This window comes from Siniperca chuatsi, linkage group LG3 (genome assembly GCF_020085105.1).
Source record: "Siniperca chuatsi isolate FFG_IHB_CAS linkage group LG3, ASM2008510v1, whole genome shotgun sequence".
Classification (NCBI taxonomy): Eukaryota; Metazoa; Chordata; class Actinopteri; order Centrarchiformes; family Sinipercidae; genus Siniperca; species Siniperca chuatsi.
In genome coordinates, this window is record NC_058044.1 from 6,863,306 (window position 1) to 6,966,164 (window position 102,859).

General features: G+C 38.7%; 7 protein-coding genes across 18 annotated transcripts; 2 read left to right on the top strand and 5 right to left on the bottom strand.

Moving 5' to 3' along the window:
* Window positions 1-6,316: 6,316 nt before the first annotated feature.
* On the bottom strand, window positions 6,317-23,456 carry LOC122872091 (MICAL-like protein 2). 2 transcript variants are annotated; one of them, XM_044187809.1, is made up of 16 exons: window positions 23,080-23,452; window positions 20,763-20,811; window positions 18,647-18,788; window positions 18,363-18,550; window positions 17,904-18,031; window positions 15,996-16,742; window positions 15,676-15,881; window positions 14,255-14,318; window positions 13,509-13,648; window positions 13,180-13,244; window positions 12,362-12,485; window positions 12,149-12,251; window positions 10,757-10,830; window positions 10,557-10,671; window positions 9,493-9,539; window positions 6,317-7,843 (listed from the first exon to the last, which is right to left on the bottom strand). In XM_044187809.1, exons 1-16 carry the CDS (start codon window positions 23,220-23,222, stop codon window positions 7,767-7,769), a joined length of 2,412 nt encoding a protein of 803 aa, XP_044043744.1. In that variant the 5' UTR covers window positions 23,223-23,452; the 3' UTR covers window positions 6,317-7,766. The 2 variants fall into 2 exon arrangements, with proteins under 2 accessions (XP_044043744.1, XP_044043735.1); XM_044187800.1 differs by having other exon boundaries at window positions 13,180-13,648; window positions 23,080-23,456.
* Window positions 23,457-28,337: 4,881 nt separating this feature from the next.
* On the bottom strand, window positions 28,338-41,158 carry gaa2 (alpha glucosidase 2). Its single transcript, XM_044187792.1, has 21 exons — window positions 40,981-41,158; window positions 40,100-40,223; window positions 38,798-39,352; window positions 38,012-38,157; window positions 37,662-37,827; window positions 37,217-37,313; window positions 36,495-36,614; window positions 35,664-35,782; window positions 35,430-35,561; window positions 35,235-35,345; window positions 34,981-35,094; window positions 34,785-34,869; window positions 34,559-34,676; window positions 34,269-34,402; window positions 33,014-33,165; window positions 32,655-32,803; window positions 32,409-32,550; window positions 32,178-32,276; window positions 31,166-31,330; window positions 30,545-30,691; window positions 28,338-29,965 (listed from the first exon to the last, which is right to left on the bottom strand). Exons 2-21 carry the CDS (start codon window positions 40,190-40,192, stop codon window positions 29,903-29,905), a joined length of 2,907 nt encoding a protein of 968 aa, XP_044043727.1. The 5' UTR covers window positions 40,193-40,223; window positions 40,981-41,158; the 3' UTR covers window positions 28,338-29,902.
* Window positions 41,159-42,254: 1,096 nt separating this feature from the next.
* On the bottom strand, window positions 42,255-50,971 carry LOC122872120 (oocyte zinc finger protein XlCOF28-like). Of its 4 annotated transcripts, none has more exons than XM_044187902.1 (7): window positions 50,747-50,971; window positions 50,353-50,494; window positions 48,680-48,813; window positions 46,478-47,427; window positions 46,123-46,321; window positions 45,877-46,008; window positions 42,255-43,863 (listed from the first exon to the last, which is right to left on the bottom strand). In XM_044187902.1, the coding sequence occupies exons 3-7, from the start codon at window positions 48,795-48,797 to the stop codon at window positions 43,166-43,168; spliced, it is 2,097 nt and encodes a 698-aa protein (XP_044043837.1). In that variant the 5' UTR covers window positions 48,798-48,813; window positions 50,353-50,494; window positions 50,747-50,971; the 3' UTR covers window positions 42,255-43,165. The 4 variants fall into 4 exon arrangements, with proteins under 4 accessions (XP_044043837.1, XP_044043858.1, XP_044043830.1 ...); XM_044187923.1 differs by having other exon boundaries at window positions 45,877-46,005; window positions 50,353-50,498; XM_044187895.1 differs by having other exon boundaries at window positions 50,353-50,498.
* Window positions 50,972-52,323: 1,352 nt separating this feature from the next.
* Window positions 52,324-61,640, bottom strand: LOC122872096 (zinc finger protein 135-like). Of its 3 annotated transcripts, none has more exons than XM_044187841.1 (10): window positions 61,279-61,640; window positions 59,970-60,189; window positions 59,128-59,496; window positions 58,243-58,737; window positions 56,810-57,511; window positions 55,966-56,027; window positions 55,731-55,883; window positions 55,069-55,267; window positions 53,864-54,220; window positions 52,324-53,178 (listed from the first exon to the last, which is right to left on the bottom strand). In XM_044187841.1, the coding sequence occupies exons 3-10, from the start codon at window positions 59,462-59,464 to the stop codon at window positions 52,556-52,558; spliced, it is 2,928 nt and encodes a 975-aa protein (XP_044043776.1). In that variant the 5' UTR covers window positions 59,465-59,496; window positions 59,970-60,189; window positions 61,279-61,640; the 3' UTR covers window positions 52,324-52,555. The 3 variants fall into 3 exon arrangements, with proteins under 3 accessions (XP_044043776.1, XP_044043758.1, XP_044043767.1); XM_044187823.1 differs by having other exon boundaries at window positions 59,655-60,189; XM_044187832.1 differs by having other exon boundaries at window positions 53,951-54,220; window positions 59,655-60,189; window positions 61,279-61,636.
* Window positions 61,641-63,573: 1,933 nt separating this feature from the next.
* LOC122872106 (zinc finger protein 287-like) lies at window positions 63,574-75,567 on the bottom strand. 4 transcript variants are annotated; one of them, XM_044187854.1, is made up of 12 exons: window positions 75,393-75,567; window positions 71,726-71,900; window positions 71,151-71,617; window positions 68,954-69,140; window positions 68,427-68,476; window positions 67,623-67,788; window positions 67,441-67,524; window positions 67,152-67,226; window positions 66,937-67,038; window positions 66,344-66,415; window positions 65,176-65,418; window positions 63,574-64,741 (listed from the first exon to the last, which is right to left on the bottom strand). In XM_044187854.1, exons 1-12 carry the CDS (start codon window positions 75,399-75,401, stop codon window positions 63,957-63,959), a joined length of 2,415 nt encoding a protein of 804 aa, XP_044043789.1. In that variant the 5' UTR covers window positions 75,402-75,567; the 3' UTR covers window positions 63,574-63,956. The 4 variants fall into 4 exon arrangements, with proteins under 4 accessions (XP_044043789.1, XP_044043798.1, XP_044043807.1 ...); XM_044187863.1 differs by having other exon boundaries at window positions 66,952-67,038; window positions 75,393-75,566; XM_044187872.1 differs by having other exon boundaries at window positions 68,427-68,515; window positions 71,319-71,617; window positions 75,393-75,565.
* A 1,340-nt stretch (window positions 75,568-76,907) lies between these two features.
* Window positions 76,908-88,274, top strand: LOC122872134 (bifunctional apoptosis regulator-like). Of its 3 annotated transcripts, none has more exons than XM_044187944.1 (9): window positions 76,908-77,058; window positions 78,863-79,163; window positions 80,920-81,018; window positions 81,673-81,766; window positions 83,836-84,008; window positions 84,278-84,422; window positions 84,861-85,040; window positions 85,399-85,595; window positions 86,892-88,274. In XM_044187944.1, exons 2-9 carry the CDS (start codon window positions 78,871-78,873, stop codon window positions 87,082-87,084), a joined length of 1,374 nt encoding a protein of 457 aa, XP_044043879.1. In that variant the 5' UTR covers window positions 76,908-77,058; window positions 78,863-78,870; the 3' UTR covers window positions 87,085-88,274. The 3 variants fall into 3 exon arrangements, with proteins under 3 accessions (XP_044043879.1, XP_044043868.1, XP_044043874.1); XM_044187933.1 differs by having other exon boundaries at window positions 77,055-77,308; XM_044187939.1 differs by lacking the exon at window positions 76,908-77,058 and adding an exon at window positions 77,075-77,316.
* Window positions 88,275-89,936: 1,662 nt separating this feature from the next.
* Window positions 89,937-101,362, top strand: txndc11 (thioredoxin domain containing 11). Its single transcript, XM_044187970.1, has 13 exons — window positions 89,937-90,262; window positions 91,181-91,277; window positions 91,489-91,608; window positions 92,138-92,235; window positions 93,093-93,222; window positions 93,447-93,540; window positions 93,852-93,964; window positions 94,102-94,305; window positions 95,223-95,904; window positions 97,560-97,747; window positions 98,267-98,379; window positions 98,565-98,645; window positions 99,260-101,362. The coding sequence occupies exons 1-13, from the start codon at window positions 90,138-90,140 to the stop codon at window positions 99,786-99,788; spliced, it is 2,574 nt and encodes an 857-aa protein (XP_044043905.1). The 5' UTR covers window positions 89,937-90,137; the 3' UTR covers window positions 99,789-101,362.
* The last annotated feature ends 1,497 nt before the right edge of the window (window positions 101,363-102,859 follow it).

A 102,859-nucleotide genomic window follows, 5' to 3' on the forward strand; every position in this document is an offset into this window, starting at 1 on the left:
GTTTGTTCATTAGTTAGTTTGTGTTTTAAAAATAAATGTTGTAGCGAGCAAACCAGCCAGCTGCTACCTTTCTAAGACAAACTGTGTCTCATATTGTCCTGAGGAACTCGTAAGGGCGAGTAACAACAACATGGAAAGTGGATGTTTGAAATGAAATGAAAAATATATAAAATAAAGCCAGAAAGAGAGATGTTATCAATGTAATTCAATTTGGATTAACGCTGCAAATCATCTCCTTTCATCCCTCCTCCCTCCCTCCCCGCCTTCACTTTTGTTCCTTTATGATACTGATAGCCACTTGAGTGCTTCTCTCATTTTCTGCTTTAAGCTTTTGCTGCTGCTGCTGCTGCTTTCAATTCAGCTCAATTAACAATAAAGCTAAGCTCACATGTGCACACATACACACAGTGTCAGTGTACTTCACTGACCTTCAAATATACAAGAGGTAAGAGATCATATTAAGGTGACACAATGAACAAATGCAGATAAAGGGAAAGTTATTTTTTATGATTCATTATTTTCGGTTATATAATTATTATGGCAAATTCTTTTGATGATTAAAACGAAAATTGTTTTGTTTCACTTTTGGATATTTTTGTCCTGGGCCTTCTAAAAGAAAAGCACATGCAAATTCATTACATTTCACATATTTATCATAAGTTGAACATCATTTCAAAAGAGGAAAATTCGCATGTAGATTAATCTAATGACAGGTGTGGGGTTGTTTCCTTATGCTGTCAGGCGTCTGTCACCTAAATCTGATCAAACCACACTCACACAACCCTGATGAAGTTTTTGAGTGTTAAAGGTGGGGTATGCGATTCTGGAGAAATCCAATACCATGACAAATACCATGATATAGAGCGAACACAGCAACCAATGTAACTAATGTTAGCTACATTGTGGGTTAGCTTAGCTAAGTTGTGGGTTAGCTTAGCTTAGCACTAGGTTGGTGGTTAGCAAACTGTCTCTACAGTTGCTGCTGCGAAGCTAACAGCCAGAGAAGACGAGACGGTTTCCCAGAGCGAGCACAGCAGCTCCAGACAGCGATACACACAACTCTCCTGCTACTATGGCAAACATCACAACAACAGCATATCTTGTCAAACTAGAAAGTAAGCTGAATGTCCGTGGGCAAGTCATTTAATGTTACCTGACACACAAATCATGGCTGGAATAGTGTTGTGTGGCTCGGCCCGAGCCACTTTGTTTATTTCCCATTTACAGAGCCAGGGCTGTTGTTTTTCAGCGCGCACACAGAACGGACAGCTAGTGGACCGTGAGGAGATATTCGCTGAATTTGACAAAAAGACACCTTTAAACTCTTGATCAATAATGTTATCTGCTCTTTAAGGGGAGCAGATAACACTGTTGCAAGGCCATTAGAAATTAAAGTAGTTTTTTGGACTCTGCAGACCAGACAAGAAAGATGTGCATGCGTTTTCACACTGATATAAGAAATATAAGACAGTGCATGTGATAACGCATTTCACATGTGAGAAATTCACATAGAGGCACATGTGGTTTATACATTTCATATATGAAGAAAACACAATACATGCACATGTGGTTTTCGGAGATTTGATTTCACTTGTGCTTCTTCAGTAAGGGAGTGCTTGCTTGTTCTTAAACATCTGATTTTATAAGTTAAAATTTTATCCAGCACTATGTTCAGTTTGTGTTGTCTTTGACATAAATAACATGGAACATAAATAAATGCTTCATAAAAAGCCAAAAATCTGTTACAAAACGAAAATTCTGGGCTTTTCATCACTTTTTAGGGACCATTTTCTTTTCTGTTTTAAAGCATTTAATAGAACTATATTTGAAATTTGAGTGGAAATATTCACCCTGATAGATGGTGTTTGTGATTCATTGAGCACATATCCTCTCTGTCTTTTACATTACTCATTCAGAGAAACACAAGTATCCATCCATGGAGGAGCTTAATCTGTCTGCACACAATATTCTCACACACACACACACACACTGATCATTACCCTCCTGCCTTGTCACAGACACTTAGAGAAACACAAAGAGGGAGACCTGAACCAAAATCCTGAGATGATTTTCCCGCCTGTCACTACCACTAAGGTGTGTGTACGTTTGTGTGTGTTTGTGCAAGTAGAGACCACATGCAAAGGGTTTCCACGGGCGACATCCAAAGGTTCTTGAGGGGGTCCCTGGGCTGTGATCGCTTTTCCAGTGCTGTCATCACAAAGACACACTTGTACTCAAACAGCACTCTTTGTCAAAACACAGTGATGGAGGCTCAGACACAAAAAAACATAACAAAAACAAATCAGAAAGCAGCAGTTCAATCCCAACCGTTTTGTTCCACCTTGTGTAGGTTTGCATGCAGCGATGCATCATACGAACACCAAAAATCACTTTGCTATGGATTCCACACACATCAACCCCCTCCTCCTTCATGCAAAAATCTATCATCACTTTTACACCTTATTCTCACAGTTTTGCCTAAGCATAACATATTGTGCTGTAAAGAATTGTATCCAAGCACAGACTAAATATCTACAGACGCTTTGTTTTTTTTTAATAAAGCAGCCCACAAAATAAGGTTACAGCACATTAAACTTCCTCATGTGGTCCATTTTATGACCTCTCACTGGTTTATAAGAACCTTGTGAAATCCATCAAAACACACTGAGGGTGAGTTTTGAAAATAACAGAGGGCGTGTAATTTCACACCAACTGAAATACAGAAACAGATCATTAACTCAATTAAGATCTACAATGTAACGTCAAATTCACCCATTTTAGTTTAGTACAATATTTAACCTTATCCATATCTATGCAATTTCAATGAAGTACCTTGCCATACCAATACAAGACATCACAGTATCTACTAGACTTGCACTATCAAGTATGACTGTATATATTTACTAAGTATGGCCCTATTTTTCTAGTTAATATCTTGGTATTTTGTTGTTTTGTGATTGATGTGTCTTGGCTGTTACAACTGAGATTAAAGTACTATTTATCTATCTATCTATCTTGGCACTTAGGAGGAATATCTAAAATATTAAATGTAACTTTTCAATAAGTTTTTCCTGCTGGAGAATAAACAGCCCAAATACCAGTATATGCTTCTTTAAGGAACCCTACATAGCTATGTGGACACCCAACATTACACCCATATGTGATTGTTCAATATATAATTCTAAAACCATGAGCACTAATATGCTGCTATAACAGTCAACTTTCGGTTTTCACTCTTTCTAATAGATTTTGGAACCTGGCTGCTGGGATTTTCTCCCATTCAGTCGAGTGAGGTCAGGCTGATAGGTGATGAGGCCTAGTTTATAGTCGCTGTTTCAGTTCATCCCAGAAGTGTTGAGGTCAGGGCTGTGTGCAGGCCAGTCAAGTTGTCCCACAATCCCCCAATCATGTCATTGTGGACTTCACTTTGTGCATGGGGGGGGGGGCATGGTCATGTTGAAACAGAAAAGGAACCTTCTCAAACTGTTGCCACAAAGTTGGACACACTAAAACATTGTATGTACAGTAGCATTATGATTATAACTGGAACTAAGAGGCCTGTGGGCCCAATCTACAAGAAACAGCCCCCGACCAAAACCACACAAAAGTATGAATGGTGTCACTCATAGTGACTAACCAACAGAGAATTATGACTGACTCTGCAGTTCCCTTCAGCTCTAGAGCTCGTTTAAGTTATTTCAGATTCATTGTTTGGTCTTCTGGCCTGCAAGTTTACTGTTTTAGTATGCTACCTGCCTAGCAAGAAAGTTAGCATATACAGTTGGCAACTAGCTGGTGAACATAGTGGAGCATTTAGCAGTAAAAGAGCCAGATAATTCCCTCAGGAGTTGGTCGCACCAAAAGCTAGCTAAAATGAGAGTAAATATTGGACATACATGTACCACATGGACACAAACACGACTCCAAATAATTAATATGTGTTGCTCCTTGTCTGCTGGATGTGTAAATAGGCAACTTGCTAACACATTTACTATCTACTATCAACTTTTTAAGGTGATCATTTGTCAGTGTTGTGTTTTCAGCATGTTGGTTTCGCAGCTCCCAAGTGGAAAATAAAACAAGGTTTAATGTCATACCAGAAGAAGAAAACGTTAGACAACTAAAGTAATAAATAAAACGAGGAAGTTAACTTGAGTTGAGTTGACACCATAAAATCTACGAGGAGTGTGTGAGAAAGACCAAGCTAAAAAGTGAGAAGTATGAAGTGTGTCAAATTATGAACACAGCTTCCTTTTAAACCTTAAAGGAGTGAGGAAAAGAACATAAAGGTGTGTGAAACAACAATACTAACAGGTTGAGTGTATGCTAATGTCAAGTTTATACTATTTTGACATGGATTGAACAGATACGAGCCGCGAATGGTTGAATCACATTATGTCAGAACAGATTCAAGCCTCACCGAAACTCACTAAACTGTTTAAAAGTCTGTGTGAAGAAAATGTGAGGGCCCACTGTGTTATGTAAATGAACCACCTCAAAGGTATATTTACAGTCCGTACTGAAACCCCAGTCTCCCACATTATAAATGTACCTTATTGAGTCGACTTAAAGGCACATTTTCACCCCAAAGATAAACATGTTTTAAAGTTAAGCGGAGACATGATTGATTCAGACACACAGCGGTGCGGTGATGGAACATTTTATCATGGTTTTAGGAAGGAATCAACAAACGCTTTCACACATAACAACAGGAACAGATGTTGCCTTTAGAGAGTAAAGATTACACAGTTTTGTATTTTCACACCAAAAGATATTTTAAAAAACAACAACCTGGAGCTAAAAGTCAATTTCCCTGCTCTTTTCTTCTTTTATTGTATTATTTCTCTTTTCCTCTTCGCTTCTGTAAATGGATATTTTAACTGTAGCAGAGAGAAATTGTTCTTGTGTTTGCATGTGCACGTGTGTGTTTGACCTCGACACTCAAAGAGTTGTGTTTCTGTGGTTTTGCTGCAGTAGATTAACAGCTTTCCCACACTGTCTCTCTGCATGTGTACTCATTCTTCACCTGTAGCTTTTACAGATGATACAAGACGGTGGACTGCTCACTCTTTGATACACACTTGAAATGTATAATCTGAATGTGATTCTATTTTATACATTCTGAAGTTCAGAGGACATTTAAAATCAGAAAGAAAAAAGATTCAGCTAAAATACTGTCTTGAAATGTCAAAAATAAAAAATAATATTATATATAATAATATATTTTGTTCTCCTCTATAGGACCAAAGTACAATGCCTTCATTAGTGAAGTGAAGGGTTATGGTGATTCTAGGGACTCTAGACAGTAAGATATTTTTATTTAAAAAGGGGGTCCAGGAATTCCTAACTACTACACCCCTGTTGAAACATAAAATTCAAAAACAGTATAAGGAAACAAACAAACTGGCTATTCTTGTCTATGTCCATACTTTCTCTTTTCCTACTTGAGCATCTTTACCACTATATTCTCGTAATAAATATGTCATTTTTCTCTTGTCCATTTTGCAGAAAGGTGTTATTGTGTTTTTTCTTTTTGACAAACAAAAAAAGGGCTTAAGGAACATAGAGGTGTCGTATGCTGTACAGATTGTGAAGCCCTTTGAGGCAAATTTGTGATTTGTAATTTTAAGATATATAAATAAAATTTACTGAACCTGACTTGACTCGAAACCGGCTTAGTACAACTTATAAAACCTGGTCATGAAATTGGCATATCTTTCCTCACTCTGTTTTTGAAGAGTTTAATGTATTTGTAGTGCAGAAAACAAGCAGCCTCTGCAGCACTGAAATTACAGAAGTAAAAGGAGACTTAAAGAATGTTACTGATTCTTAACAACAGTCTGATTCTGTGTTTTATTTCTGTTTTCAGTGTCATGCCGATGTCTGATGTATGAAGTATGTGTATTACATGTGCATTATGTAATAGTTTCACTGGAGAAATGATAACAGACTGGGTTGGGGGGCGGAGAGTGAGGCTTGCATAGCCTTTCTGCAAAAATACGAAGCTTTACTTTTCTTTTAGAATATAAATCAAAAAATAATAAATCCATGTCTTTCATTCTAGGTCTTGGTTGGACCTTTAGTGTATTTCTCAGGACTACATAAAGATAATGAGGAATTCATGCTCTGGGAGCTTCAGTGACATGGAAAGACTCATGCTGCCTCCTAGTGTTTCTACAGAGAAAATGCATCTTCACTGCAGCAGTTTAACTGTTTTAAATGACAAAGATAAACAATGATAAATCCTGCTTGGGCCAAATATTATGGTTTAGCATTAATCACATTCACCATTAAGGTATGAACTAGTCTATTTCCATATGAGTAAATCTTTTTATATGATGTGATCTTTATAGAATTTGAGTACATTTATTACAGTACATTTATTAAAATCCAGGCCAGTATCTCCATTTAATAATCAGAATGTTATAAGTACCAACTTTATACAATATATACAGCTGAGATAGAGGGGAATAAAGGGAACAAGAACATTAACATATATTTACAATGTTAAATGTTGTGTATTACCAATTAGTTGTGCTGAAATTAAGCAGTTTAGTCACAACACAGATTAAAAAGTTTGCTTCAGTGCCTCTCCAAAAAGGACTTAAACAAGTAATAGATTATGACACACACACAAACTAAACAGTTCATGTTCAGTTCACATATTTAAAACATGTACAAATCCAGATCCAATATGGACCAGTTCTTGTATTTCTAAGACTCACAAACATTCAATTGACTCTTTGCTTTTAGCTTGAATACTTAAACCTTTGAGACACAAACCAGATTCATCCTTTTCCTCTAGTCAACCGTAAAAACAGACTACAACTACATATTCAACTACAGTAGAACATGGCTGGATAGGAAAATAAAAATGGCCCAAAAAGTATCCTGTAATTCATGAGAAATAATTCTGAAAAAAATAGCATCATTTTGTTAATGTTCTCTTTGCTTTTTGCTTTTCTGTAAACCATCTCACAACTCCTAAACCCCATGTTGGAAACCACTGGTCTAGAAGATGCTATTAAAAGATTTTATTAAAAAAAAAAAAACACACACAAAAAAACATGTCACCTTATCAAAGGGCAGCGCTCTGAGTAAACTTGTTGGTGTCCGAGAAAAAATGAGTCCTGTATTTGACAGAAAACTACAGAGAGACCTTTAAGATTAAAAGAGAAATGAAAGTTCAACATGTAATCTACTACAACAGGGTCAGAAAGTCACCGAGTCACTAGTGACTTGTAGTGTGGCCTAAAACATGACCAGAGAGCAAGAAACAGCTGTCTGACCTTTGTTCTTTAACTCATATTAGCATATGTAGTGTTACTGTGTATATACAATATACATATGAAGAAAAGGTGTGTGTGTGTGTGTATGTGTGTATTTGACAACATTAAGTAGACAGATTAAGACTAGAAGGGTATTAAAACTAACAACTGAAGCGCTGAACCCAATCACATCATGGCTGGTGAGTCATTAACCCCTCAACATCATCTGTGCGTGTGTGTGTGTGTGTGTGTGTGTGTGGCACTAGCAGGCAAGAGTAACATCAGATCTTGAGTGATGCAGTTGACAGAGGGAAGGGCATTTTTCTATAAGCACTTAAAATGACAGATCACTCACTTACTCAAACATACTGTACACACACACACACACACACAGATTATCCATGTTATCCCATGAATCACAGGCTGAGTACCATGACATTAAGACTACAACAAGCAAAAAACATCAAAGCAAGTGGCAGAGCTGTGTTTTGCGGAGCATCATCCCTCCTTCTTGTTCCCCCAACCGAACAGTTTGGACATCGGAGACTTTTTCTTTGGTTTGTCTTTCTTTATGTCTGGGGGGGGGGGGTAGAGAGAAGCGGGAGGGGAGGTAAACATGACATGTGAGATTGGTAATAGTAATTCTGTGAAATCTCAATCAATAAATGCGATCAGTGTTTATAGTTTGGATTATTAAAAAATGGAAAAAACAGATTTTAAAAATACTGTTTGCAGCACAAACCAACATGAAAAGCTTCATATTTTTGTGTTGATCTTGAAGTAGATTAGCAGCTGTTTGTACTGACAGCTTTTCAACATCTAGTTTAACGGTCATTTTTTTATTTTATTTTTTTTTTAAACTTACTTAAAGATTCTGGCACATAATTAGCTCTTAACTACTAACAGTATAAGGTAGACATTTAAAAAGGAAGAAAGAAGGAAGAAATTCTACACCATCTTTGTTTTTACATGGTTTGTATAAATTTCAAATGGCAGATATCTCTGTCAGAGACACATCATATGCATGGCATTGATTTTTTTTCCACCATACACCTCTGAGTTTCTATTCTCAACATTTTACCAGTAAAAAATATATTATGGAAGCCTGAGTGACTGAAATGATAGGGTTCCAACTGTTAGCCATTTGTGTTTCTCCCCAAAGCTCTGATAAACCCACTGTACGCTACCAGCAAAGCACCAAATAGGCAGATAGACAAATTTAGCGTAAACATAGTTGAGCATTTAGCAGGCAAAGAGCCAGATATTTTTCTCAGGAGTTGGTGAAGACCAAATCGGGGGGGACATTTTCTCTTAAATGTATTATATTAGTACACTACTGCATGTATTATTGTGTATATACCACAGCCATTTATCACAAGAAAAAAAGAGACCAAACCTTGTGTTTAAAGTTTGTTTCTAGTCAGTTTAACTAATAAGCTAGGTCTGTTTTACCAGTGGGAGTTCACAAAGCAGAAGCACTGTTGCCATGGTTACATGTAGTTTAATGTACTTAGCAGATTTAGTCCGTTAACGTGTTGACTGGACATTTGTTTGAGGTGTCCTGTTATAAGATTTTAACAAACACCTGCCAGCCAATCAAAAAGGGGTATTTTCTGTGGCCGTGGTGTAAAGTAGCATTTATCTTATGTGATACAACGTGTGTAAACAATCACATGGCTGTACTCAGAGTGGGAATGAACTGTAAAACTTTGGCTTTAACTTTATGAATACATTAAATTGAAATGGCTAGTCTTTAGCCCACGGTCGGCATTCACTCGCTGTAACAAAAACGACCTTTCACTTAAGTTCAATAAATCTCCTCAATTTCAGCCCTGCTTTCCCGGTCATGAATTGCAAATGAAGCCGGCTTTAACTCTATTCTATCAGAGGGTCAAATTAACCAGCTACATTATCCATTTGTCTAATAGTAAAGCCGCTGACAAAAAGAGGGGGAGCATTTTGTTTGATGCTTTTTCCATTAACAGTCATTAGATCAAATGAGATGAAAACATCGCCCAGTTGCACCCTTAAAAATTCAGCACATTCACACACACTTCCATAAACCACTATGAGAATTCTATCTACTTCAATTAGAGGCGTCCATGATGGAAATCCTCAATTAGATAATTTATAAGCCAACTAAGTTGCAGTGACACCGAGGTTGTGATAACTAATGAACAGAGCGGAGGGGGGTCAGGCCTGTGGAGGTGGTGGAGACACTCACTGAGATTCATCATCATCTTGTTTAGCTCCTCGTCCTCCTCTTCCTCCCTGTGAAAATGAAGTGAAAAAGCACAAAAAGCGAACACAGATTAACAGCAGTTCATACATGTATTTATACATACAATAGAATCTGTAAGTACAAGGGCAGTGACGAATTTTGTTTTGGCTCTGTACTCGAGTAAATTGGATTTGAAATTAAACAATGACCATGCTGACACAAACCTTATTTTTTTTAATTATTTGATTAATTTGTTATGTTATTATTCATCATTTAGTCTTTAAAATGGTAAGAGAATAAAGTGAAACATGCCCATCACAATTTCCCAAAACATCAAGGTGACTGCTTGTTTTGTTTGACCAATAGTCCAAAAACCAAAGTTATTCAATTTACAGTGATGTAAAACAAAGGAAAAATCACAATTCCCCACATTTGAGTAGCTGTAAACAGTCAATATTTGGCATATTTTCTCAATACGTGACTTAAACGATTATAGAAGTTAGAAATTGATCAATTAAAAAAAATAGTTTTAGCATTACTATGAGGTTGAAATGCTGATGTTCAGATCAAAAGTGCAGGAACTATAGCCAATTTTATACATGCCCCCCATACTAATACATGTCTAATACTGTATGTATTAGACAAGTCAAAATAAACCTAAATAAAATATTGAATATTTGGAGTCAAAACCTTTGCAGTCAGTGAGTGTCTGAAGTTTCTGACCCACAGACATCAGCTGATGCCCTGCTAGGCCTGTGCTGCAGCCAGCTGTACTTTTATGTGCTGCACATTTTGCTTGTTTTGAGGGCTTTTTGCCTTAAGGCTAATTTTCAGCAAGTAAAACACATTTTCAGTTAAATTAAGGTCATGATACTGACTAAGTCAAGAATAAAAACTCCTTGGTTAGGGTTCCCATGTACATTGTTCACTCAATATGGATGTAAAACTTGAATTTAATAGACTACATACAATTTTCCAGTCAACTTCTTCTTGAATATGTAACATTATGTAGTGCAGAAGTACTGTTATCTGTCTAAAAACAACAAAATAATCAGTTGTATACACACCTAAGTCTGTCTTCATCCAGACCCTCTATAATAGCGTTTCTATCATTGACGATCTCCACCAGTTTGGCCATCAGCTGCTCTTCTCTCTTCCGGTCCCCGTCTGTTTTCAGACGTTCTGCTCAAACGTTAACACATTTTAGTCTCAGATGATAGATCTGTTTCATGTTGTGTCTTGAAGGTGTTTTCCTCCAAACCCTCACCTGGTTTTTCCATCAGTCTCCTGAGCTCCTGCTCAACACTGGGCTGCTGTTCCTCCAGGTCCTGGGTTCTTCCACTACACATAAAAACAACATACAAATATAAATTAATATTATTTATTGTATTTGTTACTATCACCTGGGATTGTATGTCTTTAGCCTGGTTTTTTGAGAAATTTAGTTTTGCCTCAATTCCTTGGCCCAACATGTATCTATTCATGTGGGCTATACCCATTACTGCCTTAACACATTTTCCGTGAGATGTAGTTGAAAGCTCTGGCAAAAGCTATTTAGTACATTAATTACATTAAGGACACTGAGTTAAGATTATTTGCCAAACTACTATACCCATGGTCAAGTTTAATTAACTGTTTTGGAAAATACAACAAAGTGAACAACTTTACCAAATTTGTTACGTAACATATTTGGATGACCACCCAAAAACATTTGCTTGTGATATTCCATAACATTTTTTCATTCTTTACAATTTGTCTCTGATTTACCAATTCACACATGCACTCACACACCGAGCGGGTGCATGTGCGATCAGAAGCAATTTGGGATTCATGCTCGTTTAGACATCCTAGCAGATACGGAGCATCATTAGAATTTATGTTAAGTCTTGTTTCTGGCCACCTGGCAGTGTAAGTCCAATATTCACCCTCTTTTTAGCTCTGTTTTGGTCTCCACCAACTCCTAAGAAAGATATCTGGCTCTTTAGCTGCTAAATGCTTCACTATGTTGAATGCTTCACTATGTGAGACCAAAGCAATGTGGTAAAACCAAAACATGAGTGAAAGACACTAAAACAGTTGCATGCAAGCGATAACTCTGTGGATTTGTCACCATGAGCGACATTACATTACACATGGTCATTTCATCCATTGTTAACATAAAAATATTGATTAAAGTTGTTTTAAATGGCCATAACTCAGCAGTCATGAGCTCAGTGTCTCACTCACTTGTACAACATCCTTCTGCTATAACCATTGTGAAGTAATTCTCCCAAAAAAAAAAACAAATATTATTTCTAACACTGTGTGTATTTTAATGCAGATCTGAATTCAAATACAGTTTTGTATTTTCTGATATAACATTTTTTGTGAGGCCTTGGTAGAGGTTTAACAATGATTTATTAAAGAAATAATTGCAGTGCATGTGCTGTTAAGCAGCATCCTGCCTCACACTTATCTGTCCACTGCAGCCAGTGGGGGTGGGCTGTCTTGTTCCAGGACGTCCTGCTGTGGGATGGAGGAGGAAGGACACTGGGAATTCAAACTGTCAACCTTCTGGCCACAAGTCTGTTTCACTAATCGCTAAATAGTGGCATGCTCCTTTTCTAAGTGTGTGTGTGTGTGTGTGTGGTGTGTGTGTGTGGTGTGTGTGTACACTCACATGTAGACCAGTTCAGACTCCCGGCGAATGGCCACCTGCTTGTTCCTGATCAAGTTGAACCACTCAACCATGAGCTCATTCATGAGAGAGTCATCTTCATCCTCTGACAAACAAACACACACACAGTTAATCCCATATACACTCCTTCCTCTAAATCTGCCTAAAGAGGAGGCTCATACAGTACGTGTGTGTGTGTGTGTGTGTTTATCTCACCTTCTTCACTGCTGCGGAGCCTCATCTCCAGCTCAACTCCCCTCTTCTCCAACTCATTTAAATTATCTTCAATCTCCTGCAGTTCCTTTATGATGTCGTCTTTGTGAATGTAGTCTGGCTTAGTCTACAGATGTAACACACATATACACAGAACACAATGTAATGGAAGATGTGAACCAAAACATAGATCAAGAACATAGATGAAGATAACTTAGTGATCCCAGTGCCATTATTAAATGACATCCTCACATCTTCGTGTGGAGCCCCAAAACTGAACAAAGGCAGTAAAAGATTATCAGATGAGTAAAAAATATAAAAATGATTACATTCATAAATTCTACTTTAGTTAAATAATTAACATGGAGTGTAAAATGTTTTCCTGTCCTTCAAATCAGTTGGTTAAAGGAGAAAAGTTGTTATCCTTTTTCCTTTACGACCAATCAGTAGATTAAATAAATTAAACTTTATTTTACTCCTCTATATATTTTTCACTAGCTTATTTTATGTATCAGCTCCTTGGTTTTCCTATTATTTTGGTTTTGGCAAACATTTAAATAATTTCTAATTAGTGTTAGCTAGCTAACTTTGTTAGCATTAGTTTGCCAGCTATAATGCTTTAGCTACAGTTACAAGAGTTTATACAGTGAAGCTACAGCAGTATATGGGTGATGAACATGTACTGGCTAAAGGTGTCATCTTCTGATGATTAAATGTTTATTTTGACTGAACAAAAATTTAAAAAAAAACCTCAAAAGGGATTCAATTTAAAATGATGATATAAGCTAAAGCAAACTTATTTTCAATCTAAGGTTCAATACCTTGGAAATCTTTGACTCTGACTTGCTACCATTAGCAGTTAGGTCTCTCTGACCATTCAGAAATCCTGAAACAGAAAGAGATAAAATGCAGAAAAAATTATAAAGACTGTGAAGAACAAAAACAAAAAGAGGAAGGAAACCCTGAGAGGTCTGAGTCATATTTAGACATTCTTTAGGAAGACCATTTGTGGTAGAAACATTGTCACATCTATGTAGAATAAAAGAAGAACTGGGAAGATAGCAATGTATGGGTATATTTTTTTGGTTTTTTTTGTCCAAATCATATTTAAACTGAACAACATTACAACACATGTTGGTGACCATGTTACCCTTTGATGCTGGTGGAGTGACAGAAATGCTTGGGCTGGGAAGATGAGGGGAGGGAGAAGGCCTGACAGAAAGCTCTGAAGTCTGTGACTTTCCAGCAACATTAGCCGATGGTTTAGGGGACTGTGAAGAACCAGCTGGTCTGTGGATGGATGGAGGATGAGCAGAAAAGAGAAAAAGAGAGACAGAATTTAATTAATGACAATTTTTCAGCTCCTACATGTAGTCCCTTTTCTGTCGCCCTACAGTCTGTAGTTTTGATTCATGAGAGTGGGAGGAAAGGTCATCTGGGGAAAGGAAATCTGAGCACTGAGCATATGTTGCACCACGGAGGACTCTACTCAGTCTTGACACCATTTGGGGCTCACATGCATGTGGCGCAAGAGGAGAGACTGAAAGCTCTGACTACAAATGATGACCGAGCCATTTGGAGGAGCAGCAGGTACAGGCTTCCTGTGGGAGGAATGTTTGGATAGATGGATGAAAGACTGGATCAAAGGATGGATGGATGGATGGATGGATGGATGGATGGATGGATGGATGGATGGATGGATGGATAGGTCACCGGGAGACAAAAGAGCTCATACAGTTAATGCTTGAAGATGTTCATCTGCTTGTGAGCCCGCCCACATACAGATACTCCATGTTGTGAAATTAGGAACTGAGCCATTAAGGGCAAGGAATTAACCAGAAACATAGAATATGGTGACAACACAGAACAAGTTAAAATCAATAAAATAAATCTTACTTGGTTTCTTTGGAGATGGGTTTGAGCTTTGACTTCCAGTACACGGGAGACTCATTTTCTGATGCTGTTGAGAACAAAGAAATCAAATGAAACTTTAGTGTTTTTCACTTTCAGGTTTACTTCCTTCATCACACCAGAGTCCCATCCACCATCCAATGTCAGTTCCTATTTCTATTGTTTTGTTATAAAGAGATTTGCCACCAACAGCAGGTGAAACCCGGGGAAGCCCGAGAGCAATATAAAAAGGTCCACATTAACTGCAACCTGCTGTGTGTTTTGATTCCAATTGTAACTCTCATGGAGCACCCTGAAAATAATCACCAGAGGAACAAGAACCTCCTGTACACAGAAGTAAGTGTTCAGGGTGAAGTAACAGGCTGACTTCAGGTTGTCACTGAAGCATCAATAAAGTCTCTCAATCATGAATGTGTTAAGAGAGCTGGATATGGCGCGACCCTGGAAATCTTTCACACATTTTGGGGGAAAATCCCATGCAATGCAAAGGCAGCCATTACAAAAGACATGTCTGTAAAACTTTGAGCATGGAGGTTCATTCTATACCTTTGTCAACAGTATGTGGAACAAAATGATCTAAACTCAAGGCACACCTAGTAGCTTTTCTGGGTGCGAGTACTTCTTTATATACAATGTAGTATTTATAGAAGAAAAACACGAGATACGGGTTGACAGCTCTGAAAAGCTAGTAAGTGGACCTTTGAGCTTAGATTACTTTGTTGCACATGCCTGAAAAACTGTTGACAGGACACTTTGAACTGCAAACAAGGTATGTTTTTACTTTCTGTATTTCTTTTTTTTTTAAACAATGAAGATTTAATATTGAAATATATCATATATCCATGCTCTCAGTGAATTTGATGAGTCACAAATCATTGTGCATTATTGGTCTGGTTATTTTTCATTCTTTTGAAGATCTCTTTTTTTCCACTGAGCATTTCATTTCCAAACTGAACTTGGATAATTTAGTTTGTTTGGTGGCCTACTCTGTTTGAGTCTTTCATAAGGGATCATACCATAGTGACAGATCATATTATATTATTGTTCTACAAATTTCTGCTGTCTAAATTTATTATATACTTTTTTTTTAAAATTTATTATACTCCGAGTATGTTGAAGTATTTGTTTAACAAATATGACGAGTTTCGTCATGTAATGCAACACAGTTAATTGCTTAGAACACCAGTCACATATTATCAACCATACCAGAGTTTATATTCTCTAAACAAGTACTACGAGCACTTTCTCACACATTATACCACACACTTATCGGGGCTTCCCACAGTGTTTTCAGTGGAGGTGGACCACCTCACTAACATCATAATAAAATCGATATACCCACACAAACATGCATGATGCCAGGCGAAACTACTCTATGTGCAGTATTCAAAGTGTGTGAGTTTAACCTGAGGTGTTGGGCGATCCACTGCCGGGCTTTGAGGCGTCTCTGTCTGGAGTTCTGGCTCTGAGTCCACTCCTGCTGGCCGGGGTCGGAGCAGAGTTCGGGGTGTCCAGAGTCTGCAGGTCAGCGAGGAGTGCCGGGTCTACTTTCAGCTTCACTCTCCCTCTGACACCCTCTGTCTCCCTCTTTGGAGTCTCGACTTGAGAAGGTCTGATTACAGGTGAAGTGTTATTAAATGCTATTATTCACCAGTAGAGGTCAGGCAAAAGCAAGATGTAATATAGCAATACTGTGTGAGTATGTGTGTGTGGTTAGATTACTCACTTGTCAGTTTTCTTCAGCGCTACAGTCGTCCACGATGGCTTACTGTTGTTATTGTTGTTCTCCTCTGCCAGTTTTTTGGAGATGAAGGCTGCTGCTGATGCTTTCGTCATACTACTCTCACCTGCCCTTCCAGAATCTCTACTTACACCAGCTGCTTTAGCTCTCTCCCCACCCGTGTTCAAGCTCACATTTGCTTGCTTTCTATCAATACCACCAACATTCACAACCACAGTAACAGCCTGACCTGCTGTGGTCTCCTGGACCTTACCAGTTACACTTGGCCTTTTATTTATGTCAATGTAGGTGGTTGTAGTCTTTTTCTCTTCATCCTTTGTGGTGTTATCTGATTGGAAGAACTTGAGCTTGGACTGCATTGTCTTCGCCGCCGTGGTTGAGGTACGAGGAGCAGCAGTGGGCCTGGTGTTGATAGAAGTGGTTGTGGTGAAGGTAGATTGACAAGTAGTCCGTGAATCTGTGGGTTTGGAGACAATAGCTATCTGACTTTCTTTAGCAGCAGAAGAGAGACTTGAAGCAGGCTGGGAAGGAGACGAAGCAGAAAAAGTGCTGGAGAATCTGGGAGAGGCGCTGGGTTTCTCCGTCAGCCATGCTGGTCCCGGTCTGGAGGGTGTATGAGTGGGAGTAGTTGTGTTGGTTTTAGTGGAGTCTTGTAGAGGAGTGAACTGAGAAACAAGGGTGTTTGTGGGTAAATCTCTGAGAGTTGTAGTTGTGTTTGTAGGTGACAGTAACCTGAATGACAGAAAGCACAAGACATGTAATGTAATCGTTAACAAAAATTTGGTTTAATAAATTCTGGATGATGCCAGAGACACTGTGTATTATTTGGATTGCCACAGCCTGTGGAGGTCAGGAAGAATGAACTACAACTTTCCATACAGCTGAGAGTTGATTTCTGATTTTCTTTATATGTCTCGGATCAGCGTGAAAGTGATGGCATGAAGTACAAGACAACATCAACAATTTTCACAGTTTTTTTCATTTTTGTCTTGTCTACAGGACAAAATTCCTCAATTTTCTCTTGAAGCAGAGAAGAAAAGAACTGCCATTGCAATGAGCAAGAACCAGAATTATTCATAACTCAGAAAAAAGTACATTAAGTTGTTCTTTTAATTCAAGTCATCATGAGATCATGGAAACTGTAAATGTTAAAGCAGGAGATAAACCATGACATGGAATATAATAAGCAGGGCAGAGGTAAATGGAATGAATGTTAAAATCCTTTTTGAAATAAATAGTAATTTTATTTTATTATTTGACTAATTTAATTATCTTTATATTTAGAAAAAAAGGGAAACTCCACCAATTTTTCAAATCAAAGTCTGTTTACAGGTCTTGGGGAGTACTACTGCATATGTGAAAAAAGTTGTATAAAGCCTTTTGTGGCTCGAGAGGGCGCTGTGTGAAGTCTGATAAATTGACTCAAGTGATGTCAATTGAAGCTGAAGACTACAAGTTAGAAAATGACAATAAACTGGGGGTTTGCAGTTAGAGAGAAGTGAGCTTCCCAGACGTCTGTAGGCCACTCCTCAGCTCTTCTTGAGGCTAGCAGCTCGAGACTACATTAGCCACTGCTAGCGTAATGTAGGCACCAGGTTATGATCAGGAAGAAGAATGCATCTGCTGCATCCATTTTGATCCTTATTTTCCCCTCAGCTGTCCATTGTCAGTCCAACAATGTTCTAGGAGTGCAATGCTAAATCTGTGGAATACTCTTTCAATGCATAATTTAATTGAAAATTGAATCAATTTATAATTGCTTTTTTATATTTATCAATTAACTCACTGATTTTAATTCCAAGTTAAAAGTGTCTATAATCGTTCTGGTGGCACACTGACTCCATAGATTATAAAGGATCAGTTATGATTGAATTAATTTACATGGGTCCTTACTTTGCACAGTTCCTGTGATAGAGCTTCCCATCCACTAGATGTCGCTGCACCAGGTGAACATGCTTGTTACAGGACACACATTTGTTACTCAGGGTGCCTGCCTGATGGGATTTCTCAACCAGAACGTCCTACAAGAGAGGAAGAGAGGGCGAGAGAGGTTTCATGAGATGGAAATGACAAATCCAATCAGGAAAAGTACCTTTTACCACACATGCTGTAACTGATCTGAGGCAATGTGGGGTTTTTTTTGTTTGTTTTGTCATAGTAGTTTGGTACAGACACAACAACAGAACTGCGTAGGTATGTGGGTCATCTTTAATGTGTTTAGCTTGATGAACTTCCACATTTCTCGTCAGTAAAGTAATTCCAAAATCACGCCTTTTTTACACTTTCTGGACACTGGAATTTGATTCATAACTTAGTGATGCTTGTGTAAAGTATTCAGGCAGTAAAGATTACCTGCGTGGCATTTCTGGTTTGTTTTGGGGAAGGAGAGGGTCGTCTGATGTTGGAGGTGGGGGGGGGGCTGTTCTCTCTGGCCGGTTTGGAAGAGGGAAACACCTTAGATGCCACTGGCTGGTTCTTCTTCCCAGATGGTTCCTCTGTGGGGCCTTCAGCTGGACGCTTTATACCTCCCATACCACCAACTACAGCAAACATATAGATAAACAGAGACATATAGACAGATGAGACAGGAAGAAGGGGACAAAGAGAGACAGACAGAGTGAGATATTGATACTCACTCGGGGAGCGTCCATGGAAGTAGTTGTAGTACTGGGAGACGTATGTCAGGATACTGAGACGGTCAGGAACCTTAAGAGCCACCATGTCTTCTGCATCCAACAGTGCTGGAATTCCCAACTCCTCCTCCGCAACCTTGAACGCCTGCAAATAACGTCGACTTTATCCAGCAAAACAGAGGAAGCTCAGGATGGATTGAATTGAATCTAGACCACGGGGCCAACGATGGAAACGGACCAATAAATCACATAAAAAGCAGATGAAACCTCAATGAAAGACTTTTTGCATCTTAGCACACTTCAAACAAGACCTTTGCTGCTTGATGTTAGTGTTCAAGTACATGTTTGGGACTGTGAGTTTCCCAGAGAATGTTTTCTTACGATTACGGTATCTTTTATTTGAGTTTTTCGACAAAATCAGTGTGTTTCGACACAGAGGAAAGCAAGCGTGCAGATACATGCAATTCAATTTGTATTGAATTAGTTTTTATTTTTATTGTCTATTTGAGTTTCCTAGCGTTGGCTTTTAGATGTCCATCCTACTCATGTGGACATACTGTATGTTTCTTTGTTAAAATAAATGTTTTCTATCGTCCATCTCTTGCTTTTGCATAAATAAAATCCCTTTTGTTCAAATGGCAAAATCCTGACCACAGATTGAATGCACCTTATGTGTAGAAAGTAGTAGGTGAGTCAGGAATTTCCAAACTAGATTCACATTCAGTGATTCCATGGAAGCAGAAAAAAACAACAAGCAGAGGCAGGCCAACGAGCACCAGAGGCATAAATCAGTAATCAGATGATTAAGGGAGTTATAAAAACACTGCTTACTTTGCTGTGCCCTATGGCACTTTCATTTCTGACAGTTTATTGTAGTTTTATTAACCAATCTGTCGTTTCAGCTAAAATCCTGAATAGTGTCATATAATCACTGCTAATTTAGGTGTTTATTCTATTTCACTTTAAAGAGCAAAAGTTTGTGATGTTAAGCTTTTGTCAGTCCCAGAGCTCAGAGTCCAATGATGAAGCTCCAGAGAGAAAATGAAAGTAAAGAATGCAACAAAGCAGCCAACGTCAAAGTGCCCAGATTGAAACACTCTGTATTTGGCAATGACTTCTCTTCTCAGCTATGTTTGAACACCGATGCTTTTTGAAAATTCCCTGTTACCCAACATCAAGTGGTGCTGATGCAATATCCAGAGCCAACAAACATGTAGAAGCAATTTATAGCTGCAAGTAACAATTACTTTCATTATTATATTATTTTTGGATTGATTTATTAATCATTCAGAAAATAGTAAAAAATGTTCATCACAATTTCTCTTACTCCATCCACTGTCGAAGATTGTGAGATGCGATTGAAAGCCCTGGAAACAGCCAGTAAGTGGACCTTGATTTAACATTAATTTATCAAAATTCTACTTCAAGGTCAAAAATGAACTTTCATGCTTCAGGATACTTAATTTACAATTATATAAATGTCATTGAGTCAAGTATCAAAAGTTGCCATCAAATGCTAGGTCAGATTCTAAGTCCTGTTTATTTGTTCTCTGATCGGATATTTCCTGATCTAAAACCTAAACTTTTCTAACTTTAGACTACATTTTATTCAAGCAAGTTCTTTAACACTAATGCATTAATGAGTCTGGTGTATTTTGATAAAGAAAAAAAAAGGGTTAAAACACGTTATATGTTCCCTACCTAATGTTGGGAATGTGATTAGTTTTGCAGGTATTTGGCCATAAACAAGTATTGGACAAACTGGCATGATGACGTCATGATTGCGCTAGATGAAAAGTCTGAGGATCACCGAAGTTATTACAAGTCATCCTGAGGGGACCGTGAATGTCTGTACCAAATGTCATGTCATCATATCATGGCAATCCGTCCAATAGTTGTTGAAATATTTCAGTCTCGACCAAAGTGGGGGACCGACCAACACTGCCATCCAGAGAGCCACGCTGCTAGCATGGCTAAAAAAGTATGTTTGTTAACTGGAGGATCAGGATTAAGAAATCTACTATACTGAAACCCTGTGTCTGTTTGGGAAACATGAGTGTGTCAGGACAAACTATTTAAAACATTCAGAAGGTCAAAATGCAGAATGTAAACGTCTTACCAGTTTGTTGTTCTCATAGACATTTTCCTTCTTCAGTGAATCAAAGTTACTGCAACAGAGGAGAAGAAAATGAGTAACAAAACATGTGATCCAACTTCCCTTCCTCATTCATTTGTTTGCAAGCAGTCTAGACCAAATGCGTGTTATTTAGTCATGCACAGGCTCTCGCAACAACATACAGTGTGACTGATCAAGTCATTGCCGCTGTGGTGTCTTATTGTGACTTATCCCATGTCTTCAGTCAGTGTGTGAGAATAATAAAGCTGAAACTTACAGAAATCTCCACCTGCATTCATCACAGGCATGAAAGTGTTTATATTAAGTAAACTGAAGCTAAGCCTTTAACCAATATTTAGTGCTTTGGCCCATGTAAACATGAAATGTGCAGTCACACTGGTCTGGCTGCAGGTAAAAGTGGAATGGGAAGGACTGGAGTAGCTGTGTCTTCTCTTAAAATGAAACTAAAGTCTGTCTACCATAAAGGCTTCTCTGGAACAAAACCAGGCGTCTCAGCGTGAAACTGGCCAAAGTTCAACTAAAGACGGTGAGTCAAGTTGGAATATTTGAAAAATTAAGCCAAAGCCTAACGTGGACAGAGCTTATTCAAACCATCTTGTGCCAAAAGACTTTACAGCAGTCAAGTAGAAAATATTAACCATTTATACCTGGTGGAAATTCCCTGAAAGTGATCAGAAGTCCTGCTTTTTTACTTTGCCGCAAAAACTGAAACTCCCAACATTTGATAAGGATAAAAGGATGTTTACACACAGACAAACTGTAGGAACTCCGAAGCAACTTTCATTTTCAGCTCTAATTACACACACACACACACACACACACACACACACTTCAATCCAAATAATAAGAAACAGGGTTCACAGAGACGGGAAGAACTGAAACGATTAGCCGATTAATTGATTTGTCAAAAGACAGAAAACACATTTTTGATAACCAATGACTTGTTTAAGACATTTATCAAGCAAAAATTCCAAACATACACTGGTTCCTGCTTCATATTACTGTAAATTTAATATATTTGGGTTTTGCACTGGGGGCCAGACAAAACAAACATGAAGACATCACCATGGGCTCTGGGGACTTGGGATGGACATTTTTCACAATTTTCTTACATTTTATGGACTAAACAAAGAATAACTTAATCTAAAAATAAATCAAGAGATTATTCAATACTGATAAACACCATTAGCTGCAGCCCTAAACTGGATGAGTACTTACGGACAGAAGAGGTTTGTGCAACTTTGATTTACACCTATAAGAATATACGCACAAAAAGAGCTGTTTTTAAGTCTTTTGGGGCAAGTACACGTCTGTGATTGTTGACCAGTAAAATGGCATTTGAACATTTCCCTTTCAAAGCTGTGAAATGTGTTTTACATTGCTTGAGACCAAGTTCTTTCAATGTACAGACCTGATAGTTAAGTATGCAAGACATGTGGCTATTATTGAAACAAATAATGATTGATCCCATTGATCGATTGCTTAGCCTTGGTATCCCGGATGTCCAACGTCTAATTTCATATCTTCTTCACTTTTAATGTGACCAAGCAGATAAATTCAGACAGATGGTCTTTAAAGTAAAATATTTCAGTGCTATAAATTCAGTGGCATCTAAATTTAACAATGAGTATTCAGAAGTGATTACATTTCACTATTAAGTATTCAGTTGTTGATTCAAATCTTTATGGCATTTATTTGCTTCCATAGGCTACAGTGTATTTCTGTTGTTCTCTTAGTTATTTTTAACTGATCCAGGATTGTACCAGGTCAAAACCTGAGACCAAGTCTTTAAGGGAGTCAAGTCTCAAGTCCTTATTGTTGTTTAAGTCTGACTCAAGTCCAAGTCTCGAGCCCTAAATCTACAGCTCAGAGATGAGTAAAATGTCCAATCATTTAAGTCAGGTAACATGTACAGAAAAATAAAATCCAGTCCAAATGTTAAAACATACAGACTTCATCACCACTATATGGTTAGTGGCCCTTTCTGCAGACCTCCTGGGGGCCAATGTGGTTGCCTATTGACCCCTTTGGTCGCTGAGCGCCACAGTCCAGCTCCTGTTCCTGTTTTCCCTGCAGACCCATGAAGCTGAAGTTTGTTCCCTTTCATCAAAGAACTGCTGAAACCTACCACAAAGCCGGAAAGTAAAGCCAATAGACTCCTTCTGCCCTTAACAGTTAATGTTGTAAACTATCCAGGATACAGACTAGCCCTAACTGACTGACTGAGGTGTGTTTTAAAACTAGTACAAAAGTCCCTCAGTTCGTGCGTGCTGTCCAGTCTTCTGGTTTCAGTACTTACATGAGATCGGGTCTGTGTTTGTGGATGAGGGCGCAGAAAGCCAGGCCGTCCCTGAAGGACGTGGTCATGTTGGTGATGGACACATCCCGGTAGCCCTCGCACCGGACCCGGCACCACTGCTGCAGCGCCTTCACGGCCGACATCCCGGAGCTCTGACCCGAACTGATACGTGTGAGTGCTGCGGCGCCGCTGTAAGCTCACCGAGATCCCCCTCCCTCCAACAACAAACTTTCAAGAAACTTTCCACAGAAGCTTGCACACGCTGGATCCGGGAAGTGACAGAAAGCAGGACTCTGTGTGTGTGTGTGTGTGTGTGTGTGTGTGTTTGTAGAAATCACCTTATCTCGACTGAGTGACTGAGCAAAAGTGGATGTAACACCTGTGATAGGTCGATAGTGACGCGTCGTGGGTGGAGTTCAGTCCGCCTTTGTTTCTTTTAACCCTCTGCTTGTGTGTGTGTGCGTGTGTGTCCAAATTACTCAGGGAATTTTTAACTAGGCTTTATAAAAAAAAAGTCTGCACATTTTTTAATTTAATTAATTCTATCTCCCTACATTATGGTCTAATTGCTCCAAAGAATACTCCAGATTGCCAGGAACAGTCAATAATCCTGTTGGAAACTCCTTTATTTTGATTTTGATGTTACAGATATACCATAAAGAATACCAGAGTCAGCTGCCTTTAAAAACCCCACCACATGTAATTTGTGTTTCATTTTGTCATTTAAACTCCTCCTCAAAAACCCAGAGACAAAACTGAGGGTACTTCCTCCACTGCCCTACCATATTTACATTTTACATTTTTATTTGCTGAGCTATTGCAGGAAAATGTAATATTTATTTAAATATTAGAATGTGGAGCTATTTTAGTAAATGGAGGATAAACTGTGAAACCAGTTAACCAGGTGTGGTTGTTGCTTGTCAGCCTGTCCTGTCCTGTCTGCTGGGTGTGTTTAAAGAGGCGGGTGGTGTCTGTTCACTAAGTTACCTGATGCCTACACACATGTTCTGTTCATAATGTAGCAGGCCGACAGCAGAGAGGGGCATTGTTTTGCTGATTCAGACTTGCGAATAGCTGCCTACTTTGCTTCACCCTCTTCACTGCAGTGTAATGTCTGTTTCTGGTCCTGTTAATTTGTTTGTTAGCAGAATAATCTGCAGATTCCAATTAAATTAGGTGGAAAGTTGGCCCATGGGGAAAAGAAACAAGTTACTGGTGCTTATAGCGCCACCATGTGGCCATTTATAAATCACCACAAACATATATCTGTCACCAATTCCCAATTTTTTGCAAAACGGTGTTTCCAACATTCCTTCTTAAATTTGTATGACATTTTTTACCAAATTCAATACATATTTCAATATCCCTTAAAACATTTTTCATTTGTTTTTTGATGTTCTATATCATTATCATGTAATTGGCTGCCAAATTCTTGAAGTTGTCGCCTATTTGACATAAATTGCCATCATTCTTGAACAAGGTTAGACAAAATGAAAACATCAAGCAATCCTCGTTCATGGCATTTGCCTATAGGTGGTGCTACTGCAATGCGATACATTTAAATTGCCACAACTCAGTTCACTTTAAAGCTGCACTAATCAATATTTCATATTAACAATGGATCAAATGTTATGCGTATGTGGAAGGGATAACTTGTAGTCACTCAGAGAATTATCGCCCAATTTTGCGGTTCCCCTGAGCTCTACAGAGCTTTTTTAGCATATTTCAGCTCTTTTTTTTACTCTTTTGGTTTACTCTCTCTACTCATCAACTTCGTGTCCAGTTTTTAGCAATAAAGGTCTGATAAACCTACTGTACACTACCTGCCCAGCACCAAATAGACAATGCAAAGCACAGCTGGTGAACACAGTGGAGCATGTATTAGCTAAAGAGCCAGATATTTAGGACTTTGAGGATACTAAAACAGAACCAAAAGGAGAGTAAATGCTGGACTTAAATGCTAATGTTGCTCCATGTCTGCTGTTAAATATTAGCAACTGTTTGTCAGCACATTCCCTATAACTTTCTGATGATAATTTACAATTATTGCTGCTTTGAAGTGAGTCTGATTCAGTGGTTGAAATTCTCAACTTGCTGCAGTGATGTAGAAGCGCACTCCTGAGTGTGGTTGATACACTGTGACATCACTGTTGGGTGTGGCCATACTTTCAACTAGAAGACGTCAGTGTTTTTCAGCTTGGTGTGATGTTTTACTTTAAATGCACAGTTCATAAAAAACCTCTAAAATTTCTCGACAGGTTCAGATATTCTCCAAAAATCAAGGGAACCATCAAGGGAATCTGTCAGTTGAAGGAAATTTAGGGACTTTCAAAGCAGAATTGGATTCTGTAATGGACAGATAATGATTAAAAGTTTTTGTTTGCAAAGCAGACACACACACACACACACACACACACTGTATAAGTATGATGTTACCTAAAGCAAACACGAAAGAGAAGAGCGCAAAAAGAAAGGAAAAGTAAGAAGTAAGTTAATCTGATAACAGGGTAAATATTTAGGTGCTTGTCAGGCCATGTCATGGAGCAGCAAACCTCACAACATCCTTGAGGAAGACCAAATTTAAATGACTGTAGGTGTGAAGGCCAAATACAGACTGGTGAGTGAGTGAACAACCTCCAGAATACTTGATAAAGACTTAAAAGGATTATTGCAGGATTCTGCTTTATTGGAAAGTGCAGATGCTCTCGCTGCCAAATACCAAGTATTTGGCAGCGAGAGCGTCCAGAATCTGGTGAAACCTGAATTTGGTCCAGAATCCAGAAAATGGTGAAACATTTATCATGTGTTTATCATGTATTCACATTTTTTGTTGTGTTTCAGAGGCCAAACTTTTTTTAAGTGAAAATTCATGTCCCCCTCAGGATGAATTGTAATCACTTTTATGATCACTTTTCCTGTAGCGACACAATCAAGTCAAACTAAGTCTAACTAAATATCCTAAAATACTTTGGTTTTTGACCAAATACCTCAACTGTACTTTGTGTTTAGTGCTAACTAGCACGTTAGCATGCTAACACGGAAGACTATGATTGTGAACATGGTAACATCAGCATGTTGGCGTTGTCATTGTGAGCGTGTTAGCTGGCTGACGTCAGCATTTAGCTCAAAGTAACACTGTGCCTGAGTACCGCCTTACAGAGCTGCCAGCATGGCTGTAGATTAGCCTCGTTTTTAATTACCATTGTCCCTTTTGAAAATTAGCAATTAAGCAAAGCACATGCACAATTCTGACTTAAATTAAAAATTAAAAAACTCATCCATGTATCATTTCTTCACTTCCTAGCTCCTCCCTACCAAAATCTAACTCTCATCACAAACCTAAACTCAAGTCCTAAATGTTCCTCAAAGATGTGAAGCCAAAAATTACTTGACTTCACAAAACTGGTGGTGTTGATGGAGTGAATATAAGTAAACAGAAGGAGAGTGAGCGCTTGCACACACACACACACACACACACACACACACACACACACACACACACACAAGCTGTAGTTTGTGTTGTTGTACTCGTTCTGTGTTTGAGACCACTACCAGAAAAGGAACAATGAAGCTGCTTTTAGCTTTTTTTATGACCCCCAAGATTCTCTTGCACAATAACTATCTGTCAAAAATGCTTAAAATCAAATTGAACATATTTCATTTTACAATATGAAACAATTTTTTTTTGGTTTTGTTTTGTGAAGCATATTGCGAAGCTTTCAATATGAAATAAGCTACATGACTCAACTTGACAAAACTAGCAACCTCAGAAAGCCCAGACTGAAACACTAGCTGGCAACAATGGGTTTTTTTTCTCAAAAACGTGTAAACCCTGACACTAAAATAAGTTCTTGCTTTTATATGTCTGTTCCCATCCCTCCCAAATATGCCTTTACAAGCATGTTTACTCAAATCAAACATGTGCAGAATCCCCCAAAAAGTCCAGTGAAGTACTTTGTCCCTCTCTCCACATGCCGACCATACAAACACCCCACGCACAAATACTTAATCCTCCTAAATCCAGACAGGAAATGCCCTCGTCAGTAGAGCAGAATGCTTTTGACAGACCCCCACTGCTCTCTATCTGCCTCTTTCTCTCTCTATTCTCTCCTCCCCCTCTGTTGAATGATATATGTGCCCTCCACAAACTGCCATCTGGAAACAGTTAGCCTGTGAACGTTTGCACAGAGCCAATAAAAACATGTCTATCGTGAGTCTATTAGTATTGGAGGATAATTCAACCTACCTCGCTATCAGAGGGGAATATGGGACAAGTCGATGTGTGTGTGTGTGTGTCCGGGACAATTAAATACTTGTTTGGTGTCATGACTCATGAGATCCAGTCATTTTTTTGTCTTTGCTTCAGTGCTTCTTTCAGTTTACAGCTTGTTTTCTGCTTAGTTTCTATGGAGAGCAGCACAAACTAGATTTTTTTTTTTTTTTTTTTTTTAAGAGAGAAGTTAATTGTCAGATGACCCTGTGTATCTTAATGACAGACATCCTGAGACTCCTCTATTTACATAAACACTGGGTTTAAAATGGTGGAGGCTAAAAACAGAGAGCGAGAGAGGCTGCAAAGGGATGGAGAGCTGATTAAAGGGAAACACTGACAGAGAAGAAGGTAGAGAAAGAAGAAGCAGTGTTGAAAAAGAACAGTCAGAATCCCTTCTGCTGCAAAGACAACAGGAGGAAGATGGGATACATTTTTAAAATATAGAAATATAAAGAATATATAAAATACTGGATATGAGTTTGTTCATTTGAGCCAACGAACAAAAGGATTTTAACCTTTAACACGTTTCTTAGTCTGCAACGGTTGTAGTTCACTCTACAATTGGTATTAAAAAGACAAGACGGCCATATTTCAATATTACAGTAAAACTGTCTGAAGTTTAACCTCATACTTGATAACTCTTGGTTACAGAGTACTTCAGACCTGTTGGGGATTAAATACATAGTTCAGACACGGAAGATAATGATAATTTGTTATTCAGATTTCCTTCAAATGTTTCTACATAGGATTTCAAACCTGAAGAAAATCTGCAATTAAAGCTGACAAATATATAAAATCTGATATCACATTTTTGTAGCCTTTGGGGAAACAACAGCATCTGATATAAGGAATGATGCCAACAATCATCACAGCATTGAGAAATTGTGTCCTCTAGTGGCACATGTGCTCCAGCACCTCAGCTTCAAATCCAAATGCAGGTAAGATCAAAATAAAATATATTCTAATAAAATCTGTTGATCACAGCAGGGGTCAAAATTATACTTTATTAATGAAAAAACAAGAAAACATGAATTTTCTTTGCCTTGAATCTTTAAAGTGACAATACAGTGGGGTCAAGACATCAGTTTGAGAATGACCAAATTTCCTGTTGCTGCCCCAAAAGATGTTTATCATGAAACAGAAAAAAGATCCAGTACAACTCCAGTAGTTTTCATATTGTTCATATAATTAAATTTGAGCAACACAATAATTCATCATAAAATACCGCAAATATTTAGTCACAATTTCAGTTACCTTAACACAAATGACAGTAAAATATACTCTGTATGGTTGTCTTTACATGCTTAAAAATATTTTGGGGTTTCGCGTGGTTGCTTTACAGCACACATGCATTGACGATTTCTTGAACAAATATTCTAGTATTCTAAAGTTGCTTCGGTTGATGTTCTTTGAGAAAGACTATGAATTCAAATCAGATTTTCACAGCATAAAGGTCAAATTTCAGCAGAATTAACTTTGCTGAGCTTGAAAACGTCACTCAAAGAGTTCAAGAAATGTATCTGGTCTTAGGTTTTAGTTGTATTCTGCCATCAGAGGTGACGGAAACCAGTGCTGAGAAAATTCACAGTAAAACGATTGCAGAACACTTATGGCTGGTCTAGTATACCGTAGTTATGCAGTTAAAAGTAACCCTCGTGCATAGCAGTGCTATGGTCATTAGCGTTGAAAACAGGCTTACAATATAAAGCTGAACAAAGGATCAACAAACCCAGAGATGTTCAAAAACACACAAACAAGAATCATAAGGCACCTGTACTACCTTTACAATACTGCAGTACTAAGTAGTGCAAAAATAGGCTGTAAACAGCATTCAAGCACATACAATATTTTACATCATGAACATATATTCAGACTCTTGTCATATTTTTAGGAAGCTAGATCATCCTCTCTTTCACTTATTGCACATAATCTTTCTGCTGATGAGAATAAAAAAAAAAAAAAAGCAGATTTGATCTATGAACTTAACTAAAGATAAAACTAAAAAAGCTACCAAGGCCAAGCAACACTTTTGTTAAAATCAGGTGACAGTTCAACTATAAGTTATCAATCGTTACATTTTTCCACACAGATAATAAAAGCAGTGTCCAGACTACTGTAGGTCAGTGATTGCGTACTGTACACAGAAATGCTTTTGTCCATTTTCTTAACGTTATACTATAAATATGATTAACACAAACTTGACCTCACTCTCTCCAGAGTACCTATGCTTTTATCTGTTTACCTGTTTCCTGACAGACGGACAGTTTGTTGTGTCTCTGTACTCCAGCACATTAGATAATATTAACTATAAGGTTAAAGTGCTGACTCTCAGCTTTGGAATTGCAGTACTTTTCTATGTTCTACACTGTTCACCCAATACAAATACTTTAACCTCAGTTACTGTTCCCTTTGACCGCCAATGTTCTGGAGTACAGAGCCAAAACACAAAAAAAAACATCACTGTCATAATACTGGCACTGTGTGCCAGCTTGTGACTTAAATAGCCAACAGCAAATAAAACCAACAAAACCAACAATAAAAACTGATTCACTACATCCAGCTGATGGTGAAGTTCTGACTGAGGTTGAGACCAAGATCTGCAACTGTTAACACCTGCAGAGAGAGGCAAGCAAACACATCATTTCAGCATGAAGAACTTCTTCATTTCATTCTAATAAAACAAAAGCCTACTCCATAAAACATGCTAATCTTACAACTACACACCGCATGTACTGCAGAAGAGGTATCAAGACACTCTTTAATACCTTTAAGTTACACTGGATCAGATTTTTATTTGAACAAATTATACATTTGCGGAAAGGTGGATTTGGCACTCTGTATTAAAACTCCAACCAAGGCCATTGCTGTCACACAGTGGTGGAAAGTAACTAAGTACATTTACTTGTACTTTACTTTGTATTTCCATTTAATGCTTCGTTATACTTCTACTTCAATATATTTCAGAGAGAAATATTGTACGTTTTACTCCACTACATTTATTTCACAGCTATAGTTACTTTTCAGATTAAGATTATACATAAAAAACATATGATCATACAATACGTTGCGTGATCTGTCACCAGGCACGTTAACCACTTTATTTTAATGGCTAAATCCACCAATGCCAACTACATTAAGCCCAAGTGACTCTTTTTCTGTGTCTATCCGTTCACCCCTGACCCCTAAGCTCACCTGGTTGGCTCTGTAGGTGAACGCTGTATCTTGGGAGTTCACCAGCAATCTGCTTGGCTTCTGCTTCACACCATAGAAGGAGGCCGTCTCCACGGTGATATACGTCGCCTCCACGTTGCTACGGAGAACCTGTGATGTCATCACGTTCTACAAAATAAGCAGATGGATGAGTATAAGTTACATGGCGACAAATATTGCAATGAATATTGCTTAAAAACTGGACATTGAAGCTGCACTAATCAATATTTTTATATTAAAATGAGTCAATGGACTATGTGTAAAGTGAAAGGAGTTGCTCATGATCAACCCAGCGTTTTAGCGTCTCTCAGCTCGTTTTGGTTTTAAATCCCACAACTTTACTGTTTTGGTCCACTCACCGATAAACCAACTGTATGCTCCCTGCCCAGCATCAAATGTAAATATTTACTATTTACTTTATATATTTTGTAAATATCCACAACGTGCATGATATGAAATTATTTGCAATGTGGCAAAAATGCTGTTTGAAAGATTAAAGATTTTTTAATTATTTCAGACAAAGCAGTCTGGAATCAGCCACTGGCAGATACTGAGGGTGGTTTCTTTTTTCTTTTAAAGGCAAAACTAGTTGAGTGTGAGTACCTGAGCGACATTGAAGATGATGTAGAAGTACTGGTTGTTCTCATAGGTGTCGATGCTCTCTCCGTCATCCCAGAACAGATCTCCACTGGCTGAACCATCGTCAGAGAGAGCCGAGACAAGATGGAGAGGCTGACCGCTGCTTACCCACAGGGTCAGGTTGGGCGCCTGTACACACATACGTGGAGAGAGAAAAACAAATGTGACTTTAGAAACTACTGTACTGATTGTAGGGTTTGCATATGTCCACAAAAATGTCAGATGTGACAAATATTCAGTTATTCCAAGAAACATCATGAATAATTAAGATTGTTTTTTAGGCTTAAGTTAGTTAACCCAAATCCCAAAAAGACCTATTTTAAACAAAGTAGAAATAAAGATGCTGTTTGAAAAACTCAATCAATGGCATTTTCAGTGTTTGTGAAACTGAAGACAATATGTCACACTATGTGAGATGGCTCCAGTAAAGTCTTGGTCACTATCTGAGTCACACTGCTCATTCTGAGGCATGTCAGATTGTGTGATGAATGCCTGGTGAATCACTGTGCAACAACGTAAATATAGGAAAAACAGATGCAAGCAGTGACATTGTATCAACTCGCATCATCCCCTCTCATGTTTTGAAAATGTCGCAAAACAATGAACAAGCTTCGGTCATTGCGCTGGCACTTCTACGCATCAAAAACCTCTGCTTCACTTTATGTCATATTCTGATTGGTTGGTTTGTAGACGTGGGCCATAGCAACAGTCACATTGTGCAATTTTTCTATTTTTGAGATTGTCAGAATTTTGACGCAGGATGTCTTTAATCGCTGAAGCTGTAAATCGTATGTTGGTGGACTCACAGTGCGATCTAGTACCACTGATTTGGATTGACAACCAAAGATTTCACCCTGTTTCTCTCCAATTTGTCAAGCCCAAAATTGTACAGTGTAAAGTGACCTATAAGTGAGGAAATTTAGAATCATTCAGGAAAAACAACAACAATGTAAATTGAACCAAGAATCCTATTTACCTGTGTTGGTATAACAGAGCCCTCACGCAAATGCAGGTTGATCTTATCTAGAGGTGCATGGAGTCGAAGTTCTTCCCCCTTACTGTGCAAAGAATCACCCTGGGAAGTAGAGACCACATGTGGCCAAATACTGTTAGTATACTGTTTATACTATTTTGTTCCCAACTCATACAACACTGTATACTCTGTGCGTACTAGGCTGAATGTTGATAGTGGGAGTGTGGGTCTTACCGTGTAGTAGTCATACCACAGACCCTCTGGGAAGTAACCATCCACATAGTCAACTCCAGGATCCAATACTGGTGTCACCAATAAACTCTTCCCCCACAGGAACTGTTTGTCAATCCCATAGGTTCTTACATCTTTTGGGAACCTTTTGAGTAGATACAGGATACATACAGTAAGAAAAAGATCATCCCAGTCCAGCCACAATAACAAATCAAATTAGGTCAAGCTAAATCAAATAGCATTACTTACTCAAACATTATCGGCCGTGCAACAGTGTGTCCGTGTACATGTGCATGATGGAAGAGAGTGTAGAGGACAGGGAAGAGGGAATAACGCAGCAGCAGAGCCTGCTTCATGGCTGTCTGAGCCAGAGGGCTGAAAGCTGTTGGGTCTTGAGGCTGTAAATTAAACAAATCAAACAGTTAAAGAAAAAACGTTACATTTCTAAAAGGGAGTGAAGGACAGACTACAGTGGTATAATCAGAATCAGAGGAATTTCCCTTGGTGTTGTGGTACTTCAGCTTGTACCACAATGCTTTAATAGCTCCTGAGCATTTTTACCCATTGTGCTTTGTGGTGACGTTGGAGCAGTGGTGTTAAGATCTTACTTTCATGTCGATGGCGTTGTGGTTGCGTGTGAAGGGATAGAAAGCTCCCAGCTGCGTCCATCGGACACAGAGTTCCTCCTGCGGCTCCTCACTGAAGCCACAAATATCTGCTCCCACCAACGGGATTCCCAGAAGATTAAAGGTCAAGATACCTGAGGGAGACAAAGGAGAGGTGGGCAACATCAGGAGGACATGGAAGGGAGAAACTTGAGAAAGATAAACATTAAGAGACAGTAAAATGACAACAAGCGGAGAACCATTGTTAAAATTTTGAATGGACAATTTCATACACAATTCTAAGAAATCTAAAAACAATACATCAGCTTGGGTGTTAGTGGTCCTCCTCATTATACCGTAGTTGACAGAATAATCACAGAGTAGTGTGTGCAATAAAACGTGTAATTGCCACATGAAACCATAATGCAGATCTTTAGAATCGCACAACCCTCAAATTAGCAGTTATACAACAACAAATGTGTCATAAAATCCTGTAAATATATTCCAAATTGCTGACTAGTTTGCATTTGTTGACCAACATGGAACTAAAATGGCTCATCACTCAAAGCTGCATTCATTTATTTTGCCACTTGGGGGCAGAAAGCACAACAAGCTGACATATTATCAGCTTAGAAAGTTGTTATTGCTAACATGTTAGCAAACAATTGTTTGTTTACACACCCACAGACACAGAGAGCAACATTAGCATTCATTTAAAATTGTGTTTTTGTCCACCTGACAGCTCTAACTCTGTTTTGATCTCCCCAATGTCTGCAGCTGAACAGTAAATGTGCAGGCTAAATAAAAATAAAATAAAAAAAACAATGTTAAAAAGGCTGAAAGAGGTCAAAAAGCTCTGTAGAGTTGGTCAAAATACTTTGAGGATTCATCACTACAAGACACCTCTTTCACATTACAAATAGTAATTTCATTGTTAATATACAAAAAAATGGAGCTTCAGGAAAAAAATAAATTTTCTAAGTTGTGGTGCCGGGGATGAAGTAGCCCTTTTGTTGACTTAGGTCAAACTAATTTTAAATGCCTGGATAAAAGGTTGGAAAAGCGAAATGTTAATATCAGAATAATGCACAATATACAATTAAATATGTGTGAGAGCAAGTTTATATATTTTTAATACTTTGATAATAACCTCTTCCCTGCCCAATGACAGAGGCAATACGATGTTGGATATATTTTTTTCTATACCAAACTTCTGTTTTGTCTAGACATTCATAAAAAGTTGTCTAAATGATCTAACCTGCAATAGAAGTGTACAGGTCTTTCCACTGGCTCCTGTTGTCTCCCAGCCAGTGACCAGAGTACATCCCCTGACTTGGGAAGGTGGAGCGAGAGATTACAAAAGGTCTCTTTACCACGATCCGCTTCAGAGCGCTGGACAAGAGGACACAGAGCAAGAAAAGACAGTGGACAGGCAGCCGATTTAAGGAAAGGACACTAATTGTTCACATAGCAAAAAAGTCTTTCAGTGTTCAGCATTTTATCTTTGTTGTGTGCCTATGTGTGTGTATGTGTGTTGTAGGTCTTAACCTTGCAGACGCCTTAGCTTCCATAAGTCCATAGAGGCTGTGCATGTTATAGTGTATGGACTGCTTTTGCTGTGCAGTGGCACACACAGTTTTGGCTTTCAGCAAACCTCCTAGTATGCCTAAAATGAAAAAGACACACTTTTACATTTTGACAATCATTTACACTCTATAATTGTGTATGTGTTATGTTTGTTGTGTGATTTGTGCTTGAGATCCACATCTCCCACCAGGTGTGTAAGGAGGATTTTCAAGACTGTTTGATGGACAGCCATTGGTAGACCCATCCAGGAAATTTGACGGCTCATTCATGTCCTAAGAACGAATGAGACAAAGGTCAGGGAGACGATATCATGAAATGCAGAGAGCCACGATAGTAATCATTAAAGTCAGTTCTTCAATAGTATCTCCTATTTCCATACTTACAATCCATAATCCATCAAATGGCACCTTCTCATGGAACCTCTGAAGGTTGTCGTACCACCATTCATGTGTCACATCATCAGAGAAATCAGGATATGCTGTCAGACCAGGCCACACCTGGAGGAAGAGATAGAGAATCGTATTTCTAACACACCCTTAACATTTCCTTTTGACAGCAGTGGACAGAGGGGAGAGTAGTAATTGTGTCTTTGGATAATCTCATTTGTGAAACATCATTACAGGGTCTAGTGTCTCACCTTCCCAATAAGTGTTTTTCCTTCAGCGTCTTTAATAAAAACGTCTCTCCTCAGTCCTTCATCGTACGGCCAGTATGAGCCCTCAGGCTGTGTGCTGCTGATACCCGGATCCTGCAGGTTGAGACACAGCTGTCATACAAACATGCCAAATCAGACACAACACACAAATGAAAGCAAATACAAACTCCTGTGTACCAGGATCATGACGTAGCGCTGGCCATGAGCATGCAGGTCCTTGACCAGATCAGGCAGTGTGGCGAACTTTGTTGAGTCAAAAGTGAAGTCCATAAATTGGTCCATGTAGTCGATATCATTCCATTGGACATCCTGTTAACAAATCAACACACAAATAATTATATCTCAAAGGAACACAAAAAAATATATATACTGACAGACACTCAAACAAACAGTGTGTTGGGTCAACTTTACCTGGGGTATCCTATTATTCCTCATGCTCTTGACAACCTCCCAGGTAGAATTGCTAGAGTTGTAACCCCAGCGACAGAGATGGTAGCCTAAAGCCCAGTAGATGGGCATCGCTGGGTAGCCTGTGAAAACATGAAGGGATGAAGAGAGAGAGAGGAGTGTGAATAAGGTAGAAGGATATCATCAGTAACAAATAAAGGAATTAAGGGAAATAAACACTTGGGATAACAGAATTGCGTACATTGGACAGAGCCATATAGCAAAAACCATGAAGACCAACCTACACAGCCATGGTCTATAGAGTGTTTTACTACTTTTCTCAGTTTCTGTGGATCGAACTGCCATACTTGATACAGAAGCAGGCTGCACAGAGGTTTTTCACTCACATTTAACTAAAACATGATATCGGAAATCTTCTGTAAAGTGTGCTGAATCTTTTCTGTCAATACTTGTATTTCATGTTCATAATTTTTCTTGAGTTATTTACGAGGTGTTGTGGTTATGTGTGGTGGTGAAGAATCTCTGCTTAAAAACAGAGGAGGAAGGCAAAGTAGCTACTTCACAGAGAGACCTGCGGTATGTCTGTTGATGGTTATTTTATTCATTCAGGTAATCTGATAAAAAGTCGATCGGATGGATCATTTCTACGAACAACAGTTACTACTGTTCAACAGGAGTACCTCAGTGTGACTAAAATGTGGAACGTCTCTTTAAGTGAGTGACAGTTGCAAAAAGCAAGTCTACAATAACTTCATAGTCTGTAAGACAGGAATATGCTACAGTCATGGAGCTACTGTACACAGCATTCCCACATCCCAGCAAACTCCTACTGACCTATGACTTCCACATACTGTCCAATCACTGAACCAGGATCAGGACCAAGGAAAACGTAAAAGTCAAGGATTCCACCAATAGTACGCCAGGTGAGGGCTGGGGCGGGCTGGAGGACCACATCTGATGAAACAGAAAAAAACTACTGATGAAACATTTGTTAGAAAATCCTTCTGAGTAAGCTGAGTAAGAAAAACATGGGATATAAATGAGTAACTAAGAATAAAATGTATAGTCACGTAAATATTTTAAAATACGCAGCTGATTATCCCTGCTCATGAACAATATTTCTGGTTTGTGGAGCAACAGATGGAAATAGAACAAAGATCTGCATTATAACATTAAAAGCTAATTTTTAACATTCCATATGATGATCGCAAAGGGAAACCAATGAAATTAAACTTGACTAAGCTTGCAAAACAATTCAACCTTTCAGTTTGCAATGCTCAGTATTTACGATAAGAAATACAACATGACATCTAAATGACCTCTTTATAAAAAACCTGAAAGTTGACATTTAATGACACTAGAGTCATGCTTCTGTGACAGTGCAGAAACTGCCATTTGGGACTTCTTCTTCTATGAAATTGCTTAATCCTGTCATTCAAACAGTTGCGACACTGTAAGAATCAGCTACTTTTCCACTTCTGCAATCCACCAATTCTAACACTAATGTGTATTATTGCACAGAGTGAAAAAAGTATCAGGGCGACAAGCAGACTGACCCATTGCATTGCTGTTCAGCAGGAAGAAGCCGTGTGCATTCCCTCCGTCCTCCATTGCCAAGTAAAATGGATGGGCTCCATATAGGTTTGTCTGTTCCTACATTGTAGAGAGGAACATAAAGATAGTTAATTTTATCTTATTTGTACAAAGATGAACTGCACGTTCAATCAAACCAAATCCTAAACAGCGATACACCTGTGTTTTTTGTGTGTCAAAACGTATGCTGTGAAAAAGGTCTATTGTGAATGCTGGCTCAGTGTCACGGCTTACTGGGACACTTGAAGTGAGCTATCGTTAATGTTATTAGTAACACCTGTGCTTTTCCTACTAAAAGTCAAACGTCTGCTGTGACAAAGGCCAGTCAGTTGAAAGTTAATATATGGGTCTGCGGTTAAAATGCTGTAACTATAAACAGAACAATGACAAAAACAGGAATTTCCATACCGTAGGAGGCACATCTCTGGCCCACATGGTAAGTGTGTTCCAGTGGACATCATGCAGAAAGGTGGAGCGGTGCTCGCCCAGGCCATAAATGAACTGACTCTGCAGGGAGGTGGAGAACTGGAGAAATTGATCCGCATAGAAGAGAGGAGCCACTGTGGTGTTCAGACTAACAGGAAACCATTGAAAGGGGAAACAGTGTTATATTGTTAATTATTATATTACAACATAGAGTGAGTTATTTTCACAACTGAATTTGCCTTAAGAGAGTTTCTAGTATACAATACATGTCCACTTGTGACCATAACCCTTTCTTTACCCACACTAATGTAGCCTATTGAAGTCAGACTTACAGCACTGATCCTGTAGCCCTCCTCTTCACAATGAGACCAAATGGCTGCTTTGAAAGCTCTACCATGTATTCTGGACTTTCTGCCTTCTTGGTGGCAGTGGGAACAGAAATCGGAACCTCAAACCGTGCATTAGAAGGGTCGGTAATCTAGTTTGAGAAAGATGAGAAAAACAAACAGTTTGTAATTAAATTACAGACCAGAGAATTTACAGCGGTATGTAATAATGACTAGATCAACTGACCTATAAAGTCAAATCAAATCAAAAGATTGGCACACATCTTATTGTTCTATGAAACCTTAGTACACGGGGTCTGCTCACATGTATAGATATGTATGTATAGATTCCTTTATCATGAACTCCAGTGCAATTCAGTGAGCGATGGTGTAGGTCTGTGTTTGTATGGTAATTGTTTGTTATTTCTTTATACAATTAACAGGTTATGATGAGTCTTCAGTCAATTAGACAGTACTATTATTTATGGCAAGGAACATTACATTTCATTCCAAAGCACACGATACCTATGAAAAATATCATACTGCATGTAACATGGTAAAAGCCCTACAAACCCATGGTAAACACTGACATTACTAAATATTGTGACTCATCTCTAATATGCCTTTGATGAGAATTGTTTCATATTTCATCAGTATGATTACATGTACCTTAAATAGATGCTAGGTCATTTATGATGCTACAAGTCCTCTGCACAGATATAAAAGATTAACTGCATGCCATGTGACTTTTTTTTAAAGAGAACTGAATGTTCATGTGAGTACCCCACTCACCCTGACATGTAGCCGCGTGTCTGTCTCATGATGTATCACCACTTCTAGAGTGAGGATGTCTGCTGGGTAGTAGGTCTTCACCTCCCTTACGAGAGTACCTTTCTGTCCCAGGGTTGTGTCGTTTATTGACACAAGCGAGTAGGAAGGGAAATCCGGAGGATAGAAACACCAAGGGATACCATTTCTCCCTGATGGGCGGTTGGCTGAGGAGGAGGAAAAGGATGCAGGGATAAAGCAACAGTTCCTTGCCTCACACAGCTCTCGGTTCACAACCACCCCTCTTTCAGGGTAGCAATCAAACCTCCACGCCTCAGGGATTAAACTGCAAGCCTCACGGCGTGATGCAGCTGCAGTGTCGTTTACTACTGTTTTTACTCCTTCCGGCGGCGGAGGTCTATGTGGCTTTTGGTTGGACGGCCTGTGCAGCCAGAACATGGTGCCCAGTAGCCAGCCTGCACAAAGGAGCAGCAGCAGGCAGCCAATCACCAGGAGGCCTGTGGTGACAGAGCATGACGGCCTCCGTGGAAGCAAAGAGGCTTCCTCCGGCTCCGGCACCTTAAAACACAACAAGGAAATCAAATAAGGAACACACTCAGAAGAGCAGTCATTCAAGAGGAACCAGACTTATCCCTTTATACTGTAAAAAAAAAGACTGTTAGACTGTTACAGACTAAAAACACAGAAAACAGGAAACACAAACAAATCCTTGAACAATCTAAAATGGCACCTTGAAATCAACCTAAGAGCTGTCTTAAACCATAACAGACTTAGACTAGGGCTGCAACTAACAATTGTTTTCACTTAATCAATGACTATTTTCTTGATTCATCGATTAATTGTTTGGTCTTTAAATTGTAAGCAAAAAGTGAAAAATGCCATTCACAATTTCTTTAAGCCCACGGTGACATCTTCAAATGTCTTGTTTTGTCCAACCAACCGTCCAAAACCTAAAAACATTTAGTTCGCTATCACATAAGTCAAAGAAAAGCAACAAATCCTCACAATTGAGAAGCTGGAACTAGAAAATGTTTAGCACTTTTGCATGAACAATTACTTAAATGATGACTGCCAAATCGACTATTCATTTCAGCTTTTAAGAAGATCAAACTAATACTATCAAACAATAAAATAATTTGACTAACACGTCTAGATTCTAAAATATCCCAAAACATTGGCAGCCTGAAGAAAGAGCATGAAGTGTCTGCAGCAATGATTTAAATTCACAGAAAGAGACCAATCCTTTGCTCTGACTGCAGAAGGTTCGAGGCAGAGAAGGCATTATACATAAACATATGAACTCACTGAAACTTCTTCATGGACAGGACGAGGCTCTTCTGACAAAACTGCGCTGGAAAACTGAATATCTTCAGGGTTTAGCCGCTTGTATGACACCATCCTGATAGTGTGTGTTTGTCAAAGTGAGTGACTGAAACACATGAGATAAAGAGAGTGACAACAGAACAAAGTTTAGTATGACGGCAAATCTAATTTCTGGCTGTTTGGAGTTGGTGGGAGAAGTGTGCATACGAACCAGTGAAGTGAAAATGACTGTGATTTTAATGGTTTCATAACACTATAACAGAGGAAATATGTAACAGAAAGCAGAAGATGTGCATAAGACAAAAATTATGGGGACTACAGTGGGAATTGTCATTTTAAAAGTTAAGGATAAAAGAAGAGCATTTCTTTAGATTAGTTTGTGTTCACACACACACAACTCTAAACATTTAAGGACACATTTAGCTGGAAAAAAAAAAGTTTAGTCGTCATCTTGAGGTCACACACTTTTAAATCTTGACTTGGTGTATGTCTCAAACACAACATTCTTGTGACATCTCACTTTATTTTCATCTAAGGTTGAGCTATTACGAACGCCCATACTTTTTGTACAAAGAACATTATGTTGTAGCTAACTTTAGCTAGCCATGCATAGAAAATCACGTGAATGTCAAAGTTCACCAAGGAGACATTTGATCACTGAATTAATTACAGTCTTGCGGACTGGCTGACTACACACTTACGAGAAAACAATAACGAGTCGCCCGAGACACACAGAGTGGTAACCGCTACGTTATTGTAACAATGCAACGTTTATTAGCGTTAGCTAACTTTAACAGCAGTGTAACTTTAGCTAACGTGAGCTAACGTTAGCTGACAAGGGCGTTACCATCGGCATTGCTTACCTGAATATCCTTTGAATTTCACAGACACAAAAATACAGCATATAGAGCAACTTTTCCTTTAAATAAATGTTACGTTAGCTAAGTAATTCGTTTTGTTGATAGCCTCAACCGTCTGCACGGTGTGCGTCTGTTTATCTTCATGTCACATTCAATATACCTCGTAATTTGGACCACTTCCGTTTGAAGAGTCCCCCAACAACCTCTTATGTATGTCGGATTCTCGATTTGTAAACTAAACTCCAAATATCATGTTATGTGTTTATGTCAACAGCGTTATGCTATATAAGATTACTAATTAGTGATTGGTCAAGTGGTCTTCCCATTTTCAAAACTGTAGGGGTCAGGAGTGCGTTTCCTTGCCACGGTGCTGCCTTCAGGAGCAGCTTTGGGTTTTGTAAAACCTGAAAATGAACAGTACCAGTAAGCAGAAGTGAGTGGATCTGTGTGCTGCGGTATTGCAGGGTCAACAGGAGAGGTATAGCATTAAACAATAAAGTTGTTCTGAATAATATCAGTGAGTGTAAATGTGCTTTAAATGGTCTTTCTATCAGATAGAAAATAGAATACATAACCAGTATTTTAAAATAGTATAACTGTATAAAATATAAATAAGTCACTTCGTTTTATTTTCTGGTAACATTTAGTCTATTTTGATAGATATTTCCCATCTGACAGAATTAAGCCTCACTTTAAAACCATTAAGTGAGCAGCTCAAATTGCTCAATGGTTCAAGAAATTAAAACTGATACTGCTTAAATATTGGTTTAAGGTGTCTTATATACTGTGCATATTCCTGGCACACGTTATTTTATGTACAATGTTATGTGGCATTATGTGTGATGAATTCATTCAACACTTCTTCTCAGGGAGAAACTACGTCACCTTGAGCATAAAAACAAACTAAACACTTGCTTGTTCCAAAACATTTGTCATGTGTGACCAGATAACACCGAGGCAGGATTGGTTAAAACTGACTGAGAATATCACTTTAGTTAGAAAGTCGGTTAGTTGCTAGCATTAACAGTGAGCCAAACACAGTATATTTTAATACACTAGACCTTTTTTGAGTTTATATCAAGTTCTTTCCAGTGTCTACAGTCAATGCCTTTTAATAGTAATAGAAAGAGTTTCCCTTCGGGGATCAATAAAGTATTTCTGATTCTGATTCTAGTGTAAAAGATTATGTAAATGTTTCTTAAATATTCAAGACTTTTTGTACATATATTCATACCTCTCATACATTAACTCCTGCAGACAGAAATCCTGAAGCAAAATAGTCTTTAGTACTTTTACTTTTATTGTTCAGTATAACATGTCTCATACAATTAGACAGAGGCAGCACTGGGCAAAATTTACCATCTACATGGCTTCAAATTATTGCCTTTTGTATCACAGCATTAGAGGATGATTCCTTTATTCACAATGGTTACTTGGCCTTTAAGAGGTGTCTAAACCAGGTGAACCCGATTCATGATTTGGTTGGCTGCTGTACAAAACAGAGATAAGAATTAATCAACACTAAGGCAAAATGGTTTTGGCAAAAAACCTGATGAATATCATGATCCTATCGCTTCATTACTAGCTAAATTTTTCTGACATTTCAGCAGCTCATACCCAATGAATGAATTACAGTTTCACCTAATCCCTAGACTGCTCGTTGGCCATCATAATGTCTGATACAAAGACATAATTACCCTTCAATCCAATTTCCACATACACAATTAGTTTGAATGACAAATACTGCATGGAAAAAGTTAAATCACAGACCATAAATTAGTCATTTGTACTACCATAAATACTAATGTGTGCGATATTTTGATGCAACTAACATGGGTAAAAGTGATAAACACGAGTAAATATAACCTCTAAAATTTATCATCTAAACAGCTTCCAAGATTTTTACGAAAGTTGTGTTTGTAGTAAATATGTTTTGTGTGAAATTGTGTTGTTAGCTGCTGAACATCACCTGACGTGTGTCCGTTTATTAATTTTTCTGCACCATTCTGGGAGTTAAATATTTTAGCTTGAATACTTTTTGTGAACCACCACATAAAGGTTTAATGACGGTCTATTCACAGAGGTAGTCCCTTACTTTCCCCTCTTTCAGTTCATGTTTTACTGCCTAAAATCTTGTATTGTAATACTACTACTGGTACATATCTCTATGGTTTATATAAATACATTATCAGTCATTTTTTTCTGTTATACACATATTAATTGGAGAGTTATCATCACTCTGTGATAAATCATCGTTGTTCACACTGAATGCAGACTCCTCCTTAGTCTGAATCGGCTCATGTTTCCGTCTGTGGAGCCTCAGGCTTTGTGAGCGGCTGAAGCCTCTCCCGCAGATGTCGCAGCTGTACGGCCTCTCTCCTGTGTGAAGTCTGAAATGGTTCTTGAGGCTAGAAGCTCGTGTAAAACTCTTGTCACACTCGGGACAGTCAAACTTCTCCCCAAAGTGGATTTTCTCATGTTCCCTCAAGCGGCCGGACTGGTTGAAGCTCCTGTCGCACACAGAGCAGTGGTAGGGCCGCTCTCCTGTGTGTGTGAGCCGGTGTCTGTTCATGGCCCCCGAGTGGGCGAAGCTCTTCCCGCAGTCCGGGCAGGAGAACGGTTTCTCTCCTGTGTGGACTTTCTGGTGACCTTTGAGTTGACCTTTCTGGGTGAACTGCTTCCCACACAGAGTGCATTGGTAGGGTTTCTCTCCCGAGTGAATTCGCATGTGAATCTGAAGAGCAGACATCTTGTGACAGTCTCTTCCACAGAGCCCACAGCAGTATGAGCTCTTTGTCAGATTGTCGTTAAACTGTTCCTGCACTGGTGAGGCTGGAGGACTGTCTTTTCCACTGTCAGCAACATGATCAGGATCCTCTTCAGACACTGTGGAAACATAAATGACAAGTTCACACATGCCATTTTGTACCACTGAAGACAAAATACAACTGACCTTAATCTTTTTGCTTGTTAAGACACTGCTCACTGTGGAATCCAACATGATATAAGATTGAAAGGAGGTAAAATTAGATTAAAAAAACAACAAATGATCCGATGATCAACCTTCAACTCATTTGTGTGCTGTCTAAGCATTATAGTCCAGTCAAGATGTGAAGCGCATGTGAATTTAGGTTTAACTAGTACAATAAAAGCTGCGCCAAATGTCTCACCCCACTATGGACAGGTACCTGTCCCAACTTAAAAAATGTCCATAGCAGCATTATTCATTTTACAGACATCTTGATAAGCTATCTCTACGGGTGCAAGTTAAGTGTCCATTATAAAAGCAAAGGACAGATAGAAGATAGAAGAAAGTGACAAGATCAAATGCTGGCTTTTCATCTTAGGAGTATTCCACTGAATTGAAATAGATACATCAAAGGTCCTTGACAGAAGCAATGCAATTTTACGCAGATTGCTAATCAGTCCCTAAAGGAGTCTATGATTTTATAATTGTCAAATTAACCAGAGGAAATAAAAAAAAAAAATCTACAAATCATGTAAAATTCTAAGGAGCCTTATAAAGAAACACAAAATCCCCACTAACCACAAGTGCAGGGTTCTCATTTTCAAACCAGTCAGTCAGAGACACCAAAGAGTCAGTCGGAGTGAACTGAAAAAAGACACAGTCCACTTTCTATCATTTCAAATATCAAAATAATAGAGTCTGATGGTTCTTTCTCTAAGAAACCACATTTGGTTGTGAGATAAACACAGAACAAAAAAGCAGCTTTTAAAGAGCACATTAACCAGACGCCAAGAATTTAATCTTGCTGTTTGGCCAACTCACAGGATTAACAATAATTAGCGACAGTTAATGAAATCTGTCAATGACATTTGTCATTTCAACTGCCAAAATGGGCTAAAAATGAGAAGCCTGCTAATGTAACCTTTAGGTGAGTAAAGCTCACTGCGTTTTTATTTATCTTGTGTTAACTCACACTACACGTTTTAATTGCCCTTTCTATGGGGACAGAACCTGAGACTTTTGTCCACACTGTACGGATTAATTGATCGGGTGGCTGTGGCTCAGGAGGTAGAGCAGGTCATCCACTAATCACAGGGTTAGATCAACAATGGGAGAGTAAATTACAAATTGTATGAATAAAATTATTATTGGAAAAAAACGCTATATCAGTATCAGCCACGACGCTCACACTGAACAGAAGCATGTGCTGTAATACATGCTTTCGTCTTTGTCCATTGACCATTCCAATTAAGTTTATTCAAACAAGACGACCACGTCCTCATTGTTGAGAAAAAGAGAGAACATTTTAGTATTGTCTGTTTTGCAGCTAAGTTCAGATTTATATCACAGCATTCTCAGTCAAGACTACAGTTTTAGCCACAACATGTAAAATACTACTCCAATATTATTAAAACAAGCTTATAACAAATTTTTTCACAGCAGCCATGTGGGAAATCGGACCATGGACGTGCTCAAACTCCAAGACAGCTGACCAAACATGCCAGATATCCAACTGATTGTCCCAATTCTAAAATTATTCGAGAGCAACCAATTTGGGGCTAAAATCTGGCTTAATCCATATAGTGCCTGTCCGGCTTTAAGTAGTACCAGCTGCAGTAGCTGATAAGGTTTTGTCAGTGATAACAAGCACTCTCAGATTTAGCACACCAGAGAAAAACTGGAGAGTGAAACAATGAAAGAGTGAATAAAAGGAGTGCAGTATTTTGTCTCTTGTGAAATAGCAGCTATGGGGGAAGAAATAGGTGAGTTAAAATCAATAACAGGAATTATTGAGGAAAAACAATCCATTTAGTTCAGGAAACTTTGAAACCTACTCCAGTTTTTCAATGGAACTAGGTTCCTGTCCATATCCCTAGTTAAGACTACATTTCACAGTGATCTGTTCTTGTACTGTGCAGTATTTTGCTTACTGTTGACAAGTTCCTCTTCTTCCTCCTTTACTGTAATCCTAATTTCTGTGTTGCTTTCCTGCTGCTGCTCTTCAGTTTCCTCTGGCATTGTACAATCCTCACTATCAGACACCTGGTTAGGAGCTTCTTCTACTGGGGAAAACACAAGTGAAACAACCCATAAATATCAAAATCATCATCAAAAACATTTATGCTCCTTTTAATATACACTACAACAAGAAAATCTGGAATGTCATGTTTATGTACCACACAAAGGTTCCTCTTCTTCCTCCTCTTTCACTATTACATTCATATCCGGACTGGAAGCAACATCCTCCTGTCGGTCTGGTTCTGGTTCTGGTTCTGATTCTCTCAGGTTATTTTCACACTGAGCTGCATTGTCACAGGTAAGACCCTCTGAGGAATGGGGCTCAACGGCACTTGGCAAACTCTGACTGTCAGACGCCTATAAAAACGTTTAATAAGAACAAATAGAGGCAACAATGTGTTAGGAGGTTGTAAAGAATGATATGTATAAATGCAGAAGAAATCATTTAAAATCTAACCAACTTCCACAACAAAAACACACATTCTACTTGAAATTGCTGTGTGTTGTCACTACCTCAGAGCTGATGTTGGCCAGGTCTTGCTGGGATGATTCACCGACTGCAGCTTGAACTGGGTCTGAGATGACACCTGTAACTGATTCATTCTTGTTCTGTGTACACGACCTTTTGTGGTTTCTGAGAGTTCCTGCCAGTGAGAAGTGCCTCCCACAGTCCGTGCAGGTGTACGGCTTTTCTCCTGTGTGAATCCTGGTGTGCCTCCGAAGCTCTCCTGGAGCTACAAAAGACTTATCGCACTGTGTGCAGCTGTACGGTTTTTCTCCCGTGTGAGTCCGCATGTGTGTCGTCAGAGTCCACTGCTGTGCAAATGTCTTCCCACAGTCGGAGCAGTGGTAGGGCGTAATGCCAGTATGGAGACGCTCGTGTCTCACAAGTGTACCCGACAAGGCAAACCTTTTGTCACAGAAAGAGCACTGGTAGGGCCTCTCTCCAGTGTGAGTCCTCTGATGATCTCTGAGCTCAGCTGCTGAGTTACAGCTCTTGTCACAGTCCGAACACGGAAACTTCTTTCTCGTAAAGCCCGCAACAACCTCAGAGTGCATCGCCTCTAAGTGAGTTTTCAGATGCCAGTGTCGGGAAAAGCTCTTCAGACAGATGGAGCAGTGATACGGCCTCTCGCCAGTATGAGTCCGCCGGTGCAGCCTGAGCTCACCCTGACTAGCAAATCTTTTCTCACAGAAAGTGCATGGGAATGGCTTTTCCCCGGTATGGACCCTTTCATGGATCATGAGCAGCCCCTTTTCTGGAAATCTCTTCTCACACATGGAGCAGGGGAAAGGCCTCTCTCCTGAGTGAGTACGTAGGTGGCGCTGAAGTTTAGAGGCGTAAGGGAAGTCTTTCCCACACACTGAGCAGCTGTGAAGAGACGGTGGTTTTTCATTCTCGCTTTGATCAAATGTCTTGGAGGGAGGCTCTGTAGGTACAATGCCAGGGATAGCACTCTCTCCTGCGTGAACAAAAAAAATGAGAAAGCATTTTATTTAGGGAAACAAAAAGGTTGAAGAAACATTTTCAAAACAGTTCATCCCTGAGCACAACAGCCAGTGATGCTGATGGTGGTCAGACATGTAGTAGAGTCCTATATACTGTAGGGTAGTATGATAATGCTTTTCTGCAATAAAACATTCAGTCTGAAGATGTTCTTTTATAAGACTCAATGCATAATTTGCAGTCAGAGAGTTATCTCACAAGGAAACAGGTATGAAATTAAAAATCTGAAAGAACTGAAAGAAAAAAAGATCACTTGGTATCAGCCAGTTCTCTAATTATGGTATCAGAATCTGTTTGGGAGAGAAAGTGGGATCACTGCATCTCTACTCTGAATGCGAGCTGTCAGACATGGTGCATTCAGGTACCTTCATGCAGTCACATCCTAATTTAAGACAGATCTGTCAAGCTTTGCTACAAATACATAAAGGTGGCACTGGATGTTTATGCTGACTTTGTATAATAATTTTATATAATAAATACTACACTACAAAAGTAGCTCAGAGTAAATGTCTTACTTGTTTTTAAACTCCTGGCAGGTAGTGCGTCAAGTAACTGCAAATATTCTTTCATCCAAAATAACATTAGACCTCCACAGTCTTGTGATACCTCTAAAGTAAAATTACCATGCTGTATTTGTGGTCTTAGATGTTCTAAACACATTAGGCTTTTTTTTAACCATCTTAGACCTAAGATTACCATGTTGGTCGACATGTGTTGTTGCCAAAGTTACAGGATGCTGTATTAGGGTCATTACTAAAACAGCCTTAGGTCTTTAAAGGTAGGTTTTCTGTTAATTCCCCAATTACTAATCATATTTACAGACAATTGCATCCAGATGTTACCGGGGCTGAAAAGAAAAATGGAAATACCTGAATGATGTATTGTAATGCAATAAAATAGCCTCCCAATACAGTTTTCAAACTACTACTTCAGTTGTTTATTTATGTATTGAATCAATTGTATGGCACATTTTGAGCCTGTTGTGATGTATTGTATAGTATTTCTAATATATTGGCAATGTCATTTATATACACAGAGCAACACCACCACAAACTACAAAAACTCAAGCATCAACAACTCAAAATATTAAGTTTCACAAAGTTAGCATTTATTACACGACTGTTATATTGGATTGCATTACAGTGTACAGGGGGCTCTATTTTCTTGTCACTCAGTTTATACTTTGCTGTTACAATTTATTTGCTCACTGAGATCTGAGAAATCCACTTCTTCTCCATCAGAGTTGATCAGGCCTCCAATTTCTTGCTGGTCTTCCTCAGCGAGGATCACAGTGGGTCCAAAGTCCTCTGGGTTTTCAGAGCCCATCTCTCAAATAGACAACCTTGTAGAGGTGAACAATCAAGAGTCAGTAATCAGACATTCAAATAACAATTTAGAGCAAATGACTGAATATAAATAGCCAAACTTGGCCAAAAGCTTCACAGCTGTGGCAGACAACTGAGAAACCACTGCTGTTGCTGACTCTTTGGGATAATAGTACATTAAAGGGCTAATGCTAATCTAACAGTGCTTGAAGAGATCGTCCACTCTTGCATTTATGAGGTACAGTAAGAAATAATAACTATGTGTTAGTATTACACTAACAAATCCATTAACTGTTCTGGGCCCATTTTCATCAAGTGTCTCAGGCTACAATTTTTTATACTTAATACTACAATGTTGTGCTAAAAGGGCTGTGGTCTCAAACACCAGTCCAGCTTGTAAATAAGACAGTGATTTTAATCAAACCAACTGAATCAATCAGGATCTTCCCCCTCATTTCAGTCTTAATGTTCTAGATTTTGTTTATTAACTTCTGAATGAAATTTAAGAGGCTAATTACAAAATGGCAAATCACGACACAATGTTAAATTAATTACATTTGTGACATACTGGTGGAGGTGATGTGGATGAATTACACCATTGTTTTAAACATTTTTACAATTCACAATGAGCCACACTAGGGCTGCACAATTAATTGAAATATTATCGAAATCACAATATGGCCAAGGGCAATATCCAAAACGCAGAAGCTGCAATTTTTTTGTTAAAGGTAAAATCTGTGACAAAACAGTATTAAGTACTGTAGTGCTGCAGAGATGCCCTGGCCTACAAATCTTGTTCTCTAGATGTAAGAAAACATGTTTGTTTGGTACAGACCGCAACAAATGTCACATCATCATGATTTTAATAATTTGTTCAGTGAAAATGAAAATTGTGATGCAAAAATGATCATTCTCACTAATCGTGATCATGATTTTTTTTTACCATATCTTGCAGCCCTAAGCCACACAATATATTGGATCAATATATTTCAACCCAGGTGTGCATTTTCTCATGGTGCTGTGATCAGCTATGAAAATAATCCCCATTGATTGATGCTGAGAGTCTTTTTTATTTCAGTCTGGTTCAGCTTTAGATTTTCAACCTCCAGCACCAGATCTCAATGGGGGAAGTATTCTTGTCACTTGTGCCCCTCTAAAGGAGGGGACTAGCCTCCACCCTGGAAGACATCTATTGTCATGCTCAAGGACACTTCAGCAGGAGGAATGCTTTGTTGTCATGGGGGCTTGAACCTGGCTGGGCCTGACAGACAGCCGACCTTACAAAGGAGTTGTCTTGAAAATGTTGTTGTTTGACGAATAAGCTAGTCAGGTACAACATTATTGGTTATTGAACTGTTATAGCGTATACTGTCAAAATGATCTACTGTGCTTTCAAGTGAATCCAATGTCAAGGGAAGCACTCGAGGAAACCTCTAATCGTGCATCTGCACTGAGCAGCCCAGTTAGCTGAGTAGCATTAGCTTTAATTTTTGCTCCATCCTTTAAAGGTCTCCCATAATTGTAATTTAAGTTAGGCAGCAACCTAATTGACTAACCTGTTGGGATCTACGGTGTCATAATATCCATCACATCAGGAGCAACGCACCCTGCAGTACAGACACGAGTATTTGACCTCTCAATGAGATGTCTCAGTCGTGACGCGGCGGCGGTGACCAGCGCTTCGGTCAACGACCACCTCTGCCTTGGAGAAAACTGTTATTAGCCAGCTAGCCACACTAGCTTTCCTGATCTTAGCAATTATCTAACGGTTAGCCCCCTGAGCTACAGCCGCTAATTAGCAATAACAAATAACAGTTCTGATAGATTCACCATCGAGTCCAACGTGAAAATAATACGTTATTTCTGCTGTAAATGTCACCCCCGCTCGTGTAACACACGCTAACTTAGCTAGCTAACATTTGACAACAGACAATAGACATTTTGACCAACCTCAGCATAGATTTTTCCCTCAGGTAAAAAAGTAGTCGCTCGACAGAAGTTTATTGAAACGACTTGGCAGTATCTCTACTTCTCTCTCATTTTCATGCTCAGTATGTTCAAACAATGTGTCAAATTAATGCCAACTAACTAATTAGTTAAGTTAAATAAGCGTTTGGATCTGATGGTAACCTTTCTAGCTTTAGCTGCTAGCCACTTACAGTAGTGTCGGAACTTCCGGTTGGCTTGTAAAATCAAAAGCCCCACTAATATTACTTCTGATATCTTACTCTCGTTTTCTACATGTTTTTGCACACATACATATCACATAAAATAATGCTAACATAAATTGAAAATACTCAGCAATCACTCATTCTTAAAATATACAAATAGACGGATAATAACGTGTATAGTATCATCAGCTATAATTCAGATATAACATACTTAATCCTTATCAATAAAAAAAATAATAACTAGTGTGTGTTTACATATTATTATTATTATTATTGTGTGTACCTGAACACATTCCGTTGCAGTTGGAGGAAAAGCCAACCCTTTGGTGGTGGTGGGGGGGGGTTGGATGACACTAGAGGCCTCCCACTGAAGGTTTTCCAGGCATGTTAAACTGGTAAGTCAAGAGGATGCCTCAGGATCCCCCTGGAGGAACTGGAGGACATGGTTGAGGAATAAAAGTCATCTGGGCTACTCTGCTTACTGAGAACTAGATAAGATACTGAGCAGTGATGGATGGATGGATGGATGATGGATAATGTTCAAAGAGTAAATCATTGGTTCCCAAACTGAGGGGCAGGAGGCACGCATGATCAGGGGAAAAATGTGACGTGGGAAAATACCTTTTTCACAGCAGGCACTTAACTGTAACTTATGGCATTATTATCTGCTGCATTGTGTTACAGTAATTGCTGGAACAGAGACATAATTAATGTTAGTACATCCACCTGTGCTTTTCCTGCTCTGACAATGCAAAATGTCTTCTATAAAGAAACAAGAGAGCTTTTGTGTTAACAAGTCTTTCAACATGATGAAAAAGAAAACATGAAGTTCATGTTCTTGATAATGTTATTTCAATAAAATTCTCCCTTTGTTGTTACTGTACTGTTTCCCCACCATTGGGGCAAAAAAAGTCACGTGAAATTCAAGTTTTAACATATGAAATATATTTCACATTTTTGTACTTTTTAGCTTCCAAAGAGGAGCAAGACAGAAAAAGGTTGAGAACCATAATTTGGATACAAAAATAAATTCCCAACAATGGTAGAAGTAATGTGAACACTATTATCCTGCTGCATGATAATACAATGCATAAAGCAGATTATATTTATGTATTAAGATACAAACATTTCTGACTAAAATAACAAGCATATATGAAGTTATTAGCTGCTGCTTGTAATATATATTTCAAAGTACAGGCTTTTGTTTTTGTTTAGTTCTTTTGCCAAGAATGCAGTAAAAGCTTCTTCCTTTGTAACGCACCAATTTATACTGTGATCTGTGGAGTCAAATTATTGGATACAATCAATTCCGGTCAAAGTTTTGGTGAATCACAAATAGAAACACAGACACAAAAATAATTAACAATGATTCACAATATCATGATTTATTTTCTTAAATACTTCAGTCCAATACAAGTACGTGATAATGGAGCTGACTGTACACCATATAGTACATGTGATTACTATAATATTGCTTGGCCAATCACTTCAGTCATTTGAAAGATATTTTATTTCACATAGTGATAGATTGGCAAACTATTATATTTGCTTTTACCCTTTATATTTTCTCAAACTATTGTGAATTACATTATTGATTATTTACCACTAGCAGCTGTTGTTTTGGTCTCCCCAATGGTTTTGTTGGAGGTTTTGGCTTCTTGTCGTGAATCTTCAGATGTGCTCGATAACCTTGAGAGTAATAGAAGCACTTGCCACACTTCTCACAAGTATACGGTTTCTCTCCCGTGTGAACTCGAAGATGAACTTTCAGATCACATGCTTTGGAGTAACTTTTACCACAGATTGAGCAGAGGTGAGGCCGCTCTCCGGTGTGAGTCTTGAGGTGCACGTTGAGGTGGGAGGATTGTGAAAACGCCCTCCCACACTGATCACAGTGGAAATTCTTTTCTCCAGTGTGTGTCAACTCGTGTTTTTTAAGTGAATCTGCTGTGACACAACTCTTTCCACACTCTGAACAGAGGAAACGTGAATCTCCTGAGTGAACACGCTTATGTATTTTAAAATAATATTCGTTTTTGAATGTCTTGCTACAGTCAGGACATGCATAAGGCTTTTTGTGACACTGGCGGTGTTCCTCCAGCTGTTGTTTCTGAGGAAAGTCCATTCCACACTCTCCACACATATGAACTGTTATGGGAGATTCTTTAGGGGGACTCTTCTCTTGAACTAATGTCCAATTTGGTAACTCTCCTGTGAGAAAAACAAACACATTTATAGTCATTTAATTTCAAAGAGTTGTGCATCGTTAAGGCACGGTCACACCAACATTTAAAACATTTAAATTTAGCTGCAAAATCAATTTATATCAATGGAATCGCTGTAATCAGTGGATTCGCTTGTGTCTGCACTCATTTTTTTGCTTTTAAACTGTGTTGCACTTTTTTTAAACCACCACTGTTGGAGTATAAACTGCTCCACAAAAGAGACATGGTTGGCAGACAGTTATGGGAAAGGAGTCATTGGTACAAATTTATCTCTTGAATAAATTGTGTGAACATTTGCTCCTTTAGCGACTGCGGTAACTAGCTCAAAGAGCCCTTTACTCCCTTCAAAAACTCTTTATTGAATGAAATAGTGTACAGTTCAGCACAGCATAGAGAAAATAGAAAGAAACTTGCAAAGCTGTGACTGACTATTAACTGCCTGGCTAGCATGTTAGCGGCTGTCTCACTAGCTACAGTAGTTTACCAACTAGCCGTGGGAGTAGTCACTACATCACCAAGCTGCTAGAGCCAAATATTTCTAGAAGGCACATGGATGAATTTCACTGTGCCACTTTTTGGTGTGACTGGGTCTTTAGGGCATAGTTTACACAAGTTCCACAATATTAATCAATTATAATTTCTACACATAAATCAAAAACAACACTTTTTACCATAAGAAGACTGTAGTGGAAGCACGAGAAAAACACATGACCAGAGACATCTAATTAAAGACAAAGATGCTTCTTGTTGCCTCTGACCTCTGTGAACCTTCATGTGTGTTTTGAGGTTTCCACTCTGGGTGAATCCTCTTCCACATATGAAGCACTGGAAAGGTCTTTTCCCTGAGTGAATCACGAGGTGTCGCTGCAGAGCGGTGTTGTGAGAGAACACTCTTCCACAGGTCGGACAGTCGTAGTTCTTCTTGAGTCTGCGAGGCTCCTTGTATTGTTTTGGCTCCTCAGATGGCTTTTCCTGAGGCTGTTCATGGGAGCTGCTGTGTTCAGGTTCTGGCCGTCTTAAAGTACCTTCTAAAACAAAACAAAAAACATAAGGTAGTGTAAATACAGTAGTTTTTTCTAAGGAACATTTAGCAAGTGGCTCCAATAGTAGAGGGTCTGATATGTCATTTCAGTTGCTTATTTACACATCCAGCTGTTAACAAGTACCATTCGCTTTCACCTGAGGAATGTAAGTTAAGTAATATTTACTCTCCCCTTTTGGTCTCTATCAACTCCTGAGGGAAATATCTGTCCCCTTAGCTGCTAAAGAGCTTTTACGTTGAAAACAGCTGCATGCTGCGTCTGAAAACGACGCTGATGAGAGCGCTGAGAGTGAACCAAAACATTAAAGCTGCAGACAGTAAAACCAAAACAATGAGCTGAAAGATGCTAAAAAGGTCTGTAGAACTGCAGAGTCGGGTGATAATTCTCTGTGGGTTCATCACAACAAGCAACACCTTTCACATGCATGTAGTCATTTTATCCACTGTTAAAAACATATAAAAATATAAAAACATTGATTAGTGCAGCTTGTTTTCTACTGCCCCCTAATAAACCTGCAATACAAACTTGATCTGCATTGAAATAAAATCATGTACTTTAAGTTTATTCCATATCATTGTCTCTTTATTATTATGTTGTTGTGTATACACAGTACTTCTTTCCCTGTTTGAAGGTATAAGAGTCACAAAACGATGCTGACATGTTTTGTTGTTCCATGCTTATTGTCTGTGAATGCAGATATCTTTGTGATGGATTGTAGATTCCTTTGAAACTAAATAAAGATTTTAGTGACCAAAGTCTTGCTTTTCTCAATTATAATTCTGTAAGAGTTGTATGTGTTCACAGCATAATACCATAGTACCAGTCAAACTCACCTGCAGGTGCTGTTCTGTGATCCTGGTCCTGTGTCTCAGGTCTGTGTTCTTCATTGTGATTTACCTCTGCACCCGCCTTGCTCAGGTGCGTTTTCTTTGATGTGGAGTTATGTGGGAGGCGTGTGGTAGGCCCGAGCTCAGAAGGTGGTGATCCAGAGGACTGTTCTGCTGGACAGCTCTCTTTAAAGTGCTCCTGATCCTGTCATCATGAGTTGTTTTGAATGTTTTAAATTATTATCATGTTTCTAGTTATAGGGTTTAATTTAATCAACACTCTAATGGTACTTTCACAAAATCAAGCAAGCAAATCAAGTTTTTTCAAACTTAAATGCAGTTGCCATTTCTTTCTTAAACATTAAGATGACAACAGATGCCATCTTACAAAAAATAAATCTGCAACCTGTCTCAAAACATTAATACTATATACTGACTATGCAATTGATACCCAATGTGAGGCACAATCAAATGCAGTGAATGCCACTGTTTGGTACAAGGAACTCAAGTGGATTTACAGCACCACCTACTGTCAATTTAACAGTAACTTCCACCCAATTCAGCCAGATTCTTACAGAAACAAGTGAAACCAAGAATGATGGTTTCTTCTTGTCAACTTTATCTAAGATGTCAAGGTAACCAGAGCAGCTTGATTTAGCATCACTTACTGTTGTGCTCCTGAGCAGGGCACTGACATTAATGCTTGCTCCTGCTGGAGCACCATAAGCCTGATGACCCTCTGCTGCTCTCCAGTTAGATGAATTTGGGTTTTGGTCCCACAGGTTGAATGCTGTATGTTGACCAAAGTTCCATGGAGACTTCTGGAAAATATAAAGCAAACAATGAAGGGATGTGAAGGGCAGCAATTTAATTTTAACATCTACAGGGTGCAATTCCTCTCACCTGGCCATGATTCCATGCAGCATGATTTTCTAGGTTGCCAAGGTGTTGCTGGGGCCTATTTCCTGTATAAACAAATGACTCATATTCATTATATTATAGCCATTGGTCAAGTGACATAAAGTTAATACTTTAGTAATGTGTTTAAAGCTTGTGACTTTTGAAACACTTGTGGAGTTTTGTTGCTGCTGCAGATAATATACAACTTGATGATCTTAAGTAAATATTTAAACACACACGCTTGTCTTGAATTATATAAAGATATTTCCACATACCGTGTTTATTTAGGACTATGTTGGCAATAAAAGGAGCATGCAGATCATTTAATAGCACCAAACTGAACACCCAAATTGAACAGTTTTAAAGACAATTAATTGCACAACTGTAACAATATTAATTATCTTATAAACCCACTTTCTAATTTGGAATAAAAGCTTCTGTTTAATATAATCCATCTGATTTCTGAGTTCTGATTTGTTTAGAAATATAATAGTTGAGATGGGAAAGTTTAGCACAGACAGTCTTAATATTTCTGGCATCATGAAATGGCTGCACCATGAAAATTTGGCTGTAGGTCTTTTAATTATTTACTAAAAAAATATGTAAATCCCCTTTTAAGAGGTGTGACGCATTATATGTAATGTGTAGAGCAGAAAAATCAAGCAAAGCTGTATTATATTTATATAAATAGTTGGTGGAATTCTTCTATGCTGTGCAGTCTACAGCAACACACTCTTTTTAAAAAAGTGAGTAACACGTTGTGAACTTTATGGTCATGAAAATACATTGTGCTTACCCTACACAGGCTCTGATTTAGATGGTAAAGTGAGTCAATCAATACACCTACCAAGGTCAGGAGGTTCCCAGGTCAGGTCCTCTTCATCTGAATCAGGCAGAGCTCTCTTGGGCCTGCTTGACTTCCTGGTACTCCCCAGCTGTCTGGGTCTGCCCAGCTGCCTGGTGGGCCCTATGGGTTTGGCATTGTGAGTCTTCTTATGGTTGTTGAAGCCTTGCCTGTAGTAGAAACTCTTCCCACACTCTTCACACTGGTATGGCTTCTCTCCTGTATGAACTCTGAGGTGAACTTTAAGCTCTTCAGCTCTTGCATAACGTTTACCACAGATGGAGCAGAGGTGAGCCCTCTGTCCAGAATGCGTCAGATAGTGCGCTCTCAGAGTAGATTCCTGCTTGAACCTTTTTCCACATATAACGCACGGGAAAGGTTTCTCTCCTGTGTGATCTCGCATGTGGTTCTCGAGTCCCTTTGAGGTCTGGAAACCTTTATCACACTGCAAGCACTGGTAGGGCTTCAGACCCTCATGCCCAGCTTCATGTTCTTTTAATTTCTGGATGTACATGAATCTTTTGCCACACTGTGTGCAGGAAAATGGTTTCTTTGATTCATGGACTTGTTTCAAGTGTTCTTCCAATAGTTGTTTTTCTGAAAATTGTATCCAACACAAATGACAGAAGCAGATTTCCACTGATGACTGAGCCTCTTCGGGTTGAGAGAACCTCTTCTCTAATGCTGTGATGTTGGTAAATTTCCCTATTGGAAGAAAAGCAAAATTAAGTTAATCCTTAAAGCTGCAATTATCAATATTTTTATATTAACAATGGATTAACGTTGCTTCAAAACTAGACATTAAAGCTGCACTAAGCAATATTTTTCATGTTAATGTGTAAGGTGAAAGTGGTTGCTTAAAGTGACGAACCCATAGAAAATTATCATCCAGCTCTATGGAGCATTTCAGCTCATTGTTGTGGTTTTATGGCCTACAACTTTACTGTTTTTGTTGACTCTCGCCTCTCTCATCAAGGTTACAGTAGGTCAAGGTCTAATCAGGCAGCTGTTTTCAGCAAAAAGAAAGCTCAGATAAACACTACCTGCCCAGCACAAAACAAGACAGACAGATGTTAGCGATTAGCTGGTGAACATAGTGGACCATTTAGCAGCTAAAGAGACAGATATGTTTTTCACAATGTGGTGGAGACCAAAAACAGAGCTACAAGGAGAGTGTATTGGACTTACATCTGCCTGATGGCCAGAAACATGATTCCAAATAAATGCTCTGTGTTTAATAGACAATTGAAGCTGTATGACATTTGAATAATGCTACACTTTGATGTTTATTTGCAGACTTATTTTCAATTATACTGCAGAATCGAAAAACTTAAAATATTGGGAAAACCAACTGCCTGTTAAAAAGAGAGACACTCACAGAGAGAAACTGAAACTGTCTTAACTTTAAAAGGTACTGTAGACCTCAGTGCTCTCACCTTTATGAACCTTCTGGTGTGTTTTGAGGTTTCCAATCTGTGTGAAACCTCTTCCACATGAAGTGCACTTGTACGGTTTCTTCCCTGAGTGAATAATAAGGTGCCTTTTCAGAGAGGCACTAGTCGGGAACTGCTTTCCACATGTTGAACAAAAGTAAGTCTTTGGAGCCCTTCGCTCTTCTTCAGGTTCCACAGCTGCTGCAGGTGGTGGATGGTAGATCCGCCGGTGGACTATCAAGCTTCGGTTTACTTTAAATGTCTGTCCGCAGTCGCAGCACTTGTGAAGTGGGTGTTTGCCATGTTTCTCTCTCAGATGGCGGTCTCTGGCGTATACACTCTGGAAATCCTTGCTGCATTCTGTGCAGCTGAAGAGCTCCCCAGCCTCAGTTTTCTTCTGACGTTTCCTGGGTGTTGTTTTCAGAGACTGGTTATGTTCAGGTTTGGCGGGTGTAGCCGTGTGTGTGTCACCAGGTAATGTAACATCATGAGCCTTACCTGCATGTATGAAACAAAGAAGCTGGTAGGTGTACAGATCAACACCAAAAATGTCACACTTCTAAGTTTGGAGCATTCTTTGTGAAAATCAGCTGACAGTCTCAACTAACAACATTTTACTTTTGTCTTAGATTCGCCTTGACCTCTTGTGTCTAGGCACCTACATGTTCTGCAATGAAAGTAGAGGTATTAATTTACTGTCCATTTTCATTTTAACCTTGGCTTTCTGTGTGATCTTGTCATTAGTTTGCATGTAAATTTTAATCATCATTATAACAGTACTGTTAATAAAATATTTACAGTCAAATCTCCAGGTCTAAGAACGTTTTTGACTCTCTGACTTTCAGGTCTGATACTAAGACACCACATCTTTTTTCTGAATCAACCCACCAGCAGAATTTCCCTCCAAATTTGATGCATCTGAGCAGATGGGAGTACTGGCAGCCTCGGCAGTTTCCTTGGCTCCAGCTGACCACCCATGTAGGCTGAGGTGTTCCTGCAGCCTGTCCTTGCAAGAGAATCTCTTGTCACACACTTGACAGGAGAAAGGTTTCTCTTTGGTGTGGATTAAAAAGTGTCTCTTGAGTCTGTTAAGGAAATTGAACGCTGACCCACACTGGGGGCATTTATGAGGTTTGGTTCCGGTGTGGGTCCTCTGGTGTCGTCGTAGAGCTCTGCTGTTCGAGAATTTCTTAGCACACACATGGCAACAGCAAGACCGATCCATGCTTCTAGTTTGGTGCACATTAGGAATGACCTCTAAAAAACATAGACATTTAGATTGTCATACAGACAGAATGACATCCCCTTTCATCATTTAACAGGACCAGCGTAAATTTCATAAATCTTCTCTCCATTTGTATCCAAACCAATGAATGACAATTTATTCTTTCAAAAACAAAACTATTCCCACTTACTAGAGCTGCCAGAATCCCATTCTAACCCTTCTCCATCTGAGTTGATCAAACCACCAACTGCATCTTCTTCTTCTTGCACATTCGTCATAACAGCCCTCTTTTTAGTGTGTATTTTCATATGCGACTTTACATGACTCTTTATAGAAAAGAGGGCACAGGGCAGAAGAAAGGCTTCTCTTTAGTGTGGGTTCGCAGGTGAACAATCAGAGGGTTTTGAAAGGTAAACCTCCTGCGACAATAGATACATTTGTACGACACTGGAAACTGCTCGACAGTCCTTATCCTCAGTTTTTAACCGTAATGAAACTATCTCACATTTAGTCTTAGTTACGCTCTGATCTCCATGCAAAGGACTTGGACCACAGTAACTTCCATTCCTGTGGGGACTTTTGTTGTCATCTTTGGGTGGGTGTCCATCACCATTTGTGACATTACTGGCAGGGCTGTGCTTTCCATGGTTGGACTCAGATAACCAATCAGACGTGGTTCCACACTGGCAGGGGAGAGCTTGGCTAGGGCATTCACAGGAAGATTCCTAAAAGAGAGAAAGTTAAATCATTATTAACTAAATAAACAAAAAAACCTAATAGTTTTTCATAACTTAATACCACTATAGTCCAAAGTTTCATTCTTCCACCGGTTATTTAGCCTCAAAGATAGTTCTTATATATATTTATTATATGTTATGTACTTATTTTACTTAATATTGTCGTTGTGTTTCTCCATATTGCAATTCTACTACCGCAACTACTAAGGTTTCTACTTTTAAGTGTAGGTCTCTTAGACCTACACTTAAATAATAATATTGAAGCATCTGTTGTTAGTGTCATTACTTGTTAGCTTTTGTTGAGTTGTCCCTACTTTCTAATTGACTTCAGTAATGGTTTATATTACAAATCCATAGTTTTCTAATAATTTCCTAGTTTCTTGAAAAGAACTATGTAATGTAGTACTAATTAAAGGGAAAATAGAAACCTTCAGCTCTTCGCCCCAAATAAATAGTAATTATTTATTGATTATTGTTGTTCTCCAAACATGTTTAATTGTATGACTGTAGACAAAACCTCACAATCAACAATGAAAATAATTATTAGTTGCAGTCCTACACAAAACAGTTAAACATTAGCTCCACCTCAACCAATTACAACAGTAAAATCCTTTATATTAATTCATGAGTAATAATAATCTAATGATATATGACATATAATGGTATAACAGTAACAGGGGGCATTTGTTCTGCATTAAATACTCTTACTTTTCATATTTAAAATACATTTTCCTGATTCCTTAAGTTAAAGCAGGACTTTTCCTTGTAATAGAGTATTTTTACAGCGTGGCATTAGTACTTTTATCTTTTATCTAAGATCTGAATTCTTTCTCCACCACTGCAAACCTGACAACCTGATATTTTAACACTAGTCTGTCTCTTCTCTCTGCTCAGACACACCTCGACTGCAGCACGACGGCAGGCAGTGAAAATGCAGCTCAAACTTACACACTCTGCTATTCACAGCTAGCTAACAGCTGGCTAACAGCTAGCTAACAGCTGGCTAACAGCTGGCTAACAGCTAGCTAGCATGTTGCGCTGACTGGGCCGTTGTGGGCAAATTTATATAATACTCACCTCATTCATGGTGCCTTAAAATCACCACGTCAGCTTTAACCCACATCTCTCTGCATCACCACGGTGCATGTAACAAAAAGTTTTTTTAATGTCTTTGTACAAGCTGTGATACACTACAACAGCTAGCATGACACGCTAGTAGAGACGGAGGAGGCAAGTTCAGGGTTGCCAGATAGGAGGACTGAAATAAGCAATCCGAGCTGTCAAAAAGAGCCTAAAATGGCTGTCTGCTAACATCCATAAAAACATTACTCTGCTTTTAAGGTTTCAACAGTAGCGTCACTTCATGTTAAATCTGATTCCCACAAATATTAACAGCTACATATTGTTTTTTTACTAAATTAAATGTGGATCCGTTATTTTTTGCTTATAATCTTAATGGCATACTGTAGGACTGCACTATTATGACATTTTTTGTCAGATACATATCTAGTGTTCATAATTTATGGCTAGATATTCTGAGATTCGTTTAGGCGATATTAAAATAAGTAAATACACATTACAAAACTGTGTATATCTTTTGACAAATAAGCTTGTTATGAGACGTTACAAAGAGAACAGATTTTTACACTGGAGGAAAATCTGCATGTTAATGCAGACGATTAGCGATTAACTAAGTCCTCCTAATGGCAATATTTAATGGCTGGACTTCCATTTTAATTATTTATTTTGCATAAAGTGTAAATAGGTGTTATATATTATTATGATTGCAAAATTGTAAACGTGTAGTGCACACCTCTGGATCACACCTTGATATTAGCTAATGACAAGAATTAAAAAGAAACCTTTAGGTATCATACTGGTGAAGCAATATCATGGTAACTGTGTGGTATTAATGTTGACCTGAGTTTTTATGAATTTTCTGCAAATCAAATGTAACAAAACTTTTTTCCCCCTACATTAGCTGTAGACTGCAGTTTATCTCTTAAAAGGTTATAGTACAGTTGCAATGATTTAGTATTCTGTTATATAAACATTTAACCAGCTTTGAAATGAAACCACAAACTGATCCATCCTGTAATTTCTGTTCATGCTGCACAGGTAGATTTGACAACTACAGTACGTGTTGTAGCACCGCTTTGCCAAGGTGTGATGTCTTTGTTAAGTATTTCTCTCACTCAGTCAGTTTTATAAAATAACTTCTTGACATTGAAGTGAAATTAATCTTTCTCACACCCTGAAGGCTTGAACAAAGGTGTTAAAAGTTGTCAGTTTCCTCCTTCAGAGAACAGCAGGCACATTCAGCTTGAATCTATGCCAGTTATAGTGAACTCAAATAACAAATGTCAAAAAGTTAATAAAAGCCTCTTAAACAGCTTCTGCAGCATAATCCATTTCTCCACTGTCCATCTGAGCACTCCAGTTTGTTCCATACAACTTCAACTTATGACTACTATGGTTGCTATATATGTTTTTACAACACTGAATCAGTCAGTGTAATTGTATTTTTCACATAGCTCAACAGAAAAAAACTTGAACTTCTTAAACTAAAAACAAATCTCTTCAAATAAGACAAGAATAAAATAACCAAATGACAAAATAACTGACTGACAAACTGACAAATGGTGACAAAGCTAAATTAACGATGGTACAGCCAACAGTTTTTAGAAGTCACATAATAAGTTGAATGGCGATCACCTGTGAGCATTCAAGGTGAACACCACATAAGATGGGTGAACATTTCAGATGTGATGGGGGTGAATCTTTCTGCACTCCATTATTTTGTTTTATACTTCATTTATATCAGTTTGGAGAGATTTGTTTTCACTTTAACATTGTAGTCTTTCTTATGAGTTGATAAGTGCCAAAAATAACTAATTGCATCCGCTGTGGTTAAATATTGTAATACAAGATATAGAACATTAAAAAAAAAAAAAAAAAAACTTTCTAAAGGCACTTTAAGTGGCTCACTGCACAAGTGACAAATGGAAGCACAGTATTAAGCCATATTTTGGCAAAAATATGAGAATTTGTGTGAAATATACTCAGGATCCAGATGGAGAGCGAATAAATTGTTTATGTTTCAGGAGTGGTTCAAGTTGACTACAGCTGCTGTTCTCTGAGAAGGGGTAATCTACCAACTTTTAACAACCATCTTTCAAGACTACAGGGGATGAAGATTTATGAGGATGAGTATTATCACTTTAGGAACCGGTAATTTAGTCATCCATCTATGATTGGTGGAGTTTTTGTTTAGTGTGTTGGACTACAAACTGTCAAAGGAGGGGTCACTAAACTGATTGGAGAGAATAGGTCTGATACATTATTTCAAATGTATAAAAAAACCCAGACATGTTTCTGAAAAATGTCTGTATTCGATCATCATGGACTTTAAAATAACAAGGATATTGTGCATAATTTCTTAACATTAAATATTAGTATTTGGCATGCAGGATACAAAGGCACTCAAATTGTACAGATGGGCTACTAGAGAAGAGTAAACATAAAAACATGGGTACAAAACATGATTACAAGAAAGACAACACAGTAAGTTTCCAAATTATTCTTGGCAACCCACACTGACTCTGTAGCGCATATTTTCAGACAGTAATTGTCTCTGCTGTAGGTGGGAGGAATGGAAGGAAGAAGTACAGGAAGAAATACAGGAACGAAGCGCAATTTACTGTAATATCTTCAAACACAGTTAACAACAAAAAAATGCATCAATAGATCAACTGTTAGATGTCCAGCCTGGCATCTTGCTTCGGTCTACCGAGCTGTCTGGTTGGCCCGATGCGTCTTCCAGCATGTGTGCGCTGATGCTGCCGCAGACCCTGGCGGTAAATGAAGCTCTTCCCACATTGCCCACACTCGTAGGGTCTCTCTCCGGTGTGAAGCCTGTGGTGCACCTTCAGTTCCTCAGCTCTGGAGTAGCCTTTCCCACAGACACTACAAATGAAGGGTCTGTCTTTAATGTGGGTCTGGTAATGTGCTGTTAGGTACGAGTTTATCCGAAACGTCTTCCCACAGATGGAACATGCGAACGGCCTCTCCCCGGAGTGCTGCATCTCATGCAGCTTGAGAGAGGAAGCCAGGTGGAAACCTCTGCCGCACTGGGAGCAGAGGAACGGTTTCTCCCCAGTATGGATGCGCTGGTGAATTTGTATGTAGCTTTCATTGATGAACCTCTTGCCACAGTCAGGACAAGAGTAGGGCTTCTCCTTCACGTGGGTTTTCATATGTTCTTCCAGCTTTTCTTTTTCATTGAACTGAATGCCACAGCGGCGGCAGAAGAGAATCTGTGATGAGCTGTGCTCGACTGCGTCTGATTCACCAGCTGTTTCTGTGTGTGTAGTAATGTGGTGTGCTTGTAAAGCTGAATGACTCTCACATTCTTTTCCACATTCCAGGCAACGGAGGGATGATCTGATCCTGGACTCCCCTGGCAGAGACTTCAAGTATTCGGAGAGTTCTGACGCTATGGGATCCACCTCATCGTCAAAATCCACAGCACCCTTACGACCTTCACAGAGACAGAGGAGAGGCAAATCATGTTTTACTCTTCAAGTATAACAATCTTTGCATTGTTTAAGACTTCAATTTTACTTCACTTATTTTTTACATTGAGCCAAGTATAAATAACCGCACTCAAATCAATGTAGTTTTTCCAAGTTGACTCTTGAGTAGCCAGTTTTGGGCCAATTCTTCAAATATTATATGTATTAAATGTTTTGCTCTCTGTTGCGCTGCTCTGCCTTCCTTTTCCATCACCATTACAGTTAGGTAAGTTGGAGACAAGACTAGGTTTGAAAAACTTTGTAAACCGCCATGCTGGTTTTCCTGTTTTGCTCTGTGAACAATGATGCAGCAGGAAAAATGCCAATTATTCAACAACAACAATAGAAGTGCAAATATTCCAGGAGATAACTGTAAATATTAAGTATGATCCAGTCTCACCTAAGTGGACTTTGTAGTGCGTTTTCAGATTTCCCTTCTGGTTGAAACCCCGACCACAGATGGAGCAGCAGTAAGGTTTCTCTCCTGTGTGAATCAGCTCGTGCCTCTCTAGTTTGTAGGCATGAGGGAATTCTTTACCGCACACCGAGCAGTGGTACTCTATCTTCTCTTTGGGCTTCTTCAGGAGCTCAGGAGGTATTTCTATTGGAACACGAACCATCTTTCTGCCAGGGCGCTTCTTCCCTATGTGGGGAAAAAGAAGGTGAAATTACAAGGTGCTAAACGCTTAATGAAACCGGCTTGTAACTCACTCACAAACTCAAACTCACTCCTTCATGTTGACCAAATGCAGATTGGTCTGTTCATAGTGAGATCCGTTCTACACATGCTAACCTTTGTCACGTGTAGGAAAGGAAAATAATCGCAGCAGCAGTTTTTTTTTAAGTATTTTAAAAAACTTTAAATAACGGGGTGCTCCGGTAGATCACCTGGTAGCCCCATGTACAAGGCTGAGTCTTTACTGCAGAGGCCAGGGTTCGAATCCAACCCGCAGCCCTTTCTGCATGTCATCCCCCCGCTCTCTCACATTTCCAGTCTCTCTTCAGCTGTACCTATCAAATAAAGGCAAAAAGCCCCCCAAAAATAATCTTAAAAAAACAAACAAAAAAAAAACGATACTATTTTTATTATAAACTATTTTTTTTAGAAACATCTATGACCTCTTCCAATCACTTTTCTTGCCTGTAGATGGTACACTTTGGTATGTCTACATCTAATGCTGCTGCTGCTATATCTTTTGCTGATAGGTGAAACAGGTTGGACTGGAACTGCTGCTGCTCTGCATTTGGACGACCATCAAAGACGCTCCGTGTCCTCGTTCTGTAACGTGTCTTCTTTGTGTTAATGAGTGCTTTAGATGATATTGGAAAAAGTCTAACATAGTTGTACATTAAAATCATATTTCCTGTCAACAGTGTATCCACTTTTCTAAATCACTACACTAGGTTTATTTAACTGCAGGCAGCCATAGCAGCAGTACTTACATTACCTACATTATCAGTCAACACACTGTTTCAAACTGAGCTAACCATGGGATAACATGGTATTAGCTGCAGCTGCCCTACCTCGCTGGTTATACACCCTTGTGGACCATTTTATTTCCTCTTACCAGTAGAAACCCTTGTGTTTTCTCCTTCAGAAGATGTTTTTGTATCTTTCCTTCTTCTGTAAGGTCGCTTTGCTGGTAAAAGAAAAAAAAAAATTATTGCTTTAGTCTAAAACATAAAACTGACGTTAAACTGTCATAGAAATATGGGTTGGGTATCGAGAACTGGTTCAAAATTGGATTCAAAATTTTTAAGAGCCAGTGATTTGTTAGTAAATGTCTTTTTAGATTCTGCTCATCAATCCCAAAAGTGAAGTTTGCATGTGTATATTGTTTATATTATGGCAGATCAGAGCTAGGACTCAAAAAGTGGCTAAAATCTAACCCAACTTTCCAGCAACTGGTTTTCCATATAATAGAAAGGGCATGGAAGAAGGTTTCGCCTATTTGGGAGATGAACTCGATGAACTAGTCACGGATGTGACTAGTTCTTTTGCCACTCCACAGCGCAATATTTAAAACTGAAACCCCACAAATGTCCACATCTTTCTGTAGACCTGTTTTTCTTTTCTTGCTCACATAGCATGAAATTAACCAGAATCAATGAGCAGAATTGGATTAAGAGTCAACTAAATCAGAAAGATACCCGACCCTACTTGTTGTTGTTTTACCAGCAACACGGCGGACAGTTTTTGAGTTTAATTCTTCTGATTCCACTATGATGGGGACATTTCTCTTTCTTCGGGTGCGCCTTGATACTATAAGATAAAAAGTAAGACTTATTACAACAAAACAATAACATGAAAAATTATCATTTCAGATGCAAAAACATACATTCAATTGCCATAAAAAAATCAAGAGGAACACTCACTTCCTGGCTCTACCTCTAGGTCTTCAACAGACAACAGTGGAGCTTCTGAAATCTTTCTTCTGCCTCTTCTTTTTGCTTTGTGACAAAGAAAAAAAAAGAAAATATTACCATATGAAAAGAAACATAGCTATTATATTGATGCCGAATTTTGAATACCAGCTTAGAATACAACAATCCGCCCAATTCTTATTATCACTCTTCTGAATCCTCCATATGTACTACTTAAACCAATATTTTGAATGCGTATTATAATGACAATCTTTTCGTCTTTCCATCACTTCACACACACCAGGATTTGCAGGAACTTCTTTCTCTGCGTCTGAGACATCCAGTGACACCACTGGAACCTTCTTCCTTCTTCTCAGTCTCTTTCCTGGTAACATTGTGTGCAAAAAGATCAACGAAAGAACTGAGTCATAACTATTATTTACAACCTGTACAGTTTTCATTTTTCTTTTGACTTGTGTTTACCACGATATAAGGATGAGACAGCTGCCATCTTTACTACTCTCTCTTTTTCCTCCCCTTCTTCCCTTTCTTCATCTTCCCCCACAGACACAACTTCCATGATGAGCGTTGGACTACTGCTGTCTCTCTGGTTTTGGCCTTGCAGCTGAGACTCGGACAGGACGACACCCTGTGATCATAATCATTAAAAACCATCAGCAACATATCCCTCAAACCCTCCCTAACAGTACTAGCTGGGTAACAGTACTTAAGCCTGCAAACAGAGCAGAGATAAAAGCATTTTTATAGTAGTAGTTATAGGATGTAATCCAAACTATTCTCTGGCAATAAAGTGTCGTTTTTCTTATCTGTCTGGGGTCAGTGTGGTGCTGCACTTGCAACTGATAACTGTTAATTAGTAATTCTGCCTATTTATCTACCGTGCAGTGAGACTGAAGACTCTCTCCTCTGGTAGTTTTGGTTCACTATTGTATTTTGACAATGAAATTTAAAAGGTGAAATATACCAAGAAGCACAAGTTACACTGTGCTATTTCATTAATTTTAGACAGTGAAGTCTGTATCTCAAGAAGACAGCTGTTTTGTGTGAAGATTTCAACTCTGCTTCATCCCTAAACAAAGCACTCATTTTCAGGGACAGCAGACAAAAATACAATTTTGGGGGGCTTTAGGGACACATATGACAAATTAATTTAACAAGTGGATCATAATTCTGGTGTCCAGGACAACTCATTGTTTTCCAACACTTGAACGGGCCAGCCCTTATCTATGCCTTTGTATCGCAAAATCGTTTCTTCAGACAAATTACCTTGCTCGGCTGAGGACTTTCTGTGCAATCAGAGCGGTCAGGACTGTCTCCTGTAACAATCAAGATAGTTGGCTCAGGTTCAGAGATACCTGCCATGACAAGTGATATTCAACATCAACATTATTTTAAAACTGTAGTTTATGCATTCATGCCTAACATAAACGGCTGCATTCTAGATTAAAGATAAAGTCAATGTAATGATAAAATAAATGTTGCGAGTTATGAGTTTATAAACTGTGAACATGGAAAAAAATTATAACAGAAAACAAAAGAACTAAGGCTCTGTACAATAGAGTTTTCATACATTTAAAAGGTCTTGTTTTGGAAATACTTAAATATATTTGGTTGCCAATTGCCAACCAAATATATATTATATTGTCTTATATTTTTAACTGCTATTTAAAATATTCTTTGTCAAATAAACTCATATGGGAAAAAGAAACAGGAGTGGTCCATTGAGTAAATAAATGTTTACTGCTTGCATAAGTAGTGGCTATATAGTAAACGTGCTGTTATGAATCACTTACTGGCATCCCATTCTACCACTTCTCCATCAGAGTTGATTAATCCACCAATTTCTTCATCTTGTTCCTCCTCTTGTTCCTCCTCCTCCCCTGCCTGCAGTCTGACAGTCAAATGGAGCGTTTGGTCCTCTAAGTTAGCAGATGCCATCTTGAGTCCATGTGACATCGGGGGCTTACGTTCAGGAGAATCCTAAATACAGAACACAGTGTGAAAAGGCATTCATTTTCTGCATCTTTTGGGGGTCTTTACCAGCAAAGCTAATCTGATAAGAAGTAGTGACACTAGTTTTGGACATTTCTCTCCTTTGGTTGGAATGAATTGTGACAAAAAATCTCTAATCCCACTTTGTTTGATACTTAACCTAAACTAAAAATAGCAGTTAAAAAACAGTCACTGGGCCTCATGCAAGAACATTTTCGTATTCTTGTTCATACGAGTGTTTCAAGTCGGATTCACCAAACTCTCTAAACAGGACGAACTGGTCTTAAATGGCTCCTTTCAGCCTGATTAATGTCACCTGTTCATGAGGAGGTGCATGTTTGTGAGATGTGATCATTAGCATAAACAACGCCTCTAAAATTGCCATTTGTCCATGACTAACATGAAAGGCAGTCAAAGGGACGTGACAGTCAAGATGATATTACAAAGGAGAATATTATAGTTATTATTATAGTGATGTTACACTGTCGGTGCAACAGAGGATATTTTACTAGACAAAGACCTGCATAAAGACCGTGAGGCAACTGTCAGAGTGATTTCCCTAGCAACTACTTTCTGTACATGACTCATACGATCTGGACCACTTGAGAATTTTGTTTGTACCTAAGATAAAATTGTAAGTAAGAGAAAATTGGTGAATGCCATATATCCTCTTAAATCACTCGTACATGCTACTTATGAACAAATCTGTTCATACGAGGGGTTCATATATGAGGTCCATTGTGACATTATTTTAAAAAAATGCATTTACAATCAACAAATGAATAAAATAAGCAAGAAACTTAGGGGCGAATTCACAAAAGGATTGCGCGGCTTTTGTGGCCGGTAAACCTAAATAAATACGACAAAAAGAAATGTAATTCTCAAAGCACCCGCAAAGGCTGAACTGCACCCCTAACTGCGCTGCCAAGCAAATAGCGTCTCGGTGCTCCGGTGCTATTTGCAGGTATGTAAATTAGGTAATATGCATACATTTGGCCCCTTTATATGCAAATGAGCCTCAAAGTCCAATACACAGGGCTAATAGCCACACGCAGTTAGAGTGAAATTATTAGTGTCTTCAGAGAGTTGGAGGTAAATGAAGCGCATTTATAAGGGGTGTCACGCCCAGATTTTACAGTGATCATGGCAGCAGTGATTGTAGCCAGGCGAAGCAATAGCACATCACAGTATCATATGTGCACAGGTGGCACAGAGAATGAGGGAATGAAACTGTAAAACAACATAAAACCTGCTGCTGTGAGAAACGGAGACAGTGGTTACCCTAGCACAGAGCAGAGTAGGAGAGAAAACGGCTCCCCATGCACCCAGAGGCATGAGGGAGAGCGCAGTTAAAGCACCCCAAATAACAATTACTCTGACAAAACACTCAACACAGAGTGAGTCAGAAAAAAAGAGAGACATCCCGCAGATAGAAACGAATGAAAGAGAAGGGGGAGTTAATAGTTAAATAGAATAAGTTCTCTTTCAAATCAAACATCTCTTTCCACATGAGTGGAAAGTATTGTTCTTGCAACTGCATTTATAAAGTTTTTTACTCAAACGTTGCTTAACATGTCATGTGATATGCTATTTCAGTACACCTTAAGAACAAATATTACTGGGACCACTACAGAAAATTGCAGATGAACATTTAACAGACGCAAAACAATGCCAAACTGCACTCAGCTGCAAAACTTTATGAGCGTGTTTATGCTGTAATATCATTAGCGCAATATCTTTTGTGAATTGGACCTTGAGACGGCGCAGATAGCAGTTGCAAATGATGTGCAATTCATGGTGCTATCAGCAGCCGCAATTCATTATCTGAGAATTTGTCCCTTAGTATATAAATTTCAGATCTTCAGCTGATGCGGACCATATGAAACCACTACTAGATGACTAGAAAAACAATTAACATAAAGGAGATTTTTCTCTACTAATTACTAATGTTTGCATAAGGTTATATAAGGGATTTCTACAAAAAGTAGTTTTACATACTGTTTGGCAAGGTGCTGATCTTTTGGTCACATATAGTTCTGCTTCTGTTGTCACAGATGTGCTTTGTTTCACGTCAAGGTTCTGGTCTTGAGCATAACACTCATCCCCTGCATGTGTTCTATGATGGGATTTCATGTTCTTTTTGTGACTGGGAGTCAACTCACGTACTGTGTTATTGCACTGATGCACAGTCACACTTCCCGGCGCTTTTCCATGTACACAGGAAACCTTAGCTTTCTCATCAGAGTCCATGAGCATGTGTCTCTGCCGCCCCTCTCTGGCAGAGGAGCTCTGCCCATAGAGAGTGGGGCCACCAGAGTCCTCTGAGCATTTCTCCACCGAATATACTCTCTGGTGTCTCTTTACTCCATGTGAAATGGCGCTTTCCTTCCCGCATGCTTTGAGGTGGGAATGACAAGTGCGTGTGGAAGTATCCTCTTTTTCTCCCTCTGAGCTGAAGCTGTCATCTGTGTTTAACATTACAAGGCAAAACAAAAATGTGAAAAGTCACGATTGAGTAACTGTGTGTACGTCATCTAGTAAGGTGATGCTGATATTTAAGATTTTGCACTCACGATTTTCACTCACAGTCCAGCCTTCCTCTTCCTCTTTGATGATTACTTGAATCTCTGGTGTCTCACAATTACAGTCAGGGCTTGCTGGTGCTTGTTTTGAATTATGATGTGGCGAATTCTGGTCATCATAGTTTTCATTTAAACTCAGTGACAAAGGATCTTGGAGTTCAGGATCCTATTAAGAAATAAACACGGACACTCAGTAACCAACGGCCGCAAGGCATACAAACCTCAGAAACCTTTAAGATGTGCGACCACCATAAGTTAGGGCAGCTGTGATTAAGGGGAAAATGCTATATAATGATACAAGTTTCATCTGGCAGAGATAATTCTGAAAACAAGCTTTCTAAATTCTGTATATGCAAAGACTTATACCCAGTGGGCCCCTTTTAGCTTAGCTCAACATCTTGAGGCTTGAAAAAAAGGTCAGGTTAGACAAGTAATGCCATATTCATGACAGCATAATAAGACAACATCCCATTGTTACAACTTAGTTGCGTTCATATATTGCTCCATGAATGTGACCTGCATTGCCAGTCCTGTAGTCTCACATTAAATGTTTAATATTGCCTAAAACACACCTGGTAGACAGGTGTGTAGGAGATTGAAATAATGGTAAAGAAGGTAGTGAACACCTGCACGCTGTCAACACTGTTTTATTATAAAAGCAATGTTCGGTCATAGACCTACGTGAAGCATTTTCACGTTCAATTCAAAATATAAAGCAACAACATCTTTATGCCCGAGCCACAGGTTAATCTAACAAGTAGTCAAAACAAATCAAATCAAATGGGTGGAAGTTCGGTGCCCTGTTCGAACTTATCTTCATAAATATTACTAGTTTTGTTCCCATCCAGTATTCTATTCTATTTCCATGTTTCTATTGTTTTCTATGGATATTAAAATACCTTGCTTGTCTCATTTTATGTATATATTTTATCGGTTACTGATTGTGTAATTGTCTGAGTTGTTTGTGATTTGACTGCTTCTTTGTTTGGTGTCCTGCTGTTTTTTCAATAAACTTAGTGCATGTGATGGGGTTCACTACCTTCTTTTACACCATATAAATGTAAAAATAAAAAGCCTAAACTTGTTTGTTGTCATATATTTCTGGCTGTTTGTTAACAAGTTAAAGCAGATATAAACAAAGTGTATTGGCTTTAAAGCTCTATTTTAATTAACTGAACCAACTGTATTATTGTTAATATCTGATCTTATTCACATTGATCTGCAGATTATGGTGGATTTGCAGCCATTTTCGCAACAATTTGTTGACAAAGAGAGAGATGTTGTTGCCTTCAGAGATTCCTTCTCCTCTCCTTCTTGTAACTTGTAATCTCCTACTTGTAATTACAACTAGGTCTCTCATGTGAACAGTTTTCCCCAATTGGCTGTTCATGTTTTCAGTTTGTCTGATATGACATGCCGGGCAAAAAAAGCTCTAATGTGACCATACCAGTGTTTTAGCCCATTTATTTATCTTCACTGGTGCAACCGCTGGTGTCTGTTAATTTCTGTAGACATGAAAACTAATTTGCAGTAATTTGAAACTTGCTTGAGTTAGAAAATGTATCACAATGAATATTATGCCCACTTTTATTGTATGTATTGCAGCGTATTGCTGCCACCGTGAGGAAAAAAAATATTTGCTAACTTTCTCATTATAACGAGAAACCTCTCATTTTCACCTTAAAACAAGACATTTTTCATGTTATTATGACATATTTTCTTGTTATTATTAGATACCAGATTATTCAGTTGTTTTTTTTCCGTTATTCCGAAACTTTTCTTGTAATAACAACGTATCACTTAATCTTGTTATATCACACAACTTTCTTGTTATTTCACAAAATCAACACATCTCATTAAAACAAACTTTTCTCGCTAACATGATAGGTTGGTATGTTGCTATAACAAGAAACTAAGCTGTTGATTTTTCACTATTTTCTGACATTTTATAGACTAAATGATTAATCAATAAAGAAAATAAATGGCAAATTAATCAACAATGAATTGTTAGTCAATCAAACAATCACAAATGTTGATTTTCTTACTCCTTGAAAACCAAGTCAGTGTTTGTTCTTATTATTATATATCTCAGTATCATTGCAGTTACCGCATATCCCTGTATTACTACATACCTGTATAACACTTCTACCTGAGTAATGTATGTAGATATACAGTATCTTCCATGTGCAGTTGATTCTATTTTAATCTATGCAAACTCAATCAAACACCTGGGTATACAGTATAACCTACTTGCATTAATATACAGTGTATTTTTTTATCTGAAAGCATATCCTGATTTTACCTGAACTGGCTGATTATTTTATTTTTATTTTATTGCTTTTGTGTATTTTATTTCTTTATATTTCGTCATTCACTGTGGTATTTTATTTATCTTGTTGTGAAGCACTTTGTTTTGATAAGTGCTCTATAAATAAAGTTTTAGTATTTTTTTATTATTACCGAGGCGCTATCTTTGTACAGTGTATATTCAATGAATATTAGTTAGAGGTCTAGTTCAGTTTCAATTTTCATTCATTTTTTTCTATTTAATCAGTAGTATTTAAGGTTTAAATTGATGTTTTCTTACCCACCTCCAAAATGTCCTCTCTCTATCAATTCAATTCAATTCAATTGGGCTTTATTGGCATGGGAAACAAATGTTAATATTGCCAAAGCATGTGGAAATTAAAAACATACAATAGAAGAATTGTGATATTAAAATATATACAGATAAGTAAGATAGGATAATAATTTTTTAATGAAAATGTGTGTGTGTCTGTAGGTCATTCACTGTCCCTCAGGCTGTGGCATGTTGATATATATTGGGCAGCAAGATATAACCCTGTCTCCTTCTCCTAGGAGTATTTTTAATTTTGAGAGGTCATTTAGCTCTTTGAAATCTGAGATTACAGAGTTGAACTTGTTAAAGTAAATGCTCCTTATTTCATTGAATGTTGTACATTGTCTATCTAGCTACCTTTTTACTGGGCAGAAAGTTTGTTATGCTTACATTTAGCAAATGTAGTGTGATCAAGCATAATGCCAAAAAAAACATATTTATAAGAAATTGACAGTTTTTGTGAACCCCTTTAATGGATGGCACAAGCGACTGAGATGTGGTCATACTAGTGTCATCAATCTTAAATGCATGCAAGCAATAATGTTACAGTAGGCTGCTGGCTTAAATAAACTTCTGTTTCGTTACGCTAGACATTATCCTGAGCACCATGCACTATGTGTCTGATATTTTCTTCACTAACACCAGGACACAAAAGATGCCCTTGCACTTCCCCGAGAGTCAGAAGCAGTGAATAAAACATTCACCCGGATAAGTTCTGTTACTGAATGCAACCCTAGTTAGTTTAATTAAAATAAACGTCACTAGCTAACTAGCTAGCTATCAAGCTGACAGTATTAGTTAAGAGTTGTTGTTAAATGTAAGAGCGAAAGAGGATTAATATCTAAATCAATGTCACCCCAGTCGACACTGTACTTATTATTTATCTGCATACCAGATTAGCGAACTGTATCTATCTAGCTAACGTCAGTTAACTAACGTTAAAACGTTAACAGTTAAGCTAGCTACATCCAAAATCCCAGCAAACGACAGGCAGCTGTACAGTAAAAGCCCGAATAGCAGCTAAGCTGTCTACGTTACCTCAAACATAGTGCGATGTGGTCGCTGGATGTCATAAGAAAACTAGGGGAACAGTAAATCAGGCTAAGTTGTTGCGTTATTATGGTTGAGGGCAGCTGTCATGAACTAACCATACAGTCTTTGCTAGCTAAACTGTGTTGCGCCACCACTTCTTCTTCTTGTTTTTTTTTTTTTTGATGCAGCGGTTACCATCCGTGATGGCAGGTCACCAGCTGGAAGGCGCATACCGCCACCTACTGGCCAGTGCAGAACAAGTAACATAGATGCTGAGACGTCATTTTACCACATACCAGTCAAAGATGAAGCCACCAATTTGGGCACAATAGGGTTAGATAGTCTTATAAACTACAACATTTTTGGGTTGTGACCTCGTAAAATGAAGCAGTGCCTACTTGTGACCCCTCATCACAGGTTATGAACGTGGCGTTGAGTTGTGAGCAGTTTTTCCTTTTCAGATTGTTTCATATGAATCCTTTCAATCCTGTAAAGGGAGAAGCATACGGAAGCAAATAATGACCTTAAAGCAACTGAATATCTAATTTTTAAATTTAAATACCACTGAATGTATAGCATGGAAATATTTTAGTTTGAAAGCCATCTATCTGAATTTATGTGATCTGGATTTCCCTCTTTGAAAATATTCAATTTCAAGTTCAAAGACTATATTCAAATTGCTCCAATTCAATAATTCAGATCTATAAATTCAAGTAAAAGTTTTTTTTTTTTTTTAAATCCAGTTGCTCAAATTGGCAAATTCAGAGACTAAAATTTAAGATGTAAAATTCAGATCTGAACATCTGGGATACCAAGCAAGTATTCATTAATGATTGAATTTCAAAATTAGGTATTTAGTTGCTTATAAGATTAAAATCTTCATGGCCATTAATGGCTTACATAGATGCATCACTGTTCAAAATGTACTGTAAACTAGTTAATTCAGGCATCATCTATGCCTGTTTATCCTTTGCAGGGTGAATCAGCTTTCCAATAATTTGCCCCGGGGAGCACCATGCCTAAGTCTCTGGAACATTTCAGGGGAAGTTTACCGAAACAATATTATAGCAGTTCACCTTGAAAAGAGATCACAGAGGGGTGTAATCATAGCAAAAAGAGCATGTTTTGGACCCCAAACGCTGCATTTACATTAAAAAATACCATAGCCCTTTAAAAAGAAGCCCCTGCCCCTTACACAGTTTGTGCACACCACTTTTTCTCAGCTTAAGTTACTATAGATATGCATGTATGTTACTATAAAGTCTCACCCTACAGGAAGTGTGCTCTGGTGGTGATCTGGTGAGGACTATTTGAAGAAACACTAGGACATAACTCACTATAAATACTGTATGGTCTCCCCCTGTACATGCAGAGCCAGCTTGTAAGTTAAGAGGTTACTGTTTTGTTAGTATCATGGTCAGGAATACCTCATAGCTACATCAGGCCAGAATCTAATCTAAATGCCAGGTGTAAACAGGGCCTAAGCTTCGGTGACAGGATCTGATCTGATCTGAACTTTGTACTGAAGCAGCTTTTAAAAGCCACATGGCTGAAATCAGCTGTGCGTCAGGCTTTGCAACATCACCGAGGACGACAGTGGACGAAATCGTCCTCTGTCCTCTGTCCTCTGTCCTCTTCTACTTCAGCTCCAGGCACACATAATTTGGCATAGGTGAGTGTGTGACCAATGACGAGTGTTATCAGGTACCCGCATGACACGCTGACGTGCGCGTGGGTGTGTGCGTGGGGCTTTCCACAGCAGCGAGGAACCATGGCGACAGCTATTCAGGAAGAAATATTTATCTACTCCATGGACGGTTTAATTTAGGGTTAACTTACGACAAGCTGACGTTAAGTTAGTTAACCAAATAGTTATGTCATCCTCCAACTGGTCACCTGTCAAAGGCCATTGCTGAGGCGAGGTAAAACTGTGAGTTTATTGAATGACGTTGCCTAGCAGTTACGTTACTAACTTAGCAAAGGTAACTAGGTAACTTAGCCATCAAATGATAGCTAACAGTAAGCGCTGAGTTACCTTTGCTAAGTTAGTAGTTAACGATAGTACATTTTGATATCTGTAATATCCGTGTTGCTGACCTAGCTAGTAGCTAACGACTAGCTAGCCAGTTATAGAGTACAGCTAACGTCCAGATCAGTATGTGATAAGTTAACGTTACCTGCTTTCAAAGTAGCTAACTAGTTATATAAAATGTCAGTGTATAATGTTATCTAATATTATCACTTTCTTTCTATTTCATGGTTTGGTGCTGATCACTGTTTGTTGTTTATACTTGTATCTGTGCAGTAACGTTAGCTACTTGTTTGACCTAATGCTATGATGTCACCGCCTCCTTGTAAACAAAACACTTTAACCGAATTTAAAATTGATATCATTAGGTGCTAAATTTATTCTTATGCCTATTCCTCACCCACACAAATCTGTTTAACTTACCCATACTTGAGTTTACTTTATGACATCCTATGCCAGTCAACATAACACCATGTTAAAAGACCATACTTGTGTTAACGTTAGTCCATTAACCACAATTGATTTATACTATACATTTATGCTGACCATTTTCAAATGCTTGATGTGTAGTATTAGATTATCAGATATGTTTTTCCTACAGTTCCAGGCAGCTATTGGTTTCCATTCATTTCTGTATGGCATGAAAATCATACGGTACACTCTTGCTCAGTTGTCAAATCCATCACAGGAAACATCAAGTCTGCATACATTTCTGTCAAAGTTGTGTTATCTTTGTAGAGTAAGGCAGCGCGGACCTTTCAAATCAATCTGTAATGAAAATGCATTTGTGCTGAAAAGATTAGTTGATAAATAAATTAGTAAAATGGACAGAAAATGAATTGCCAACTTTTTTTGATAAGCCATTAATTGTTTCAGTCATTTATCTGGCAAAAATGCCAACCACTTTCTCGTTCCAGCCTCGACAACGTAAAGAGTTTCTGCTTTTCTCTGTTTGATACCATTGTAAACTGGGTTTGGACTGCTGGTCAGACAAAACAAGACATTTGAAGACATCACCTTGGGCTCTGGGAAACTGTGATGGGCATTTTTCACTATAATCATTCATTGCATCCCTAAACTGCATTACCTAGCAGCGATAAAACGTAATGCAGACTTGATGTTCACTGTGATGGATTTACACAACTCAAGAGTTTACTAATATTATTATATTGTTAAGAAATGAATGAAAGCCGATGTGTTCTTGGAAAAATACATAAAAAATCTTAAACCCAACAGCATGTTTTACAAAATGATAAGTTGTAATGTTAAATATATGTGAAATGTAGTAAATAGGATAAAACATACAAAAGCACTGGTATGGTCCTTTTTAAATGACCAGTTGCCTCTGTGAAACTTTTTAGAGACTGTACCCATATTTAAACTTTAAACTAATATCACTTTCTCCATTTAGTTCTTCTTTTGTAACCTTTTTCCTCCTCTTATTCAGACTTGGATATGTTGGACCAGATAGAGTGGGATTCATCAGATGAAGGTCTTGGAGGTTCAATGGAAGATCCTCCTCACTTATCTGAATTTCCTCATTCGAAGCCCTCCACCACCAACATCTCAGAACATGAATTCTCGTGTCACTGTTGCTATGACATCTTAGTGAACCCCACCACCCTGACCTGCGGCCATAACTTTTGCCGCCACTGTCTGGCTCTGTGGTGGGAATCCTCTCACAAGAATGAGTGCCCAGAGTGCCGGGAGAAGTGGGAAGGCTTTCCTAAAATCAACATACTGCTGAGGTATGCTTTTCACAGCCAGACCATATCAGGGAATGAATGTTTGATTTTCTGACCACAGTATTCCCATTTCTCTCATGTATAGTAGAGAACAGAGGCCTACTGACAACCTTTAAAGACAAAAATTGTGTGTGTGTGTGTGTGTGTGTGTGTGTGTGTGTGTGTGTGACAAGTGTGGTTCAAATACACCTCCATGAGGCTAGGGCTGGGTATCATTTGAAATTTTGTAATGCTAGTGCCGATGCGATACCTGAGTGTCAGTACCAAAACAATGCCTTACTTTGGGGAATATATACCTGTTTTGCTACAAAACTCTATAATTTAACAAAAGAAACCAAAGTTTTCAAATGCTCAATGTTGTCTAAACACAAGCAGCCGTAATAGAACTCTACCTAAAGAAAACACAGTTTTAAAATTGGAAAAATGAAACATAGAGAAACCTGGTTATTCAGCTCCCTGTGTACATGATTCTAATATAATCCTGATTTATAACTTGTCTCCAGTGGTGCAGGCATGTCTTTGACTCCTCCACATTCAGCCAATCTTTCATTATTATACCAACCAAGTTACCCCAACAGTTGAGGATGAACTAAGTTTGGTTCCTGCCTGACTGGAAACTGCTGAAGTTACTGCTCCACTGGCTTTAGCTTCTCTGCCCAATGAATGATGAGTGTGACAGTATAATGTATGCTCCACATTACCAGCACCAGACTTTCCCTTTCAGCATGTGGACCATGATTAAATGATTTTGCTTTATATAGTAGTATGTTTGCCTAGTGCAGCATGGGTTCACTTTCACACTATTCCAAAACAAGTAAACTAGTTTTGAAGTCAAATACTTAGAAATGTCTTTTGTTCATTGGTAAGGAATTTACCTGGGTAAAAGGAAGAAAAGAAACCTATGGACATATGTACTAAAGATTATGGAGTTGGTGTTAGAAATTACCACCCACTGCCACTTCAATCAGTGAAGCCAAAACATTTGTTTATCCGACATTTGAATGTCTTCATATTGATTTCCTTTTTTTACTATAAGAAGTGAGAGGAAGCAAGCAGTTGCCAACAGACACAAGTACTGTGTCACCAAAGAAATCGGGGAGTGAAGCAATGTGGTGATAACCTGTTGACATGTGGTTTACAAGAAATATATGTGAATAAGGCTAAAAGGTATATAACAGTATGACAGGTAAGGAGTTGGAATTATCTTTGTACACTGTTACTGGCATCAACTTATTCCTACACAGTCAATGCATAGTGCACACAGTGTTTTAGTCTGGCAAAGGGAAAGACCTGATTTGGGTGTTTTCACAAGTTGTACCAAGGGGGGAACTTTTCCAGATGTCTAAGAGTTTCATTAAACCGTTTCAAACACAGCACAAGGCTGAATGTTGACAGACACAATCGGGTCAAATTCAACATATAAATCATTACAGTGTCTGCACCTGACATTGTGATGTATCACACATAAAGACATGCTAACTGTTTACTAGAAGAATAGGATAGAGGAGGCAAAGTGTGAAGGAGAAGCTTTATCAGAATTACCTCAAATTTTCCTCAACATGGCTGTGGAAGGACCAATTTCACTCTGTGTGCTGCTCTGACAAAAGTTAGTACTAATCAGCTTGGACTAGGCTGGTCAATGCTAAAGAAAAACCCAAAGAACATAAACATACCATCCCCACCTCCTTTGTTTGTTCTCTTGTACATTTCACTTTTCATCTACTAATTGCACTTGTTAACTTAATGCTCTTCTCTCTAGGGATGCAACTGACAAGCTGTTCAGTGAGGTTGTTCAGCGGAGGAGAGCAGAGATCCAGGCTAACCCCAAAATCTCCCGGAGCTTGCTGGCCTTCCAGAGGTAGTACAGTATAATCTATGATACAAGCCGTTTTGGTGTAAAGCTTTGGAACAGTGTATCATCTTAGCATACACTGAAAGAGTACTCACCGATTTAGCATTGCACGCCTATAACATTGTCAGACTAACGATGGACAGTTTAAAACAAAAGGATCAAGATGGATGCAGCAGAACCAGAGAGATAGATAGTCTTTTTTATTCCACACATTATTCTTCTTTGTCAAAACCTGGCGCCTACATTACCCACAATGCAACTTGACTGTCAACAGTTTGGTCAGAGATTTGGGTGTATTATGCTAGTAGCTGCTAATGTAGGCTCAAGTTGCTAGCCTCAAGCAGAGATGAGGAGCTCACTTCTTTCTGACTCCATACCCCCAGATTTTATTTTCATTTTCTAACTTGTCCGCTTCAGCCTTCACTTGAGGCAATTTAGCAGACTTCGCACAGCTCCCCCCGAAGCCACAAACTTTTTTCACATATGTGGTCGTACTCCCAAAGACCTGTAAACAGGCTTTGATGTGTAAAATCGTTGGAGTTCCCCCTTTGTGTTATGCCCATGAACTTGCTTTGTGTCTGATCTGATCACTTCTACTTGATACCTTTTGTGGTCTGGAGCAAAGGAGCTGGCTTCCATAAAATATCTACATGTCTTTAGGTATGGTGACAACTTGGGTAGATCCAGGACAAACCAGCACAAAGGAGCAGGCTTCTTCTTTTCTGGAGTCCTAACTGCACTCACTTGTGTGGCTGTAAGTATACAATGGCATTAAAAAGAAGTCACCCTTCATGTTATTATCACCATATTATCTTGTGCAGTATGACTTCAAATGATAACTGGCCTCAAAACCGATGCTATGATTCCAAGCTACCTTTCTTACCTGCCTACCAGGAGCCATTGACAGTATGTTAATATGGCAGTTTTTGAGGGTGATGGATTGATTTATTGATGAGGAACACAATAATCCAAGGGATAACAAGTTAAAGTAAGAGCACTTAGAGACTAACTTAACCTCAGTTGAACACAATTTGATCTATTTCTTAGTGAATGGTGTGATTGTGGTTTTCCTCTATTATTGGAAAATAGAAATTATGTTGTAAAGACCTGCCTCTTGTCAAGGTTTGGTATAGAGGCCTATTTTTCTTTTACAGTCATTGTAAATTGTTGTGCATAAAATTGTTATAAATACAAACAATGTTAAACAAATACAATTTTGAGCATGATTATGATACAATGATTAGTTGAATCAGTTTGCATTATTGGATTGGTAAATAAGGTTCATACTCCCTAAGATACAGTATGCAGTCTGGGGTTTGAGCTCATACTGATGCTCATTATCAGTATCCAATTGGTACATTCTTACTTTGCAATTGTGCGTTGCTAATCAATGTTATTTTGTAATATATAATGTCTTGCTAAAGAGTTTTCCCTTGTGCCCACTTTTTTACTCCATGATATTGCAAAATGTGCCGTTAGAGGAAATTATTGTACCTTCACTGTTTATTACATTTAAATAATTTGACGTCTATATTCAACGACTGTATTTTTAGGTTGTTGTATATTTTAACCAAAGGGATTTTAACCACAGTGGTGTGTAATATTACCACATTACTGGATGAAAAGGTCGGTTGTTCATGTCATGCAGACAGAGCATGTTTATTTTGTCCATTTGGCACTTGGGAGCAACGACACTGTGTGTCTTGCCACGTGGCGGTAAATTTGTGTGTGTGTGTGTGTGGGCGCTGCTGGGAACATGAAAATAGATTACCGCATGGTCCTGTTTTTTTACCCCAGTTCATTAATGAACATTATTATTATTCAGGTCAGGTCATTATAGGAAAGGAGGCCTTGGCATGCGTGCAAAGCTTTAGTTTGTTTTGGATGCTTTTGACTTTGTGTTTTCTTTGGCCTGGAAAATAATATTCCCTGCAAACTGAGATGTGTATAGTTTTACCATTAAGTAACTGATGAATGCTGATTTATCAGAATAAGTCCCAGGATGAAAATACCTGGTTATTATCATTTCAAGTGGATATTGAGGTTCAATTTAATCAATATTTACATTTTAAAGTAGGTTAATGTGACTTCATTTGCACACCAATCCTTTGCTAGTCTGGGCCCACCTTTTCTCCAGACTCAAGTTTATATCTCTTCCCCTTAGGTTTAGGTTTCCTCTTTACAGCTTTTCACTTTTTTCACCAGAAAAACAACCTCTTGTAGGAGAATTAACAACTTAAGAACAGCACATTGCACTCTTATCATTTTTCTTTGGCAGAGAATATCCAGCAAGTGCATTTAGTTGTCCCCTGTGCTTATTTTATCGGTATGATCATGTTAGCTTTATCCATGCAAAGATATATTACACATTTACACTTAATATGCACAGTACTGACAATCACAAAGGAGGAGTTACAATACAGTTTTTTAACTGTAAAGTTATCATGTGCTGCATATACACTTGCAAAGCTTGGCTTAACAACTAGCCATGTAGAATTTTACAGCAGTGGCGGCAAATTGTCCTGTTTGGCAGTCATATTTAGGAATATTTTTTTAGTATTGTATTTTTTCTTTGTTTTCAAAGTGATCTTGTTCTTCTTACATTACCAAATGACACAAAAAATAAAAAGCACATAAAACTGCAAATGAGAATGAGTAATTAATTGCTTATAAAATTGTTATATGGATATGATTCAAATCCTTACCGATTTTTATAAAATCATACTTTTCTATATATATATAATATAATGCAATCTGGTTTAGTATAAGCAGGATAAGCAAGTGTTCACTGTACCTTGTTTGTTAATATCTGTGTGTTTCCAGGTGATGGTGCTGGTGTATCACTGGAGCAGTGGTGTGGTGGAGCAGCATGACCCGTTGATCAGTAAACCCGTGTCTCGCTGGACGCCGGAGGAAGTCGCATCCTGGCTGGAACACTTGGGGCCCTGGGCCCAGCTTTACAGAGAACCCTTTCAGCAGGAGAATGTCAATGGGAGGTAAATAAATTACATAGGATTTTATTTCAGTGCAATTTTTGTTCGCTTTCCTGTCCTGATTTTAAAATGCAGACATATTATACCCTACAAAATAGAACTGAGTTGAGCCATATTTATTAAACATATTGTCATCTTTCAACTGTAGTACATTGCTCTCTATTTAGGTTTAGACTTGCACAGACCCCCCCTAATGTTACATAGCAAAACACAGAAGCTCATGTTGTGGATCATTATGTTCATGCCATGTGGTGTTGATTTCTTCACTTTAGGCTGCTGTTGATGCTGGGAGACGAAGAGTTGTTAAAACCTCCTTATAGCATTGAAAATCAATCTCACCGACGGGCTGTTCTGGCTGAACTGGACAGGGTTAAAACCCTGGGGGTCAAACCTCCGCAGAACCTCTGGGAATACAAGGTAGTATACCGGGGTCTGGTCTGCTCCAAACCTTTGATTATACTACGAAGAAACCGTTGATCATTAGCCTTTTCAGTGTACTGAATTTTGCATCTTTGGTTTGCAAATATTTGTCCTATTGTGGTTAACTTCCCATGTACTTTCAGTACTTCATTGCATCTTTAGATGAGTAAATATGAAGTTGATGTATTGGAAGTTATAGTACCTCTGAACAAGTTTGTGTAAAACATCTTGTTTTGCTTCCACTTCCACTATAATAGCATACACTAGATAGTCTTAACATGTATTTAAGGATGTGACCTTTGCTTTTAGTGTTGTACCACAGTCCCTTCATTTAAAGAAAATACTCCATAATTGAGATTTTAAGAACTGAGTCTCCAATCAGTGTGTCCGACTGTCCTCTTACTGTGTACTTATATTTCTCTCACTTTCTGCCAGGCTGCTAATGCAGGGAAGTCTCTGTTTTTGCTGTATGCACTGAAGCGCTCCCCTCGTCTCACACTCTTCTATTTGTATTTATTCGACTACTCGGAAACCTTCCTGCCCTTCCTGCATACCTGCTGTCCGGCCATTGCAAACATCGACAAGTCAATGGAGAGCAGCTTCCTCAACACACAGGTGATACTTTGCAAACTGCCAGCTAATACAGTATCATAAGGTAAAATATACAGTAGGGAGGAATAAAATGTGATTATTTGGCCAAATTTGAAAAAGGCATTATGCTAATAGTAATAAGTGATAATAACCTTATTCTGACTAACATATCACAGCTAGAATTATTTTAGTTTAATCTGATTATTAATCTGCATGTAAGTATACTGTAACTATTGAGGTTGCAGATTTTGTATTACAGAATGCTGGTGGATCTTACTATAGAAAATAACTTAATTAGCTTACATTAATACCTGTTTTAATTGTTTAAAAGCAATTCTCAACTGTCATCTTTTGTTTTCCATGATGTTCCTGTGTTTGGTAGTTGGAGCCCAGCTGGCGACAGTGGGCAGAGTTTCTTGTAAAGTACCTCCTGCTTCCATACCAGCTGATAGCTGAGTTTGCTTGGGACTGGCTGGCCGTCCACTACTGGACATCTCGCTTCATTATTGTTAACGCCATGCTGCTGTCTGTGCTGGAAGGCTGCGCCCTGTGGACACTCTGGACAAGAGCAAGGATCAGGTAGATCCTGTGTTTGTTTGTTATATATATCACATATAGGCCTTTTCCACTACAGTAATGACCCAGAACCCAGAGCTTCCCATAACCTAAACTTTGAAGAACTTGTAAAGGTGCTTTCAGACAGCGAGTGGTTGCCACTGCCGCCTCCATTGTTTTCAATGTAAACATGACAGCAGCTGTGCTGCAGAGGTCAGCGGCAGCAGCAAGGAGAGGGATGGTGGCTGCCATTCTCGTGAACGCATGCTGGTTTTTCAGCTTGCCGCTGCGGCTCGCTGTGTGACCATGGCAACCACAGAAACTACAGCGAGGGAAATATACGGGAGCTGATTTTACTGGTGACTGAGTTCCCTGAATTATACATCTCTTCACCAGTAGAGAACAAACAGATTAATGAAGAGAAACAGTATTGGAGCAGCAGCTTCTGTCAAGTCTGATTATTCGGTCTGGGACAATAAACAATATTTATGATACTAGTTAGCAAAACTTGCAATATTAATCGTGTCATATTGGTAACCATTTCCTCTATTTTAAGCTACAACCCTGAGGTGAGATTACAGTAGGTGGATAGCAGCAGCCTGTGGTGTACAGGCCGATAGGATTGGAGGGTTTTTTTGTTTCACCTTTATTTATTCAGGGGGGAGTTTCACAGAGAGCAATGCTCTTTTTTTGAGGAATGGCCTGATCACATTCACACTGTTACTAATTCACACCTGGAAGCTGTCCAGTATAACCACAGTCTGACAGGCCACTGAACAGCTCCACTGGAGCGGCTGGGGTGAAGGGCCTTGCTCAAGGGCACCTCAGTGGTGGTAATGAGGGAGGGGCAAGCGCTGCTTTTCACTTTCCCCACCCAGATTTATCCTGCCGGTCCGGGGGATCGAACCTCCTTCTGTTCAAAAGCTTGCTTTTCTAACCTTTAGGCCACCACTGACCCAGTCGGGAACAGAATGTTGATGTTGCAACCGCTCGCTGTCTGAAAGCAGCTTGATCCTTTGGCGCTATGTCGTCTCACCAAGAACAGACTGCAGGATGCAGAGCAGTCATTTCTCAGCTTTTCTTTTCTTCACGATATTTAATTTTCTCTTGATGTAGCGTTTGGTCGAGCTTCCTCGCTACTTAGTGGAAGAAATGGTTCACTACTGGAAATGTTGCATGTGTTTGAAAAGTCCTACACTACTTGAACTAATTACTGGGAAATGTAATTGTTCAGTTAAGCTACATGTTAAGTTACAGGTTGGTCAGTTTCTGTGGTGAAGAAGGCTACACACACTAACTTATATCTTCCACTTTCCTTAGGACTCTGCCACGCAAGATGTGGAACCACTTGTGGAAGATGCTATCTCAGGGGTTTGCCTTCGCCCTCCTGTGGCCTTTTGTCCCTCAGTTTGTGTGCAACTGCCTCTTCTACTGGGCTCTCTACTTCAGTCCCATCATTAATATAGATCTGGTGGTGCAGCAGTTAATGCACCCAGAAACACAGGCACTATAACAAACTGCATGTAGTCAGTGCCCAATTAATACCGTACAGTTGACAGCAAATAAAATAGCCAGAAATCCAGTTGCTGTAGAGGAGAAGTGTTTATATTTAGCAGTAAACTCACATGAGACTGGCTTTTTTGCTGTTGGAAAGGAAGTTTTCTTGCTTCCTGTCTTGTCTCTCTGCTGGATGGTTGCCATATGGAACAAGAGAGGAACTGGGCTATTGTAAGAGAAACAAAACCAACAAGATGAGAAACAGTGAAATATCTGTGATGTTATTGATTAGGAGAGATTACTGCAGTGATCTCTCTCTGCGTGCACAGTGCATTCACAAACCACATTGCCTAAATGGACCAGAGGGCAGTTATGCAAATGATAAGTCATGATGTTCCAACACTGGCGGTAGTGAAGACTGGCCTCATAAGGAGTTTTCTGACAGCTTTGTAGCACTGAGATGGTTGTAGTACGTTGAAAGGTGAGCTTTTTTATGCATATACTGACTTGGCCTAAGTCAGTAAATTAATTTTTGTTTGACTTATTTTATTAGATGTCTTTATGGCATGCAATCCACAAGCAGTTAAATAAGCAGTGGCTGCTTTAAAAGTATCAGCTTGACCGAAGCAGTATTATTAGTGCATAGAAATCCTTATTCTGCAAACATTTCGATGCGTTCTTTGAGTCTTCAGTGCGGTTCTGGCTTAGACTGTGAAGTTGGTGTTACAGAGCTGTCTGAAAATTCACTCTACGAGGTTTGGTAACATGATTGTGAAATGTGTCAAATGTTGAGGTTTGTAGTTCTGCAGCCTGATGGGAATGTCAGGCTTTAAAGTTGATTCAAGGGAAAACAAAAACATTTCACAATACATGTTGCACTTAGATTTGAAATAAAATGGATGTTCTTAAACATTTTTGAGACGCTGATACAGATCTTTTCTAATTTTTATGATTTTAAGGAGAAACCGTTTGTCGCAGATTTTATTTGCTGTTACTGCTTACAAATATTGCGTTGCACATTTTTTTTTATTGTTCAAAAACATTTTGTTTGCAGTATAAATTTCCATGTGATGGGTGGGTAGAGCTAATCAAAGACTATTTTTATTTTTTACATAGTTCATTTGCACTTAAATGTTCTACACTGTGATTTTGTTCTTCAGTGTTCTCTAATGATAAAGAAAAAATAAAGATTTTTAAATAATGTTACCCTGTTGTGTGGATTTGTTTTTCTCATGAAGTAGTAATTGCTTAACAATTTAAATGTGATGAGGATACTTATGACTCTAAGGACAGTTAATACCAGAGTCTGGGGATGTGATGATCTGAACTTTAGAAGTAGAAACATCACTTACTGAAACAATGCCTGGCCTTTCAAATACTTGTGTAGTAGCTGTCCACTTCGCAATTATATAAGATTTAATTGATTGGGGGAAATTCACATCACAGCAGAACAAGAAACAGGCTGAAGAGGTAAAAACAGATTAAAGAATTATTTAAAATGAAATTATTTGGATCAAATAAAACATTTAAGAAATGAAATTCTATAAATCTATCAGAATTAGAAATACTTTATTGATCCCCGAGGGGAAACTCTTTGTTACAGCAGCTCACCTTTACGTCAGTGCACACAGGAATAGAAGTACTAGCAAAAAATATAATACACTATAATAAAGAAAATAAATTAAGTACCAAGTGGGTATAATTATAAAATAAAATAAGTGTGAAGTACCAAGTGGGTTTACCGGTTGATGATAATAATATGGTATAACATTATAAACATTACAATACTGAGTCCATATTTAAAATAGCACTGTTTTCCCTCCTTGTACTATTACTGACAAAGATATGTTTGTTTAATATTTAACTGCATCTCTTACTGTTGGGCTTGACCTTTAAAATGCTCCTGGATCAGATCTACAGTAGGTTAATGAATCTATAAATACTATTGACTTCCATGGATCTTTTGGGCTTCTGGGTTCCACTGTAGCCACTTCACAAAATCACAAAAACAAATGAGGTAGGTAAGAAACAAATACAATAAAAAAGCCATATCATACACAATAACAGACTAAATAAAATATAAGATAAACTAAAAACTGAGAATAGAGAATAAAGATAGGGCCATAACGTTAAATATAATATGTACTGATTCTACAGTGTACAATGATAGTGCCCAGTAATATACTGTACATTCGTGCTCAAGTAGATATTGCTAAAGGATGTTGTCCTTGAATATTGAACTGAATTAACGGTACATTGAATATATGTATAATATATGAATAATTGACACTGTGTATATACAGAAGGTTATCTTGAGGGTCTGAAAAGTGCAAAAGAAAAAAAAGACTATCGGAAAGATTAACAACGAACACACGAATCAATAATATAATAGATGTGATGAATGAAATGTTATGAATAAAAACATAATTTTAACTGGGCAGTCCGTCCTAGTTCTTATCATTAGCTTGTCTGTAGTGTAGTTTCAATTGTACTAACCTGTATGCACAAGGTGCTATATAAATAAAGTTTGATTGATTGAAAATTTTAGAACGACCGCCCTCCATGGATACATGCCGCCCTCTCGTGTTCAGCAGCTGTCATCGCAGCAATGGTTGTCGCCATAACAACGTAGGGACTGTCTCAAAAGAGCAAGTAAGACTCGATACGCAAAAATAACTACAAACACAATTATTGCTGACAAATTAAAACATGATACATATTTAGACCGGTTTAATTCCCCTTCAACGTATGCCTATTTAACTATCAATCCTATTTTGTTACCTTGGATACGATGACAGTGTTAAAGTGCCGCGCTTTTTTTTAAACCGCTGACAGCACTTTACATTCTCTCCCTTACGTCATTGTTGCGGAAGTGAAAAGTCTACGTGGGGAAGAAAGGTTGGTCTCACCGTGTTTGAATAAGCTACACACCAACAGCTCCGATGTCCAATCCAGGTTAGCGCTGTTCCTTGTCGAACAAGTATTGCTCCACGCCCCCGTTAGGCAAATGGACGCGTTGAGCAGCAGCCGTGGCGTATAAATGGGACGGAGAGCCGACGACAGCCTGTAATGCTGCGCCGGGTGCGGCAGTCTCTCCGGCAGGTGCTGTTCCTGATGGCCCGGAGACCGGGTCTACTGTGCGGGGCTATCGTGCTCGGCGTCCTGCTCATACTGGCCGTCAAGTTCACATGCAGGTAACAGTCAGCAGCGTAAACAAGAACAGCTTCTGTTCATATTATATTATATATTAGTGTGAGCTTGTTTTTGCGATCAGGCTAACATGAGACCTCCTGAACATCATGACTGAACATATTGATTACTTTGCTGAGAGATAAGTGTTGTTGTAGCATTAGTAAGTCATAAATTAGCTATTCCCAATGATAATCTAGTTACTTGTAACCAATCAGGGTCTTCATTATGTTTTGCAGCTGATCTGACACAGACGAGTCCTGTAGGACAAGAGGATTAACCAGTTATTTAAACCGTTTAAACAAACAGTGTACTCCCCAAGAGTGTTACTGTGTATCAATATCGGGGTTTTATTAAGGTTTTGGCGTCTGTATTTATAAATGAACACGAAGACAACAGTGTAACAACCATACTGTATCTCTGTAGTAAACAGTCAACACACATTGACTTCCAGTGAACCCAGCTGTGGAGACTGAAACTTGATCTCAGACAGTGACACATCCTGCTTCTTATCCAGTAGTGGTGGAAGAAGTATTGATATCTTTTAATTGAGTAAAAGTATATTACATGTATGTATGGTATATTATTGTAAGAATACTCCATTACAAGTAAAAGTCCTTCATTCACAATATTACTTAATTAGAAGTACAAAAGTATTACCATTAACTAGTCAATTAATTGAGTAGTCGATCAACTGAAAATTAACCGTCACTTATTTTGATCAATCAATCAGTAATTTGACTTTATTACTCAAGCAATAATGCCAAACATTACAAACGATCTCGGGCACACCCTGCCTCTTGACTGTGGCGGTTTTGCTCCACCTGTGACAACACCAGAGTGGAAAGTGTTTAGCTTGATGCAGGAAACCTAATTTTGGTGTCAGTATGATTTCTGATTTACATTGTCTTTTCTTTCTGCAGCCGTGCTAAGAATGTGGTGGCAGCATCTCGACCTCCGGTGCGGTTCTTCTCTGCCGAGGCCCCGGTAGTGGACCTCTACCTGGGTCAGCTAGACCAGGTGAGATTCAAAGACATAGACATCTGATGCAAAACGTTTTGTCACCAGTCAGGTGGAATTTCCCTCATTAGATATTTTAAAATCTGCATGGTAAACTACAAGCGTTAGTCCGCGGTAGTAATAAATTCAAGCTCATACTTAATACAGAATTACAATCCAGTGCAGTGGTTAAGTCTATAACATGTCAGTAATGTTAACCTTTTCTCTCAAGGTGGAGCGTCTCAGGAGTATGGCGGAGGTATCTCTCATCTTCTTCTATGCACCGTGGTGTGCTCACTCAATGACTGCCCGGCAGGAAGTGCAGCAGGTGGCTAAGAAGCTGGCCAAACAGGTACAGAACACCTGAAGACACAACAAGCACTCTGCAAGATTGTTTAAATACCAAATAGCAACCTTAACTGACACTTTATCAGATGCCCACTGACAAAGTACCAGAAAGTTAGGGCTTGTTGTCATAGTAACAAATCTTCTAAAGTGCAAAGAAAAAGTAGCATTTGTAGAGTAACTTCAGACGAATAATGTAGAATTAAACTGACAAACAGCGGCAAAGAGCTACTCAGTGAATTTATATGGTTTTTAGAAATCTGTTGGAATTATAAAATCAAATCAACCCTTAAATTCACAGTGAAAAAGTTCTGAACTTGAATGTGTCTGACTGTTGGAATATAATTCATCAGGCATATATTTTTGGGTCTTTGAAATGTAAATGAGATGGAATAAAGCCTCTCATGACTGAGAATGGTAACACACAATACCCTGTCTGTGGTCTGGAAATAGTTTTGTTTATTCAACGCTGTTTCTCTGTCTCTCTCGCTCTCTGTAACACACACAAACACACACACAAACACACACAAACACAGGTGCAGTTTGTGGCTGTTAACTGCTGGTGGAGTCAGGGGAAATGCAGGAGGCAAAACCGCTTCTATCAGTACCCGATCATCCATCTATTTTACAGCAGGTGAGACGGAGAACGCTCATCCTCTCAAAGTTATTTGTATTTAACTGAAATGGTAGATGGTGAATAATGGATGCGTGAAAAATGTGACAGAACAGCCTGACTGTGACTTTTACGTTCTTGCCTCAATTGATATGATTGCTGTGCAGTGTGGTTTAATGAACTTTAGTTCTGGCTACTGAAAATCTTTGCACTTTATGACTAGTCATTAGCTGCAAATTTCTGTAACATAAGTCATTCACTTCCCGTATAATTTGCCGAAATTGGGGCACCCAAGATGAATCACAACGTCCCCAGTCATTTCCTGTCAGACTTTCTAATGAAGGCTTTAAATACTACCCCCCAAATTTTTTTTTTAAATATAGCCAGAATTTATTGTTAACTCTTATCGTATCTTATACTCATCATATTGGCAAAACAAAAATAAGATCTTAGTCTTAGACTCCTCTGTTTTTTGATTAAATTATATGTCGCAGGGCAGGTGCATTCACATAATAACAGCTATCCAGTCAGTTTGTGTTGTATTGTTTTGCTGGCTTTGACTGCTTTAATCTATTTTTCCGATTTAATGATCTTGTCCATTTTCCAAATACAGCTTTGCACTCGTAGTGTGATGTATACAGTATCTTAAAGTGAACAGTGGACTGTAGCTTACTCTATTTATGGACTTGAATGTTTTTAGGAGTTTATTTGTTGATTTCCAAATTTATTTTACAACAGTGAAGGAATAGAAAAACTGTTAATGCTTACATAAGCAGACATAATTAGGAATATCCAATGCCTCCATGGAAACACCTGAACTGAACCACCTAGCCTAACTGATCCATTATGTTGTTTGTCTTTGTGTTTCTGTGCTGTAGGTTTGGGCCTATAGAGTACAAGGGTCCATTTGTGGCTCAATATGTGGAAAGTTTTATCCTCAGAGTCATCACACCGCTCACTTACCTCCCATCAAGAGCCAAACTTAAAGAGTTCCTCTCCTATCACGAGGTATTGTTTGCCTTCAGGCCATCTGATGGAGAGTTGGCAGAAAATCACCCACAAAGTTTATTCCTTACAGTGTGTGCTGGTTGATTTTGTAAAGAGTTACGCAAGTTGCTAATATTAGCTCAAGCAATGAAAGTTTTACTGTTGTATTACCTAAGTGTCCTCTATGAATAAGGCTATATTTCAACATGATATATTCTAATTGACTGTCTCTTGTGTATTTCAAGCCTCGAGTGGTGGGTTTCTTCCAGTTTAACTCCTCTCCTCAGCCGCCAGGGTACATCACATATCTGTCCTCTGCTCTGCACGCCCTGAAAAGGGGTAAGAAGTGATCATACAGCACTGAAGCTAGTTCTTTTAAACTTTGATAATGTCAAGTATGTAAGATTAGATTAAAAATGGCCAAGTTTTGGGAATCTTGGTCATCGTGAAAGTGAAGATGGTAGTGAGTAGGCTAAAAATAAGAAATGTACAATGATGGGTAAAGCATGTGGTTAATGTCTATTTAGAATGTGCAGTCTTATGTATGCGTTTGTTTGCTGATCACATTATCAAATATACTGTAAGTGAGGATAGAAAGGACAGAAACTTTTCAGTCTTCAGCCCTAAGTCTCTTTGTTTTTCTGCTGCAGATTTCCGTGGTGTTGTACGTTTCGGGGTTGTAACCAACAAACAGGTGGCAGAGGCCATCTCACTAAAAGAAGATGAAACAGTTTACCTTTACAGAAGATTAAACTCCTCTTTGGTAAGAAAAGTCACCATGTCATGATAGACAATACATAAAACACTGGTTCAGAAAATGTAATTAAATGTTGATTACATTTTACTATAATTTTGGATGTAGGATTGCACGACAATGTGCTGTATGTTTTCTTCTTTCAGATTTTCCCTCGAAGGGAACGCAACTTCACATCAGAGGCCATCTGTAGTTGGGTTTTTGAACACCACGAGACCGTCATCCATTGGTTGCAGCCTCCAGGAACAAAGTCCCGCCTCCTGGAATATGAGCTGACTAAAGGTCCTGCACTGCTGCTGTTTCTGCCGTACAATCCACTTGGGTCCAAGCCCAATCCCATACTGCAGCAGGTGAGCAGGGATGGAAAAAATCACATAGGGTGAATGAAAATTTTATCTCTCTGTCACTGACTTCCTGTACTTGAGTTTAGTGCTGCATTTGATAGAATGGACCAAAGCATCTTGCTTAATTGTCTCGAGATGGGTAGACGTCTCTGATATTGCTCTGGTTCCAATCCTACCTCAACCATAGAGCGATGTATTGCTGTTGGCAATACTTCATCCTCTACTGTCTATCTCACCTGTGGTGTGCCACTGGGTTCAATGTTTGGTCCACTACTGTTTTCTGTTTACATACTTCTTCCTTGAGATGTTATTCGTGAATATAATATGAATTTTAGTTTTTATGCACCACATATCTGCAACAAACTCCTAGAAAATTGACATCTGCTCCAACTCAGTTATTTAATATCTTACATTGCACTGTAGCTGCACTGTAATTTTTATTCTACTGTTTTGATTTGTTGATTGTATTTAAGCTTATTTTTATCTTCTATTTTATTTAGTTTTACTCTTTATCATCCGTATTAACTTGGCCAATTTGTCAATACATGCTAAACCTGTAGCTAGAAATCTGGGAGTCACATTCGACTGTAACCTCAGTTTTGATGCTCATGTCAAGAAGGTTGTACAGTCCTGTTTTCTCCAAATAAAGAACGTATCCAAAATCAGATCTTTTCTATCCTCTGCTGACCTGGGGAAAGGTATCCATGCTTTTATTTCATCCCATTTACAAAACGGTAACTATTTAGTCACGTTTAAGCCACATCACCCATATCTTAGCTTTCCCTCACTGGCTACCAGTTAATTTCAGAATTAACTTTAATTAAATTAAATTAAATTTTAATGATTACATTATTATTATTATTATTATTATTATTATTATTATTATTATTATGACTACTTTGTTTTGTTTTTTTGTCTTTCAGTTTGCAGACATTGCCGTGCGTTATCATTCCTGTGACAACAATAACCACTCCAGCTTGGACAAAAGTTTCACCTCCCACTCGCTGTGCTGCCAGTCAGTTCCTCTCCCAGAGTCCAGTACAAGTGTGTGTGAGGTGTGCCTCAGCTTGTCACGATCGAGCCTGACCAGCTCGTCTGTACACTGCTTGTTCCCCTCCACGACTCAGGGAGGAGATGTGTTGCATTCTTATCTCAGACACTGCTGCCTTCACCAACTACCTGCCCCCATGTCCATAAAAACCACAACCTCAGTGGGCTGTAGCAACTTTCTGAACAGCTATAGCCCATTTAGTCAATACAGTGCCTGCTGTAGAAAAGTAGCCAAAGAGGAGCCAGACATGCAAAGAGTTCCCCTTCTGCCTCCTTCTTTGTCCATCCCTCCATCCTCTGTCCCTCAGCAGGGAGGAGACGGCATCACAGGGCTCCGGTGTCAGACCAACAGGACGCTCAGGTTTTATGTACTGGATGTTGCTCTGAACTGGCCTCTGGCGGTGAGGCTTGGAGCAACAGGCAACGGAAGTGCTTCTCTTCACCAGGAGGCTGGTGTGCGAGGTGACGGGTCGTTTGCAGCTATTGTGAATCTGAAGGATGAGGTTCATTATGTTCTCCACCGCAGCCCAGCAACCACACTGACAGAGTCTTTGGGTAAGACTAGGACAGTATTTCATTCATATCGCATGGTTTTATTTAGTTTGTAACTCTTAAAGCCGGGCTACGCTTGAAATAAACTAGTTTGTAGGAAGTGTCGTGAGATCACGTCTAAAGACAAAAGAGTTTATAGCTGTTCCAAATAGCTACTTTCGAAGGTGGGGGGAAAAGCCTGCCGTCATAGAGAGAGGTGAGGCGCAATAATCATTCAAATGGGGTTAACGACGCACACTTTCACATTGTCTCTCCTTGAAGGCATTCATAGTGTTGCACTCAGATGTACCCATGAAAGGTGACAGAAATTCATGTGTAAAGAATGAAGAAGGAGAGCTTCAAAAGTTAATATCTTGCCTACTTTCTCACCTCAACACACCGGGCCAATCACTGCGTGAAGTGGGCGTGCCTGTCGGATTGTCAGATTCAGAAAATCACAAAAATTGTCGGACGCAGTCCCTCCTATTCGGGGGGAGGGGCTCTCAAATGCTGTTTGATGATCCAACAAGTACGTTGCTTACGTGTGCTAAATTCCAAGTTGGATGCTGCTATAGTTTAGAAACACATTTCTGAGTTTTGTGTTACCTCCTGTTGGGGATACTTTGGTAGGCACGCTTACAGCCTGCTCACAAATATGTGACATTTTTCTTGAAATTGAATGAAAAGCTAAGGAGTCAAATTAGTGTGTAGTCACCATGTCTGTTTAGATTCACTGATTTTATGTACAAAGGTTGGCGCAAATTCAATACATCACCAAAGAAAGACGTCTTAGGCAAACAACAGTTTTGCACATTATGCATATGAGCAAATTAAATAATCTGCCTTAGTTTCATGGTCTTTTGCATACTGTACATGTGCAGATGGTTTCAGGAAATAGTCACCACAAAGAGTGTGATGACTTTTTAATAGTAAAAAATTTTACTTTAAACTTTTAACATAGCATTTTGGCTCCTACAAGATGTATAACGATGTCATGGTAAAATTGGCATTTTAATCATTCTGCAGGTGCTTCTTGATCCACTGTGATCTGCAAACACCAGGCAGCATTCGCTTGTTTATTGCTTAATGTCATCAAAAAGACGACAGACTGCAGTTGTGAGTCCTGACCTTCTGTTCAGGGTGCCACTGTTTTTTACAGTTATTACAAAGAGATTTAAATTACACTGCCTCTATTTGGCCCATTTACACTGTATTTTATGAGGCTGTATTTTACATTTAGTGTGTGAAGTCTGTTGTCTCATGAGAAACAGCAATGCATAGAGAGGGAGAACAGCAGTAATAACTTATATTAATAAAAATGTATCCTATGAGCTTAAACCACCAATTATGTGCCTCACATTTATTAAATTTTATTTTATCTCACAACAAAGTTGTTCTTTATACCACAAGTGTTGCTGGAGTTGTCAACCTTTAAGATTATTTCCCTTCTTCGTGCACCTTGGAAGTTGGTGGATTTGTCCCAGAATTACCTAGATAGCTAGAAGACCCATTTTAATGGCACCACAACAATCTTATAAATGTCTATTACACTTTTTGTAATAGACAGTAATTGTAATTGTCTTTTAACCATCACTTGGTTAAAAATTGTGTGATATCTGAATGTGATCCTAATAGTAATTCTCTGGTTTGATTGTGTGTCTCTGTGTATCTTATTAAAGAGGCGTTCATCAGGAACTTCAGTGCTCCATACAGCCTCTTGCAGAGACACTTGGTGGGAGAAGAAGAAAGGAAAGGAGGGGAGGGGGAAACCAGGCATCCAGACAAACACCAGCACTCGCACCCACGCCATCTCATCACAGAACTGACCACTTTCTCCTTTCTGCCCTGCGTCATGGACCTCCAAAAGGTGAGAAAAGACTCTGCTTCAATTCCTTTCACCCTCACCCTATCCACTCTACATCCATTTGTGCATTTGTGTGAAGAATTCAGGCAACATCCGAAACCAGTTGATGGTGAATGGAAGTAAATTACACAACCCTCTGAAAACAAGTCAGCCCGGTACTGATTTATCATACTCCAGAACCCCTAATGAACTTACCTGTACTGAATCATGGAAGAAACATCATATAAAATTAAAGATATACAAATGATAAAATTATACTAATAATCTACAATATGTAGTGAAGCTAAAATTTGATAAATGGTTTGATTTGGATACGTCCTGGGCGCCTTCCTTTGAAGGTTTTTCGGACACATCCCACTGGTAGGAGACCCCAGGGTAGACCCAGAACACGCTGGAGAGATTATATAATTCATCTGGTTTGGGAACACCTCAGGATCCCCCAGGAGGAGCTGGAGCTGTATTGAGTTCATGGACTTGAGCTGTGGATAAAAAACATAAATCTGTGTGTGTGTTCTCCTGTAGGATGTGCTGCTGTTCTATTACACTCAGTGGTGTGGATTTTGCTCTGTTCTCAACCACATCATCATCCAGCTGGCCCGATTGTTACAGGGAAACAGCACCATCACTGTGGCCAGGTACAGTATATGTGTTTTTATGTTTGACTGTTGATGCAGGTATTGTAGCAGTACTGTGTGTTTACTAAGGATTTTTTTATTGTTGTTGTTTTTAAAATAAACTTTCATTAACAATTCAACTTTAGTTCTCTGGTCCAACCTTTTTTTAGAAAAAATAAAAATATAACCACATTTTCTCTGTGTAGGGTGAATGTTGCACGTAATGACCTTCCATGGGAGTTCATGGTGGATCATGTTCCCTCTATTCTTCTGTTTCCCAAATACAGGTAAGTGAGACGCACACAAACATACATGCATTTGCATTTCCCAGTAATACCTGGAAATTTGGCTGGCAATGACCAGAGTACTCTTTAGAGCTGAAACGATTAGTCAGTCCACAGAAAAATAATTAGTAAGTAATAACTATTTTGATTATTGATTAATTTTTCAAAAAAACATTCCCTATATCCAGATTTTCACACGTGAGGATTTGCTGATTTTCTTTGTCTTGTGTGAAAGTAAACTTAATATCTTCAGGTTTTGGACTGTTGGTCAGACAAAACAAACAGCACTTTTGGTTTCAGGAAATTGTGATGGACATTTTTCACTGTTTCCTGACATTTTATAGACCAAACAATTAATCAAGAAAATAATTTGCAGATTAATGATAATAAATGAATCATTAGTTTCAGCTCTAGTACACTTTTCAACAGAACACAACATACAGTAACCTCCGGAGTGGGTACAGCAACAACCTCAATGCTGAATTAATTGATTAACTCTATCCTCCCCAAGGGGACATTGATTTGCTGTTTTGGCACACAAAAAAGAAACATAGTTTTTGACCACAATATTGTCAATAAATTTTCTCTTGTTTTCCCCATTTCTGCTCCTCTTCAAGAAAACATTTTAGTGTGAAGTTTCCTGATGACCTGCCTATCACATTACCCAACCTCCTTCACTTCATCCTGCAGCACTCTGGCTCTGTACAACATGCAGACAAACCAGTGGCAGCTTCTAGCGAAGACGAGTGTCCAGGACCCAGTGCTGTCCTCCGTGCAGAGTTTCTGGCACTCCAGCATGAGGTTCAAGCGCTGCATCACGCCCGCGAACATCTCTCCCAACAGCTGGCGCAGCTGTGGCGTGACAACCGCAGACTAAAATTTGACACTCTTCGCTTAGAGGCCCAGAACGTAGAGCTGCAGCGAGAAAGGCAAAGCTTAGAGGAACAGCACCGGGAGAAAAGCCGGCAGCTCGTGGAGGCGGTGAGACGGCTGCAGGAGCTGGCAGACGCCTCTGAAAACCTGCTGAATGAGAACACACTGCTCAGGGTCCTGCTGAGGGCGCTGAAGGACAGGACTGACTCTAAAGAGCAGGCAGAAGTGGAGAGCAAAGAGGCAGAGCAGAAAAGAAGCCATATGGCCTCCTGACCACAAGTCTGCAGGGAATCCTGAGAGCGACGCTGAGAAGAGGAAGAGGGCCAGGAAATGAAGGGAGGACTGAGATGGATGAGAAAAAAGCTTTGATTAGACTTGAGATGTAGTGAAACAGGACGGATTTTTAAGAATAAATGAAATGAAGGTAAAATGAGGAGGTCATGTAAAACCCATTGGGCAACGACCTAATACATTTTGTCATAAGAGAAAATGAGTAAGTAAGTAAGACTGCTGCTATGTCAGGACAGAAGCAAGGAAACACCTAAAAGAAAAGGTGGATAAGTAGCGAGGGAAACGTCAGCGTTAGTCAGAGACAGAATACTCTAAGTGCTGCGATGATAGTGGGATTATCCACTCTTAGGAACACACTAGTATGGGAATTAAGTGCCAACTGTCCAATTCAAACTACTCAGTTCTGATTCTGTGCTTGCAAAAATGTAATATCTGTTAAAGGGTAAATACGTATCCTGAGTAAAACATACTACACAGACCCTGCAGCCAAATTCTCAACCTTCACTGAATTACTGTAAATTTTCATACAAAGCCAGTATTCAAATAATGGCTGAGTGTCAAATAACAGCCAGGTGCGTGTCCAGCACAAACAAATAAATGCTAGTAAAAGCAAAACATTGACAGGGTTGAAATTACTTGTAGTTTACTATAACAGCTCACATGATAAATTCAGTATAATGTCCATAGCACTAATTCCATCAGTACAACAGAGTCGTGTTATACTCACCACTCTGCTGCTCTCAGTTTCTCTTTTTTATCAGAAATAATGTTTTCATACTCCAATTAATTCCAGTCGTTCCCTCTATGCTGTACTCCTGACCGATGTGAAGATATCGTCGACAAATCTCAACACTTCCTGATGTTTTTCACATTAAAATCCTACCTATGAAAGGAAGGCTGCTGGAGGAAGTGTTGATTTTCATTCATGGTAGCTTAATATCCTTCAGGGGGCGCCTGACTCTTGCTGTACTGAATTAGTGCTGTGGAAATGTACATTTTACTGAATGTATCAGGACAAAAGGTCAACATGGAGGAAGTTTTGAGTTTGCATTAAGTGTGAAACCGGAAATATTAGAAATGAAGGCCTGGTTCTCTCTAAGGTAAATATAAATGCCACTATTTGAGAATTTACGTTATTTACTCACCTGCTGCTCTACAAACAGATGGACGACGACAATGTTTTCCCAACAGTCCTTTACTTTTAAATTGATGTACAGTAGTAGGTAAGTGCATGACTACAGGTTAGTGATGCAGAATTTGGCTGCAGGGAGAGAGGGCTACTAATGAAGCGGAGACTTATTTAATACTGAAGATGTGGCACCGGCTCACAGATCTGTAGGTGAGCCTAAGAGCACTTGAAATTATTTGCAAGAATTTATTTTTTTTTTTTGAAGGGGATATAGTTGTTTTGTTAAACTGATCTATTTTTACAGGAATCCTTGAGTCACTAAAATATAATTTCTATGTAACTATTCAGGTATTAAGAATGCGATGCTGCAATTGTTTACATGTGAAATATTGCACCTGTTTTTACTGATTAAAAGTCTTTCATCTTATTCCTGTGTTTTATTGTGGTTGGTGTCTGGGACTAGATTAAGGCCAACCATGTGTTTTGTTTAAGTCATAGTAAAGATTACCAAATCAGTGCAAGCAATACAAATTCAGCCCCTGATCACATCACTGATCTTGTGAAATTCCTGCTGATTTTCTTTTTGACAATTGACATTTTTCTTCATTTCAAGCTTTTGTTTTTCGAACATGTCTACAAACTATGCCAATATCTGAATTTTACAAAGGTACATGTATGGAAAATGGCACATTCAATATCCCAATATCCATAAAGACAGATTTAAACACATTTCTGCAGTCATCTCCATCTTCTGCCCTTATTTTTAAGGGCAGAAGATGAACAATTGTTTTATAGATAAACACAGATTTTTTTATATGAGAGAGACTGCACCTTTCAGTACAATACACCCCGTCTTTGAATTCTCTGTTCACTGGGAGAACCAGAAGATGGCAGCACTTGGTAGCAACACAATGTGTGTAGTTAGTTCATTCTCTGTTTTTATTACACTTCAGTTGACTCTGAATATATACCAGCTAAAAAGCATAATAAAATCAAGGTTGCAGAGAGGATGAAGAAAAATCACCTGTATTTCTAGTCTTGGCAATGACTCTTTCACACACATGATCACTATTCTGTGCAACAGGGACCAACATGTATTTACATTAATACATAAAACACTTAAAGCTGCAATAATTTATTTTATAGAATAGTAATTTTGGGGCATTTTGCACTATTTGATACAGAGTGACAGGAAAAGTGGGGACACTTTTGTATGTAGATTTATCAGATATATTTTGCTAGCCATAAAAAATTAGCTAAAAGAAAAGCTAAAACTGTTGTTAACACATTAGCTATCATGATAACTATAACTTAACTAGCCATGGAAATGGCAGTGACTGTTTTTCTTGTTTTAATGTTTTTCTGCCCCTTAAGGCCCAAGAATTAATTTATGCTGCTTTAAACTTCAAGAATAAGGTTGTCAATATTCAATACTTTTGTTATTGTAAAACTCACTGGCACATATTAATCTGTAGCTGAAAATAGTCCCCAACAAATGCAATATTTACTTGATAGCGTTTGCTAAAAACTACAGTGCCCAACTGTTTTAGGAAATTACTGAGCCTTTTTAAAAAATGAAACTTTATATTTGTGACTTGAGATTTATATTCTCTGTAGGAACCAGTGGGCTTGGTGCTGATTATCTTTTCATGAGGTTTGTTGACAATAAGAAAAATATGGGAAATTGCCAATATTATCCTGTAAGGATCTCACCATGAACTGGACCGCTATGTTCAGCAAAGAGTTAAATGCCAGATCTAATTTGGAGCAGCAGGAGCATGTGCTGTTCATTTCAGTGTGAATGGAAGGTTATTGTCTTTAGTTTCATGCACTGCAAGTCTCAGCCACAAAGATGTTTTATATGTTTTCCAATGTAGCCTACCAGATATTTTTACATCTTTGCTGCAGTTCTTAAAAATACTAA

Coding starts and splice junctions, on each gene's coding strand:
- txndc11 (XM_044187970.1), top strand. CDS start 90,138: ATGCTGCGCCGGGTGCGGCAGTCTCTCCGGCAGGTGCTGTTCCTGATG. Junction 90,263..91,180: donor GCCGTCAAGTTCACATGCAG/GTAACAGTCAGC, acceptor TTCTTTCTGCAG/CCGTGCTAAGAATGTGGTGG. Junction 98,380..98,564: donor AGCACCATCACTGTGGCCAG/GTACAGTATATG, acceptor TTCTCTGTGTAG/GGTGAATGTTGCACGTAATG.
- LOC122872091 (XM_044187800.1), bottom strand. CDS start 23,222: ATGTCGGCCGTGAAGGCGCTGCAGCAGTGGTGCCGGGTCCGGTGCGAG. Junction 18,551..18,646: donor CTTCCATGGACGCTCCCCGA/GTGAGTATCAAT, acceptor TGTTTGCTGTAG/TTGGTGGTATGGGAGGTATA. Junction 14,319..15,675: donor TGGATCGCCCAACACCTCAG/GTTAAACTCACA, acceptor TGTTCTCAACAG/CATCAGAAAATGAGTCTCCC.
- LOC122872134 (XM_044187944.1), top strand. CDS start 78,871: ATGTTGGACCAGATAGAGTGGGATTCATCAGATGAAGGTCTTGGAGGT. Junction 81,767..83,835: donor CTGCACTCACTTGTGTGGCT/GTAAGTATACAA, acceptor GTGTGTTTCCAG/GTGATGGTGCTGGTGTATCA. Junction 85,041..85,398: donor GCAGCTTCCTCAACACACAG/GTGATACTTTGC, acceptor TGTGTTTGGTAG/TTGGAGCCCAGCTGGCGACA.
- gaa2 (XM_044187792.1), bottom strand. CDS start 40,192: ATGGTGTCATACAAGCGGCTAAACCCTGAAGATATTCAGTTTTCCAGC. Junction 37,314..37,661: donor CCAGAGATGTGCCTCCTACG/GTATGGAAATTC, acceptor TCTACAATGTAG/GAACAGACAAACCTATATGG. Junction 32,277..32,408: donor TGTGGTATGACTACTACACG/GTAAGACCCACA, acceptor TCTACTTCCCAG/GGTGATTCTTTGCACAGTAA.
- LOC122872096 (XM_044187823.1), bottom strand. CDS start 59,772: ATGAAAATACACACTAAAAAGAGGGCTGTTATGACGAATGTGCAAGAA. Junction 57,512..58,242: donor ACACCAGAAGGTTCATAAAG/GTGAGAGCACTG, acceptor TTCTTCCAATAG/GGAAATTTACCAACATCACA. Junction 56,028..56,809: donor CTGGGAACCTCCTGACCTTG/GTAGGTGTATTG, acceptor TTGTTTATACAG/GAAATAGGCCCCAGCAACAC.
- LOC122872106 (XM_044187854.1), bottom strand. Junction 69,141..71,150: donor GATCAGCACCTTGCCAAACA/GTATGTAAAACT, acceptor TTCTGTATTTAG/GATTCTCCTGAACGTAAGCC. Junction 67,789..68,426: donor AAAGTCCTCAGCCGAGCAAG/GTAATTTGTCTG, acceptor TTATGATCACAG/GGTGTCGTCCTGTCCGAGTC.
- LOC122872120 (XM_044187911.1), bottom strand. CDS start 48,797: ATGGGCTCTGAAAACCCAGAGGACTTTGGACCCACTGTGATCCTCGCT. Junction 46,322..46,477: donor TGGCCAACATCAGCTCTGAG/GTAGTGACAACA, acceptor ACGTTTTTATAG/GCGTCTGACAGTCAGAGTTT. Junction 46,009..46,122: donor AGAAGAGGAACCTTTGTGTG/GTACATAAACAT, acceptor TGTTTTCCCCAG/TAGAAGAAGCTCCTAACCAG.